The 144,179-nt window shown below is 34.6% G+C and overlaps 1 protein-coding gene and 1 pseudogene across 2 annotated transcripts; both read right to left on the minus strand.

Annotated features, from left to right (window-relative positions):
- Positions 1-634: 634 nt before the first annotated feature.
- On the minus strand, positions 635-79,056 carry LOC149551073 (lipid droplet phospholipase 1-like). 2 transcript variants are annotated; one of them, XM_089786654.1, is made up of 10 exons: positions 78,527-79,056; positions 55,059-55,126; positions 54,514-54,584; positions 53,957-54,223; positions 34,954-35,117; positions 34,743-34,798; positions 34,564-34,616; positions 34,319-34,439; positions 22,753-22,850; positions 635-1,050 (listed from the first exon to the last, which is right to left on the minus strand). In XM_089786654.1, the coding sequence occupies exons 1-10, from the start codon at positions 78,652-78,654 to the stop codon at positions 979-981; spliced, it is 1,098 nt and encodes a 365-aa protein (XP_089642780.1). In that variant the 5' UTR covers positions 78,655-79,056; the 3' UTR covers positions 635-978. The 2 variants fall into 2 exon arrangements, with proteins under 2 accessions (XP_089642780.1, XP_089642781.1); XM_089786655.1 differs by having other exon boundaries at positions 55,059-55,121; positions 78,527-78,960.
- Positions 78,809-91,432, minus strand: LOC149551074 (mitochondrial arginine transporter BAC1-like; annotated as a pseudogene).
- Between the last annotated feature and the right edge of the window lie 52,747 nt (positions 91,433-144,179).

Here is a 144,179-nt window from a genome sequence, read left to right on the forward strand (position 1 = left end):
TCTATCTGCTAACAACTTGGCCCTGCAAACAAAAACTCTAAAACTCTAAATTAATATAACTTCCTCTTTTTTAAAATATTGCTCACCAATACCCCAAAAAGCTGCATTACCATTACATGACAACCCCTATGCCAATACTCATCTCTCATTGGTAAAGATTGCTAAAGATGGCCATAACACTCATCTTAACAGTATTCCTTATGACTAATCGCCACATTTGTTGCATAACAACGGTAAAAAAATTGTTGGCCATTTATATTTATTTTACTCTTTAGGAGATTGAAATTTTAATTTTAATTTAAATGACCTTTGTTGCATAGCAATGCTGAAAATATCATGTCTTTTAAGATAATAATAATGCATGTTCCATAAATTCACTTTTAAGGAAAAATTTGTTCGTGTTTCTCAACATTTGTATGCTTTGCATTGTTCGCGTTTCTCAACTATTCAATTCATTTTGTATGAGATTTGACCTCATTTTGACCTTCCATTGATTGAATGATGCTTTTATTTTGAATGGGTAGATAACCACAATACAGATGATAAAAAACTTCCCTTAGATTTCTCCTCTTATTGCTTATGAAATAAATCAACCAAAAACTACCATAGGTCAAACAATCAGAAATGCACATGGTGAGACTGCAAAAAAATTAATTATCACAGTTACCAAGGCATGTCCATCATGATCAGAAAGAATAAATTGTTACAGTTACAATGCCCGCCAATCATTAAAAATGATGGTATTGTTTTTTCAGGAATTAGACGATGTCCCCTCTACGTCATTGCTTGACATGCATATAAAAGGGGCATGTATAGGCGTCACCCGAATTAGGGCACACATGATAATAGTTGTAACTAGCCAAATGTATCGGGAGAAAACCAAAAGATGTATTACAGATTAGTAGTTTCAAAGAATATGTACTCTAAAATTAAAAATAAATTTTGGATCTATCTTTCAATAAATAGGTTCAGTCCCTTCTATATATGAAAATTATCAATCATATGAAATATCACATCAGCACCATCTGAATGACTCGAGTATGATTTCACCTGCAAATTATGTTACACGTACAACATTAGAGTTAAAAGCGAACCCAAAATTGGATCATACACAGAAAATAGCTAAGTCACCGAGATCATCTTGAGTGAGCACATAACTTGAAAGAATTCTAAATACTCCAGTAAGTAACAAAGCTTGTTGTAAGACAAATGTAAATGCACAGTTTAAAGTGTTCAGGGATGAGCTGGACATTCAGGACTGGAAGTTGCATTTGGACGGTTAGTTCAAAATGAGTTCAAGGCAAAATGGTATGGTGTGTTCAACCGTGATTGAAACCGTCCAAAACAGGATAAAATAGCAGTCCATGGGACTTCAAGGCACTTGAGTGTTTGAAGTCCTATCCTTCAAAATTCTAATCACATTCAGGCTTCTCCAATGTGTGCCTTAGTTCCTGTAAACATGTAACCCTTGGGCATTTCTTAATCCATCATTTGACGAGTGCTAGTACTATTAAGAAGTTCAATGCAAGTTAGACGTGTGTGTACGACAAGTTATAAAGTTGGTTATTACAGTATCTGAAATGTTGAGCTGTCCCTGTAAGTCTTGAGTAGGAAAGTCATCAAAGGTCGTGGTGGTTTTGAGAAGGTCAGCCCTTACTCTTGTTGTAATTTGCGTGAACAAAACAAAAAACAAGAACTGAAATAATATTAGAAAAATAAAATGAGATGGAACTGGACAAAGCCAATGCAGTATTCAATTTCATGCTTAACATACATTTGCTTGAGAAAAAAAGGTTTTCACATGCCACGACAGGATTTCTTGAATGAGAACAGATTCATGTTAGTGAATAATTCATTCAATATCTATACTGTTTCTTATGCAGTGACCATTTGTACACAAGTGCAGATTGTACCAGACATAAATATATTTTGATCCCATTGCAGAACAGATGCCCAGTAGGAAGTTGAATAATGAAGAAAGAAGCATGACCAATGAATAAGAAAGCATGCCTTAAGGGGAGAATAGACTATTTAAGCAGGGATGTGGCAAAGCTTGCATTGATCTCTTGGGAAGCACAAACAGAGTGGTAGGCTTTCATGGGAAAATTAGCATCCATCGTTACATCTAAAGCAAATAAAGAGGTGACAAAAAGCAGTCATTGCATTCCATTTGCATCATCTAGAGTGTAAGCCAATAATGAAAAATTTGCCATACAATGTGGAGATAAATGCCGACAACTTAATCATTTGGTGTCTCTACTTTCCATATATTTCAATTTGTATAATTTTAGTGCAAATCAAACAATTTGTTTTGTTATTTTGAGATTGGATAGCCGTGCACTCATTTGAATTATAAACTATACTCCATCTTCGACCATAATGATATTATTACCCATTCTTAAACAAAAAGATTTTGAATGATCAATTAAAAAGCAATTGTATCCTTTTTGTATTTTGTGAAAAGCTATTTGTTGAAAATATTTTAGACAAAACTAGGGCCGCATTGTGCAGGATTATACTGACGAGTTTCACAAGCAAGTGGTCCAAATGAACAAATAAATTTACCATCTTGACACCTAGATGAAATATATTGGAGGGCTTTATGATCACCATCGTGAGGGGCAAAAATAGGGCTCCATCATCCTCTTCAATTCATTAATTTTCTTAGAACAGCATAGAAAAATCCAAACCTTAGGATAGAGCTAAGTGAACAATAAGAAAAATGCTAGTTCTACCATGTCTGGAAAGGATGTTATACATTGTGAGAATTGTAAAAAAATTGGAAATTGCATCCATAAATGTATATTTTCAAGTTAAATTTAAAGGTGTCTTCTAACTTGATTCAAGGAAAAAGAATTAGGGTGTAAAACAAATGTGTAGGTTTGTACTTTAGTTTGTAGCCCCCTCCCAAACCTTGAAGTGCCTGTCCCTAAGACGTCCCTGCACCAGGTACTTAAGTAACCAAGTACCCCCACCTCCGCCATTCTGCAACCATGCTGCAGTTGGGATGGGTACTTAAATTTCTATTTGAATTTTGATTTTTTAATGTCACTATTGGGTATGTAATATGTTACTATGTTGAATGTTCAATGGTTCTAGTTCATGTTACATTTTTGCTATGTTCAAATATTTTAATTTTGCATGTTCTACTAAAACATTATTTCATAACTAGCATTTCAAGTTCTATATGTATATTATACAACACCCCTTCATGCCTCGTCCTCCCCTTGCCGTGAACCTACTGTCCCAAAAATGGGGCCCATTTTCCCTGCATCCTGGAAATTCATCCCAGTATCCCATCATTCCAACGTACCCCAGTGCTGGTGTTACATTGGTTTGTAGATAAGATAAATTTATTAAAGTCCAACAAATGAACACAAAATGGGTCAAAGGGAGTGCTAAGATTACAACAAGGGACCAGCCCACAGCAAGGGCAACAAATGGTGCCCGAGGAAGCAAAGAAGAAGAAACAAGAAACAAATTACAAACCAAACCAAACAAGTAGTAAGAACAAGAACGACAAGAGTGAGGTGGAGGTCAACAAAGAGACCATGCCAGCCCTAGGAGATCTGTTTACCGTACAGGTAAATTAAAACAATGCATAGAGACAATGAACACGAACAAGAACAGCAGAATTATATTCGCACATGCCACACATACATTATGTTTGATAAGATTATTGATAGTAGAAGACGATTTACAATGATCCCGGAGGAGTCCGTCGGCCACAAACATTATGTCCGCTACAAACTATTTACCTGTCGGCTACAAAATACAAAACACCGACAACAATCATTCCGTCGGCTACAGAAACACCGCCAGGACCATCCAGTTGGCTGACACCATCCCCCCAAAAAGAAAAGTCGTCTCCGGACAACAATTACAAAATATCTGAAACAAATTAACAAACAAAATACATTAACGGACTAATTACAACAAGATAAATCGGCTTCTGTCACATCACTTCCATATTCATCCCGTTCCTGTAGCCTCTGCTAACACAACACTGCCTCCTTGATGAAGCTGGCCTTGATAGCCACCTGTGCTGCTTTCTCTGCTTTCAATACCTCGGTACCCTCAACCAAGTGTCGCTGCGCTGCCTCCAACTAGATGATTAGCTCCTCCCGAGCTCTCTACGCATCCACCAAGACAGCCGGCCAACACCTACTCCCAGTGCCTCTGGTACACAAAAAGTCCATGCCTGCAACAACTTCAACTCTTCTCAACTAATCAGACTCCCACGACTGATATCCGCAACGACTGGGGGTCCAGGGGGCGGGGTCCTAGGGCAACGCCCCTCGCCGCCAAGACCAAATTAGCACTTCGCAACCCACACAAAACTGCACAGAACACACCATTTCTATCATTTTCTGCCGATTCTACACTCTTTCTGGCAACCACAGATGCGTCCCCTTTCTTTTGGCATCATCTGTAACTCATTCTAAACAATTTGATTCTGTCGTCGTTTTTTTTTTTTTTTTAAATTTAGAAAACCCCTCTGACCGATGTGCTACACAAACTCAACAATCTCTCCTCACTCCAACAATCTTTGGCTGAAACAACTCCGGCAATGAGAAGCTCAATAATTCTTCCAACAATGAAAATAATCAAACAATCTATTCCTTCCGAAATTGCTTGTTGCAAATCGCATTAAATCCGAGCTTCTCCAGAAACTGCCGAGCTAACGCACCTGGAAAAAAAAAGCAAAGCCGTAGGGCAGCCTGTGGGAAAATGCAAAAAAGACTCCATTGAGAGATGTGGACAAACTCTGTCGGCACCTGATGAAGAACTCTGTGGGAAAAGGCACACCCCGCGGACAAGAAAGGTCTCCGCGGGAAGATAATAGACAGATCACAGATGATCGCCCGCGGAATAATGGAAGCCCCACAGAAAAAATATCACTGCCAAACAATATTTACAAACTCTCGCAACAGGACAAACTCCCAAGATTTGAGACCCGCGAGTATATATAAAAACAAAAAAAAGGCCCACGGATGAAATTATTTAAGGCGGAGATCTGGCAAGATGACCCGCGGAAAGAGGACCTCCAAACAGGCTGCAGCGGACAAGTGCCCGCAAAGCACCTCCCGCGGAGGCCTTTTTTTTTTTTTAAATTCAAAAATAAAATAAAATAGAAAGACAGCACCTCAATTTTGCTTCTAGGCGTCGCCATTCTGCAACGACGACGGAGTCAGCTGGCCATTCTGTGACAGCGACGGAGTCTTCCTGGCACCATATATTTGCAATTTAAATCCGTTGACTACCAGAGGTACCTCTTGCTCGTCCAATGTCTCCAATTTTATCACCCGATTGTCGCCGACCTCCCAGGTCTGATATGGTCCAACCCATCTTGCCTTAAACCTTTCCTGTTTCATTTCATCCCGACTGTCGTACTTGAGTACCAACTGCCCCGGCTGAAACCTACTGAGTTTGAGAGGTTTTTCATGCCACGCCTTACGTCTGTTCTGTGTCACCTCCGTCACCCATTGTGCCTGCAAGCGTGGCGCATCTAGATTATTTTCTTGTTGTCGACACCTATCAACTAATTTTGTGTTGCAAATTAACCTTTTCTTTCCGCGCAGTTCGTTCGCAGTGTACTCGACAATGGGATCTTGCTTTTTTCTGGGCTTTGACTAGATGTTCGTCCCCTCAGCTTCAGCCGTAACGGCCTTTCCTTCTTCCACTTCTCTATATTTCTTCAGACACTCATTTTCCTCTTTTTTCTCACCTTCGTCGACCCTTAGCATATTACAACTTGGAAACAATTTGTAGTCTTCTATCTGCCAGTGGTAAAGGCCATTCACCAAGTCCAGGTCGTCATCATTCGATCCTCCGTCAAGTCTTAATACTCCTCCTTCGTCCGGTTCCATTCTCCTCTTTCCTTCGTCATCACTCTCGCCTTCACTTTCAAAATCTGACGATGTTGCCTCCTCGCCAACCATTTGCATGTGCAAGTCAATTGTGAATCTTTTGCCTCCGCCCTCCATTGATAGGGTATTTCGTTTCCAATCATGTTTTACTTTTGCTTGCACCAACCAATCCTGTCCCAGAATAGCATCATATCCTTTTCTTTTCAATGGAATAACCACAAAATCCAATAAAAATGGTTGTGTTCCAATAGTTACCGGTTGCACCTTCAAGATTCCCAACGGTTTGATTCCGTGTTGGTCTGCCGTGAGCAACTTTAATGCAGGTGGCCATAAGGTCGGCCTTCCCAAGTTCTTCCAGGTATCCTCCGGTAACACATTCACGCTGGACCCTCTGTCGACAATTGTGTCTGTCAAAACCTTTCCCAAAATTCCTATCTCGACGACCGTCGGATGCCTTCCCGTCGTGAGAGCCAGAAGCATTGGGTCTGTTGCCGCCGTTGCACTACTATCCCTTCCTGTGTCCTCCGTTGCTTTCGGAAATGGTGCATGATTTAGAATGGCCGTCCGTAACTGGGGCATTGTGAGGAGGTGGTCACTTATCTTGACCGGTACCTCCGTTTGTAAGATCTGTCGTACAATGTTTTGTTCTGCGAAGTTCCTTGCCAAGGTGTCGGTGATGTCCTTCAACTGAGATGTCCCCACCGATGATGCCTTTACAATTTCCACCTGCGCTTCCCCCAATTTTCTCTTTTCCTCCGCTTGCCTCCGTGTAATTGCCAGAACCTCCTCTACATCCGTGCCGATAGTGATCAAGTTTACTCCAGACTTTGGACACTTGGAATCTTCGTGATCGCCGGGTCCGCACCATCTGCACAGTAGTTTGGGTGTGTTTGCCGTTGTACAATCCCGCGCAAAATGACCCCACAAATTACATGCTCGACATTGAACGATCGGCCATCCGTTTGCATCATACTGGATTTGACTTCGGCTCCCATTATTATTATTCGCATTGTTGGTATTTTGCCCTCTGCTATTATTCCTATATCCGCCGGATGTGGCACTTGTACTATTCATATTTCCGCTACTACCCAACGGGGAAGCCTCCTGTATAAGAAACACCTGCGGAGATCCTCTTGTCTTCATGTTAAAGGGGCACTCTTTTGTGGAATGGCCTATGATCTGACAAATGTCACAAAATTGGTTCTTCGGACACGATCCTTTAGTATGACCGTCGGTCTTACAATCCGTGCACCACAGCTCACTGGCCTTTGGGTCCTTCTGCACATTTTTAAACTCCATCATGCGGATCATATCCTTCTGTAGGGCACGAACCTTCTTGCTGCTGCCTTCATCGTCGTTGCTATCATCTCCGGCAAGCTCGTTGTCATCAGAATCAAAGGAGCTAGTTTTCTTCTTCTTTGTCTTCTGCTCACTTTCAAGGTCCAGTGCTCTGTTATACGCGTCCGCATATGACGGTGGCACAATTTTCATTTTTCTCCGCAACTTCGAGCAAAGGCCTTCCACGAACCATCTTTTTTGAAGTCCGTCCACCGGCTTGCTTTCCATTTTGTTTACTAAGTCTTTTAATCTCCTGGCTTAGACGCGGACAATCTCATTCCTCCCCTGCTTGGTATTGAAAATCTCTGCTACGATTTCATTATCATCCCGCAACAGTTTAAATTCTACCAGGAACTCCTTTTTAATGTTATCCCAACTATTTAGCTTTTGTGGATCCGTATCTGTAAACCAATCAATCGCTACCCCTCGTAGGGTTGTCGAAAATTGCCTCACCCATTCATTGGCATCTGTAATTCCATTTGCCCGCCAGATCGTCTCACGTCTTACAATGTCGGATGGGGTCGGTTGTACCATTGCCATGAAACTTCGGCATCTTTTCTTTGGGTCCTGCCATCACTCCTAGATTCTGTGCACGAGCGTTGTTTGTTCCTACAACACTGGCACTATTCACTCCCGCACTGGCGGTCTACACTCCCACACCGGTGGTCTGAACTCCCACACCGGAGGTCTGCACTCCCACACCAGGGTCTAAACTCCCACACCGGAAGTCTGCACTCTCACACCGGCGGTCTGAACTCCCACACCGAAGGTCTGCACTCGCACACCAGAGGTCTGCACTCCCACACCGACGGTCTGAACTCCCACACCGGAGGTCTCAACAACTACGAACCTTGGTGAAGAAGAAGGATCTTCTGAAGTTGTCTCCCGCGGAAGTGTATCCCGGACGAAGAGGTCACTCCACGCTCGTGCTCCCTTGGCACTCCGAGCCATGCGAGTCGATGCTCTTCCGTCTAGATTCTCTTCCCTCGGCGAACACAAATTCAAGAACACCTCCTGTGCTTCTTCCACCAACTCCACCCGCTGTGGAGTCTCCTCCAGCAATTCCTCCGCGCTTCGGTTTCCGTCAGCAATCTTCTGGAATCTCTTTTGGCGCTCTGCCTGCTGTGCCAGAATTAAATTAGCTTGAGTTATGCGAATGTCATCTTTATCCTTCATCGTGTTCTTATTTTTATTCAACAGATTCGGCATTTAATTTCCATCCGCTTGCCTGCATACCAGGTCCATCAGGCAACGGCACCAAATGTTTACCATACGGGTAAATTAAAACAATGCATACAGACAATGAACACGAACACGAACAGCAAAATTATATTCGCACATGCCAGACATACATTATGCTTGATAAGATTATTGATAGTAGAAGATGATTTACAATGATCCCAAACGGGATATAAATACTATCCGCCAAACCTTCCCGGAGGAGTCCGTCGGCCACAAACATTATGTCCACTACAAACTATTTACCCGTCGGCTACAAAATACAAAACACCGAGGACAATCATTCCGTCGGCTACAGAAACATCGCCGGGACCATCCAGTCGGCTGACACCATCCCCCCCAAAAAGAAAAGTCGTCTCCGGACGACAATTACAAAATATCTGAAACAAATTAACAAACAAAATACATTAACGGACTAATTACAACAAGATAAATCGGCTTCTGTCACATCACTTCCATATTCATCTCGTGCCTGTAGCCTCTGCTAACACAACACTGCCTCCTTGATGAAGCTGACCTTGATAGCCACCTGTGCTGCTTTCTCTGCTTTCAATTCCTCGGTACCCTCAGCCAAGTGTCGCTGCACTGCCTCCAACTGGATGATTAGCTCCTCCCGAGCTCTCTACGCATCCACCAAGACAGCCTCCCGGCCAACACCTACTCTCAGTGCCTCTGGTACACAGAAAGTCCATGCCTGCAACAAGATTGAAGCCCAAGCAAGGAAACTGCTAACTGTGGAATAGGACGAAGCACAAGGGGTGGCCTTGGGACATCTCTGAGAAGTCCTCGAGGATGGTCACTGCAAGGCGGGGTGAACTGGCTAAGTGTACTACTGCTAAGAAGAGCCCCGCTAGGCTTAACTGATTTTGAAAAGCCTGGGAAGGAAACAAGCTAATGTTTGGTACCCCGAGCTAGGGGAAGCCCCATGAAGAAGTTAGTGATAAGATGGCAAGAGTGTGACTGTGTGGGAGCCTAGTACTGAAGTGTGGTACTAAAGCTTGGTAGCCTCTAAGATGTAAAGGGCAAGACACCTCTGGTCAATGTATCTAAAGAAGGTGAAGAGATACTAAGACATTCTAAAAAGACAGCAGCAAAATCTCCCCTTGATTCCATAATAAATAGGACAATAGAACATTGGATGTGGGAAAATTACATTGGATGTGGGAAAATACATAATAATTTGACAAAACGAAATAAAACCTACACCAACACTCCCCCTTAAGAGAAACTAACATGGATGGAAATGAATCTCAAGGAATGGATAGCCATGTTAGTACTCCCCATATAGAGAGAAGACCACACTCATCCTCTAAGGAATAGGTTCACAACCCCCCAAAATAAGTATAAATCAAAATACTATCTATAAAGGTTTGGTGAATATGTTTTCGATAGATCAAAAACTCAACAAGCACCCGCAAGAAATTTTTCATGCTGAGTTACCAGCCATTCAATTCATTGATTTGCAAAGTTGAGTTTCCATGAGTTTATGATGCAAATTCACAGTGATAAACAAGTCCACCACAAAACTTGCCAAACCCATGTGTAAATATGAATGCACAACATTAATTAGACTTAAGCAAGCATACGTGTGTAAATTTAGAATTTTTTAGTTGCATATAGAAAATGAAAAGTCCTTATTTAAGGTTTGGGACCCCCAACATGGACACTCTTAGCATTCATATTTTCCTTTTGAAATATATAACCCAAAAACTGCAAAATATTGAAAAACATTTTAAGTTTCAAAGGTATTGGGGTGCATAAACTTGATAACCTGTTTTAAAAATATGCAATACTTGTCTTGCAGGCTTTAAAAGCCGATTTGCTAACTAATAACATAGCAAAACACATGTAAAACGAGATTTCAGGTCAACTTATGAATTACAAGCTTTTATAGATTTAAAAAAAGACTTGAGCAGTTTCAGGTTTCAAGGTTCACTTTACAAGTTTTACTGAAAAAACGTATATATAATTAAAATGCCGCAACTTACATTTTGGGTTTCATAACTAAATTTGCAAGTCTATAATTTATATGCCTTTCAATATCTGCTTGTTATTACGAACTTGTAATAGCCTTTTGAAAACAAAAAATAACTCAAAATACAAAAGACATAACATTAAAAGACAAAAAACTCAAAACAATTTAGGATTTTGAGAGTGCCATTACAATTACAAGTAACACAAATAACATGAACTTGTAATTAGAATCGAGAAACCTAAAATCATGTTACAAACCAAAGAAACATAACATTTGAACTCAAAATTTGAGAAAGTAAAGGTGAAAAACTAAGACCAAGATGACATATGACTTAATGCTTATGGGTTTTAACCTCATAAAGCATGTCTTTGATATTAAAACTATAATTTTAGCTAAAAACTCATAGGGATTGCTCTAATTTTGTGAATTTGAAACTAGAGACGCCACAATCAATGAATTTTTCCTTTGCAAATATAGGAAGAATTGACGTCTCTTTCGCCTTATACATTTCCTTCCAGTGAGGATCACTTGGCTAAGTTACAATCTTTGAGATATCAATTGGTTACTTATGAGAAAGATAAATCTAATGAGGAATCTATGATCTTGATTTCGTCTATGTTGAAATGACAATATATAGTCTTTTCTTCTACCTTTTATTCCATCATTGATCCCCTAGATAATTCATTTATTGCATCTTCTTTGGAGACACAAGGTGATAGATTGAAAAGAAAGCAATCTAAGCTAATCTTGTTAGATAAACTTCCCAAGATTCAAGCATGGGTAGCCCAATCATCCAAAGGCAAAGGCAAGAAGAAACCAGAATCTATTAGCCTATGATCTCTTCTAAAGACAATGTAATTAAGAAGGAAAAACCCACATGCATTTATTGTAAAATAGGGGCATGATAGACATAATCCTTACAAAAAAAATTAACCATCTTATAAAAAACAATATTGACTTGCCTTCAGCACGTTGTTTGGTTAATCTTCTTCTGCTACCTCACCATTCATTCAGTCAAAGATAACTAAAGTAGTGAATAGGATAGGAATGATGGAGTCAAAGCACTTTTTGCATCTGTAAGTCTTGAGCAAAGAAGATGGCTTCTTGATTTATATGGCTACATCACAAAGTATGTTCTTTTCATCTAGCCATTTTACTTTACCACACATCTTGATGGGAAACAAAACATGTATGTGTGTTTGTGGAAAAGGATCTATTACTTTGTATTCCATCATTGTCAACAACTTCTTCCCATCTATCAGATTACACATAGTGAAGCAAGGAAGAGTCTTAAATTCACACTTGATCCAATGTTTATTAGAGATTTGGAAATTAGAGAGGCCACTATTCGTGGAATGGAATTCTTCTTGAAACTAGGCATGATAAATATAATCCTTACAAAAAAATTAACCATCTTCAAAAAAACAATATCAATTTGCCTTCAGCAGGTCATCTGGTTAATCTTCTTATGCTCCCTCACCATCCATTCAGTCAAAGACAACTAGTGTAGCGCATGAAATATGAATGATGAAGTCAAAGCACTTTTTGCATCTTTAAGTCTTGAGCCAAGAAGACGGCTTCTTGATTTAGGATAATCATATCATATGGTTTCATCACAAAGTATGTTCTCTTCATCTAACCATTGTAGTTAACCACACATCTTTATGGGGAACAAAACATGTATGTGTGTTTGCAGAAAAGGATCTATTGGCATGGGAGAAGTTACTTTCAGTATTGTACTTTATATTCCATCCTTGTCAACAACTCCTTGCCATCTATCAGATTGCATATAGTGAAGGAGGGAACTGTGTTAAATTCAAGCCTGATCCAATGTTTATTAGAGATTTGAAGAGTAGAGAGGTCAATGTTCTTGAAATGGTTTATAATGCATCTTACCTGTACATCTTTTTATATTTTACCCTCGATGATATTCCAATTCCTTTGAACACTCACTTATGCATCTAGTGTAAATTGTATTTTTGAGGATAAGATAGGTCACTTGAATCTTCTACCTACTCCGCCCCTTGCTGCTTCAAATTTTGTGTTGCTATGGCTTCCAATACTTCAATTCAACACAATGTGTCTGCTCTTTCAGATTCAACTTTACAAGATAACCTTTTGACAAGCATTGTATGCTTGTTTTGTAAATTCCATCTTACAAATTTGACAGACGACTGAGGATATCCACTTCCCCTTTCACATCAACTACAACACACCTATTATCATATCATCTTTGTCTTTGGAAATTGTTCTTCATGCATCTTCCCACGTGTTTGGATTGGTCTCATCTCATTGTACTATAACATCCTTTAATTCCAAAATTTGGACACATGAGTAGCTTTCAAAAGCACACATCATGAGACTTATTCCCTCAAAGGCACATATCATGAGAAGAAGAATTCTTCCCTCAATGTAATGTCCTCGACCACTGATGAACCCATGTGTCTTCACATACTTTTGAAGCATATGGTTCAGAGTTAGTTCTGAAGGCAAGTAGTGGTTGTTTGGTGTCAAGACTTGGGTATACGGTGTCAATGAACTACTCACACAGTGTGAGAAGGGAGGTTGTACAATATGGAAATAGAGATTGTTTGGTGATATTAGAGTGACCGTACAGTGATATGCGACTGGTGTATGGTGTTTTTTCATACGTCCCAATCAAGTTGCCACTAATGGAGTCGTATTGTCGTACAGTGAGAGTCAACCCTCCTAGAACGTGCATACGGCTGTCCTCCCACAAATTTGGATATGTCTTACAGTAGTGAACCATATGGACCATGGGTTCCTATTTACGTATGAATAATTAGATTTTAAGTGTTAATGTTATAATTTGTCGAATAAATTATATTATATATATATAAGATATATAAATAATATATGGCAAACATTATATATATATATATATATATATATATATATATCTTGTTATACAACTATTATAATATATTGAGGGTATATTTTACTTGTGTTATAACTAATGTAAGTTAATATATTAAAGAGACATGTCTCTTCAAGAGACATGCCTCTTTCACCACATATATATTCACTCGTATCGTAAGTTGGAAAACATATAAAATATCCACAAGTGCTATTACAAGTTATAAAACAGATTAATGGATAATATCTTTAACATGGTACCAGAGAAGGTTGGTCTTTAGGTATCTTGTGGGTGCTAAACTGACTGTGTATAAGTTGATGTTGGCGAAATTTACTGATTATATAAGTTGATAATGATGCTACGGGAATCCTTATTCCTCCGATCTATTCTTTAATATCAAAGATGAAATGATATCTCGCTTTATATTAACATTATTAGAATTGTGTGTGGATCTCAAGATTGTAGAAGAAAAAGCCAAACACGTGAGAGGAGATTGTTGCGGGAAGAAATGAATCATCTGGAAAGGCTGTAAATAGATGTCGGTGTTCAATACTCCTCTCGATCTCTATATGTCAAGGATGAATGAAATTCAATTCTCCACAGGCTTATACTATGTGCATATTTGATGCATTTATGTCAAGGCAAAATTGATGGTCTTTGTGCTGGTATTTTAGGTAGGCGAATTTTTCACGTGGGATCATACATGAGGATGTTGAACTGTGCGTTAGGACTAGATTACAATGTTCTTTGTGACTATTGTGTGTGAGTAGTCGATGTAGAGCTAGTGAATTTGCATGGTGTCAAATCTCTCGTGCTGAAATTTTGTACAGACTCCCAACTACGAGGAGAACGGATGACAACTCAAGCTTGTTGTACATCATGTCCTCGATCTGGGGCTTAGGCCAATGAGTCAAACCCACTTAGGATAAGAGAAGCCAATCTTAAGTTGTTGTGAGTTTTATGTGGACATTCTGAATAAAGGCAATGCCATTATAGAAAGGAGAAAAGGCGAAACATTGGGACCATGTGAATGTCAAAGTGTGATTTGATTCTAGCTTTGACAACGATGGTCGATAACAGTCCTAAATTCCCTAAGGATGGAGACGACACACTATGTTCACTATTTTCTTATGCTACTGGTAGTGTACTTTCCATTGTGCATGCCTTTGGCTCCACTCTCACTGAAGTCATAGAGGGATAGCCTTATGTGGTGACAAACTCTCATAATCTTTGTTGCTCGTGACTTCACAGTCACCATTGGTGGTTTCCAATTCATCTTACAAGGAATCTCCAATGTCATTCTACATAAACTATAAATCGATGAAAAAGGTTTATGTAGATGAGGATTCAACATTGGTGTGAATAGGCGAGTTATGACTATGGATCCCTCACAAGTTTTGAATGACAAGGATTCTACACTAGCATCGAATAAGAGGAAATGTAATCCCATTTGAGATCATAGCTATAGATGGAAGGAGGTCCGAGGATGGCAAAATGCCAAATGGCGAGATGCAGGCTTGATGTTGAGCCACTGTAGACTTGGAGAAGTTATATCCTTAGACCTAAGCAAGCCCTATATAGGATTGGAAATGTGGCAGAGCTAGCTATAAGTAGATCAAAGGCTTCGTGTCCACTAGCCAAGTGCAGATTGGATAGGGATCATACAAATGTGTTGCAAGGGTTATGGTCTCGAGCAGTGCTCGACCGCTAAATGGATTAAGTATTTAGCAATGAATTAAGCAGCCCATTTGAGCTATGGAGTACATGGGCTTGGCAAGGTTGACTAGCACTTGGCATGGCCCTTCTGTAATGTCAAATTTCATGCTTAACAATGCAAGTTGCAAATGTTTTATTGCTGCTTAGAATGACTTCTGCAACACTAACTTAGTTCACAATACTTGAGCAATCTCGCATTGTGAATGCAGTCAAAAGTTGACAATCAATAGTGAATACCTGTAGCTTGAACCTCCATGTCACACCTCTTTCAGTCTACAATCAAGTTCTCAAATCATATGTCACTGTTGTAGATTGAAAATGAACCCATGTTGACTGTGCTGTGGACTGCAATGGTTCTATCTCCTATAATCTCTCCTTGTGGATACCACCGAAGAAGGTCAAATACAACAGATTTATTATAAAGAGGCCTTCTAAGATAAGTGGGAGTATAGAAAGGTAAATATAGAGTAATCAACATTGATGTGTTGAGACCTTGGTGATAGGGGCTATCCTACAAAGAGGGCCATCAAATCAATAGCGATCACATGTTATAAATAACAATATATTAGGTACCGACGCCTTACAGGTGAGTATATATAATGCATTACATTTAATGTTATTAAGGAATGTATTGTTTTAAGTGTCTTACAAGGTAAGAGATATGTTACATATGAATAATTCAAGGGACATAATAAAAGGAGTAGAAAATAGATATTGAAAAGAAAAGGATAAGTAATGAAAATGAAATCTATCCTTCATCGGACTCTTAAACTCATAGGATTTGATGGCCAACCATCATTAAAGGTTCGAATTTAATGTTCTTTTCTTTATTGCCAAGATTTACAATTGTAAACTATTATAGTAACTACATTGGTTATTGGAATATAATTAATGCATTATGAATTAAGTATAGGATAGAATTTCTAATGTTCTTGTAATAATAATATGATTATTATTGAGGAGCATGAGCTCATAGCGCAACGGTGGTTGCAAACCCTTAATGATAGGGGTGTTCACAGTTCAAAACGCAGGACCTGCCACAGACTTTGACCTGCTAGATGCTGCCCGTATTTGGTGGCTGGTGTTTGTGTTGGCAGCGTACAATTTCTGGTGTTTGGTGATGGCTCGGCCCTCTCGACAATTCCCAGCTCAATGCAAGACGGTTTGATGGCTGGTGCTCTCCAACACTTGGGTCCAGTAAGCTCGGGAGATATGGCGAGATAAGGAGTTGCCACTAGCATGTGAGGAGGGAGGCATAAGGTGGTTTAGGCATGGAGAGATAAGGAGCATAAGAAATACATGTGTATCTAGGAGGCACCGTTGCCTCGACAGCCACCTAGTCTTGGAAAGATAAGGTATGCAATAAGGCGTTATAGATAGAGATGTATCTAGGAGGCATCAATGCCTCAGTAGCCACAAATTCCACAGGATGGGGTCCCCATTAATGTGACCACATTGGTTGATTGCTCCAATAAAAAAAAAACGCTTACCAATATATATATATATATATATATATATATATATATATATATATATATATATATATATATATATATATATATATATATATATATTATTGAGAATAATTATTATAAGTGATTTTATTACTATAAGACTTATTTGCCTTGTTATTTGTCTCAAGGATGCCAAGAAAGCTTTAAATGACTCGATATAAGTGGGAATATTACATTGTGTAGGGGAATATGATTCAATGTACCATTCCCCTTGTTTGACAAATGCTTATATGAATGCATTTGCTAATTGGAGAAATTTGTATCAAGGAAGTCAGTGTGTAGATTTAAGTATTTATCTCCTTGAGTATTTAGTCTCTATCTTATTTGTATTTCTATGTGTACTATAAGAAGCTATTTTCCTTGATCTTTTTTGTTTTCTCTGGGATATTCTTGCAGGGAAGAAGATTGGAACATTAGGCATGCTACCAAATATTGTGCAGAATCAATCTTATGATAGTAGCTCCAAAGAAGTTGTGATTTATGATTCATTAATCATTTGATGATTAGGTTGGATAATGTGAGTCTCTTGAAGTGAATATCCTTGATGATTGAGATTATGAGAGGGAGTCTGACAGTTCATTAGAGGCAGCCTTGAACTAAGAGAGGGAGCAAATAGAAAATATGCTACAGTCAAAAGACCTTATGCTATCAAGATACCTCTTGAACTAGGGAAACATGACATGACTTGCTGCTAGGTAGTTAAAAGGATGATAACATATTCAAAGGGAGTTTGATGCTTCATTGAAGAGAACTTTGTTCTAAGAGGTCAGAAAAGTTGATATTAGAAGTCATAAGGTTAATGTTTCTTCGTGAAGAAGTTCCAAGTGCAAGCCCTTGTAATACATTCTTATCTATGAGAGATAAGTTTGAGGGTAAAACCTTATTCTTTGATATGTTTCATGATGGATGTCATGACAAAACCACATGACAATATCCGTGGTGACTTCATGTGAAACATCACGAAGGATTACAAATGATGCTAACTCGGCCAACATGCTAAACAAATAAATATAAAAGGGCCCAAGTGATAATAAAATTAATAACAAGGCCAATCATTATTAAATTAATGATATCGGGGACATCAGAGTCCTTTTGATCCCAAAATTGCTTGTCCTCAAGCAATTGCAAGCCTGAGTGCTCCAAAATCATTTCACTTGTGAGCGGAAAATACTTTCATCGCACAAGAAATTCCTTGATGGTGCAAAACCTCAGTCTCTTCTCTCAGATGTTGATGATCTCAGCCTGCTTAAGAATTAATTTCCCTTCTTCGTCAATAATAAGCAATTCCTTCAGCCTAATTCAAACATGACACATGAAAAACATTGTGAATTGAACTCACCTTAGGAAATTCCAAGTCGTAGGCATCTTCACCTACCCTTTGAACCACTCAGTAGAGTTCGTATAAGCACGGCCTTGACTTCTCCTTACCACATGCCTTGATTGAGGATTGCCTCTATGGTTGAAGCCGAATGTATACCAGATCACCAACATCAAAATTTTGCTCAGTCTACTGTCAGTCGACATACATCTCTTATTGGTTTTGAGCCCTTTGTAGGTTATTCTTGAGGGATCTCCTGTACCTAATCTTTCGACCTCAGTGCACACTTGTCGCCTAGAGTCAAATCCACTAATGACAAAGGTTCATAACCATACAATGCTTTGAAGGGCGCCATACCTATCGATATGTGATAGGTAGTGTTGTAACACTACTCTCTTAGATGTATCCAATGAATCCACACTTTTTGTTGTGCTGAAATATAGTTCCTTAGATACCCCTCCAGTCATTTGTTCACAATCTTAGTTTGTCTATCCATCTGCAAGTGATAGATCTTGCTTCACGATAGCTCCATTCCGACCATCCGAAATAACTCCATCCAAAAGGTGCAAAGAAAACGGCTATCCCTATCATTCACTATGTTTTGCAGAAGACCATGCAAGCAATATACCTCACGACAGAACAACTCAGCCACTTGAGAGTTGCATGGCTTCTGGAGATGGCAAAGAAATGAGCTTACTTGGTCAAACAATCTACACTATGATGACAAAGACAGAATCCTTTCCTTGCACGTACTCATCAATCCTAGGGATGGGGTTCCTGTTTTTTATGGTCTTCTTGTTCATCACACAATAGTCCACTCAAATCTAGAGGGATGCATCCTTCTTCTTTACTAGCACTAGAGATGATGTAAAGGCGCTAGAATTGGGCCAAATCCATCCTTCGTCAAGGAGTTCTTGGATCATCTTCTCTATCTCATCCTCGAACTTCTTAGGATGGCGGTAGAGTGCAGTGATGACGTGCTTGGTTCCTTCCAACTCAATGATGTGCTCAAAGCCATGGTGTCGAGGTATACCCGATGGAATGTTAGAGAAAATCATGCTATACTTATACAACACTATTTGAAGCTCACCATCCTAATAGTAAGTTTGCTGCCCCTGAATAGGCTTTGTAAAAACCAAGTAGTGTGTCGCCCAAACAATATCATCGTGTCTAACAATTGGCTTCATTCATCATGCTAAGATTTCCTTCGAGTCGCCGTTTGACACTCTCCTCAACACAACCCTTTTGCCATCCACTTCAAAGGAGAACTTCATCCTCTTGAAGCTCTAAGTGTACCCATCAAGAGTTTTCATCCACTATATGCCAAATATAACCTCCATGTCATCCATATTTAACACAAAGAAATCATTTGTTACAGTGTGCTTCCCCATAGTAATGCTTAGTTGCAAAATCAGATGAGTACATGACAAGAGGTTTCCTCCTTCCACCTTGACTTTGAACCCTTGGTGCAACTCTGTATGCAAACCCTTTTGGTTCACATGTGACGAGTTGATGAAGTTGACTGTGGCCCAACTGTTGAGCATGATTATGACCTGTTGTCCTTGGAGTGTATCTCGTCCTCATAATATAGTGCACCTCGGAGTGCTAGTAAGTGTTGTGGTGGTGCCTCCTTGTCGTACCAACATAGCACAGTTTATGTTAACCTCCTTGGAAGCTTGTTGACCTTCTTTGGTTTCAAGTTCCTCATGCTCCTTGTTGTCGGATATCACCTCCGTGTAATGGATTTTTCCTTTGCCCAAGCATCGATGCCTTGGTTCCCATGGCTCCTTACAGTTCAAACAAATCTTTCCTCTCTTGAGCCCTTGATTGGTGGCCTTAACCAATCATGGTTTCCTTCGCTTGGGTTTGTTATCTTATTCCCTTTAGAGCGATAGGTAGCTTGGGATGTGAATAACTCCTAGAGGAAGAGGAGGAGGATGTCATCACGTCATGTGTCTTCTTAATTGCTTCAATGACTGTGATGGGGTTGAATCCCTTCACCCAACCTTTCAAAGGATCCATCAATCTATCCATGAAAAACACAATCGATTGCCTCTCTAAGATATTTGTTACCAACACAGACAGCCTCTAGAATATTATAATGCAATTGTCGACTAATCCAAATTGCTTCAATCGTGCCAGCTCCTTAAAAATTAAGTTATGGATCCTTCCCGTCAAAGCAATTGATCGGCTCCTCCATGAACTCGGCGTACAAAGTCACTTGATCATGGTCGAGAGTGACCATTCCATAATGCCACCACTTGTGTGACTCCTTCCAAGTGAAGTGCTACAATTTTATGGCCTCATCTTCAGGCATCAAGTTGACTTGGAAATAGGTATATGCTTTATGTACCCAAGCCAAGGTCGAGGTTGCTCCCGTCCCATCAAAGGATGACAAATTAATCTTGCCAACCTTTTATTTTATATCATCATTGTGATAGCCTCAACCTTTCCCTCCTAACTATTCTGTTCAACTCAACATAATCCCTCACGGATATATCTCCCTCAAGACTCGCGTTCCTCAAGTATTGATTCAACTATTCTTGCAACTCTTGGAAAGTGGGCTCTTGTTCTATGCAAGGTGCAATCTCTTGTGAAAATGTTGGCATCAATGGTTAAGAGTGTGAGCATTAGGGATTGACCTCCCAATCACGGAATTATCACTCCGACTATTGGGATCTCAATTTGTCAACGCCAACTGTTGCAAATAATCTTCCATTAGCTTTTGTCGTTGTTCCCCTCTAACCATAGTTTTGATGAGCTAAGTTTAACTTTTGGTTAGTTCCTTCAATACTATCATGACTTATGTGGCAAGATCCTGGGGTTCCCCCATTGTGTCGGCAAAACGATCTCCTTCTGGTGTATTTTGAGGACCTTATGCATCCACAACTCAACAAGTTTGCAGAATCACCATCTCTTATACCATTGTAATGTTCAGGACCACTGAGAAACCCGCGTGTCTTGACCTACTCCTAAAGCATATGGTTTAGAGTTAGTTTTGAAGGCAAGTAGTGGTTGTACGATATCAAAAATTGGGTGTATAGTGTAGGTGAACTAGTCGTACGGTATGGGAAGAGAGGTCGTACAGTAATATTGGAGTGACCATACAGTGTTTTGTAACTACCATACGGTGTTTGTACGTCCCAATCAAGTTGCCACCAATGGAATAGTATTGTTGTACAATGACAGACAAGCATCCTAGAACATGCATACGACTGTCTTCCCACAAATTAGATTGTTTTGTCTCCTTGTAATTGTAGGGAACCATATCGAACATGGGTTCTCATCTGTGCAGGAACAATTAGATTATTTTGTCACCTTGGAATGGTAGCAATATTGTCACACGATTAAAGTATTTTATGAAAAAGTACGCAAGATCAGATTGACACAGTATGGAAAAATATTGAACATTGTATGCTAAGTCAGATACTAGTGACACAAATTAAGCACTTCAAAATCTCAAATCACCATGATTTCAAAACGAAGGCAAAATAGCATGACTCCCACCTACCAAATATGGAGGATCTTTCACCTCTGAAATGGCATACAATAGAACCCTAACTCAAATTCACTATAGGGGATAAATATCAAAGTTCTCATATCTACAACTACAACAGACTCGGTCTTTTATATGGCTTCAAGGAAGCGTCTCGAAAGAATACAAATGATGTTCACTTGACCAACAAGCTAAACAAATAATAAAAGGGCCCAAGAGATGATAAGATTAATGACGGGGCCAATCATTATTAAATTTATATGTTTAATAATATTGGGGACATCACACTCAAGCTTCATTGGATTCCTTTCTTCCAAAAAGGATAAATGTTCTTTGAAAAAATTGAGAAAGTTCAAAAATTCATCTTTAAGCATTCACCATTGGCACAAGAGCTACTTTTTTGTGGGGAGATAAAAAACTGTTTTCCTCTCCTATGGGGGGGGCATTGATTCTATATCTATGATGGATGTCATCCTTGGGGGTCATGTTGAGTCCTTCCATCACTTGTACATGTTTGTTTGTATGTTTTCTCTTATTTGGAAAGTGGCTTTCCCCAGCACACTTTTCTCCATTTCTCTATCTGTGAGAGATATTTTGTACATGGGTACCTAACAAAGCTTTGTTGCTAAAACCCATCTTTACATGTTTACATTTGTAGCTACCTCCCTAAGTTGCAATTAAGGGAGTTATTTGCATGAACAACATTTACTAACTAGCTACCTCCCGTCTATGAACTATTCACACTTTATTAGCTAAGTTTACTCATTGTATCTTGTATTTATTGTATAATCTAGTGTTCATTTCTTGATACTGTTTTGTGAAAGGTTGTTTTTGGTTTGGTAGGTTATCCTGGCTCTTTGTGTCTGGTGTGTAACTCTTCTTACTAGATGCATGAACCCTGAAATTAATTTGAAGACTTTTTACATCTTGAGACTGTTTTGTGAAAGGTTGTTTTTGGTTTGGTAAGTTATCCTGGCTGTTTGAGTCTGGTGTGTAATTCTTCTTACTTGATGCATGAACCCTGAAATTAATTTGAAGACTTTTTACACTTTCACAAGTGCATTTACAATACTTCTTGTTTCAGGGATTTTTTTTCCAAGTATCAACATGATCACAATGTAGAAAGTAAATACAGAATGAGACTTCAGATCTTAACAATGCAACAGTCCTTTTCCCTTAAGAATCAAACTGGACCTTCATTGAACTTTTTATTGAAAACAAAATGAGAACCTATAATCTGTAGCTCCAAAGTAAATGATTTACAGTACACGTGAATCCCTTCACTATAATAGACATGTCATATTATTCTACAGGACAAGCAGCCATGCGAAACAAATTATTTAATTTATCCCATGTAACTGACCACCAAGGCACACATGTTTTGAAAAATAAAGCAGGATGTTCTTACCTGAATGGTACTATGAGCATCAAATCTCTGTTTGCTTGTATGAAAACTGACATCAACCCGTTTCCATGATACCTTTGTGAGGCCTGCCACCATTTCCTCTGCAAAATAAAAGTAAAGTGAAAATCTGTGTAGACAGCACACGTAAAAATCAACAAATAAATCTGCATGAGCACTTTTTACTTTGCACAAATATTCACAGCAACCCTTTACAAGAGCATTCTGCATATTTTCTAATTATAAAAGCAGTAAAATCTATGTTAAACTCAAACAAGGGAAAGGCTGCCATTCAACTGGCTCCTTACCCTTGATTGCATCATACTGTCTCTACTCAACAATATTAGATTAAAAAATCAATTGATCTAAAATTGCAGTTCTTCTCAGGATACTTGATAATGCAATAACTATTAGGATGATGAATTCTTAATGAATGTGATCTCAATTAAGTTGCATCTCCATCTCAAACTACTACAACAAATAGATAATTATAATTTACTATACACATCCATCCATTGTCAACTCTGTCTTCTCCTATAAACTTTTGTCTCCTTAAGCAAAAGAGAAAGTGCCTATACAAAGCACCTTGGAAAGAACATGTCTCCACCTTATCCTATGATGATGAGGGGATTTAAAAATATAAATGAGCAAGAAATGATGACAGGTTGGACGTGTTATTTTTCTGATGATCTGCTCCAAATGTACTAAGCACTACCATAATGTTTGGTATGTATTTTCCAAATGGCAGTCACCTCTTATATATATAATGAGAGTAAGCCATGAAGAGACATGTCCCTTCATAAGACATGACTATTCATTAATTAGATAATTCATATAATAAAAACTTCAATTATATATATGTTTCTCTCATATAACAATAAACTTATATCTCTTATATGATGAACACATATATATAAATTATATCCCATATATAATTACATATAGTTTTATCTGATTGAAACTACCAAGCATCAACACTCCCTTTTAGCTATGAAGGATAAACACAAGACAGATATTACACCATTGGTAATATTAGAAATGGCAAATTTTAAGTCCATCATTTTAATATCACATTTGATATCAAGAGTATTGGTCTTCTAGAATATCAACACATGATATTCACCAAATACTCAACTAAGGTTTGATATCGCATCTGATATCATGAGTATTGGTCTCCCAGAATATCGACATTCAATATTCACCAAGTATTCAAAGAGTTCGATATCACATCTAATATCAAGAGTATTGGTCTCCCAAAATACATGATATTCACCAATTACTCAAAAAATGTTTGATATGACATCTGATATCATAAGTATTGGTATCCCACAATACATCATATTCACCAAATACTCTTTGAGCAATGACCTTTCAGAATGTTGAGATGCAAGATATTCACCTAGTACTGTGAGTAATGGCCTTCCAAAACATCAAGTAGCATGATATTCACCAAGTACTTTGTGTAATGGCCCTCTACAACATCAATTTGCAAAACATTCACCATGTACTCAAAAAATGTTTATAAGGTATATGCACGCGCATTCTCATAATGCTTACCATATAAACATCCAACATGCAAAGTATAATCTATCATGATCTGCATAGATATGGAAAGATATCCATCATAATAGAAAATTATGTTATTGTAAGATCTTCACCTTTCAATAACTTTTGCAATACAAGTGACATCAAAGTAACAAGAATCGGAATCGGATCGAAATCGGCAAGGCCGAATCAAATCGTGAATCGGCCATGAATCGGAATCGAATCGGCCATGAATCGGAAAATTAAAAAACCCCTTGAAATTTAGTGAGTAACTTATTTCATAAACCCTTTATCGCTGATTCGATTCACCGATTCACAAAAAATCGTTTGGCTTGAATCGAATCGCCGAATCGCGTGAATCGCGTGAATCGCCGTGATTCTTGGAACTATGAGTGACATCATTTGGGAGTCGTCACTTGCTCATGATGTAAACAAAGGGTATGCCCATTAAAATCACATAGTCACAAGGCATATTCATGACTCGCGGTCCTCTTAACTGCTATAATTTATTGATCATTGGAGAATCCATTACAACATGGTTTATTCCCTCTGAATCAATATGATCAATATCACTGGAGGTTGACTGAATCATATCTTCTATCTTCTCGCTCTCTTTCAAGGTTGCCTCTAATGAAATGTCATGCTCCCTCTAAATCTCAATCTCCCTCTTCCTGCAATAACATTCTCGGAGGAAAAAGATCAAGGCACATAGCTCTTATAATATGTATTGAAATTGAGAGAGAGACTGCTATACTACTCAAGACTAATAATAATATTTAGTTTTTTTAATAATGATGATAGTATTAACAAATAATATCATCTCTATTCTCAAAACAATATTATTATCCTATTCTTATTATTTAAAATAACATTCTTATTTATATTCAGTATTATTATGAATTTTATTCCATTTCATATTCCTAAAAATAACATTAGGAATTTCTTTCATTATCAGCATAACTTTATAAACATGTTATTTGAATTGATAAAGCATACTTACCTATTATAGTTTCTCATGGTAGTACGTAGGATCTCATGTCAAAACTGATCTCCATTCTATATGATTATATATCAACTATATTTAATAGTCTTTCTTTCCCTTATGACTAAATTCCAGTGTTACACGAGGACTTGCACCCCCTCTCAAACCTCAGAGTACCCATCCCTGAGACGTCCCCTCACTAGGTACTCACATACCCAAGTACCCCCACCTTTGCCATTTCGCAACCATCTTCTTACTAGAATGGGGACTTGGATTCTATTTAAATTTTGATTTTTTAATGATACTATTGGGTATGTAATATGTTACTATGTTCAATGTTCAATGGTTCTAGTTCATGTTGCAATTTTGCTACATTCAAGTATTTTAATTTGTTATGTGTTATTGAAACATCATTTCATAACAACCATTTCAAGTTCAATATGTATACTATACAACACCCCTCCCTGCCCCATCCCCCCCTTGTCGTCCCCTAGCCATCCCTCCATCGTCCTGAAAATAAGGCCCCTTTCCCCCCGTCCCAAAAACTCATTCAAACATCTTGTCGTCTCATGTCCCCAAATCTTGGTGTTACATTGCTAAATTCCCAATCTCTTATATCCTTTTACTAAACTTTACCTCTATTGTTTTTATTTCCACATCATTTCAACCAATCTAACTGTCCATTGTCATTGTAGATAATGGTTTGAAAGAATTTGGTTAATGGACAAGTTTACAAGCCATCTCCTTTTACATATGCCTTGATTGGATTACATGACTTTTCGCGGTGGCGTCTCAACCCTGTTCGTAATATTCTTCAAACACAGAATTATCATTCACTTAAATCTCTTTAAATCTTCTCCATCTAATTGTCACAATTACTAGTGTGTCCCTTTGTACCTACATGGCATAAATAACCACCGAAGAGGGTATCCTTAAATATTTTGAATTACCCATTCATGACAAGACCCGTGTCCACCAACGGAATGAGTGCTAAAGTTTGTTTATCCCACTTCATCTGATCTGTGTGGTCTTATCATTGCAAGTTTAAACTTATTTTATCTCCCTTTTCCTATTCCCTCACGCTCCATAACTTCTTTCCTATTTGATGGTCATACACCATGCAACTCTTCCACATTGTGTCATGTGCTAGTTATGGTGCGTGACTTTCTGCTTATTGAGCTCCAACTTCCATCGAGTTTGGGGTCAAAATTAGTGCATGAATGAGAATTTACATGAAACAAAAGGAGATTAGCCAATTCCCAAAGACATCGAAGAATCCTTGTGCATATTCAATAATATGTATTGGTTATCTGGGGAACTTTGATTTATTTGTTATGAGTTCATTGACCAAAGATAAATGGAGACCACTCTTCTCAAATACACTTAAGAGTCCCTTCATTTATTCCTTATATTTTGTAATATCACCGCTTTCCGCTTAGGTTCAAACGCTGTAACCTACAACCATTTGTTAGTACAATATCAAAAATTGTATGTAAAAACATATTAGCAATGTTAAATTTAAGTAAATATTAATCTAAATACTACCCAAGCTACCCCTCTTAATCCTTCGGGAGAGAAACTTTCTCTAATCACCTAACCCTCTAGTGAGATTTTTTATCTCGATTAGGTAATTGTCATAGAAACAGCCTCTCCCTTAGGCCTCTTTGGGATCTTTGATAACACTACTTGGTAAAGATCCCACCTCTACCAAGTCTCTTATCTTTGACATATGCATATGTTTAACCACTACAATATATATTGCCTCTAATGGATCCTCTATAGATCCCTCTTTGGAATCCATTTTGGAAATCCGACATTCGACTTAGAATGCCCTCTAGGTCTTGAGTTCTCCTTTAGAGAAACCTGACATTCTAAATGAATGCCCTCTAGTCTGTGATTTCTCCTTATGGGAAACTTGACATCCATAATTGGATGCCCCTACCAAGATTAACTTGGTCTCTAAAAGAATTAAAAGGTTCTCACCTCATACATAATCTTGATTGGTAAACTCTCTAATCATATAATTCAAGTATTTCTGATATATATATATATGAAACTTGACATTCTAAATGAATGCCCTCTAGTCTGTGATTTCTCCTTATGAGAAACTTGACATCCATAATTGGATGCCCCTACCAAGATTAACTTGGTCTCTATAAGAATTAAAAGGTTCTCACCTCATACATAATCTTGATTGGTAAACTCTCTAATCATATAATTCAAGTATTTCTGATATATATATATGAAACTTGACATTCTAAATGAATGCCCTCTAGTCTGTGATTTCTCCTTATGAGAAACTTGACATCCATAATTGGATGCCCCTACCAAGATTAACTTGGTCTCTATAAGAATTAAAAGGTTCTCACCTCATACATAATCTTGATTGGTAAACTCTCTAATCATATAATTCAAGTATTTCTGATATATATATATATATATATATATATAATTCTGCTATTGTACATCCCTTCAGAACTACTAAATTATTTTTACTTCCTCTGACATAAATTAATTCTGCAAGTTTCTCCCAAACTACTAGTTGTTTCCTTTAGTAGAAGATTTGGGCTACTCATATAATCCTCCATCGATACTTGAATGTGTTTTTCGTCATATCCTAGTTTCTGTCCCTTATTTATTTTTGTTGACTGGGAGTCCATCATACTTATTGCTATGTTTCTTATTCATGTCTTTTGATAGTTAGAACTCCCTGTCATCCTATTATTGTGTTATCTATTCTGCATTAACATACTTTGTTTAATATTTCTTTTATACTACTTCTAAATACTAACAAGTTCTCCCTATTTTTTCTCTAATGTTACTGTCATGCATCTTCTTATTACTGTGATTTTTTGGTTCTTCTTTTTTCCTGTGACCATTGGCTTTATTTTATATGTGATCGCTTCTTTCCTAGTGGTCATTGCTTGTTCTGCATCACTCTTTCCTCTAATGGAGTCCGTGATAGATATATTATCTTCAAGCACCCGATACTACTTTTCTCTAAATAATATAATCATCCGTACAGTCCATTATTAATTGTGATTTGATATTGACTTCTTCAATGACATGAATGCTGAAACACAACTTTTCCTACATTCTCATTTTAATCTTGAACATCCTCTGCTCATGCACCATCCATCGATCCTTATTGTCTGGTCATTTAATCATTTTAATAGTCTATTGCCCAATGTTCCATTTCCTCTATCTTCTACTACCCCTGGTGACTTCATTTGGGTATAGATTGTGATACTCGTTTGCAATGCCTATTCTTTGTCATTGGTGAGAGATGGTGGGTTCTTAGATAAGTCATTCGATCTTATTGCTAGAACTTATTTGTAACATTTCCCTCCTAGCTGCCAGCATTAGATTTTCTATTCACTCCAAATTTTCAAACACATTGGAACTCTTGACTTAATGTTTTTGTTTGTTTCCATGCCCTATTATTTCTTGTAGATTGATTGTATAGCCCACGTTAATTTGTTCTTCCTTTCCCTTCAAAGTCACATCCATGGTATCTGAAGGTGATTTGTCATTTTCTGTTATGCGATGATGGTTCCTTTCTGTAGATAGATTTTTCTATTCTTCAATGTCACATCTTCATGAGGTGTTTTCTTTTTTCCCCCTCCTTAATATGATATCTTTGTTCTCAGTTCGATCATCTATGCTAGGCATGATTTATTGAATGGATTCCACTTCCTTCTATCTGTTTGCTACTCTGAATCTAGTCAGCGAAAGATGCATATCCGATCAAGGGTACGTGTTTGTTTGGACTTCCTTCGTCTGATTGCTATGGCCACGATAGTTCTGGTGATAGTATTATTTTGGTTCCTTTCTTCCTTGTCTATATCCTCCCCTTCTTCCCTTAATATCAGATATCCTGAATGGTCGTATCTCTTCATTTGAATAATAAGTTTTTATTTATTAATTTGATATTTATTTAAGATCTTTTATTTTATTTTTTTATATTATAATACAATAATATATCATAATATAATAATAATCATATTATTTATTTATTCATTTATTATTTTATTAATAAGATAATATGGCATAATAATATATATTATATTTATTTATTATAGCTCATTCATTAGAAAATTATATCTATATGTTCATTTGGGGGTTATTACATATTTTGGCATCAAGAAAAATCAGATTACTTCAAGTTTCTAAAATATTTTGTATTCTTGGAGACTCGATTTTATACAGAGTACAAGATGGGACTGCATGAAGTTATTGATGTATTTCTAATCTTTGTTGATGTCATTGTTATCTAGATTGTGTCGTAAATCATTGATATCACTTGAAACTCTCGGACTTATCATTCATGCTACCTTTAAATAGAATGTGACTGTATTTTGAAGAATTCAATATCAACCATTTTTATTGAATTTGATGTTCATGCTTCTGGGAATTTCACAAATTAGCAATTCTCTTCTCCAATATCTACAGGGCATGAGCATTTCGTCATCTTTTATTGGATCAATTTTAAGATCGAGACCATATTGATAAGTCATGCCTCCTGTCTATCATATATATATATAGAGAGAGAGAGAGAGAACATAGCTCAATGGCTGCCCTCATTTGTAGAGCAAGCTCTAGTACCATGTTATTTTTTTGAGGATCTGCTCCAGATGGCAGCGACCTCTTATATATATAATGAGAATATCTGAATAAGCCATGAAGTGACATGTCCCTTCATGGGACGTGTCTATTCATTAATTAGATAATTAATATAATAAAAACTTTACTCATATATATATATATGATGAGCACATATATATAATATATAGTTTTATCCGACTGAAGCTACCAAACATCAACAAAACATACACAACCCAAGCATGCTAGCGATATGGAGAGCAAATATAGATTGTCAACCAGTTGTCTCAAAAGCCCTTGTTCTAAAGTACATTGCCAACTATGCATCCAAAGCAAAGAAAATATCTGAGAATTGTACAAACCAGCTCTCAAACACAACATTGGCAACATTGTACAATATTGGCAACACAACAACCTGACAAACCAGCTCTCATGGCATATCAGAAATTCATGGCAGAAATAGTCGTTGAGCATGACACGGAGAGTAGGAAACATGCCACATGCTCCAAAAGCTACCCCTTGTTGTCTGCAGTAGTCCTTTCACATATTTGAATGTTGAATAAAAGGTGTTCCAATGAATAACATGGACAACCAGTGAAGGCCAAGTGTAGTCTACCTACATACAGACATTTATTAAGCAACCTCAAGAACTAGAGGCAGTAACATTGCTAGAGTCTATAAGATCTTATACCTACTCAGCAAATCGTAAACAATGCAAACGGAAAGAAGGAAAAGTACATTCCATAGTTAGTGTTTACCCAAAGTTTTTAGCATGCCTGATGAAGGCTCAAATGACTCTGAAGTATTTTTTTAGAGCGAGCTGCTCTTGTATAAGCATTTTCAAGACATACTAAGTGAAATAGGTGTAACACGAGATTTAATAATTGCAAACTAGAAGAAAGTGAATGCAAATGGCTATCAGGTATGGCATGTCAGTCGCACTACATAGAAAGAAAGCACCTAGGGAGAGGAGAGTGACAGTGGCAAAAATAGTGAGGAAGCAAAAGAAATGAATGAATGGCAATTATTTTCACAGCTGGTCCCCTCAAATGTACTCATTTTAGATGAACTTAATATGCTTGATACATGCGAGTTCGATAAAAACAATAAATGGGATCTGACTGCAACACCCAAAGACATGCATGCCACTGCAGTGCAATTTATAAATACAAACAAATCATCTGGGAAAGATGGAAGCACTATTTCAGATTTCACAATGTCAATGTGTGAAATGTCGACAAAACAAGAAACGCCACTTTAAATTATCACTGACCATAGTCAATGTCAAAATACCCACCCGCAGCACATGATCATACAAGGCACGACAGGTACCGAAAAGTCATACTTGATAGCTCGCATACGGAATGCATTGAATGTTGTGCTATCGAAAGGAAGAAACCAGTTGCTTACCCTTTAGCCAACAGGAGTATCTGCATTCAACATGCATGCATCAACAATACATTCATTCCTAAGGATTCCAATAAAAGAAATGCAATGTTGCAGGGGTACTCACAAACAAAGTTTTGGGAAGATCTAAAGCACATAAGGTACATCTGACTTGAGGAAATGAGTTTCATAGGGCCAAAATTACTTCTAAAAATTGACACCAAATTATGGTAGGCATTTCCACATAATCAGCACAAGTACTTCGGAGGAGTATCCATAATTCTTGTCAATGACCTCGCACAATTACCACCTGTGATGAACAAGCCTATTTACACAGCGCATTTGACCAAAAGAGCAATATGGAAACAATTCACAGTGGTAATCACTTTGAAGACAATGTTTAGACAAAAAGGCGCAAGCAAAGAGCAAGAAAAATTTTGTCAGTTACTAGAGACCATACATCAAGCGGAACCAAGGGAAGAAGATTGGCATGCCTTAATGAGACACATAAATAAACAAATGACACCAGCAAAAATAGAGGATTTTGATAACGCGATGCACTTATTTGCAACCAATGACTCAGCCAAGGTACACAATAGAAGTATGTTAAAACCATAGTTAGACCACCCTGCGGGACGTGGGGACAAGGGAACTAGAGGACAAGTTTCTGGGACAGGAGAACAGAGGGTCCTTAATTTGGGGACGACAAAGGGGCTGGAGGCTTGTATATATTATACATATGGTACTTAAAATGCTAGTTATGAAAAGATTTATTGCAAAAGATCTAAAGATGTAAAAGAGTAGATACTTGAACATTGCATTGAATTGGAACATCAAACACTGAACATAAATAGACAAATCGGCAAATAGTTAACACCCAGACATCCCCTCATCCTCGACGGAGTTGGTGGAATCTAGTGGCACCGTTGGGGACAGGGGAACGGAGTCCTCAAGTCCCTGGTGCGTCCAAGTCCCTAGTGTATGGGGCAAAAAGGGGGGGTTGGGGCGTCCCCACATTACTATGGTTAAAACAATTGAACTATCTAGTAGCACTAAGCACAGCCACAAATACAGAGAGTACAATAGAGAAAGAGGTGAGCGATGAACAGCTTGAAAAACACATACTACTTTGCCAAGGGCAGCATATACAAACATCTGGACAAAAGTAGGTCTCGTGAACGGCGCTCTTGGTGAAGTAATTGACATTATTTATGGACCTAGTGCTAGTGCACCCGACATCCCAATGTATGTTATAGTAAGAATTGAAAATTACCGCAAAACACCATAGGATAAAGATGACCCCAAAGTTGTGCCAATCATTCCTATGTCGCTAGGCAGTAGAAAACAATTACCACTAATAATGGCATGGCCATAATCATACACAAATCCCAAGGATTAACATTGCAGAAAGCAACCATCAATATTGGCAAGACAAAGAGAAGGGGTTGACGATTATAGCCATGTCGAGTGAAATCACTAGACAACATTCGCTCTCAACATGATTTCACATTTGATTTCGCTTGAAGATGCAGAATAACACATACACAATGTTAAGGAAAAAAGAAGAGGCTCGGTGGCAAACACTTTCTATGTGACAAATAAAAAATTCAGCACAACTATATGCTCCAAATACTTATTGGGTTTACACACTTATCGATGTGAAGTATACCTTAACATACCCAAGGTTTGAAGTTGTCATCCCCTACATGTACTTGATAATATACAATGTATACTTCAAAGGTAAAAAGAAACATCCTGACATTTACTTGTAATGATTTTCAAATGGTTTAATAGAAGCATATTGTATAACGGGTGCTCATGAATATAATTAAGTTGATCTCGAATTTCTTAATGTTACTAAGCTCAATTTTGCTTCCTATATATTACTATTGACATCCCTTTTGCATCTTCCTTTGATGCAAATGCTACTTATAATGTACTAGACACATCCATTTCATTGTCAACTTTGTCTTCTCCTATAGACTTGTGTCTCCTTAATCAGTCTTCTTTGGAGACAGTACCTTGGATTTCATCTCGATGATTAGTGCAATTGTTTTAGGACTACATTTCATTCTCCGACTTATGGCTGAATTTGAACTACTTGCCACCTAATTATAGTACTAATGAATTTTTGTGAATTTTTACCCTTTCTGAACTTCATCTGAATTTTATGAGATTTAATTTAACATTATTTTATTTTAAAATAATATTAAGTTCAATTATTTAGCAATGTCAAACTAGTTTGACAATTTTGTGCATATATTACTTATATTTAAAAATAAATAAATTTATAAAGGCAATTTTATTGTTGATTTTTTAAGGAATTTTTACCCTTGCCAAATTTCATCTGAATTTAATGATCAACGAACTTGAATTCAAATTCAAACCTTGCCACCTAGCTTTTCCAATTGTCCATTAAGCTTGTGCGTCTTGTCTCGTAAAATTATGCATATATGTACATCTCAAACAATGCTTTCAATTCTTACATTTGTAAGCACTTCACAGAATGAAGAGATGGCTTGTTAACCTACTTGTATTTGAACTAAAGGAACTATTGAAAGATATGATTGTGAGGAATGATATCTCCAACCATCTCAAAGTAGGGGTACTTCATCTTTTTCACAATTTTCCTTTCTCTATTGGTCAACTCACATCTCCATTATGTGTTGTGAGGACCAAGTAACATCAATAACCAATGTGAAATAAATATGACGGCAAAAACCAATGTGAAATAAATAACCGCATTCAACATAGCTTGTCCAATAAAAATGATAAATACTTTTATGTATTCAAGTAAATGTGAAATTCAAACCCAGAAATACGAGCAAAAACAATAAGCCAATGGGCAGTATTGACATTAAAATGTGTTTCAGAAACCTAAACAGATTTATTGGATATGCATGATCAAGGGAAAGTTACCAGCAAAAAATGCCTGTATAAATATCTCACTTGTATAGAATCATGTCCAAAGAGAAACATTTAACCATAGCTTCTACAATAAATATGTTATTTGAGCTAGCTTAGCTGTACCAAGTTGAACAAATAGGAGAAGCAAACCTTCTTCTGGGTTGACTGAATGATCTTCTTCTGAAACTGGAGGCCTTGGCTTATGATTATCATCATCCGTGTCTTCTATATTTACAATGTGTGGGTATCTCTCATCTATAGGATTCTCAAACTGTATTCACAAACTTTCAGTCAGTGACTATGGTCAAAAATCCAACATGATGATGAAATGCAACAAAACCAATTGAGAAGATAAGTATAAATGGTGAGACAGTCAACAAATTGACAAATAATACCTTTGGCAGCCCACTTTCAAGTCTAATTGAAGAAGTTCTCCAACCTACGATATCTTTGTGACCAGTTAAGGAACAATATATTGACACTTTTTGAACCCAAACGATAACTTTACATGAGGAAGATAACTTGTAATTGCATATAATTTAAAATGTTGACAAAAAGTCGGTATGTAAGATACGGTCATAGCCCACATTTGAGTAGGCAATTCGACGTTTAAATGCTCGCAAAGCAGACCTGTATTTCCAGACAAAACACTGATGATTATATTTATTATTTACTAGAAAATTTCATGAATGAATAATAGAACATTGACATCAAAAAAGAAAATTGTTAAGTTACTTCAATTAATATAATGAAATCCTGAAGTGAACAAAAAAGAAAATACACACATGAAATAAATATCACCACAATCATTCAACATGCGACGAAGCAACGGTAATTTCCCCTCATCATTGTCAGTAAGAAAGAGATGTCGACCTGTCCGTCCAATAAATATATGGACACCTAACAATGCAACTTTCTCCAAAAAAGGTAGACCAAAAAGAAATGGTACCTGTCAGGGAAACATATATTAATCATTTAAGAATTAATAACAAAAGAAATTATGGAACTGGAATCCCTTGTCTATAGCAATAAATGTATTCTAGAAAAATCCTATTTGCGACAAAAAAGGCATGTATAAAAGAAATTATCTCTATTATATTAAGGATGACAATCTCTTGAACATTAATTCAAGTCATCATCAAATTAATGTGCTAAGAGGATGTATATATTCTGCAAATTCTGTATCCTTTGAGTCAGACTTTTACTTCAGTCCTTGATAGCTGAGAATGGTCTTCTAATAATCTGAATATTGAGGAAGTTGACACTTATATATCTGATCCGAAATTATCTACTTCTGCAATATATCAGTATGATGATATTGCTTAAGGACATAGCCTTAATTGTGCAATATGTGAAGAACACTGAACTTCTCTAATGCCGATACAATAAGGAACAATCAACCTTGATTGAATGGGAGTATTTCTAATATTAATTACAGGATATTGATACTTAGAGGAGCAAACTGAATTGTTGCTGTGTGTCCTCTAACTGTACCAATAACCTCCCTATATATCCTTGCTAAAGGGTATGTCCCTCAAAGGGACATATCCCTTCCTAAACTAGTATAAACTAATTTTCCTATAAGTCGGTGATCTGAAATATAAACACAATAACATCTAACTAACAATGTGTTAGATTAGTTAAGGATTATAATGTTACTTCTTGAGAAGTCGCCGGCTCCTAAGGAAAACATATAATCTAATGCCAGCCTAATGATATATTAGGGTAAGAAGGTCTAGTGTGGTCTGCACTTTCAGACCTATATATTATCAGGTTAAATACTTAACACTCCCTCTTAACCTGATAATCATACAGAGAGATATTATATCTAGCAACATCAATACAAATGAATAAGCAAGAATTAATACTCTATCTCTGTCTGAATCTTCTTAGTATCTGTTATCATAGAACACATGATACAATGTCATATTACTAAACCTGTGATATGACAAATCACTGCTACTAGTGATAATATAAAGGATAAATCTAAAGAGTAATTTAATCTCTTCATTTATCCAAGTTGTGATTCATAGGAACTGGTATTTCTATATCACAACAAGATCCTGAGTTTAAGATCTACCAGAATACAAGATAAACCCGAAGAATACTAAGATTCTTCCTTTATCCAATTTGTGACTCATGAACATAGCAATGTCAACATCACAATACAATCTAAAACTCATCTAGATCTTACAGTAAAACTCTACTGTTTAGTACATTATCTAAGAGATTGTCATCTCTCATAATGCCTTTTATACAAGTGTTCATTATTTTAGAGATTGTCACCTCTTTAAATAATGAATACAAATGGTGGAGCCCATAACAGTCAATAGCTTGACAAAATAAAATTATTTTATTAATAATTAAAAGAGTTCAAATAGATTACGACTCAACCATATCAAGTCTCCTCCTGAAGTGTTCTATCTTTACTCTAGCTAGAGGTTTGGTGAGTAAGTTTGTTGTCTGATCTGCAGTGAAAATGTATTCTAATTTTACAAAATTTCTGTCTACCATATCTCTTACATAATGGTAAGGAATTTCAATATGCTTGGACCTGTCATGGAAAACTGGATTCACTGAAAGCTTGATGGAGCTCTAATTATCATAATGAATAATCGTAGAATTCATGGCTTGCCCAAATAACCCTACAAGTAACTTCCTTAACCAAACTGCTTCTCGAAAGGCCATTGCTACTGCAATGTATTCGGCTTCTGTGGAGCTCTGGGCTACTGAAGACTGCTTTCTGCATATCCAAGATATCATAGCTGATCCCAAACTGGAACAGCATCCTGAAGTACTTTTTTTGTCTTTAACACTTCCACCCCAATCTAAGTCGGTGAATCCATGCAAATCTAAATCAACCTTCTCATATTTGAGTCCAAAATTTAGAGTGCCTTGTAAGTATCTCATAATGTGTTTAACCGCAACTAGGTGAATCTCCTTTGGTTCACACATAAACTGACTTAAGGCATTAACTCCATAGCAAATATCCAGTCTTATATTTACTAAGTACATAAGGGACCCAATCATCTGTCTGGAGAGAGAAGAATCTATGGAAGGTGATTCTGCTGCTGCTTCCTTAAGTTTATGTAGATTAGTCTCCATTGGAGAAGACATAGGTTTGCAATTCCACATTCCAAATCTCTTTAAAATGTTTGATGTATACTTCCCTTGATTAAGTATGATACTGTCAGAATTCTGCCATACTTCCAGTCCTAGGAAGTAATGAAGGAGTCCCAAATCTTTCATCTCAAATTTTCTAGTTAGATCTTTCTTGCACTGATCTATGAGATGATCTTCACCTGTTATTAGTAAATCATCGACATACAATATCAGAATTACCATATCATCTTTATCTCTTTTATAATATAAATTTGGATCAGCTTCATTCTTGGACAATCCTAAGCCAATGAGATACTTATCAATTCTTTCATACCAAGCCCTGGGAGCCTGTTTAAGCCCATAGAGAGCTTTCTTGAGCCTACAAACAAAAGCGTTAGGATCATGAGTTTCAAATCCTTCAAGTTGCTCTACTTCCTCTGAAATCTTTCTGTTTAGGAATGTTGTTTTTACATCCATTCGATGTACCTTCCATCAATTTGATGCGGCAATTGCTAAGATTGCTCTTACGAAGGTATATCTGGCAACAAGAGCAAAGGTTTCTTCATAATCAATCCCTTCTTTCCGAAAAAATCCTTTGGCTACAAATTTGGCTTTATACTTCTCAATACTACCATTAGCAACATGCTTTATTTTAAATATCCACTTGGAAGAAACAACAAATTTTCCTTTAGGTCTTGAAACAATTTCCTAAACATCATTTTCATAATAGATTAGTATTCTTCTATCATAGCTTCTTTCCAAGTTGTATGTTTAATAGCATCAGAAGGATTGGTTGGTTCTGTTTTGGATAAATCACTCATATTTGTTGTATAACTAGAGAATCTTTTAGGTCTTCTGCTTTCTCTTACTGTTCCGGAAGGTGCAGCAAAGTCTTGAGCTACTTCAACTGTTTTGATGGCCCAAAGTGGTCTTTTCTTTGAATTTTCTTCAAGGTTCATATTTTGAATTTCATCTTCAATTTCTTATAAGTTCTCCCTCTAGGACCGAAATTCACTATTTCTTTCAAAACTAGATAAAGGATAAGGTTCATTAAAACTTATGGCTCTTTTGAATGCAAGATCTTCTTCAAAGATTACATCCCTACTAAGTTCAATACTTTTCTATCCAGGTATGAAAATCCTATATGCCTTGGATGTTTCACTATACCCTACAAAAATACCTTTCCTCCCAGAGGGTTCTAACTTGGTTCTCTTTTCTTTTGGAACATGGATATATACAGGACACCCAAAAATTCTAAGATGACTTATATTGGGTTTTACTTTAGTAAATACTTCTTCAGGAGTTTTATCTTTAAGATAGGAGAGAGGGCTTCTGTTTTGAATATATATAGCTGTACAAGAGGCTTCTACCCAAAGATAATATTCTAGATTTTGATCAAAAATCATAGCGCTAGCAACTTCTATAATTGTCCTATTCTTTCTTTCTGCTACCCCATTTTGTTCTGGATTATAAGGAACAGTGTACTTCCTCTTAATCCCTGATTGTTTACAAAACCTTTTAAACAAGTCTGAGATATATTCTCTTCCGTTATCAGTTCTAAAGGTTTTTATTTTATGCCCTGAAAAGTTTTTAGTTAATGTTTTGAATTCCTTAAATGTCTGTAGGATTTCTTCTGATTCTTTGCATTTTAAAAAATAAATCCATATTTTCCTAGAGAAGTCATCTATGAACAAAATGTAATACCAGAATCCTCCAAGAGAAGGAACAGACATAGGTCCACATAAATCTGAATGAATTAATTCTAAAACATTATTTATTTTTCTAATACTATCATGAAAGGGACTTCTGGTGTTCTTACCCAAAGCACACCCTTTGCAAATACTTGAGTGGTCTTTATTTAGTTTAGGTAATCCGGTAACTATCTTCTCCATAGTTGATAAAGTTTTGAAATTTAGATGCCCTAATCTTCTGTGCCATATTTCATTTATATCTACAGCTTCATGAACTAAGTCTTGAATAGATCGACTAGATTTTGTATTCAATTCATAAAAATATCCTTTTCCCTAACCAATTAACCTTGTTTTCTTGATGGAGGAGTTCTTTACCCAAGTTAATACTTTGCCATCCACAAATAAAACATTATGCCCATCATCTTCAAGTGTTGTAATTGAGATTAGGTTTCTTTTAATTCTTGGTACATAGAGTACACCTTTAAGAAGAAGAGTATTTCCTGATTTTAGTTTCAAAGTACAATTTCCAATTCCTTCAATGGAGTGTGCTAAATTATCACCAATGGTAACTTCACCGTTAACCTTCTCTGATAAAGAGTCTAGTGTTTCTTTGTATTATGTTATATGTCTAGAAAACCCACTATCAATTAGCCATGCTTTACTTGAAATTTCATTTGATAGTGAGGAATACAAAACACAGTTCTCAAGATCATAAGTATCTTCTTCCCTAATAATATTTGTATAGTTTGCTTGTTGTTTGGAATTTTCAGGACAATTAGATCTGTAATGTCCAAATTTTTCACATTTGAAACACTTTATTTTAGATAGATCTTTCTTGGGTTTTCCATTCTTTTTATTTCCCTTTTTCTTCTTCAGATGTTTCTTCTTGCCCTTATAGGAGTTTGTATTAAGAACATGAAGTTCTTCATCTTTTGTTCTTGGTTTCCCTCCTTTCTTTAGTTTTCTGGATTCCTCTTGAAGACAATCATTCTTGAGTCTGTTAAAGTCCAGAAGATTATCTCTGGCACTTGTTCCTTGCGCAAATGTCTCCCATGAATCTGGCAATCCATCTATAGCCATAAGTGTTAATTCTGTGTCACTAAAAGTGGTTCCTATACTTGATAGTTCATCTCTAATGCCGACAACTCTTAGGGTAAGAATTTATCGATTCTCCTTTCTTTATCTGAATGTGATTCAGTTGTCTTTTCAATGCGAGAACCCTAGTTGCATTGTTTACTTCATATGCATTTCGTAATGCATTCATCATATCAAAGGCAGTTTGATGTTTTGTAAGCATAGGTACGATATCATTTTTTACTCCATCTAAAATGATTTGAATGGCTTTTCTATTTCCTCTGCTCAAAATAGATTTATGAGGTTCAACTGACAGTTGTTTGGATGCTTTGTCAACAAATTGTCTTACATCATTCTCTTCAAGAATCGTCATGATTCTGAACTTCGAGGCTTCAAAGTGTTCTTTCCCATCAAACCTGTCCTCGGTTTTGATTGTGTATGCCATTGAAGATAGGAGATAGTTGCTAGATATATATTAAGTCTAATAACTGAATTCTGCAGAGCCTAGGTTCGACTACCAGAGATCTAATACCATGTAAAGATTCTGCGAATTCTGTATCCTTTGAGTCAAACTTTTACTTCAGTCCTTGATAGCTAAGAATGGTCTTCTAATAATCTGAATATTGAGGAAGTTGACAATTATATATCTGATCCGAAATTATCTACTTCTGCAATATATCAGTATAATGATATTGCTTAAGGATATAGCCTTAATTGTGCAATATGTGAAGAACAATGAACTTCTCTAATGCCGATACAATAAGGAACAATCAACCCTGATTGAATGGAAGTATTTCTGATATTAATTACAGGATATTAATACTTAAGAGGAGCAGACTGAATTGTTGTTGTGTGTCCTCTAACTGTACCGATAACCTCCCTATATATCATTGCTAAAGGGTATGTCCCCCAAAGGGACATATCCCTTCCTAAACTAGTGTAAACTAATTTTCCTATAAGTCGGCGATCTAAAATATAAACAAAATAACATCTAACAAACAATGTGTTAGATTAGTTAAGGATTATAATGTTACTTCTTGAGAAGTCGCCAGCTCCTAAGGAAAATATATAATCTAATGCCAGCCTAATGATCTATTAGGGTAAGAAGGTCTAGTGCGGTCTGCACTTTCAGACTTGTATATTATCAGGTTAAATACTTAACAAAGGAAAAGGAAATGCTACACAATTTTACCTATAACTTAAAGACATCAGGTGCATTTAAAAGAAAATTGGTGGTCATTTCTATACTTGATATGGAGATCCACAATGCTATGAGAAAAAATATATCTTAATGTTTTTCCATCATTTCCTAGCAACGTTACATTTGTATCCTTTCTTGAATACCATAATTACTCAATTCTATGCAGGAAATTTTTCAGAAAAAGTTCTTTTATAAAGTTGGAAAATGCCTAGTCGAACACTGAAAAGAACTAGAAACAATGAAAGAGGTTGTTAAATAATAAAGGACAAGTATTAACATAATAATCACCTATGCATTTGCTATAGACTGATGTGAAGAACCAATCATAAGTTATGCTCATTATCTAGATAGTTTCGCTTTCTCTGTGATATATGATGTTATTGATACCAACATAAAGTTTTAAGCAAGACAATTTCAAAGCGCATTGACCTCATTTGAGACTCACAAGCTCACTTTTAATTAAATACTTTCTTTTACACAATTATGAATTACTGGTAGAGGTCGCCCAATTTGATCAAATTTTACATTGTATGAGAAGCATATTCCAATTATAATGCATGATAAGTTTGGAGATCTCCTTATTGTTGCCCAATCATGTATCCTTAGAAAGACATTTCAGTAGGAAACCAATTGTAAATGCCCGTAAATATTATTAAAAGTTTTGATCGAGGACATTGTTGTGAACTTCTAGACATCATCCCATTGCAAATTGTAACCCTTCTTTCTGTTAATGTTTGGTAGCCTCAGTTGGATAAACCCATGAGACTAAACTGAAGATATATATATATATAGTTAAATAGTTAATTGTTATATTAATTAAATAATAATGAATAGACAAGTCCCATGAAGGGACATGTCTCTCCATGTGTTGTCCACAATATAAGAGAGAGATCACTGTTTTTGAAAAACATATACATATATATATAGTTAAATAGTTAATTGTTATATTAATTAAATAATAATGAATAGACAAGTCCCATGAAGGGACATGTCTCTCCATGTGTTGTCCACAATATAAGAGAGAGATCACTGTTTTTGAAAAACGTATACCGAAGAGGCAATGTTAATACATTTGCAGCAATACTCACAATAGCATACATTACCAAGGACTTGTCAGATTTTCACTTACATGGTTGGATCTGGACAATACCTTGTCTCATAGAATTGATGATAATTGTTTGGACTCGACTATTATCAGGTCTTCTATTTGAGATAGAGCAAGATCGAAACTTTCACCGTGTTAATCATACAATAGAGATGATGAGTATGATAGAAGCCCGTATTGTTGAAGATGATGTCTCTCAAATATTAGCAAAGTATGGGAAGATGCAGCACTTGGGATCAAAGTAAAATATGCTTTACTAATTGGCCCCTTTTCTGGCTGCTTTCAGTTCGTAGCCTTGAATATCTGGATATATGTCGATCGTGTCAAGAAGACTGTTGAATCTTTCCCCACAGATCATTACAAAATGGAAATTCAGTCCTTTCAGAAACTCCACATATTTGAATATGAAAATAAGTAGTTGAGCAACACATATTCTACATTGATTAATATGTTGTGATTTGTAGCACCCTAATATTTTCAAACACATCACCAGAAGAAAATTGCAGAAGCAATCAGCATTGTAGTTGCTAAATTCAATCTAAAGCCAATAAATTTGAGAAATATTACAAAATTTTAACCCACATCCTACTTTATTCGCAGCTCAGACTTCAGTCCATGTGCAGGGACTATTATGACAATCGCGTAGCCGTGATGGCTGCTAAAGTGCGAAGTTGTTCACTTGTCTTCATCATAACCATGGAGGAGATTTAGTTTTAGAAAATGAAACAATGTTGGACAACATAAGTCTCAATAACAAAGTCACCCATAGAATCGAAGAGCTTATTGGAGAGGGCAGTCTGTAAATCAAATGAAGTGCACGACATATATAAGAATTAAGTGTATTATGTAGAAGGGAGGAATTTATATCCAAGATGCACAAGTTCATTTGTCCCATGAAGTAGAAGCCATGATATATCTATCACCACCATCAGAATTCAGTAACTCAGATGTATGTGTAAAACAGAATGCACAATAGTGAGTATGTTGTGAGATGTCTTATCGTGAGAAGGGTATTGATTAATATTGATATCAATGATTTAGATAAGCATCATATTATGAGAATACAGTAGTTCAAGAAAATACACAACCTATAGACAATCTGGAAAATCAACAAAATCATTGCCAAAATCCAGCACATTGGGTACTGACCCAATAAAGGCAAGTATAAGATATGCTTTATTGGTAATGAAGATTTCATAAATATTCATTTATATGTTTAATATGATGTGGATATTAAAAATGGAAGCATATTTAATTATGTGTGTGTGTGTGTGTGTGTGTGTGTGTGAATGCACACATGGAGAACATTGTGAATTTCTTAAAAACGATAAGTTATATAAATAATGCTTATTTAAGAAATGGTGGCTATTTTATGAGATTGATATAATATCTTATTATTTCAATGCATATTATAAGAGCTATATGCCTTGATCTTTTCCTCCGAGTATGTTCTTGCAGGAAAAGGGAGATTGATATCAGATTCAAAGGAAGTCTGACACTTTTCCAAAGGCAAATTTGGGTGAGGAGCTCAAAATGATTGATATTCAGAGGGAGTTTGAAAGTCCATGTGTGACTATATGAATTTAATGGGCCTACCCCCTGTGTACATCATGAGGAAGTGATGACTTCGAAATGATTTCACTTTTATTTGCAAAAGTTATTGGAAGGTGACAATCTTACAATAACTTAAATCATGATATACGTTTTTATGTAAATGTTGAAATAGATCATGATAACTTATATCTTGTAAATCAATAACTAAGTGTTGGATGTAATTCACTTGACGTTGTATAGATATTTGATAGGTATTTGGTGAATATCATACGTTGATATTCTGCAGGCCATTACCTTCTCAAGTACTTGGTAAATATCATGTGTTGATATTCTGCAGGCCATTACTCAAAGTATTTGATGAATATCATATTTTGATATTCTGAAGACCAATTATCAAAGATATCCTTAAATTTTGCCATTACATATATTACCAATGGTGTAATATTTATGTGTTTATAGTCCCTAGCTAAGAGGGAGTGTTAAAGTTTGGTAGCTTCAATTGGATAAACCCATGAGACTAGATTGAAGATATACATATATTATATATGTGAGATATAATACATATATATAGTTAAATAATTAATTGTTATATTAATTAAATAATAATGAATAGACATGTCCCCTCCATGTGTTTTCCACAATATAAGAGAGAGATTGTTTTTTTTGGAAAACATATGCCAAAGAGGCAATGTTAATACATTTGCAGCAATGTTCACAAAACTAACACTTTCTGTTGTAGGCCTTGTCTTTAGCTCTTGGCAATTTTTGGCTCAATCCCCTGAGGTTTCTCGTGTTTCAAATGAGAATTGACAAAATTGGCCAAATCTAGAAGAAAAGTATTGTCCACCTAGCTACCAAAATGGAAACTGCATTTGTCAGTGAACTAGGTCAAGTGTTAATGAGATTCGGTCTTTCAAAAAGAATGCAAGTGAAATTTTGAATGTTTTGGCATACTTTCTATTTTTGGAAATTTCTATTTTATAAATATATTGATATGTTTCTAGATTCGATTGTGTAAAGATCTTTACACAATCGAATCTAGAAACATATCAATATATTTATGCAATGGATTGTGGAAATTTGATCTCTTTAATTTCTATTTGAGTTTCACTACATCTCGAAATGGCCTTGATTGTGTTTGAAAATACTTACTATTTTTAACGGTGTCTATTTTTAGTAAGTCTACTGATACTAAGTTTCATTGTGTCCCAATTTGCCCTAGTTTTGCATTTAAACAAACTTATTATTTATAGTAAATCTATTCTTGGCAAGCCAAATAAGCATTGGCTGAGGAAGAGCAAAAACGGTATCCAGCTCTATGTTCGAAAAGTTGAACAAGTCTGGCATGTGGTTGAAATTTTACGAAGTCTGAAAAGGCCTATCTTGAAAGAGCATCTTTTGGAAAAAGGCACTGATAAAGCATCTCCTAGAAAGGCAACTCCTAAGAAAAATGTAATGTCCCCTTTCTAGAATGGAATTTAAAGACAGAAAGGTTTAAACTAAGATTAAATAATTTAATAATGAGCACATATATATAAATACACATTGATTAAATTAAATACATAATAATATATTATGATAATAATTATAAAATTATTATTATAATAACAAAAGAATATATTCTTTGGGTTAATATTATAATAATATAAATAAATTATTAAAATATAAATAACTATTAGTAAAAATAATATATATTACAATATCAAAGGAAATATATATTAAGGCAACCATGACTAGACTTGAGAGTCAAATCCATCCAAAAGGCATGCTTGTATCTCATAAATGAAAATGACCATGTTACAAGCCACTTGTGATTTTCAGATGAAATGCTTAAGCTCTGAAATGTTGCAATGACATACAATCAAAGGAATGTTTTGCACATAGAGTTTGACCACCGACAATAATATCTTCAACACTCTCCAGCGTTTAATCTCCCAATGATAATGACCACAAACCTCATTACATGTGATTAAGAAAGAGGATTAAACTATTTAACAAAATGATATGGCCTCCATGGGACACGTCTCTTATAGGGAAAACTCCACATTTGACCAAGAAAGATATAAGAAGAGTTTCCGCATCAGACTGGAGGGAACAGGAAGGAGTCTTATATGGAAATCAAACTCAATGGGAACCATGACCGGAGAAGGAGTCTTATAGCATTCGGGCATCAGAGGAAACAGAAACAGCAAATAACCACCGTGAATGGCATCAAATCAACGGAGGAAAAAGACGACAATCAAGAGAGAAGAGAAACCATCCAGTCTCAACGTAAGATATATGAAAACCGAGGCACCCATTAGAGATGACACAGAATGGAGGATTCACATACATAGGGACAATACACAGCATGTGGTTCCTTGTGCATAATTACTCACTTATGGATTTTGTGTATACAATCTGAGAATATAATAGTATTACCTGATCTGTATATATGGATTGTAAGCAGCGGTAGGCATCGATGGTGATAGAAATTATTGGCATTAATGTCAAAAGTCAAAAGTGTGAAGGAGATGCACAGTTATATTGAAGTCCATAAAAATCTAATAGATTTGAGAGTCTAAGAAATATAAGTAAGAATCACATAATTAAAGCCACCATGTATTTGTGATCAAATAAACAATAACCAGCTGCGGGAAGAATATATACAGTGTGAAATGAATGATATATAATGAAGAATATACGAAGCAAACATGATTTATATGTTACCATTGAAATACCAAACAAAAGTTTACAAGCAACACTAAGAAAGGAGCCATGTCAATAATTAAATAGTGATAAAGTAACTAAGACAATACCAAAGTTAATACAGATTCTGAAGTATGCAAGCATGGTTGACAAATTGAAGATTAATTATTTGGGAAGTCACACTGCAGTGAATACTCAAGATATCTATGCAAAGATATAAATCCAACATAACTATCAACGGTATATCACAAAGACATCAGTATTATACGATGAAGACAATACAACAGCGAATTCCTTATCATCTGAAAATTACAGAGCACTGGCTCTTCTTTGAAAAGAATTGATGACATCCATTACAATATCCAGTCAACACATTAATATCTGAAGAATACAAGCTCTATCCAGTGAATAAAAGATCAATAAAAATTTAGAGAATACACATCACAGTAAGATTATATCAATAAGGAATCAAATAATATAAAATTTCTAAATTCAACTGAATAATAATAAAGGCCTATCATTATATACCAAATCCAATATCTATGACAGACATGTACGTTGGGAGTAATAGAGTCAAATAATCAAATCAACATATTATAAACATCCACATATTATAAATATCAGACATTGCAGCACATCATTGGCCATAATTGTGTCAGAGTGGCATGGTTCATATTGTACATTTTATAGTTTAATTGCAAGTTTGGAATGAGTTAGTGTGAATGAGTGAAGTGATTGTTCTAATATTTAAGTATATCTAGTAAGGGACATTACAAAAAAGTAGCACTAAAAAATATCTAAAAGAGGAAAAATCAGAAAAAGCATCTTGTTCCCGATCCAACATGACAATCAAAAAAGCATATGTCTCAAGAACTTTGTATTTAAACAAATTTACTATTTATCATAGATCTATTTTTGGCAGGTCAAACAAGTATTGGCTAAGGAAGAGGAAAGAGGTATCAAGTTTTATATCTGAAAAGTTGAACAAGTTTGGATGTTGGTTGAAAATGTATTAAATCTGAAAAGGCATCTCTTGAAAGAGCATCTTTTGGAAAAGGGCACCCAAAAAGCATCTCCTAAAAAGGCAATTCATGAGGAAAAGTGAAAAGGCATTGAAAAACACCTAGATGAGGAACAATGTGAAAGGCGTCCAATTCCAAATCCGACATGACAATCAAAAAGGCATCCATCTCTAGAAGAATGAGCGCAAATGACTAAGTCATCAAGAAATCCAACACATGCATGGATCTGCGCCTAAAGGAAGAAATCCGACACTCAAGAATGGGTGTCCAACACAAAATCTTTCACTTGGGCTAAAATGCGCCCATGAGTGTTAATATAGAGGCAGCATGGAATTGCACTCAAAAGTACAAAATCTTACACTATGGCCCCTATGCGCCCATAGGCATAAATTTTGTAAGGACAAAGAAAAGGGCTAAGTTAATGAAAGAAATGAAAAGTGGCTAAATCTACACCAAAAAGGCGTCAAATTCCAGATCTAACAAGACAATCAAAAAGGCATCTATCTCTAGAAGAATGAGACCAAATGACTGTCATGAAAAAAACCCAACACATACATGGATTTGCGACTAAAGGAAAAAATCTTCCACACATAGAAATTGGCACCCAACACACAAAATCTTTCACTTGGGCTAAAATGATTCACTAGAACCAAGGAATTCTGCCAAAAGTGAAAAATCCACTACTCAACGTCATCCGCCCATGAGCGCCAATCTAAAGGTACCATGGAATTGTGCTCAAAGTACAAAATCTTGCACCGGGACCCATATGCACCCACAGGCATAAATTCCATAAGGACAAAGGAAATGTCTAAGTTAATGAAAGAAATGTGAAAAGTGGCTAAATCTGAACCAATGGAAGAAGGCAATGCAAGGAAATGGCTTTAATGAAAGTAATGTGGTAAGTGGCCAAGTAAGTCTCGACCAAAGGGAGGAGGCAATGCAAGAAAATGGTTAGTGTTGGAAAAAAATTCCTCCTAGCTCATGTACACTCAAGGAAGAAATAGCAAGGATTTTGGCTAGGTATGGAAATTCCCTCTCCAGATCTTAAATTTCACCCTCTTCAAAGGGTTGAGAAATGTTGATCAAGATTTGTCTTGTGAAGGATTTCTTTTCAAAGTTTAAGGAAAATTTGCAAGAATTTCAACTATGACCTCTCCTAAAAAGGCAACTCTCGAAGAAAAGTAAAAAGGCACTGAAAAACACCTAAAAGAGGGAAAATCAAAAAAGGCATCCAATTCCAAATGCAACATGACAATCAAAGAGGCACGATGCATCCATCTCCAGAAGAATGAGTGCAAATGACTAAGTCATGAAAAAAATCCAACATATACATGGATTTGCGCCTAAGGGAAGAAATCCTCCACACTTAGGAATTGGCACCCAACAAGCAAAATCTTCCACTTGGGCTGAAATGCACCCATGAAAGCTAATCTAGAGGTAGCATGGAATCACACTAAAAGTACAAAATCTTGCACCCATTTCCATACCATAGAGGCATAAATTCAACAAGGATAAAGAAAATAGCTAAGTCAATGAAAGAAATGTTAAAGTTTTAAACCAAAAAGACATCCAACTCCAAATCCAATGAGACAATAAAAAACACATCCATCTCAAGAAGAATGGGTGCAAATGGTTGTCATGATAAAAATCAAACACATACATGGATTTGCACCTAAAGGAAGAAATCCACACTCAAGGATTGGCACCCTAGACACAATCTTTCACTTGGGCTAAAATGTGCCCAAGAGCGCAAATCTACTAGAGCCAAGGAATTCCATCAAAAGTGAAAGATCCACTACTCAAACTCATCTCTCATGAGCACCCCTGTCGGTAGTGTGTAATTGTGCTCTAAGTACAAAATCTTGCACCAAGTCCTATATGCACCCGTAGGCAGAAATTCCATGAGCGCAAAGAAAATGGCTAAGTTAATGAGCTAAATGTGAAAAGTAGATAAATTTGAACCAAAGGGAGAAGGCAATGAAGGAAATGGCTTTAATGAGAGTTATGTGAAAAATGATTGAGTCACAACCAAAGGGAGGAGGCAATGCAAAAAATGGCTACATGTTGGAAAATTCCTACTCCTAGCTCATGTATACTCAAGGTAGAAATACCAAGGATTTTTTACTAAGTATGGAAATTCCTTCTCCAAATCTAAAATTTCACCCTCTTCAAGTGTGCACCCATGGGTTGAGAAATGTTGATCATGATTTGTGTTGTGAAGGATTACTTTTTAGAGTTTAAAAATGAATTTGCAAGAATTTGTACCATGACCTCCCCACCCAACCCACCCTACAAATATGAATGCCCTGTGCCATGTTACTCATGCACATCCTAAGAAATCACACTAGGAGTTGCATATATTTATATATTCTAAGTCTTGTTTATTCGAATTTTTTTTCTGTTTTGTTAGAGCAGGTTTCCTTTTTCTTTTGGTTTGCTTTGAGGATTCCCATTTAGAGTGAAAAGTGGTGCATCACAAGCACATTCTAGCATCTATACTTAGTTATGTTCAATCCATTTCTTGCATAATTATTAGTGTGCTTTAGAATCCAAGGTTGTTCTTTTTCAACTTTATCATTTGATTAGGACGTATCCTCAATTTGGAAGCTTAATCATTTATTGTATCTTAACAATTGGATTCTATGATTGTCTTTTCACACCTAATCAATTGTTCCGAGTCATTTTAGATTCTTGGGAGAAGGCAGGGCTTGTAGCAGTCTTAATCTTGATTCAGCGCCAATGTAATTCCCCTAACCCATAGTGGCTTCATTGCTCACCAGCTAAGTAAAAGGAAGAGAATGCAATATCAAAAGAAAGAAAGAGATGAATAGAAAAATGAGATAAAAGTTCAAATATTTAACTTTGGGGTAGGCAAAAATCTCTACTAGTGTTCCAAAGAATAATTTTCCCAAAGTAGAGCAATCTTTGTGGGGATTATAGCAACAACCTCATTGGGGTTGTGGATGTTTCACTGGCAATGACGCAACGTCCAAGATGCTTTTGGAGTTAGGAGGGAATCAAGATATATAACTTGTCATGACTAATCTCCAAGATCCTAATGGTCTTATGAGTTGAAATTATTTCATTTGCACACACCTAGGTAATCAAGAATGAAGAGCTTCTTATGCAATACCTGATTTTTCTCCCTTTTTGAGTCTTCTTCCTAGACTTTTGATAGGTTAGAAGGAATTTTCTAGAGATTTCGAGTATGGAATATTTTTTATCCTTGAAATGTTTAGGAACAATACTTCAAAATGGTGTTAGATGTTGTGACCTCTTTATTCATTGCCCAATTGCAAATGAAGAACCACTCTTTTTATTGTAGGCCTTGTCTTTTGGCTTTTTCTCTTGGTAGCCTTTGGCTTAGTCCCCAAGGTTCCCCTTATTTCAAATGCGAATTGGTGAAATTGGTCGAGTCTAGAAGAAAAGTGTTGTCCACTTGGCTCCTAGAATGGAAACTGTGTTTGCCAATGAATTAGGTCAAGTGTGAATGAGAATTGATCTTTTAGAAAGAATGCTAGTGAAATTTTAAATGTTTTGACATACTTGCTATTTTTAGAAATTTTTATTTTTAGTTAGGATGAGGAAGCACCACAAGGGGATCGGTGCAACAATTTAAAACTAAGTATAAAAACCATTAAACAAAACAAGATCCAAACTAAGAACAGAACACCATGATTTGTTATTGAGGTGAACCCGGTAAAGGGAAAAACCCCGGTGGGGATTATACCCACAGATATCTCACTGCTACATTAATAGAGTGCCCTATTAAAGGTTGCCTAGTCAAGGCTTAAGTACTTAAAGAGGAGAGTGCACTTGCATTCAAGCTTACGGCCTAAAGTTCACTGCTCAATTATACAATCCAATTACATCAGACATACAACCAATTAAACAAAATGGATTTACAGTCTTATACCAAACTGAAAAGTAGCATCACAAATGCTTTGTACAATTCCAATGAAGCTCCAGTAGGAAATAGTGTCTTTAAACACTTGATCTGAATCTGCACATAATGTTCTCCAACCATTCTTTTCATCGCCATTCATCCATCACAATTGTAACCAAAACTCAATCTTAAATATCAAGCTAATTGACATAAATATAAATTTGTCAGTTCCATCAAAATGTATCATTAACACAAGAGTTAATACTAATAAATCATGCATACCAATGGACTATATGTTCTTCACAAAAACTACCAACCAAATATTCAATATTGAATATCTCATACATATGCCAACATCTAAGTCTGTGATCATCATATCAGACATAATCCTACATCTGCTTGCTTTGTCTGCCACGACAACCTCTAATCAAACCAAAGACTGCTCGATCCAACCTTTACATATTGACTGTACAGTAAACTACATCTAGTACCAAAAATATCTTTGGCAGGTTTTGTGAAATACCAAAAATTAGCACGTGCAATGTCAGTTTTCTCACGTTCCTCCCTATTCCATCTAGTGGCCTCTAATGATAGTTGGGCTCCAGATGTGTTCTTGGGCAAAAAATGACTACCTATAGGTTGTGCCCTTGATGGTAAACCTGACACATTAGGTGCTCCGCTAGAGGAAGTAAAATTGATGGCCAAGGTGCTGCTAAGTTTGTCAATACACGGGCCACGACGAGAGCCCACTATGCCCTCAAGTATTGCTACTTCTTCAATGTCAACTAAAGCACCTTGAGATTCAGCAATGGCTGCTCTCATGGCTAGTTTTGCCTTCTGCTTTTACATTTTTTTCTCTTCCCCATCAGCAAGTATGGCAATAATGTCTCATTTTATTTCTCTTGTGCTCCCAGCACATTTCCTACAATCATGCTTGTCGATCCTTGCAAGGTAATATTTGAGGCAGTTTATGCCACCATGAAATACGTTTTCACATTTAATGCAAATCACCAACCCTGGGTCTGGTCCTTCATAGGCATACCTCCAACTTCCAAGTCCTATCTCTAGCACTATTAGGACAGGTGCCTATATATCTTGATGGGCATAGATCTAGTGGTCAATCATTCCCCAAAAATGTCGTATTGAAGTAATGGTTAACTATTAACCTACACATACAAAATGAAAAGGCAAAATTAATATTTTAGTTAAACAATTTAGCAAACTATCTAAAGTAGTTTAAATAATTTTAGACTTCATTCAAACTTTAAAAAATAAAAAATAAACTGCTAGGAGGTTTTTTAATTTAAAAAACTAGAGATTATTCAAAAAAATAGTGAAAGATTAAAGAAAACTTGTTAAAAATAGTGTTAGATCTTGTTCTGATAACTCAAAATCATTTTTAACTACTTAGGAATGATTTCCTATTCATCTAGATACAACAAAAAATAAAGAATGTTTTAAAAATTATAGAAAGAAAATCAGAAAACCTATCTAGAAATCTGATTTTCCTTCAAAAACCACCTCAAAGCTGCCTCAAAATGATGGATTCAGTTTTCAAGTGTCTGGAAGAGTATTTTTCCCCCTATCGGCAAAATACAAGTCAAGAAACGATGGAATAAAACTCATCTGTGTCATTTTACGCCTTTATGCATAGGCGTCCGAGTTTATAACACAGGCTCACCGAGCTTTTGGCAAAAACTCAGAGTTTTTCGTGCAAGTTGAAGTCATTACTACTTGCCGAAGGAAAAACCTCAGGAGTTTTTAGCTACTCACTGAGTTTTTGACAAGTAGTTCATCTATGGTTTCAACAAGAAAGATAAAATAGTAGAGCACATCTAAGAATTTTAGATGTCCTCTTGTCAGCTAGGATATAAATAGACATGTAGTCTATATGTCTCTAACCTGCCTAGCTATTGTGAATATAATTTTTTCACTGGTAATTTAAAAATATATATTTTGTTAGAACTAGTCACAAAAGAAAACTGAGATGATGATACCAATTAAGTTAAGTGAAAACAGCTGCAAAACAACGATGTGGCACTTTGAAAACATTAACTAAAGTTCCAGAATTGAAACCACATATATGTCTCTAACCTGCCTAGCTATTGTGAATATAATTTTTTCACTGGTAATTTAAAAATATATATTTTGTTAGAACTAGTCACAAAAGAAAACTGAGATGATGATACCAATTAAGTTAAGTGAAAACAGTTGCAAAACAACGATGTGGCACTTTGAAAACATTAACTAAAGTTCCAGAATTGAAACCACATGTCCTTGCTAAAACAGCAAGCTTGTATGATCAACCTATATGATTTCTTTGCCATAAAATACCAAATACTTATTTTCTTTATGTAAGATAAGCAAAAAAATGTATATTTTGGCATCCAAGGTAGTTGCACATCATTAATTCCCATGAGAATATCCTAGGTTGGCTTGATTACAGGTCCATAAAATACATTTACCTGTTTTTTTCCTTTAGAGCCCAAGTGAGGTGTGGCAACAGTTATAAAGTTGACTGGTTCCAACCCAGCAATCATACCACTTGATTGTTCCTTATCATATTGGAAAGTGTTCCCATTTGTTAACTCCTCGTGCTCCACTGTAATCTTATTCCTTGAGGGTGGCTCATATAGTCGCCCAATGGAATATCTTGCTACTAAGCCACCCACTGAATGAGCAATAAATGAAATTCTTTTTAATCCCGGATTGCATTTTATTACTGTAGCTACCTGCATTAATGGACAACACTTATTAGAATGTCCATACATAGATTGATTATTTCATCTATAATTGAGATGGCAAGGCCCTTTCAGCAAAATTTCCTATAATCATTCTTTTAGCAAGCTACTGAACCCCAACTACATGCGTTGACTGTAGAATTAGACCATTTTGTTTACAATCCTCAAATAGAACATAAAAATTACATTGAAAAATCATATAGAAAAGCAAAGAAAACTCAGAAATATAAGTGCAGAAGGTACAAGAAAAATAAGCATGTCCAAGAATATTAGAATGTCACCTCATCAGCTAACCGCTCCCCCATCACATCAACCCCGTCCAAAGTCAATCTTGATGCATTGCGTTCACTACCTGAAAGGAGCTTCTAAAAACTAGTTATAATTGCTTAGGAAAACATTTGGGAATTCAAATGAGAATTCTATCGTGTGTGTCATCAACTCTAGTTTATTAATTCACTTCCACTGATAAGTTTAAAATTGTTTTCTCATTCTAGTTCCCTGTGAAAAATGGAAATTAGATTTGAAAGTTCTAAAACACCATTAGGTCTATGGATTCCTTTATTAACCTTGTGCATTTATTTTTGTAGTGATAGGATATATATTCAACCTTGTAAAGCTTCTTGTTAGCTTTCATGTGTGCTTTCTAGAATACATAATAAGATTTGTGTAATAAACTTAACTAATTTATGTCATCAAATTAATCTGTCAATAAGTAGAACATATATTCAACAAGTCCTAAGTACAGATGATTAAAGAAAGTAGCAATCTATGAAAACTATATATATCACAAATAAGAGTCAAAACTGAAAGCAGCGAAAACTCTTACAGTGTACAATTACATTGTCAGGAAACTTCTTAATGAATTGATCTGCGGCAAACTTCCAATTGTCTGCACTGTATGCAAATGATTCTAATCATCATTCTTCAGATGTCAAATGAGAAAGAAACTACTGCCAAAATAAATAGAAATTACTAAGAAGGGAAATACACTGACATAGAATCAAATGTCACCATGCATGTATCAAATAAAAGTTCTCTACAAAGTTTTAGGCCAAATAGGTTAGAATAATTCCATTTGCCTTTGCAGTCAATTATATTTGATATTAAAATTGAATTATATTACCACCTGCAAACTGCTTTACTGTGACAATTGACTTAACAGTTTTTAGTATAACTTTTCGCAAACCACTAAAGAGTGTATGTTCTCTGAAGAGAAAATGTAAATGAGAATAGCTTATATCAGTTTGCACGTAACTATGCTATTGTTTTATGTATTTAAATACAAATGTCTACTAGCAGTCAAAAATGGTTGTGGCACTGAAAAGATCACTTTGGTCAAACTACCCAATGGGAATGCCAGCTGCATTCCCCATAAAATGGCATGCAACTCCATAAAGAAATTTCAAAATCATGAAGCAACTAAAAATGAATGAAACAAAACATAGACGCAAAAAAAATCAATAATATAATTCCTCAGAACCAAAGTTATGTCAACTAGACCTCTCTAGATGTTCAAGGTCTAGAAGAAGTTGGCAGTGGAGTTCATGCTCATATTTATTCATAGTCACTCTGATAAACATTGCCAACATATCCAATACATATCATTTGATTGCAAAATTATAATATTGGGTTAAAATGTCTCTTTTGCTAGGTGCAAAACTTAACAGGGAGTTGATGTCAGAGAATGCACAGAACCTAAGCACTCAATACTATTAGTGATTTATTTTGGCTTGCTGTATTTCCTTCTCTAACATCCAAGGTAATCTTGCAGATTCTGTTACTCTGTTCAATATAATCCAAATACTTGTATTTACATATTCTACTCACTAATGTATCTATTTACATTCTATGTATGGATATGGAATTCACTTTAACAGAAACTAACGTCCTTCTATGTTGTTAAAATGATAATTGCAACCTACATGCTGAGAAACTACAAGCATCACAGTCACAGAAACAACAAAAACATTCATAATCTTGTCAAAGGAGTGACACTTTAAAAAGAGTAAGGAAGAGATAATGAGAGAAAGTGGAGAGGACGGGGGGGGGGGGGGGGGGGGGGAGTGTGGTGGGGGAAGAGACTACTATGCCCTAGTGAACATCTCAATACAGCGATTTGTATTTTGAAAACCAACAGTGTTTGGTTAGGTGTGTGTCTACTTCAAAGAACATCAACAAACCTATGAATTGTGTTGAAATTTTGCCTTGAAATATTTTTTGCACAGTCAATTGGACCCTTGGGCTGTGGTTTTTATCAAACTTTTACTCTCAGAATTTATTCTACTCACCAATGTATCTATTTACATTCTATGTATGGATATGGAATTCACTTTAACAGAAACTAACATCCTTCTATGTTGTTAAAATGATAATTGCAACCTACATGCTGAGAACCTACAAGCATCACAGTCACAGAAACAACAAAAACATTCATAATCTTGTCAAAGGAGTGACACTTTAAAAAGAGTAAGGAAGAGATAATGAGAGAAAGTGGAGAGGACGGGGGGGGTGTGGTGGGGGAAGAGACTACTACGCCCTAGTGAACATCTCAATACAGCGATTTGTATTTTGAAAACCAACAGTGTTTGGTTAGGTGTGTGTCTACTTCAAAGAACATCAACAAACCTATGAATTGTGTTGAAATTTTGCCTTGAAATATTTTTTGCACAGTCAATTGGACCCTTGGGCTGTAGTTTTTATCAAACTTTTACTCTCAGAATTTATTCTACTCACCAATGTATCTATTTACATTCTATGTATGGATATGGAATTCACTTTAACAGAAACTAACATCCTTCTATGTTGTTAAAATGATAATTGCAACCTACATGCTGAGAACCTACAAGCATCACAATCACAGAAACAACAAAAACATTTATAATCTTGTCAAAGGAGTGACACTTTAAAAAGAGTAACGAAGAGATATGAGAGAAAGTGGAGAGGGCGGGGGGGGCGGGGGCCGCGGGGGGTGCGGTGGGGAGAGACTACTACACCCTAGTGAACATCTCAATACAGTGATTTGTTTTTTGAAAACCAACAGTGTTTGGTGTCTACTTCAAAGAACATCAACAAACCTATGAATTGTATTGAAATTTTGCCTTGAAATATTTTTTGCGCAGTCAGTTGGACCCTTGGGCTGTAGTTTTTATCAAACTTCTACTTTGAGAATTTCATTCCTCCAACTTGAGATGCTCAATTCCACAATACTGCTAAGACTTGAAAAGCAAAAAATGATGACAAAACACAACATACAGGAGAAGTTCTCAAGGATTTGAACCTAAGATGATTTGAAAGCAACAACATTGACAGTTGCAGTACTAGCATGGTTTGAGTTGTCAAACATCTAGATAAATGTTCTTGTAGCCATTGCTCCCATTAAGATGCATCTCATTAAGTGGCACTCCAACTCCGTAGGTGACACCAATCAATTGGTGACTTTGCCTATGGTCTAGATAGTCTCAAGGTTGAGAATGTACACACATCCTCGTTATTGGAATAAATTGGAAGAATATAGCCCCAACATTGCAGCTCTAGAAGAAGTTTCTTGGGAGGATTACAAGTAGATGTACACCCTGTGCACCACATGGTAACTTCTAAACTATCATGCAAGGTGCTAATAAAATGAAAAACATATCACTAGTGTATCTCAAAATCCTTGAACAATAGTTGAAATGGGCGGATCTACTTGGTTCATCGTACCTGTTGTGAGGTTTTCACACCATCGCCCCAAAAATTTTGGCGACCCCCATTTTCTTGATCGCCTTAGCAATAATCTTTTGAAGTTATCTAAAAATTTCCGATTTTGGAAAATTTTACACCTTGGACACCTTCGGGTCAAGAGGGAGGAGGTTACATTTATTTTTCCCCTGGTCTTAGCTCGATTTTCCAGAACCGGTAATTTTATCCTTAGGCCGAACAGATTCCAAAGACAACATTTTCTCGATAATTTGGACTATACTTGGCAGGATAAATTTACAAAATTTTGGACTAAGTTTTATTTTGAAAACTGGATGTAATTATGTAATCTCTAGCATTTTCAAAACAATTTTTTTTTACTTTAATTGTTTCGGAAATTTTCAATTTTTTGGTGAAAAAATTGATTTTGTAATGGTGAAATTGAATTAGGAAAATCAATTTTAGATTCTAGAGAAATGATTTATTTTGGTTAAAAAATTAAAATTACATTGTAAAATCGATTTTGGATTAAATTGCAAAAATTGGTGTTAAATAGGTTAAATTTGCCTTGAAGATTTTAAAATCTTTAAAGAAATTGGTAAATTAAAATTGAAAAATTTGATTTTGGCTTGCCAAATCCGATTTTAAATGATATTTTAATTATTAAAACATCATTAAAAGAAAATATTTAGCATCAAGGCTTTATTAATTTCATTTTTGCAATTTTGGTCTTAACCGAAAATTAAAAATGCAAAATTCACTATGGCGAAATTAATTTTTAGCTTGGCATTTAATCTGGGCTAGACTTGTGCACTAATTAAATTTTCTCTCTCCCAAAGCTAGTCGGCCAGCTAGGAGTGTGTAGAGTTGGGTATAAGAAGGCTTCCCCCTTCCTTCATTTCTCATTCCACAATCAGAGAGCTGCGATTTTTACCCTAGCCAAAATTTGTGGAGCCGAAATTTGTGGAGGTCTGATTTTCTTGAAAAGCTGCGATTTTGCATCAGATATGGACAGTATTATTTGGTAAAGGAAATATGTGATTGAACTCTGATTTTTTTGGCACATGCATGGGCAATCTCAAAAGGACAAAATTTTGATTTTTCCAACTAGGGCATCATTATTTGCAAAGGGCTTGAAATTCTCAGGTCTGATCTGAACTTCAAAGAAGACCCAACTATTGGTAAAGGTGAATTCAATTCATTCTAGAGTTGAAAGGTGGTCCTTAAGAGGATTTCGCTCCTTGTACTTTGTCTAGTTTTGTTTCTCTTGGTTCTTGCATTCATCGTCCACCACTTCATCATCCCATCTATAGGTTGAAGATTGGAGAGATAAGTGTAGAGTCTATGATAGGACATTTGGCGAGGGCAAAATAAGCTAGACCACACTAGGAATGAAGTTGGGAGATATAAGTGTAGTCCATCCTAAGGTAACGAAGGGGCATAAATAAGTGGTACTCCCACCCCTAGGTTGAAGATTGGAGATTGATAAGTGTAGTGATAGGACTTGGCGAGGCAGAAATAAATTACAATTCATCGATAGAAAGAAGGTTGGAGATTGATAAGAGTAGTCCATATCACTTAGAAAGAAGGGGCAGAAATAAGCGTTTAGGATGGTAGATGTTAGTGCAAGCAAGAACCCTAAGGGAACAAATACTAAGAAAGACAAAGAGGATATGATGCCCAAAACCACCTTCTTCTCAAAAATGAGGCAAATTACCGATACCCATATAGGTACAATGAACATGATACAGGTAAAGGACAGACTGAAGGAAGAACAATTCCCCATGGCAAAGATCTACAAAAGCAGGATTGACTACATGAAAGAAAGATGGAGTCACCAGATCATCCAAGCATCAAGGTTCATCCAATCAGACTTCAAATCAGAGTATTGCGACTTCATTGTGTTGCTCAACTGAGTCATGGGTGTCTCACAAGGTATGCAATTCGAGAATTGGATGTATTACTTTATTGATGAAATTGTAAATGGAATGGGCAAATTTGATTGGGCTTGAATTATAAGTGAAAATCTAGAATTAAAACTTAGGACAGTGCAAAACTAGAAGCAATTCCACATGGGGTCCTAGCCCTTCTATTTGATTGCAAGCTGGCAAAGGTTGAAGTGCGAGCTTTGGTGAAGAATGAAATCGAGCGAAGGGCGAATTTGATTGAAGATTGAGATTCAAGAAGCCCCGCAATTTCAAGAAAGAGCGGATTAGTAGAAGAGATTTGAAAATATTTGAGGCTAGGCAAGGCTTGGCTATTTGTGCAAGCTAGCTTGGTTGGATTCGAATGGGAAGGTTGGAAGACCAGGAAGGTTAAGGAAGTCAAGGATAATAGGGGAGGTTAAGTTCGATTTCAAGGTAGTGGCCAGGGCAAGATTACCCCAAGTGCTTGAAGACCTCATCCTTTCAGGGTCAGGACATCAAGTACGAGCAAGTTCGAGTCGTAATGAGAAAGTTTCTAAGGACAAGCTCAAGCATCCAAGGCTTCACCTTATCTCAAGGATTGAATAAATTTATAAGATAAGGTTGATGAGGTGGCACTTTCATGTGCATGCAATCAAATCATGTCATGTCCTATGTTCTCACTGGTTGACAAATTATTGTAATTTTCTCATCGGCCCACAAACTTGGTGCCCTCATGTAATTGGTTGAATAATGGTAACCCTAATTAGGGTTTGTAAGATATAATCTTGGCCCTTGATTTTGTCTCTTAATCTCGGCTATTCATTGTAATTTGGAGCCTCTAGATAAGGCCATTTTGCTCTCATTTGTGAGAGAGTTATGTTGAAGAATTGTTGCCAAAATACTATCAAAATTGTTCTCTATTCATTGTTGTGGCTTGCATGGTGGATATATATGATCATTTTGGTGTACTGCATGGTTCTTCTCATCTCTCAAATTAAAGTAGGATTCCATTTCATGTTGTTAGAGTAGAAGTAGATGGCTAATTGTATGGTGATGTTAGTGGATGTTTGATAGGGACCTATATACTAGGCCACTAGCATCCTTGTGGCTTGTTAGGAAGCCTTGTGTGGTAATCTAGTCCAATCGCTCCTAAGTTCTACTTGCACATCATCTTTCCGCTTGTACTTCAAGTTGGCTTGGAAGATAGATGTCAGTGTGAAAATCCTAAGAGTATCCCTTAGAATCATCGCACCGATGGAGGTAGTGCCGCTGGCAAGCTTTCATTTGGTTAGATCCCCGTCCATTTCCTAATTTCTCCATCCATAGGAGTAGTAGTAGAACAATAAGCATTTAGCGGTAGGAGTAGTTGAAAGTGAAAGTGATCAAGGAGAAAAGAACAAGTCAAACAAGCGAAGTACCACCAAGTTATCTTCGAATGAATAATGTAAGCCTGCCTACGTGATTACCAGCAAATCACATCGATAATTGAGTTAGTATCCACAGGTGTAAGGAACATTGGAGTTATTCTCATGTCTTCATCAGTATTAACTTTTCAAGAGAGGAATTGTGTGTTTGATACTCCGTATCAAGTATTCAATTGCTAATATGTTATGTAGTACAAAACTGACATCAACATTATCTGGCACTAGAATTGGAATTGGAATTCATTCTTGGAACAACTTTAAAATTGGAAGCATTGTTGCTTCCTCGCGACATCAACATTATCTAGCACTAGGAGGGTCGTGGATGACTTTCATTCTTAGATCAACTTGGAAATTCAGAGCAGAGATTCACAAGGAATGAGCTTTCAAAGCTAGATTTGAGATGAGAGATCTCTTTTAAAGTGAAAATCCAAAAGAAAATCAAAAAAAATCAAAGAATTCAAAAAAAAAAAGGTTTCTCAATGGACAGGTAGGTGGACATTCTTCCCATTTGGTTTGATTTGAACAAAAGGTTACCTCCATTGGATTTGTCTCAACTTGCAGCATTAGGGAAGTGTAGGATACATGGTACTATGGATCATGAGGAGCTGGGTTGTTTGGTGTTTCTCTTGAGAGTGGACTTGGCATTAAGAGGAAAATTTTCTTTTTCACAAGTACATGAGCATGTGGTCCTTGTCAATTTGGAGGAAGATTTTCTTGTTTTCGAAGAAGATATCAATAGGGAACCAAAAAACATATATGGAAGAAGTTCTTGGTGCAGTGTACACAGTCTCTCACATTCCAAATCTACTTGCCCATCTTGCAAAGACACCATTGACTTGGTTAAGTTTCAATTGGGTTGGTATGAGGAAATATCAATGGGGGTGGTAAGGATTTCTTTCAGCTTTTAAGTTGGACACCAAAGAATGAAGAAGGTAAGATATATCAAGATGATATGGTTGATTCTAATGTTCAAGATAACCAAGTGGATGAACCTTCACACATTATATCACGAGGTGGAGAGGTTGACAAGAAAATCGAGGAAACAATTGAATTTATCCAAGAGAGAGAAAGGATGGTAGGCAAAGGTCAACATGTGAAGGCACGCAAAGAACTACAAGTAAAACATCCAAAAATGGATGAAAAGGAAATCTTTGGTGAGCCTTCATGCATAATTCAAGGGGTGACTCTTAAGGATGAAGTTTCAAATATCCTTAAAGAGGAAGATAATCAAGTGGCGGAGTTGAACAAGGAATTACAAGATACATCATAAGAAAGTTCAAATATGAGGAAAATTTTGATAAACCAATACAAGGTGCTATCTCCACTACATTCTTTGGGGGGATGCTTGAAGATCCTATGGAAGAAATACAAAAGAAGTCATTACCCAAAGCCTTTCAAGGTGATCAAGTTGTTGCAAGTGTCATGATTCACCATCAACTTCGAACTCCAGAAATTTTGCCACTTAAAATGGAAGTTGATGGGGAACTCATAAAGATGTATGATGGTGCTCCTATTAGTCTTAAAGGTGCTATGTTTGGTGAGAGTCTATATAAAGAATTGCAAGATGTTCCTAAAGAGAGTTCAAATGGAAATTACCTGCCAAATGATAAAGCTCCTATTGGTGAGGATATGCAAGGATTGTTAAGTGTTGATCAAGTTGCTCCCGTAGAAAGGGAAAACAAAGAACAATTTGGGTTGATGCTACAATTGGATATTGTGTTCGAGCAATTTGGAGAGGTGCTTGATGGGGAGAATATCAAGGAATCCTTGATTTTTGAGGATACACTTGAGGAGATTCACAAGGATGCATGGTTCATGTTTCACAAGGACAAGCCCCTTAGAAGGATGTTTCAAGTCCTTGACTTCACGACTGACCCTGCCTCGATCACTCACGGGTTTGGTGTTGATACTATTGGGATGGTCCACCACCAACTTCGACCTGCGAAGGCCATGGAAAATTTGCAAGTTCCATTTGAATTTGAGCCATGCCAAGTTGTTTCTTTCCTAGCTCTTAATGTTCAAAGTTGTAAAAGTTGTTATTTTGATTATGGAAATTTTGGAGAAAAAACTTATTTGTGGTTGGATCATGGTCCAATGAATTTCCTCAATTGTTGATCTTGCATGATAATTTTCTTGAGGTTGAGTTTGAGGTGACCAAATTTTTTTTAGAGTATAAGGATGAGTTTGCGAGATTGAGAACTATCACCCAAACCTTGTTACTTTTGAACATCCTGAAAAACTATGTTAGATCCAATCTATTTATTAGATCAGTTAGTGTTGTCCCTTTAGGGTCTTGTACATAGTTAGGGTAGGTTTGTCTTGGACCATTTGGTTCAAGAGACATAGTTAGGGTAGGTTTGTCTTGGACCATTTGGTTCAAGAGAGTAGTTTAGTTCCTTTCAGTTGGGTAGATTAAAGTTTCCCTTTCAGTTGGTTAGAGTAGATTTCTTTTAGTTGTTTAGTTTAGGTGTTGTGAGGGAGCTTGAGTTTGATTTGCATCAAGTCATTTGACTTGAAATTTTTTTAGCTTCCCTCAGTTGGAAAGCAATTTTGGCTTTGGGCCTTTGCAAGAGCAAAGGGGGTCCATGTTATCACTCGTGGGCGAGGTGTGTAGATTTTACATTTTGGTGACAAAACGAAGTCTGTCTTGTTCATTTCTTGAATACATTTAACAAGGTTAAGAGATTTAAGGATGTGCTTAGTCGTTGTTCTATGGTAGAACTTGTACTAAATTTGGGGTCGAAGTCGACAGAGGTTTTTAAGTTACTTTTGACATGGTTACAACATTCTACTCACACTTAATTGCTCTGAGTTCTTGTTGTTTTGAAGTGAAGTTGGACTTAGTAAAAATCATACACCTGCTTCAACGCCACCATGGTCTTCCAAACCCTTCGCAAACTTCAATGCCTGCAACCCAAACAAAAAGATTGAAAAAAAAAAAAAGAGAGAAAAATATCGTGAGAAAAGAGAAAAAGCAGTATCAAAGTGAAAATAAAGATGACATTTGGTTTAGGGGTGTGCAATCATCTCTAGCAGTGCTATAAAAATAATCACTACAGGTAGAACCATGATTGTGGTACCACAGTGATAACTCCATCGGGGTTATAGACGCTTGACTGGCAGTGGGGCTCTATCCAGGTTACTTTTGAAGTAAGGATATTACAATAGCTAAGTTCAATGAATCTGAGAGATGATCAAGTTCTTGTTGAGCGGGGAATAAATCATTCGCACATATCAAGTTCTTGTTGAGCGGGGAATAAATCATTCGCACACACATAAGTAACTTATGGTCAAGATGCTTGGGTTCAACTTGAGAGTTCTTTCCCTTGTTCAGTGCTTGTTCTTAAGTAGATTTTCGGATAGGTCGTCCTAAGATTCTTTGTTCTAAGTTACTTATTTCTTGAAATGTTCAGGAACATTTATTTGGGTTGATGCTAGATGTTGTGAGGTTTTCACACCATCGCCCCAAAATTTTTGGGGACCCCCATTTTCTTGATTGCCTTGGCAATAATTTTTTGAAGTTGTTCGAAAATTTTTGATTTTAGAAAATTTTATGCCTTGGACGCCTTCAGGTCAAGAGGGAGGAGGTTACATTTATTTTTCACCTGGTCTTAGCTTGATTTTCACGAACTGGTAATTTTATCCTTAGGCCGAACAGATTCCAAAGACAACATTTTCTCGATAATTTGGACTGTACTTGGCAAGATAAATTTACAAAATTTTGGACTTAGACAGTTTTATTTTGAAAACTAGATGTAATTATGTAATCTTTAGCATTTTCAAAACAAACTTTTTTTAGATTTAATTGTTTCGGAAATTTTAATTTTTTGGTGAAAATTTTGATTTAGTAATGGTGAAATTGAATTAGGAAAATCGATTTTAGATTCCAGAGAAATGATTTATTTTGGTTAAAAAATTAAAATTGCATTGCAAAATCAATTTTGGGTTAAATTGCAAAAATTGGTGTTAAATAGGTTAAATTTGCCTTGAAGATTTTAAAATCTTTAAAGAAATTGGTAAATTAAAATTGAAAAAATCGATTTTGGCTTGCCAAATCTGATTTTAAATGATATTTTAAATACTAAAACGTCATTAAATGAAAATGTTTAGCATCTCGAAGGCTTTATTAATTTTATTTTTGCAATTTTGGTCTTAACCGGCAATTAAAAATGCAAAATTCACTATGGCGAAATTAATTTTTAGCTTGGCATTTAATCTTGGCCAGAATTGTGCACTAATTAAATTTTCTCTCTCCCAGGGCTAGTCGGCCAGCTAGGAGTGTGTAGAGTTGGGTATAAGAAGGCTTCCCCCTTCATTTCTCATTCCACAAGCAGAAAGCTACGATTTTTGCCCTAGCCAAAATTTGTGGAGCTAAACTTTGTGGAGCCAAACTTTGTGGAGGTCTAATTTTCTCGAGGAGCTGTGATTTTGCATCAGATCTGGACAGTATTATTTGGTAAAGGAAATATGTGATTGAACTCTAATTTTTTTGGCACATGCATGGGCAATATCAAGAGGACAAAATTCTGATTTTTCCAGCTAGGGCATCATTATTTGCAAAGGGCTTGAAATTCTCAGGTTTGATCCGAACTTCAAAGAAGACCCAGCTATTGGTAAAGATGAATTCAATTCATTCTAGAGTTGAAAGGTGGTCTTTAAGAGGATTTCACTCCTTGTTCTTGTCTGGTTTTGTTTCTCTTGGTTCTTCTTGCATTCATCATCCACCACTTCATCATCCCATCTATAGGTTGAAGATTGGAGAGATAAGTGTAGAATCCATGATAGGACATTTGGCGAGGCAGAAATAAGCTAGTCCACCCTAGGAATGAAGTTGGGAGATATAAGTGTAGTCCATCCTAAGGTAACAAAGGGGCAGAAATAAGTGGTACTCCCACCCCTAAATTGAAGATTGGAGATTGATAAGTGTAGTGATAGGACTTGGCGAGGCAAAAATAAGTTAGAATCCATTGATAGAAAGAAGGTTGGAGATCGATAAGAGTAGTCCATATCACTTAGAAAAAAGGGGCAGAAATAAGTGTTTAGGATGGTAGATGTTAGTGCAAGCAAGAACCCTAAGGGAACAAATACTAAGAAAGACAAAGAGGATATGATGTCCAAAACCACCTTCTTCTCAAAAATTAGGTGAATTACCGATACCAATATCAGTACAGTGAACATGATACAAGTAAAGGACAAACTGAAGAAAAAACAATTCCCCATGGCAAAGATCTACAAAAGCAGGATTGGCTACACGAAGGAAAGATGGGAGTCACCGGATCATCCAAGCATCAAGGTTCATCCGATCAGACTTCAAATCAGAGTATGGCGACCTCATTGTGTTGCTCAACCAAGTCATGGGCGTCTCACAAGGTATGCAATTCGAGAATTGGATGTACTACTTTATTGATGAAATTGTAAATGGAAAGGGCAAATTTGATTAGGCTTGAATTATAAGTGAAAATCTAGAATTACAACTTAGGACAGTGCAAAACTAGAAGCAATTCCACATGGGGTCCTAGCCCTTCTATTTGATTGCAAGCTGGCAAAGGTTGAAGTGCGAGCTTTGGTGAAGAATGAAATCGGGTGAAGGGTGAATTTGATTGAAGATCGAGATTCAAGAAGCCCTGCAATTTCAAGAAAGAGCGGATTAGTAGAAGAGATTTGAAAATATTTGAGGCTAGGCAAGGCTTGGCTATTCGTGCAAGCTAGCTTGGTTGGATTCGAATGGGAAGGTTGGAAGACCAAGAAGGTTAAGGAAGGTAAGGATAATAGGGGAGGTTAAGTTCCATTTCAAGGTAGTGGCCAAGGCAAGATTACCCCATGTTCATGAAGACCTCATCCTTTCAGGGTCAGAACATCAAGTACGAGCAAGTTCAAGTGGTGATGAGAAAGTTTCTAAGGACAAGCTCAAGCATCCAAGGCTTCACCTTATCTCAAGGATTGAATAAATTTATAAGATAAGGTTGATGAGGTGGCACTTTCATGTGCATGCAATCAAATCATGCCGAGTGTCCTATGTTCTCATTGGTTGACAAATTATTGTAATTTTCTCATTGGTCCACAAAGTTGGTGCCCTCATGTAATTGGTTGAATAATGGTAACCCTAATTAGGGTTTGTAAGATATAATCTTGGCCCTTGATTTTGCCTCTTAATCTCAGCCATTCATTGTAATTTGGAGCCTCTATATAAGGCCATTTTGCTGTCATTTGTGAGAGAGTTATGTTGGAGAATTGTTGCCAAAATACTATCAAAATTGTTCTCTATTCATTGTTGTGGCTTGCATGGTGGATATACATGATCATTTTGGTGTACTGCATGGTTCTTCTCATCTCTCAAATTGAAGTAGGATTCCATTTCATGTTGTTAGAGTAGAAGTAGATGGCTAATTGTATGGTGATGTTAGTGAATGTTTGATAGGGACCTATATACTAGGCCACTAGCATCCTAGCGGCTTGTTAGGAAGCCTTGTGTGGTAATCTAGTCTAGTCGCTCCTAAGTTCTACTTGCATATCATCTTTCTGCTTGTACTTCAAGTTGGGTTGGAAGATAGGTGTTAGTGTGAAAATCCTAAGAGTATCCCTTAGAATCATCGCACCAATGGAGGTAGCGCCGCTGGCAAGCTTTCATTTTGTTAGATCCCTATCTATTTCCTAATTTCTCCATCCATAGGAGTAGTAGAGCAATAAGCATTTAGCGGTAGGAGTAGTTGAAAGTGAAAGTGATCGAGGAGAAAAGAACAAGTTGAGCAAGCGAAGTACCACCAAGTTATCTTCGAATGAATAACGTAAGCCCGCCTACATGATTACCAACAAATCACATCGATCACTAAGTTAGTATCCACAGGTATAAGGACAATTGGAGTTATTCTCATGTCTTCATGAGTATTAAATTTTGAAGAGAAGAATGTGTGTTTGATACTCCGTATCAAGTATTCAATTGCTAATATGTTACGTAGTAGTACAAAACTGACATCAACAGTACCCACAAGCCCATGTGTCTACATTGAAGAAATCAAAATTGTAGAAGAAGAATGAGAAGAACTAAAAGACTGAAAGGACATATATAAGTAGAACATAGAAAATGTTAGATATTCATAGCAACTTGATAAGTAGAAAGAACCAGAGTTCAAGAGAATTTATTATGCTTGTGCAAAGTTTGCAAGTCATTGGAAATTAAAACATCCAATTAGGCTTGCAAGAAACAAAAAAGTGATCAAGCAGTGGACAAATATGTTGCAAAAATTGTAGAATCATCTACTTCTGGTGATTGTGATTTTATGTAATGTCCCCTTTCTAGATTACCTTTTAATTTTGCCTAGAATCACAAATTCAAATGAACATAATACAATTAGAGATATAACTTTAACTGAAAGGATGTAGAGCAATATGTTGTGAAATCGTAGGATCATCTACTTCTAGTGATTGTGATGCTATGTAATGTCCCCTTTCTAGATTACCCTTACATTTACCCTAGAATCACAAATTCAAATACATAGGGAGCATAATACAATTAGAGATATAACTTTAACTGAAAGGATGTAGAGCAAGATAAAATCTTGTTGAGATTCTGCAATCATGTTAGACATGATGGAATTATTGTCATCGATGTCAAAGGTACATAAAGAAATTATCATTGATGTCAAAGAGTTTCAAGATGGACAAGACATTAACATCATCAATGTCAAAGGAACTGGTAAAGACATGTTTGAAGATAGTCTTGGATATATACAAGATCATATTATATAGAAGAAAGATTGAAGTTTAGTAGTAAACGGGAAAAACATTAAGAGGGAACAAATATGTGGAGTTATCATGAACACCATATAGCAGCAATATATCTGTATAGTGAGCATCAGATAGCATCATAACGATATGTATATACTATATATACAGCAGAGCATTAGTTGGATATCATAAGAAACAAGTTGACACTGATAATTATGTTGGAGGTGGTGAAGAATGTATACAGTAAGCAAGCTGAATATGATGGCTATAGTCTATTCAAATACAAGCAAATATCGATCAAAGGTATGCACAAGATTGAATGGTATAATTCACACTGCAATATCCCATCAATATGGAATGTCAAAATATATTGGAGAAAGTCAACTCCAGAATGAAAAACAAGTATGGTGCCTTCAGAATTTTCGATAGCAGACATCTATATATATCAAGCGAGGCAAACATGACATGTTAAGCAAATACATAACAGAAGATGCTAAAAGACAAGGTCACCTGTGATTGATCCCAAAACAATAGTGTGTATATTAAATTGATCATAAAATCTAACATTGAAAATGAAAGACCAGATAGAATGTAACCACGTCAGCAATTAATTTCTTAGCAATGATCAAAGTTCTGAAGACAACGATGATATACTTGGTCAAATAGTAATAGCATCTTTCATTTGTAAAGTCAAAATATGTACAGAAGGTGTCAGGAGCAGCTTGGTATAAACTGAAAACAAAACTCTATGCACACTTGATATAGCAGTCAGAACTTCAACGATGACATGGCAGTCAAACATGTGAAACATTTATATATATACCATGTCACTATTAAAAGTGGAAATCATTGATTGATAATATTAATTTATGTAAATGCAGCGATGGAAATATAAGTGAAGACTCTCCATAAAAGATGGCGAACATGCAATCTGTGTTTATAAAAGATGTAAGGGGTGTTTCCAGCAACAACAACAATATTATATAGTATGCAGCAGTGAATGAGCATTATTAGTGCCTGAAGTCAAACACAGATTGTCAGCAATAAATTATGGAGAAACTTTCCTGTAGAATTTGATGACATGTTTGCGATGTCGGACATAATACAACAGGCAATATATATTGAAGGAAAAAAGCATTAAATTGTCCAATGATACACAGATTATACACGGCAATCATGGACAACATAACATATAATAAAGCAGCGACAATACTCAGTCATCATCAGTTAGAAAAGAACGACTATGGTTGAAATAGCAAAGATGGTGTGTTTGGCAAATACAATATGCAGCGACTTTGAATATTTAGATGACAATTCTATGCGGCAACAATAATCTACTCAATACAATAAATTACTGAAGAAAAATCAATGATTATTGGTTTTGCCTTATTCGATATATTCGAATATATAATCAGTTTGATATATTTGAACAGCAGTTCGAAAATGAATGGCGAGGTTGTTGACTTAATCAAATACATCGATAGATTAGGCAGTGATATAATGGTCTCAGCATAACAAGAATTGAAGTCATCTCACAAAACATGGAACTCAATAAATCTTGAGAATATTAAAATATCGAGTTCCGCATTTCCTCAATCAAAATCAATTGATGAAAAAAATCTGAATTCCAGCAACAATAACGATATTGTATAGGATGCAGTAGTGAATGAGCATTATTAGTGCCTGAAGTCAAACACAGATTGTCAGAGATAAATTATGGAGAAACTTTCCTGTAGAATTTGATGACATGTTTGCCATGTCAGACATAATACAACAGGCAATATATATTGAAGGAAAAAAGCATTAAATGGTCCAATGATACACAGATTATACATGGCAATCGTGGACAACATAACATATGATAAAGCAGTGACAATACTCAGTCATCATCAGTTAGAAAAGAACGACTATGGTTGAAATAGCAAAGATGGTGTGTTTGGCAAATACAATATGCAGCGACTTTGAATATTTAGATGACAATTCTATCCGGCAACAATAATCTACTCAATACAATAAATTACTAAAGAAAAATCAATGATTATTGGTTTTGCCTTATTCGATATATTCAAATATATTATCAGTTGGATATATTTGAACAGCAGTTTGAAAATGAATGGCGAGGTTGTTTACTTAATTGAATCCATCGATAGATTAGGCAGTGATATAATGGTCTCAGCATACCAAGAATTGGAATCATCTCACAAAACATGGAACCCAATAAATCTTGAGAATATTAATATATCGAGTTCCTCATTTCCATCAATCAAAATCAATTGATGAAAAAAATCTGAAATTACGTTAATATGATTTAATGTAACTAAAAAGGTATTATTTATGAAAAAGAGTAAGTATTTAATTTGAAAAGTCACTTGCTTCAAAGGAGTGGATATAAATAATAGAAGAATAATGAATAAAGAAAAAGTCTGCAGTGGATAATAAGAAGAAGAGCAGATATGTTTGTATGAGATAAAGATATAAAATATATAAGAAGATAAGGACATGGAAATAAGAAAATGGCAGATTGGTAAATAGAAAAGAGTGCAAGTATAAGGAATGTCTGAAGATTAAAATAATATATAATTATATATATTTTTAATCTATTATATATTAATATAACAATATTTAGAAGAGATAAATAAAGAGGATTGCTACTTCATTGAAGACATTATAAAGAAGGGTATTTCTCAGATGTAATGTGGGTTTAAAGAAGATATACATCAGTTTGAAGAGAAGAAGTAGTGCTAAAAAGTGTTCATCATTAGTTGTGAAAGCAACATTGTCAAGGTGGAAAAGAAGTTTGTGTGCAATGGGTTGGTTGCTCACGAAGACGGCAGTGGGGGTTGGTGCTTCCAGTAGGTCGGAGCCTACGAAGTGTGAAAGTTGGAGCTTCCAATGAGTCTACGAAGTGTGAAAGTTGCAGCTTCCAATGAGTTGGTGCTCATAAATGTAGGGGTTGAAGCCTCCAGTTGGTCAAAGCCTACAAAACATTGTAAAAAGAACAATTTATATAAGAAAGCATTTATTTGTCATGGTTTTCTCCCGCATTGGGTTTCCACGTAAATCATTGTGTTATTGTGTTCATATGCATAATTGTTTATTTCAGCATTCAAAGTTATAGTTTGGATAAAAGTTTTAAATTGGCAAAGTTGTCATTATATTGATTCACCCACCCAGTATAATCGTGTGCTCTTGAAGACAAGTATTGAAGATACAATTCATATCTTATAAATTCATAATCATTTTAACCATATAGCATATATAATTTGTTATTAGGGTTCACACATAACAGACATGATAGGGTGCCCAAGAGAACCTTTACTATAGACCCAAGAGTGGATATACCGTCCATCTTGGCCTCATGTGGCCTTCCACCATCTCATATGAGGTGATATACCTAGAGAAATCCTGTAACTGTTCCCCTTCATCATGTACCCTTATTAACTCTTCTACAATTGAGACTCCTTTTATTCCATCCCAAGAATCACTCTATGTGGAGATGGGGGAAAAAAACAATAATGTTCCCAAGAGATCCTCTATCCTAGGCCCAAGAGCAGATATACCATCCCTCTTGGCCTCATGTGGCCTTCCGCCATCTCATAAAAGGCAATCTACCTAGTGAGGTATGGTATAGCCGCTTCCCCTCCTTGTACTCTCTTCCTCACCTTGCCATGATTGATTGTTGCTATTTGAAGATCTATGTTACTACTTGTATCCAGTATATACATAATGTTATGTGCTTATATTAATATTTAAAGACCTATAAACTATATTGCTACATATATCATGCATACATATTTAGACATATCTTCATGCACACCATAATAATAAGGATGTCCCTGCCTTCCAATATATAGTAGGTTTTGATTTAGTCCTGTTTGCTGTTAATTGATGATGTTTATCGATGTTCTGCCTTGCTTCCTTCTTCCCCGTAGCCCTCTCTATACATATCTTAGCATTTTCTTCAAGACATGTTGTTTTCAGAAGTATCTGCCCTTTCATAAAGGATCATGTCTCTTTGGACCTGAGTGTTGGTAATGCATCTTTATAACAATTGATTATTACAAATGATTCCTTAAAATGCTTGGATTACTGCCCTCGTGAAGGATCGATGTTCCTTCTAGACTAATATCCTTAGTATCTGTGATTACTCCTCACTTAAACTGTTGCTTGCTATAGATATTCTGATCGCTACTTCTGTTCATTAATAAGTCAATCGCTGTCTGTACAATTTGAAGTCTTCAATCAATCTTTATGATCACTGTTTGTGGATAGGCATTCCCCTGCAATTTACTGCCTTGTATTGATAAATTAAATTTCTGTTTCTAATGTATTTTACCACTGTCCCGTGTTTTTGAGTGGTCAACAAGTATTTATATCAGATATGCCCTAGGTTTTCCCTCATAATGAATTTATTTTAAACTTAATGTAGGTCAGCCTTCATGAATTTATATCAAGTCTAATCTCCATAATAAATTTATATTAAATTAATCTAGATCAGCCCTCATAATGAATTTATTTTAAACCTATTCAGGCTGGCCTTCATGAATTTTTATTAAGTTTAATCTCTATAATGAATTTACATTAAATTAATCTAGGTCAACCCTTCTTATGGTGCTGCAATCTGGTTAAAAAGCCTTGACCCCAGGTGGGGCATGACATGCTAGTGGCATGAGAACTTGTTTAGTACTACTAAGAAGACATCATACTAGTTTATTGATACAAGTACCATAAGCACATTGGCCATGACAAAGATATTTTTGATTCCTAGAAAGAAGCAGGCAATTGTAAGAATGTTGTTGATGGCATTGGTGGTTCAATAACAGTTCTTGGTGTGGAGGTAGTAAATTCCAGAATGGATTATTTGGCAATATTTTTTGTACTCCCAGAATGGTGAAGAATATTTTGTTGATGAGATTGCTTGTTTTAAAAGGCTACATGATTGAGTTTTTTTATCCTCCATTTTAGCACATTCAATCATGTGATAACCTTTACAATATTTGTCTTTTTTGTAGCTCACATTCTCCAAACAAGCATATTGAGGCAGTCTTCAACTTCCCTCCTATGTCATTTGATCGCTCGAAAAGTTCATCCAATCAAATCATCACCCTGTATTTTTGTTTTACAAGATCATCACTCCTGCAAGTTCAGGTTTTTCCCCCCACACTGCATGTGTCTTAGCTCCAAACACACAGTGTGGGTTTAAAAACCCGAACTGCAGGTCACACACTGCACAACACAGTATACATTGGGTCTTAAAACCTGATTTTCATTATTCCCTTGCACATCTAAGTTGTAAATCTGGTTTTAAAACCCAATTTGCTCTATTCCCATGCATATTTAAGTTGTGAATCTAGTTCTAAGACCTAATTTGCACAGACCACCATTGCACACAAAGTTGGGAATCAGATTTTAAAACCTGATTTGCAAATCGGCCAGCCCTTTCCATTTCACATGCACATTGGGTTTTAAAGCCCAACATGTATCTTCTCTGTCCCCTCAAACTTGTCAATTAGGATTAAAGACTTGATTAACATGTTCCCTGCCTTTGCACAAGACCTTCATGTCAGTCAGGATTTAAAACCTGGCCTAAACAACATTCCATATCTACATGCAAATCAAGTTTTAGAACCCGACCTAGAATCTTTTTGAGCTTGCATTATTCTTTCACACTTGTCAATTGGATTTTAAAACCCAACTGACATGCACCTCCACTCTTACCACCTGCAGTTCAGGTTTTAAAACCCAAACTGCATCTTTCCCTGCACTTAGTTCCTCTCCGCATGTAGAATCGGAGTTTTTCTCCAACATTACATGGACCCTTTCAAAAATTTGTCCAACTCTGGCAATGCTCAAACTCAACGCTACAACTCCATTCCAAATGCGAGATTCCACATGCCAGGACTAGATTGCCTCCAAAATATAAGTTCTCTTGCAGAATTTTGAAGACTTCATGGTGAAGAATGATGACAAGCAGATGTATTTACAAACACTTAGTTTATTTTTCGTGTGCATTAGGTAATTTGTTTATAACCTTGTACATGTAATTTGTTAAAATGTAATTACATGTAACAACAACACAGGTCAAAGTCATATAGGACTTAATTGTTGAATAAGTTAGTTGTACTTTCCCTCGTTTTCCTCATAAGCTCTCTATAATGTTTCGTTCCCAACATCACCTTCAAGAAGATAAGTTGGCCACACGATAGTGTTCTATGCACAATAGGTAAGTCATACAGTATTGTGGAAGCAAACAATGCACGATAGAAACAACTGTATGATAGCGGTGGAGCAAAGGCCTGAAGGGCCATATGGTTCTCACTAGACAGGTCATACAATTGTCACTAGACCAGTCGTACGGTTGTGGTTAAGTGGTCGTACGGTGGTGGATAGAGGTTGTACGAAAGGGAAAGAGGGATCGTACGGTGGGGGTTGAAGTATGGTGGATGCAGAGGATGTAGGGAGTCATACGGTGTGGAGTGAAGGTCATACAGTGAATAGATAGAAATGTCATATGGTGTAACAGACAGAATGTCATATGGGTACTGGATATGGCAACTCACAAGTCAAAGATCAATGAGATTTTATATGTTCCAAATAACATAAACAAGATAGATACCAAACATTCATGAATAGAGGAATACACCAAGGAAGACCAATGTATGCAAATTATCACCGTACATAGAATGTTTATCAGCAAACCAAGATGGTGCTCCAAATGTGCCAAATCTGAAGCAAAGTAATACAGAATAGAATAGGGTGAGGGTTGAGTCATACTGAAACCGGAATAGCCAAATAGGGAAAATCCCTCACTTCTGAAATGGCGAACCATAGAGAACTCCAACAGGAATTCGCAGAACAAAGAAATAATCCCCAACATGTTGTGCTTTAAATACCCTTCAGGAGAATTTCCCAAGGATTTACAAATATAGCCAATGGCCACACCTATGGAAACAATAAAATAAAAATGGGTCCGAGATATACTAAATCAATCAGCCCATAAACAAAGGTTTGATTAATTATTTATGACGGGCACATTACACTCTCCTCTATATATATGAGGGGCTTCTTAGTAAAGAATCATCTTAATGCAAGAAAACTCTATCGAATTGAGCACCATTTTGAAACTTTGTTTTTAAGGTGCAGATCAAATTCAAATTAATAAGAGCCATTTGCATTCAAACTTTGAGTTGAATCAGATTCTTATATGGTGATAGTGTTCTTATGTCATTATTCCTGCATGACCTTGAATTGATTTGAGATAACGTGGTGTTGCTGATTTGTTCAAGACAGCATTAACATCTGATGTTGCAGTCTTTGAGCTGCATCATTCAATTTGAAAGATTATGTTATGTGTGTGACTGAGAGATAAAATTGTAGTCTTTGAGCTGCAAATTAGTTCTGCATTTATGTGTTTTGGCTGTGGTGTGTATGGAAGTCTTTGAGTTGAAGTGTATTACATCCAAGTTATAAAATCTTCGTGGGAGGTAATAAAAGTCTTTGAGCTTTTGTGAGCCTCTTGATTACTTGAAATTGCTGGTGTGCATTTTGTTATTCTTTCATCTAACCTTTTGTACATTGGAATCATTGCTCTGGTTAGTGATTCATGATGAAATACATTTAAGTTGCAAGTTTGTGTTGAAGTTTATCATAAGTGAAAAAACATCTATTTCTGAAACAGGAGCACCCAATTGTTGACCTAGTTTAAATAATCCTAGCTTAAGTGCTTAATTGGTTTTATAGTAATAAGAAGTGAGTCTACCCTTTCCGAGAGAAGAGAACTTATCTTACACATTGTGGCTGAAATAAACATTTTATAATCAGTTAAGTCAATTGCAAAATATTTACCCAACAAGTTTCTTGAAAATTTGTTTTATATGGGATCCAAAGGACAAATTCAATATTATTGCAACTAAGAATTCTATGGATAACTAGTGGATTTTTGACATTTTTTGGTGGGGAGCATAGTTGGAAAACTCTCACTTGGCAACAACTCGCCAAGCCCCTAAAATTTTGATCGGGGAAAAATCGGCCATTTTTTATATAAAACTCGAGAAAACTCGGGAAAAAAATTTCAATGAGAAGATGCATTTAATGAGTTAATTAAAGAGGACACAAAAGAAACAAGCAGAGTTTAGATATAAATAGATGCCTCCCAACACAGAGAATAAACTAGCAAACAAAACGATATAATTTTTTCCCTTTATCCTGCTGTCTTCTAACGCGGCCGAGTTGTTTTCAAAAACTCGGCAATTAAATGCAAAAAAATGGCAAGTTTTTGCTCTGCGATTAAATCTGCCAAACAACTTGCCGAGGTAAAAAACTCGGCGATTAGTGGCAAATTGCCGATTATTCAGCAATTATGCCAACTATGGTGGGGAGAATTCAAGCAATGGCTGCCTCAATGGACAATGATCCTAATTGTTTCTAACATGAAAGGTTGGGACACCTTAAATACCAAAACATTGCTTTCTTGAAGAAGATATGGTTCATGGTGTTCCATGTATCACTACACCTAGGGTGTTCATGAAGACTATGTGTGTGGGAACCACCATAGAAAACCTTAATAAGAACACTGCATGTAGAGCATCAGAGAAATTTGAGTTGTTGTGCAATAGATTTATGGATTTGCAACCCGTAAATTAACATGTGCTTCAAAGCATGTTTTGATAAACTTGAGCAAAAAGACTTGGATTTACTTTTTGAAGACAAAGGATGAGGTATTGCCTACTTTCAAGTTCTTCAAGACAGCAGAGGAGAATCAATCTTGCAAAAATATAAATGTTGCAAACATGGCATCAAATATGCAACCCACATATTCACAAATTTCCTTATGCAACATGGCATCATGAGAGAATCAAATTCCTCACACTGCAGAACTGAACAGGTTACCTGAGAGAGAAAATCATACACTCATGGTTGCATGCTTGAAAGTTCCCTGAGCTTAAGCAAAAGCAATGAACCCTTCTTGATATATTGGTAATTGGGTGCCAACAAAGATTACGACAAGGTGACTTCTATGGAGAATGTAATGGCAAAAGGCGTTGCCTGTTTTACTTTAATGTCTTTGAGTGTGCCTCTTATGCACATGTTCCTAATGAGAATAGGAAGCAACTTGGTGCAAATAGTCAAAGGTGCATTTCTGTCAATTATAGTGAAGAATTCAAGGCATGGAGACTTTGAGATCAAATGATTAAAAAAGTTCTCACTCACAAAGATGTGATATTTGATGAAGGGTGGACTGGATGCTAAATCCATTATGATTCCAAACTTCTAAATTTATCTTTATTCCAGTGCATCCTTGTTTGTCTTCACACTACTTAGTCAAAACAAAATCAACCGATTGCAGAATACAAACAAGGCTTGTGTCATGTAGTGTACAAAAATGTAACTGAAACTTTTCAATCGGTTAAATTGAAAACAAAATCAACCGATTGCAGAATAATAGAAGCTGAAAACGCTACTCGATTCTAAACAAAAAAAACTCTAGAACAAAAATTAAATGTATGAAACCAAAAACCCTTGCAGAAAATTCCCCGCATTACAAGAAAGAACAGAGATCAAACCTTCCACCGATGCCATTCACCATTATTATGAGGTGATCGCGGACGGGTTTATTCTCGCCGCTGTCTTTGGCCACTAACAGATGTTGGCCCCCATTTTCACTCTCGTACAATTCTGCTTCTGAATCCATTCAAACAATAATAATGGCGATAATGATAGGTTTCTCGTTTCTCTCAATTCATAGTCAAAAAATCAGATCGAATGCTTGCCGTGAGCTCAACACTGAATTTTAAAGATTAGTTTCCCGACGCATTGTCATATCATACGCAAGCAATTTATGATATTTAAAGTCTCGGGAAGCAAATCCAACACTTGGCGTTATCGGAAACAGGGGTGGATTTGAAAAGTTGCTTTCGATTAAGTAGTGTGGAGGCAAATGAGACCCGTGCCGTGCTGTTGAATGGCGTCTGCGTTGTCACCGGGCAAAATAACGAAACAAGCGATGCCTAAACAAACGTCCCCAAAAGACACCAGAGGACGTTAGTCTTTCCAGAGGTGAGTTAAGAATTACCTCTATGTTGTTTTTTCAGGTGGAAAACTTTTGTCATTGTCAAATTTTATATGAATTTAGATGCCTATTTTCTGACTTTAGAAGTTATTTTTATATTATATAAGAGTGGATTTCTTAAATTTGTAAATGGACAAATGTTGTTGTTCTCTTTTATTATTTTATATAAGAGTGGATTTCTTAAATTTGTAAATGGACAAATGTTCTTGTTTTCTTTTATTTTATTTTTCTAAAATAAAGCGAGATTAATCTTTTTATGGGTGAAATTATTTCTATGGAAGCCATCTCATCTATTTAATTTCCTAAATCTGGGAGAGATTTAAATCGAGACTATGGGGAACTATTCATAAATTTTAACACCTCTTAAATTTAAGAATAGATTCAAACTTTAGACTATGGAGAACTATCTACAAATTCTAGCATCTCAAAAATTTGGGCTAGATTCAAACTCTAGACTATGGAGACCTATCCACAAACTAGAGTCAACTCTCCTACTCTTGAATCTTCATAAAAATTAGGAGATTTTCAGAATTACATACTGATTATGTTTATGGTATTTGTAGGAAATATTTAATTAAGATTTATGTTTTGTAATTATGAGGTTTATTAATCTTTCATAAGTTTCCTAAAAAGCAATTTGTACTATAAGAGTGGATTTCAAAATAGACCGTGTTTTTAATATTTTTAAGACATCTATAGAGAAGGAGATTTTTGGGATTTGTATATTGATTATATTTTTTGTAATGAGACATTTATTAAAATATTTAAATTTAGAATGTGGGACTAATGGAGATCATTTGTTAGAATGACATAAACTAATTTTTAAATGGGTTTCGTTAAAAAATATTTATTTCTTATTTAGCACATACTTATTAAATATATCTATATGAGCAATTTTTAAACCTCTTGTTTGAAACTAGTACTTTTATCTTGGTATTTTTTAATTGTGACACTTAAAAACTTATAAAGAGTTAACAATCTTATCTAAGGAAATATAGCATCACAAATATAGTCTAGAATAACAAACTCAAACTTTGAGGGATTTTCTTTGTGTGCAATTTTTACACCTCCTATTAAACTAATACTTAATTTTTTGTATTTGTTTTAGTTGAAACATTTAAAACTTTTAGAAAGCTAATAGTATCATGTAAAATAACAAACCCAAAATTTGAAGGAACCAAAACTTGTGAAACCAACCAAAAAATGAGCAATGATACCTTGCCTTGGATAGCACCCACACACCCTTTAGGACACATACGTTGTGTCCCTTTATCTCAAAATCTTTGACTCATAAGCAAGAAAATGTGAGATTTGAATAATGAGAAAAATATAACATTTGATGTCTCTTGTGTTATTGACCATTTTGCACATTTGTTTTTTTTTTAAATCCATAAACTGTTGAAGCCTTTTACTATGTAGATGAAAATAAAAAACAATAAAATGTTTTGTTTCTCCATTCAAATGGGCACTGGTAGGAAAGAACAGAGAAGAAAACCTCCAGTCTTGCCTAGGACTTTTGTCCTATACAATTACATTTTAAAGGGGCATACTCCAGTTTATTTTCACCACAATTAATTCATATACATGACTTTTGATTATGATTGCAAATGTTCTGATTATGTTCATAAGTGTATCCATTTGTTCATTGATGCTCTTTTCTTGAAGTTACCACCGAGGTGTTTCTTTCTATCTTCCTTTACCTGCTATTATGATGTTGAAACTGACATGAAACGTTAGTAACATTAGGAAAACCAATATTTTCATAGGTTTATCCCATCATTTTCTAATCTTGTACGATTCAATTCTATTATTTCAGTTATTAAAGTTTATGTGTCCTACTTACTAAACATGTAATCTTCTTACACTCATAAACTCATTGATTTCTTAAATTTTAGTTTTCAGATTTCCTTTAATCTAAATGATGAGTTAACCTATCTAAATTCAAATTCATAAATAAGGGTACTGATGTAAAGTTTTGGAAGTATAGATGATGAAATATGAAAGATCAAGAGGAAAACACTTAAGCCAATGATTTATGTGATTAAAGGGAGATCATATTTATATTGATAGGTAGTTTCCAAGCTCAACACCTAAAGGGAACGAATGGCTAGGTAAGGGAATGAAATAAAGTTGTAGTCAAAATTTTACAGAGGGGTTCTCACCCAGGTCTCCAGATAATCAAAGCTTCAAAAAAGAAAGAGGAAGTTACAAAGTTAATGAAAAATAGAAGACCCATTAAGAGATCTAAAGTTCCATTATGAGGTCCCATCTTTTGAACTCTGCTATTCTTTTTATCCTTATGTTAATGTTAGATTATAATTGATTGTCACTATAAAGTGTCTATCTATTCCTAGTCCTAGAATTACTCACCAATAGATGTAGATTCAGCATACAACACTTAAAAGGAGATTAAAAGATTTTGAAATCCACTTAATGTTTGATACAAAGTTTCCATCATGAAACTATTTTTACTAATATTACGTAGTCTCAGCTTAACAAAGAGGAATCAAAGAGATGCATTGTCTGAATAAAATTCATACTATTTGCACTCGACAGAACGCAAGACAAGTAATATAATATTTGGTATTCTATTATGTAACAAATGATATTTACAAAACTAAATGAAGACATTAGAAAGAAGCTTAAAGGTGCTTCGCATTGTTGCTAGAATGCCTGTGAGAGTGCTCCTATATCCCGAAATCAGATCACTAACAGAAAGAGTCAAGGAAAAATGGGACAAGAGTCTTTAGTCTGCTGAAAATCCAAAGATCTTTATAATTTGACATAGCTTTATACAAAAACCAAAGATTCCCAAAAATGTCAAAAGAGGGTCTGACGAAACATTATCTAAGTCGATAGAATAGTTCTAAAACTTTTAAAATAAGAAACTAGGTCCCAGCAAATACATATGAAAACTGCTTGAGGACCTGGTATAACATGATTACCTATAAAATTGTTATCTATATCAAACCTACTGCAACAGATAAATAAACCTATTCCTTCTCCTTCTTCACACATACCATTATGATTTATGATGCTTCCTTTATATTTGTTGCCAAACACCAAAGAGGAAATACATATGTTTTCTTTTCTTTGCTGAACTTGTATAGATTTGGGAGAATGAATTCTACATCATTAAGATTGTCGAAATCAACCCCTGATTCAATGTATGCAGAGTACATATTCAAGTAATTCTAAAGCTATTCTATGTTTTGTTCCTCTGTGATCCCTCTCCAATGAAGTAGGAAGTTGATATTGGCTTCCATCTTTGGCCACTCTTGGTAAAATAGAACGTTGTCAATAATAGACAAGATTGGATGCTTATGAACATTAGCTAGCCCTAAACTGCCTGGAGTGTGACTCATGTAGACCTCCGCGAGGGGAATTCTCAATTGATGGTTAATACTAAGTAATGCATTCTCCAATCCCTGCAGCCATGTAGGGTCAAAGATGTTACGACAGAGGCTAATAATCTGTACATGACCAATATTTGCCCTAGCCAGACAAGCAATGAAAGATCCTATGACCGAGCTATTGGTGCGCTAGGTGAAGTCATAATTAAAAATTTGCTCTCCCATGACCCTGTTAATGACTACCCTTGACAAATCATCCATCGGATTCAAGATTCTATTCCACCTTTCAGTTTTTATATTGCCCCTAAAATCCATGGTTTGAGTTTCCAGGGCGTGAAAGACAACTATAGTCATTTCCATTTTTTACTCAAAGATGTATTACAACTAACAAGGGACAAAAGTGACAGATAGTGAGCAATTGAAAAGGATGTCTCTTTCATAAAGGATGCCAGAGTCGAAGGGTCTAGATAGTTCTAGGAACTTCAATTAGTAAATGATGTAGGAGCATCCTAGTCTTTCGTGTGATCCTTCATGTTGGGGGTATTTGGCTTTGGAGTTGTGGACTCAGTCACCAAAGGAGTGATGCTTGTTCATTGTTAAAAGTAGTGTTAATTGTGGTACTCAGTCATTGAAGGGGCTTGGTCGCTAAAGAGCTTGACAGATACTATTGCTCGACACTCACTATTGTGCTCAACATAGATTGGTTGCTTAGCATATGTTGTCTGCTCAGCATGTATTGGCCACTTGGCATGTGTTGGTTGCTCGACAATGCTTGGGAGTTTGCTAACACTCGGCACTGTGTTGATGTCAACTAGAGTTCTTGGTGCATTTGGCATGTGATCATGATGTGGATTGATCTGAGAGTTTATGTGGACCTATGAGTGGTCTTGGTTATCTCTTCTATGTGCATTTAATATGTGTTGTAAACGCGAGGCTTGGCCTAAGTATTTTTGTGCGGTTATCATGTGTTAACTTTGGCTTAACGTGAGGGTTAACATTTTGTATTTAATGTTTGTTGTGAACCGACTTGTGGCTTAAATATACATTTAATGCAAGGGGTTTTATTTAATTTCTAATTGCTAAGGCAACTTGTGGCTTAGTTGGGTATAAGTAAGGCATCTTGTGGAGTCTTTAGAGATGATCATCCAACTTGGAGAAGGAGATGAAGTGGAGGAGCGAACTTTGAAGAGCTAGTGGTTGTGTCTTGGAAAATAAGGAGATTGCTTGGTGGGCTTGCAAGAACAAGTTGAGATCTTCCTTGGAGGTTTCTACCAGAGTGTAGATCTGGTCTAGCTAGGATTAGTGTTGTGAGTTGGATCTTGTGGGATCTTGCAGAACTATTATTGTAGTTGATGTTGTATTTGGCCCTAACCCGAAAGACCTTACAGTAGGGCATATTGCATGTAAATAGTTGTTTTAGTAATAAAGAGTTGTGATTTGGTATCAGATCTTGCATTATTTTTTATCTTGTGTTGTGTTTCTATTGTGTGGTTATTGTTGGGCGATAGGACATCTCCTTTGGGGATTCTCCTACCTTGCACTACATTAGCAAACTACATGATTGCTTGCAATCTGTCATAACCAAGATTGTTATTTTGTCATACTCATTGTTGATGTTTATTAATAGTTTAAAGCCTAAAGGTTGATGTGTATAAAAGGGTCTAGAATATGAGACAGGAATACTTAGGATAACTAATTTTTAATACTAAGTCATGTGTTTACTCCTCTTGATGTATTAATATATCCTCTCCATCCGCTCCTTTGTTTGCAAGGTAATCAACCTTTTTGCTGCCTTCTAAAAATATATGTTGAATTTTGGTTTCTTCTAATAGGTCTAATAGTTTTAATACTTCTTCAAGTTTTTGAATTCAGCACCCGATTTGGGGTTTTCCTTTTCCTTATGGCATTAAGTACAATTTGGAAGTCCCCTTATATTATTAGTTTCTTAATTCCTAAGTTTAAACTCAGTTGAAGCCCCTCCCAAAGGGCTTCTAATTATGTTCAATTGTTCATGATGATACCCATACACTCAGTTCTTTTAATGACCCATTTTCTAGAATCAAAATTAATGATACAACATATTCCTGCTTTTTTGGGATTTTCCATTGATGCTCTATCGAAATTCAATTTTGACCATCCTTTTGGAAAATGTTCCCATTTGCATTCAATCCTAGCTTTCTTATTATTCTTATTATATACTAGTGATGGATTAATAAGTTTGTTCCAATTTCACTTCATTTCTTCATCCCATTTTGTGAAGGTTCCTTCCTCTTTTACTATTTCTCTTAAAGAATTGTTCATGACTTCTATTATATTGGCTTTTATTTTGTTAAGAAATGATGGTAAGTTGAGTTTTGAGTCACAGATTCGCCTATTCCATTCTTTCTAGATCTCCCACATAAGTATGGCTGGGCTTATGTTCCATAGTTTTTCACAAATTTTCATAGAACATTTATCTAGCCATCCTATCAAGAGACTCTCAAGGTTCCCGAGTAGGGGAGAGATCCATTTAAGCTTTTGTCAAAGCCATTCCCAACATTCTTTTGCATAAAAACATTGGAATAATAGGTGTTTTGTTGTCTCATTTTCTTGTTTACATAAATATCATCTTGAGGGTCCCTCAATTCCTATCTTCCTTAGTCTATCTAGTGTTAGAATTCTCTTTTGAATTGCTGCCTAAAGGAAAATTCTTGCATTTGGCAGGCATGTTGAATCCCAGCACAGTTTGAGAGGCATATTCATAGCTTCCCATCTTTGTGATTGTATTATTAGCTTGTATCCTCTTTTAGCATTGTACCTTCCATCTTTGGAGACTCCCCAAATGATTTTGTCTCTTCTTTCTTTATGATTGACCTTTCACAGTTTAAGAATTTCCTCGAGAGTCTTCTTTTCCTCAGGTTCTAGATCTATATTTTCCAAGGATTTTCATTCCCATATATCTTTCCCATTTTCCTTCCAAACTTGTTTATAGTTGCTTACCTTAGTACCCCATATATTTACTAAAGCCTTTTTAACATTGGCAGGGATGCTTAAACTATCTAGGGGGGAAGTCCATCCCATGAATCTTCCTAGAATAGTGCTTCTTCTCCTTTACCTATATCCCAAGTTACATATTTACTAATAAGGGATTCACCATTTTACTATAAAGTTCCAACTTTCTAATCATTTTGGTAAATTTCACATTCTTAAAAGGGATGTGGGATATGCTTCATTTAAGTAATTTTTGTACAAGATTTTTGCCCACTCTTGTTCCTGTTCTTGATATATGCGCAATACCTATTTTGCTCCTAATGCTTCATTTTGCCAATTGAGATTTTTTTATACCTAAGTGCCCGAACTCTTTGGGTTCACAAATATTGTCCCATTTGATTAAGGCCATTTTTTTTGTTCATCTGTATCATTCCAAAAGAAACTTCTAAGTTTTCCTTCTAGGCTTTTATTCACTTTTTTGGATAGCGTGAGGCATGACATTTAATATGTGGAGATTGCTAACAAGATTGCTTTAATTTTTATGACTCTGCCCACCTTTCTTAGACATTTTCCTTTCCAACGTCCTATTTTCTTGTGAATTCTTTCTAAGATATTATTCCATCATTTATTTTGTCATGTTCCTTTTTCTAATTCTATACTAAGGTTTTTGCATGAAAATGATCCTTTTTTATATCTCATAAGGTTACATATCTGGTTTTCCAGTTTAGGTTTTGTGTTTATGAAGAATATTGTAGACTTTTTCGCATTTACTTTTTGTCTTGATGCTTCTATATATTGATGTATAATGTTTTTAAAGTTTTGGGCTTCTACCAAAGAGCTTTCTCCTGACAGTATTATGTTATCAGCAAATTGTTGGTGTATGATATTAGGGGTTTTTTCTGCAACAGTTATGCCTTTAATCTTGTCTTCTACCTAAGCTCTTTTTATTGATCTCTCGAAAGCTTTTGCCATAATGATGAATATGAATGGCAATAAGGGATCACCTTGTCTAATACCTCTTGAGATATTGAAATAGCTTTTTGGGGTCCCATTTATGAGAAGTGAGATTTTTGGTGTTGATATACATTTAAAGATGATGTTGATCCATTGGTGTGAAAACCCAAAGGCTTCTAATGTTTTACATGAGAATATCTAATCCACCATATCATATGCTTTATGTATGTCTAGTTTCATAAACATGTTTGCCTCTTTATTCCTGGTTACTGAATGTATCATTTCTTGAATAATGATTATACCATCTAAAATGGATCTCTCTAGTACAAAGTCAATTTATTCTTTCGATATGAGTTTAGGAAGTATCATTTTGAGGTATTGAGCTAAAACTTTTGAGAGGATTTAATACATGGTATTGCATAGTGCTATAGGTATAAAATCCTCAAGTACTTCTCTAGAAGCTTTTTTGGGGATAAGAGTTAAAAATGTATGATTGATCTCTGATAATGTCGATCCACCATTTCTAGATGCTTCTATTGCTTCCCATAGGTCTATCCCAATTATGTCCTAGCATTTTTTATAAAAGAAAGCATGAAAGCTATCCGACCCTAGCAATTTATCAAGATTTAGGCTGAAGAGTGTTGATTTGACCTCTTCTAAGGATAAAGGTTTGTTAAGTAATTTATTATCTTCTATTATGATCAGCTTCAAGATTGTTTCTAGCATCTTTTCTTTTGCTTTCCTATTAGAATAATCAAAGTTGTTTAGGAGGGTTTTAAAATAATCCACAAATACTTCTGCAATATTTGTTGAATTTTTAGTGATGTTTCCTTCTCTATACTTGATCTTCACAATTTTTTTTATTGCTCTATTAAATATAGTGTTGTTGTGAAAGAATTTTGTGTTACGATCCCCTTCTGCTAACCACATCTCTCTTGATTTTTATCTCCAGAATATCTCTTCCTTCGCCAATATTTCCTCCTATTTTGCAAGTAATTATTTTCTTTTAGGTGTTTTTTAGTGTCCATTCCATTTTCTATAACGTCATTGTTTAGTGTCTTTAGGTTTTCTTCATTATCTAATTTTTCTTTGAATATGTTATTAAAATGTGTGTTGTTCCACTTTAAGATATTTTCTTTGATCATTTTCATCTTAGAAATGAAGCAATACATTTTTTATCCTTGGAAGTTTCCTTCTATCCACCACAATTTTATGTTTTCCATGAATCTGGTGTCTAGAAACCACATTTTTTCACACTTAAAGGGGTTTCTTAAAGGTCTCACTAGTACATTTGAGGTCATTTTTCAACCATTATTGATCAAAATTTTGACCAAATCTCGACCAAGTTTGACCAACCCATTGGTCGATAATTTTCTAGTCAAAATTTCAACCAACCTACTGATTGGTCAAAATTTTGACCAATACATTGGTTGAAACCTTTGAAACATGTTGGCACAAGTTCTGCCAAGCATTGGTCAAAATTTTGATCAATGCTTGGTCGACCAATGCTTGGCAGTTTTCGACCAAGCATTGGTCGAAATTTTGACCAATGCTTGGTAGAAAATTTCCAAGCATTGGTAAAAAATAACCAAGCATTGATCAAAATTTTGACCAATGCTTGGTAGAAAATTGCCAAGCATTGGTCAAAATTTCGACCAATGCTTGGTCAAAAAAAATTTTAGGCCTACACTTGTTGAGGTCCACTTCAACAATGGCCATTCCTGTGAAATTGTTGTCGAAAACCTTTCTAATGAGATAATGTGTTATGAGCTTTTCATCAGTGGGATGGAACGTGAATCCAGGAGGCAGTTGTGCATCACCCATATCATGACTGTAACTAAAGTTAAGAGCCTCTATTATTGAATTATCTTCCCTATTACCCACATTCATGATATGGGTGATGCACAATTGCCTCCTGGATTCATGTTCCATCCCACTGATGAAGAGCTCATAACACATTATCTCATTAGAAAGGTTTTAGATAACAATTTCATAAGAAGGGCCCTTGCTAAAGTGGACCTCAACAAGTGTGAGCCTCAAGGAGGGTTCAATTCCCTCCTTTATTATTCACTATGCGTATAATCCCAAACACCCATTTGATCTCGAATGATGATATGTACTGAATGTTGAGTGTCTGTGCTGAATGCTCCAAAACCATCCATTCCATGCCTTCAACTATACACAATTTCTTTCTAGTTTCTTTCTACTCGCATGCCCATTTCATTTCATATGATCATCTAAAAATTGTGTCACTCTAAGCTCTCAATTGTTTCCTCTTGATTGATCATCTCATAATTGCTGAATGAGAGCTTTGGGATAAGCTATAGGCATCCATCAAAGCATAAAGGACTTTGTCAGATGGTGTAGATGAAGTAGTAGCATTTGCCTTGGGAGACATGCTTGCAAAATGGAAGCATAGATAAGTCATGTGAACTGTTTGACAGGATGCCTGAACGTAATGTGGTCATCAAAAGCCATGGTTGCTGGATATGCACAAAATAGATATATTGAGAGAATATATTTGTTTAAGTTGCAACTGCCCTGATAGACATGCATGCAAAATGTGGAATCATAGGTAAGGCGTTTGAACTATTTTATTGATTGCCTCCATGAAATGTCATCTAATGACAAGCCAATATTGCAGGATATGCATATTGATTTGTTGAATATATCCAAATGAAGTAGTGACATTCTTGTTACTGCAACTAATGCCACATATGTATAAAACTGGGATTCCAACTCTTGTTGGGGTTGTAAATTATGTTGAACATAGTCTCAAGCCATAATAGTTTTCTATCTGCAAAAATTAGAAAGAGAATCATACAAACTTGTGCGAGCTCTTAGTATTTTCTTTGATATGATATTCAGGAAAAGGATGAGAAACAAAACTCTAAATAAGCAGGCAAGTTGTCCATGTGATGTACACCCCACAGGTAAATCTACTCTAATAAAAGAGGCAATCAAAACCTAGTTCACTTTGCATTTGTAACCTTGGGCAGGCTCTTAGCAACATGCTCGCATTGAACCTTTGACATAAAGGAGAAATAGACAAGCTCATAACCCTCAGGAAGGCTTTCTTAGATAAGAAGTTTCTAAGCAGACACAAATCCTCAATAATAATGCTGTTGTGATTTTCTTGTTTAAATCCAAACAAAGTTGTATTAACTTGGGCAAAGGAGACTACTATTGTTTGTGGTTAAGGATCCTTTAGGTTAGTAGAATCACATGCAAACTAGATGTGACATTGCAGTAAGCAAACTGTAATAAGAGCTAGGAGCTTGCCTAGTGATTAGGGCTCGAGAGTAGACACTGCATGAAGCATTTGTAGGCATTTGAGTTTGAAGTGTCACCAGCACAAAATCAAACTAAAAAGGAAACTTGGCGAATAAAACTAAATAAAAATAGTCCTCTTTAGTAAATATCAACATTGTATGAACAATACCATTACAGTGCACTATACTTGGTACAAATATATTGTTGGCTGAGTCCCATGACATAATGCCAGTTCCTAGGTACGTCAATATGCCTACTTATCTAGGTATATCATTTTCTTACAGATAAAGGGCAATCTACTGAAAAAAGAAAAGACCACTTTTTACAAATTCACACAGGTATAAACCCATTCATCTCTGAAGGTAATGCTCTTACTACCATTTCACCCCTAGTAAATTTGTTGTAAGTTCCCTAGTGACGATAGTTATAGCATTATCAAAGAAAGCTCTCACCAATGTAGGCCCCAAGCAAGCATATAATCCTCTAAAACCAAGTTCTCTATAAATCTACCAAACATAGAATTGGGAAATGGTTTCATGTTCATTAATATGAGCACTTATTGCTTTTAAATTCATCTATTGGTTATCTAAGACTACTTAATAGAATAGATCCTAGAGAAAAAGACAGAAGCTAAGTCCCGTGGTATTTGAATATTTAAATTTTAATCTTTTAATTAGAACATTCTATATACCCACTATAAAATAAGCATGCAAACAATTGGTGTTAGTATCGTGAATGATAATTTTTTTATCCAGAACACAAGAAAACATGCAAATAAATGAATTAACCCAATTCAATAATCCAACCATCAATCCCAACAGATATCCTAATTGTTGTCATAAGAATCCAACAGCTTCGTAAAAGCCTAGTCAAAATCTTTATTAAAAATTAATTTAAAAACATTTTTTCTAGAGTAGAGTCCATGTAAAAATGAAATTTTATGTCCTACCATCCTGATTGTGTGTATAAGATTTTTGCTGGCAGTAATATTTGGAGATGTTTGAATATGGGTTTTTGCAACATCGAGAGGCAAAACAGCTGACCAAAACTGCAATGCAAATTACAAGTTTTGTTGCACACATTTGATTTGCAAAAACTGAGTTTAAATACTTAAATTGAAATTCCAACATTAAGGTTACATACCTCAATTCCTGCAAGCCCACCAGAGACAACTCCAACTCCTGCTTCTATAAAAACTTTAGAAGAATAGTTGACAAATTTAGAAGACTGGGAATTCATTTGGGGATTCACCTTATCATGCGTACTAATAAGTGAAAGCATATGATAAAGATTCAATGCATAAGTACTGAAGAAAACTGTGTTTCCAATAGACTCCCTAAAAATGTAGTTAGGCCACCACGAAACAAACCTTGTACCTGGAAAATTATGCACCAATGAAACAATCAAACAGTATCTTGTATAATGAAGGATACAACATGAAGCATTTATATTGCATGTCTACAACTACATACCAAATAGTAACAACAATTTAACACCTTACCCTGTCATTTCTAAGAGTTTGCAGTGCACAGTCCAGAGGCCCAACATATATCTGCTAATGCTTTTTCAGTTGTCTGTTGTCATTCTCCTGAACTTGCAATCTACACTGCAAAACAACAAATAGTCAATGGTATGGAGTCTAGAGTTCAATTTATAAACATACAATAGATACAAAGTCTAGTTCTTGTTACCTTTATCAACTCTGTTGGACACAATACAAAACTTATTAATGCTCCACCAAAAGTCATAGAAGGAATAACAATCTGAAGTTTGGGCTTGCCGCTGCCAGGATCTCCTCCCTTTCCAAAGAACCACCATGCCAAATATGATCGCATCAGGACCGCAGACATAAACTACACACTACAAAGAGGAAAAAGTACATCAAATAGTTGCCAATATGCCTATGAATATGCCTACGAAGATAAATCAATATGCCTACTTATCCAGGTATATCATTTTCTTACGGATAAAGGACAATATGCCTACTTATCTAGGTATAAATTAATCACATTTGTTGTCCAAAGCATTAACAGTATATATCTTGAACATAACATTGATGTTATTTTTTTGTGACAGAACTAAGCAATTAACACAATATATTTCAAAAGATCGTTAACGATATATGTAATATATGTAGTCATAAAGATGAATAATTTAGTATAGAACAACTGTTTATAGCATATTGAGCATATTGGTCAATGACATGTAATTATTGAGTGCTATTTGAAACCCAAAAAAAATTAGAGGAAATTTGTAGAAAACATATGGCTGGCGTGTATCCTTGTAGTCATTGGAAATCCAAGAAAATTGGTTAGTGACATATGTAATCACTAAGTGTTATTTGAGACCCAAAAATTTTAGAGATGATTTATAGAAAACAAATGATTGTCATGTATCCTTGTTTTGGTAGCTTTGACTGTGATGGCCTGCACAACAACATGGTTCAGGCAAGAGCATGTAGTACTTATCCACGTCATAATTTATATACGTCATATGTATTTGATAGAAGGTATTTCATATTGGGAAAAGTCACATTAGTTACCTTATAGAATCTTTAAGATGAATGAATGAACATAGCATTACAAGTATCTGACTATGAGAATACAAAAATTAATTGTAAGAAAGAAAATTTGATGGTTCATGCTAGTGTGTTGCAAGTGGGCATTCAAACAAATTGGAAAACCAAAGAGTGATCTTACCATATACAATTCTTACCAAACTTTACTTGTAGTCTCTCCTTGGAAAGATGGTTGAGCTAGAGGGATTGACTGGAGTGTTCCATGTACTTGTTCTTTGTTGGGCTCTTCTCTCTCCTCAATATGAAACTAGGTATTTTAAGTAAAATTTGATGTTCTAAGTAAATCCATGAAATTTTTACCAAATAGATCCTTTTAAAGATGCCTGTTTGGGGAGATACTTTTGAGATCTACCTCCAACATTAAAAAAATCTAATCTAAGATTTCAAAATCTTTTGATATATATTCTCCTTTATAGACTATGCTCCTTTCACTTCTTAATTCCATATCTAATCTAGGCAAGGGCAGAGCATTTTCAAGATTAATCACACCATATAAATCATAATAAACAAGTATTATAATCTTTTGCAAAACTCGTTTCATGGTCTCATAATTTATCCCACTCTAAAAAATACACAAAACAACTCACTTCAATCATGCTATTAGTTGTACAAAGATTGCATAACTATAGAGCACTTGACGTGGGCCTAATGAAGCTACATCTACTCATTGGATGTCTCCATCAATCTTTATTTTTTGAATCAAGACTAAAGATGTATAGTATTTTAAAACAATTCAGTTTGTAGGCCTTTCATGGTTTGGGTGTAGTTTGAAAATGCTTAATTTCTTCAATAACACAGCCATCTAAAAGAGTTGGGAATCCTATGTAGATTTGTTTATCTAGAGCATGGAAGCACATAGGTTATGGTAACAAGGAGGGTAATGAGCCAATAAGTAGGGGAATATTTGGAATTTCTACATAAGCAAAGTTGGAAATGTTTCTTTCCAATTAACAATTGTAAGCATAACTTGTAGTTGGGCTCCAAAAAATGCTCGATCTCCTATATTTTAGTTGGGTGTGAATTAGTAGACATGCTGACCTAAGTATCTGAAAAATGCAAGCTTGAAAGAAATTTGTGCAAAAATAGTGTGCATACCTTTTGAAACACCAATAATTATTTACCATTTTAATGAAAATTGTATACTCATTTTAGTCTTCTATTTAATAGAAGTTTGAATGAAACCCCAAATAAAATCTGAGGGAAAACATCATTGATCATGCCCTAAGAACATTGTAACCCTTGTTGCATTAGAGTGGCACATTTTGCAGCACCAAAATGTATAAAGGATCTATAGAAGTGGAGAAAATTACTTAGGAGGTGTGAATCCTATTATGGGTCTGAAGAATAATCAAAAAAACCTGTTACAAGTATAGGTACATTTGGAAGAGGGAATTTTGATTTGGGTTTGAAGCAAAAAAATTGGAGCTATGGAAGACTGATTTTAGGCAACGTTAGTTTCTCTTCATCACAAATATACTCATGTGGGCTATTTAATACAACTTTGAATAAACACCCCCCCCCCCCCCCCCCCCAAAAAAAAAAAAAAAAAGAGTGAAAACACCATCAATCATGCCCTAAGAACAATAAACTATAGAAGTGGAGAAAATTACTTAGCAGGCAAGAGCCCTGCTATGGCTCTGAAGAATAAACCAAAAACCTGTTACGGGTTTCAAGTACAATTGGAAGAGGGAATTTTGATTTTTGTTTCATGCAAAAAAATTGAAGGTGTAGAAGACTAATTTTAGGGCACATTAGTTTTGAGTCCTCCAAAGAATTCAAGGATCATCAAAATTGTCGATGGCTCCATTTTCAGGTGTGTCCATCACCCTATACCCTGTTGTTCTTAAAACTAAGCAACAGGTTACAAAAATCCAAAGCTCTTCTATTACTCTCATATCCAACATACTGAAGTGTGATAATTTGGAAACCATTCACAACCTTATAAGAAAAAAAACATAGAGCATAGACCCCTTGAATTTCATTGAAATCATATTCCATTGATTAAACATGGTCATTAGAAACCAAAAATAGAAAAGCAAAAATTGTAGGTAAATGAAATGGGCTTCATTTCCACAAATTATAGCAGCTCATAAAATACAAAATGGGTATCAGAGACATAGAGAAAAATTGTTCTCGAGAGAAAACAAACCCAGAAAGAACATTGCTTTAGACACAAATTTCAATTTTATGCTTCTAAAATCTTCACCCATATCACAAACCTAGGAAAATGGGGGTCACAAAGAAAAATACCTACCAATCATAGAGATGCGAAACAACTGCTAAGTGAAAATTTCTAAGACACTATCTTACCTCAATTCAAGTCTTAAGATTTTTGTTTTGGAAACACTGGGTTTGTAGCCTCCAAGATAACTATCTCAGCAAATATGCACTCAATTTTTGTCTTCTCTCTCTACATCCACTAATGGCACTGGGCAGATTTTTCATACTTGTTCAACTTATTAGCTGCAGATGTATTAAAGAAACAATATTTTGATGCAACGTAACAATAGATCAATTGACGAATAACATATTCCACATATAGAACAACAGTAAAGTCACAAAGAGTAGCACCATTAGCTTTAGTCAATGGAAAAAAGTACACTAAACACTCAAACACATCAAATTCAGACCTCTTGTTGGATGAAAATGATTTGTGGAGTAAAATCCTTGCTTTTATTGGCAATTTGATGACCCTATCCAATTTAAGTACATCACCAATTTGTCTGGATTGCTTCTATCCAACATCGACAAGATGGGAAATTTATCCATCTTAGATCTTCACGAGAACCAGCTAAGCTATAAAATTCCATTCAAAATCTTAAATCTTAAATCTCTATCATATTCTTGCAAACTACCCCATCCAGTCATTCATCTACATCCCCTCCTATTCTACCATGTAGTTAATTTAGGCAATTTGTTCGGGCCTTGAATCTTTGGATCAAAGAGCATAGGACTAGAAAAGGTTACAGTGTCCATTTTTTTCAGCCATTTGCTTGAAATCTTGAAAGTTTTTTGTTGGTGCAGTGACTTCATCCATTGAATAGACTTCTGCTACTGCACTAATTTCGTCTCTGGCCATTGCAAGGCCTTGTGTGGAAGCTATAATAGAGGAGGAAGAGGAGCCCTTGAAGAGGCCTTCATTTTTAGAGAAGAATATATTGGCAGCATTAGCCTTGGGCATTGAGAGGCTAGATTGATGTAACAACCCCCTTAGCCAGCACTGGATTGTTGTTAAATCAAATTACCCCACAATAGAAGAGAGTGAAGAGGAAAAGAGAGAATTCACATAGTAAACCTGAGTGACAAAGGTGCTAGGAGAAGAATATAAAGATGAATGGGAGATTCCTTCAAAGATATTGATAAATTAAGCTTCCAAATTATGAGGAAACCCTTACAGTACCTTACTTGACCCCACCATCATTCCAAAATTCATGATAGGATACGACAGAAAGTAGTAGTGTGCATTTCTAGGGCCACACATTGGCTTCCCTATTTTTTCCTATTTTCTAAGCATCGTTGCCCCAAAAAGTCCATGAATGAGCAACTGAGCATAAGTTGAGTCAAGAAGATGCCAATTCCTAATTTACTTCACATATAATACTAGTGATCGCACCGTGAGGTGCAATGGATGTACCAGTATTTTACAAATAAAAAAATGGAAGTCATTTGCAATTTTATTTTACTATGGAAATGCATTGTCGTCTCTTAGGTGGCACCATTGCAGGCACTCACATTTATCAGACCTGCAACATATTTCTACATTAACAATTTCAGATTGTACTCATTTATGTTAATATTTTATATCAGTGGACATGATTCTTTGCCTAAATGGAACTTACAACATATTGGGAGTTCATTTTGTTAGAAATGTCACCATACAAGTAAACTGTTAATATGCATTCCTTTCACCTGTTGAATCAAGTTCTTCTCAAAGAAGTCTATTTGAGTTGTGTCATTTACTATTGAAGATAATCTATATGGAGATTTTAAGAAATTATAATAGGCACCATTTGAGGAGGAGAATTAATGTGTATGAACATTTATAGAGAAAATCAATGAATAGGTTGCTTGGGAAGAAATCATGTGCCTGAGTGTTGCAACACGTGCCAATAACAAGTGGAGGAAATAATTTAACATGAACTATCAAACAACTCATTCTGTTAAAGTTAATTCATTTTGTACTTTATGTGCTAGATATCATTGAAGGAATATAAATATGGTAGTAATAATGTCTGATATCTAATTATGATGCATACATTATGTTTTATATGGAAATTGTAACGTCTGATATGCAATCAAAGTATACAATGAAAGATGAGTTCTATCACCTGCACTGATAGATCAATTATGCTATCTCTGATTTATAATGGAAATAAAAAATCGATATTTATTGCTTATAGAACTCTATGATATCAGATATATCTATAACATTATGTAGTGGAAAGTAATTGATTAGAACTTAGAAGCAATTAGTGTGGTCTGGTATCAACGAATGTTTGCAATTCAAGGGATGCTTTCTCTATATACAACCTGACTATGTCATCCCTTAGATGTCATCTTTAATATATGTGATTCACAATTGCACCAGTAAGTCAATCAGGCTGTTGACTCTAAAAAGAGCATATCTAAGAGGATAAGAAAAAGAAGTAATATGTACTTGGTTATGATGAAATGAAAGATGAGATTGGCATCCTATATCTTATGCTAAAGATGATAGGACACATTGGAAGTGACACACCTCCCTTCACAGTTAATCATACCACCTCTTCCAAAAGTTAATGGATTCTAGTTTTGGTTGGGGTTCAAGATTCAGGTTCCAAATTCATTCAATTTTTTGGGGATTTGGTTTGGATTCGTTTTGGGTTCATACATACAAGAATATAAAACACTATGCTAATATTAAAGCAACATAGAAAAATATACCACCATATCAATGTTTTGGTTCAAAAATAATAATGTCAACATTAATAATCAGCCATCATCAATTAAGATTAAATATCATCAAGCAAATCATCATCATTCATTTGTTGCAAATTAGAAGCACAAAATGTAACATTGCAGGCCCCTTTAAAGCCAATGTTGTGATTGTTTCCATATTGTAACCTTCACACATTAATTATCATATTGGATGATTCAAAGAATGCAACTTTGGACTGGGCTAGATGAAGCCAAGAAAGTAGGCTTTAGATTACAGCTTATCAAATTGGTTATCAATTTATGTTCCAAGTTTATGACATTACAACATTGGCATCAAAGACTATTATGAGAACATTTCCTATTATTTGAATACAGTGTCAATAACATAATCTTTAAGAGGCGCAATATTTTTCTATAATTAAAGACTTTATTGGAAAATAGCAATCATTACAAAAAATCCTCATCTGAGATTTGGAATACTACTTTGATGATAAGCCCGAGGCTTTTGCGACCGAGACCAACACACAAGCTGATGGAATAAGATGGTCACATAATAAGGAGAAGAAAGAGGATCAAAAGTTCAGAGTTACTAACTCAAAAAACTTAAAAATAATCCCCTCAAGGTCTTGTATGAGGGACTCTCATGCACATTAAAAACTACACATGCACCCATATAGGTAAGACTTCAAAAGATGAAAATAAAAAGCTTGCATGTAGTTTGGCAGGCACTCCATGTGGGAACTGTTAGTTAAATGGCACAATTCCCATCAAAACATGAAAAATTACCTAGTAATTATTAGGAAGCAACACTTTGAAAATAAAGCTCAAGGGGCATGTGGGAAAGTGATGAGAGGATTTTACTAAGGGAAGCCGACTCTTTTTTCTCATGCATATTGGATCTAGTAGATGAGATCCAACTTTAGGATATGTCCTAAGGATTTCTACTTCTCATCCACTGAAGAAAAGTATGTCTGATAGTAACAATGTATGTCATTTGGTAAGCCAATAGAATTGCTAGAAGTCTTCACAATCTACTCCTTCCATGCTACAAGGCTTTTGAATGATCTCTTTCAATGGCTTCTCTTGCCTATTTGCCCTTGGATAGTTAAAAGCCTGATGGTGAGTGGAAGATACAAAACTCTACTATTGCTACTCTAATAACAAGGTTAAGAAATGATGCCCACAACCATTTGTTGTCTGTTTCATAATCCTAAATATAATTAAAATTGGTTCATACAAACTTCCATTGTATTTACCTATTTTCAATGGTCCAATTTTGAAAAAGTTGCTCTTGGTTCGATTGAGAAGTTCAAGACAGCATAAAGTGTTTTAAGCACTTTCTAACTCTCCAGCACACATCACAACCTGTCAGGCACTATTTCACACCTTACTATACTGATGCCCACCAAGATCTTGCTTGCAGTACTTTATGTTGCATCATGTTTATATATATTCTATCTGCACATATTGAAATATAAAAACAAAAACAATGACAATGAAAATAATTGGATGACACAGCAGAAAAATGCCTTATTTGGGGAAGACTCTCTGACAGTAGACAACTAAATATAGTAGGGCTTTATTAGCTCCTACCTGGCCAAGGAAGAATACCTTATAAACAGTTTACACAAAAGCATCAACAGAGGATTAAAGAATATTTTCTAAGCAAACAAAACAACATCCTTTCATTTTAAGATGGTATATAAAGGCATTCTTCCAGAGAGGGGCCAACTCAGTTAATTTTGAGTTTGTTGGGTTTAACCCATAGGCATTACTACACCGAACTGTATCTCAAATAACCTTTATATCAGACCCAGATCTAGGGACTATGAGTGCCAAACTGATAATTTAGCTTTTTGTACAATCAAATCAACATATTAAAGACATAAAGCCATTTGTACAAGGGTGATGTTTCCTCAAGTTTTCTTTGTTGCCAGATTTCTTTAGATAAAGATAGCTACTGTAAAGAAGTGGATAGATTCACCCAAGAATCTCTCCTGTAAATGGAATTTCTTCTCAATTTTGGAAGGATAATTTCACAAATATTGTAATGTAAACTTCTAAAATTAGTTCATCCAGACACAAAACCAACAAAGGTCTGCCAAATCTTATGAGAGAGAACAAAAAAAAAATGATCAGGAAATTGAAGTGGGTTATAGGATCAAACATTTCACATACATTTCCATGTAATTATTAGTCTAATAGGTTGAGCCCTATCTTCCTTATGAGAGTAGTTTTGGTTTGGATAATAGTTTATAAAGCAAAAAAGCTATGTTGTGGACTGAATCCTTTGATAGATACCTCAGTTGCTAGTATGAATTTGGGTACACACTGGTATGGCAATATTTTTGGCTTGGGTATTGGGGGTGTGCTTGGATCAGAGACAATAATGATGGGGGTGTTATTGATACTTGGTTTCTCACTTCAACCATCATAATGAAAATGGTGTTTCAGATCGATGTAGTAATCACAAGGTGGAAAAGGCAAATATGTGTGTAAAAGCTGAGGCCATTTCTAAACAACGTTATATTGTACAGGGATCACATGGCATGAGAATAAACAGAAACAAGGTTTCATATGGTGCATATCTTAAAGATTACTATTCAAGTATCATAACATGTAATGAAGACTATGTTGGTGCCACGTATTGAAAGTCATATCTATTTTTAGCTTGTAAAGAGAGAAACAAAAGCTATGTGAATGCATCTGAGACTATTAATTTGATTAGTTCAAGAAGAAATAGAAGCAATATGTGCAAAAGTGGATGGGAGATGCTACATAGAAAACAATCAAAAGAATATGCTTCAAATCTTATATTGATCTTGTTTGAAATAAAGGAAAGATCTTTTACCATCAGCTTTGTGCAATATACAGATAACTTATCATAGGAATATCCATAAAGATGGCAATTATCAGTTGATAGATATTAATAATACAAAGTTACATGCTGAGTTGCAGCGCACCAATTTTCATCTTGGTCGGTAAGACTGCAAATAGGAAAATTAATGGGTGTTTCTCATAATTCACAATCAAAGTGGAAATTATATGGGCCTGCTCACACTCCTGAGAGGACTATATTATAGGTGGTCTTCCCTCCCTGCAAAAGAAACATTTGATACTCAGAACCTCAAAACCCTGAATGTGATCAAGAGTCAACATAACGTGTACTTACCAATAACAAACAAATAGGAGATGACACATTCAATGATATGAAATATTTAGTCTGATTAAGGACAGCCTTAATTGTACTCATTTAAGATCATAAGTAGTTAATAAAACTATAATTTTCCAAAAAAGTTCAATTGCACATGGTGTAAATATGTATAATGAACTGGAAATTTAAAAAACAATTAGCATTCCTATACGAGAAGATGAAAAATTGAATGAACAGTTCGGTGCATGTTTTTTAGCTAATCCAAAATTATGATATCACTTGAAAACTAAAATGGTTGATATCATCAAGTGAAAAGTATACCTAAACCAAATTTATAAAATCAAATCTAATCTACTAATAGAAGTGGCTGCAGTATTCTAACAAAATAAATGAGCAGACATTCAGTTTACATAGTCCATGTTAAATTTATTTGTGTTGTTTCTAGACTAAAAGTTGTAGTTATAAAACTAAGTTATCCATCTTTTACAATTGTAAGCTCAAATACTAGAGAAAATAAACTTAAAGAGATATAACAAGGCTCAAGTCAATTATACCAACTATCTTGGAAACGGATTTAACATATCTTATTTACTACAATCATGCTTTAACTTGTAGTCAAGGATTCAAGATGGCCAAAAACATGGAAAGGGACTTCAACTCCTTCCACTGTTATCAAAATAACCTAAGATCCTCATTAGATAATGTTATTCAAGTTGCATCTATTACAAGTGTGGTTGTCATGTGCCAAAAGGTTGACCTGTCAATGTCGATAAAACCACTAGACTTCTAAATCTGTAGGAGGTGGCTAGTCCTTTGTCACAAATCTTTAGGGGAACACTGACCATTATGCCAACAATCTCCCCCACAATGTTACCCAAGGGGATCTGAACCCATAACGAAACTTTAATACCACTTCTTATAAGTGGAAAGTGGGGTTTTTGTTGCGTCAAAAGATCAACCTATGTGAAGTATTTGGGAAGGGTAACAGATTGGAAAAATGGAATTATCTTCTCCTGCCAAAATGTTCCCTTATACTAGTCTTTCTTCAAATTCACAAATGGGATATGCCAATATATGCCAATCTTGTCTTCACTCCCAACCCCAAATGATAACACATCACCTGAAACCAAAACAAAAGCTTTAAATTCAGATAAGGAAAATTTGAAACAAGATTTTGAACCCAAAATCATAAGAAAGCAAGTGATTCGACTATAGAGATAAGTTTTAGTATAAAACATTAACACACTATATCACCAACATGTCATTCTAGCGACCAATACACTGGTTATCATCCATACGACCAAAATACATTGCAAGGCCAACCAACTCGTGGTCAAAGGCCATATTCATCCCACATATATGGGGGATAATGAGCCGTTTGGAATAGTTAGAACTGCATCCACATATCTACAGGGCACAACAAATGCTTAAGCCCTTTACAATGATCAGTCACACTTTCTAATAGAAATTTGAAAGATACAAATGGATTCAAGATAATTATAATTAAGATGCAAGTATAGATCACTAACAAGAAATGCATATCTAAGCTTCAAAATTGAAATACACATGAATGTGGAAGAGCTAAGATATTATGGTTGATCATTGATGTATCTACTCATTTTCTCTTCATTATTATGTTCAATCTAATGCTCCAGTCAATTACGATGCATAATATAAATCATTAACCCAAAATGTAGGTCTATTATTGGAAACTAAAATAATTATGAATGTGGACTAGTTGAGACACTTGGCTGATTATTGATGTTTTCGCTCATTGCCTTCCTCACTATTATGTTTAATCTCCCTGATGTGTTCAATCTAACACCACATTCAAGTCAAAACCATTGTGAATGCCACTTGAATACTATGATGTTAAGGATTTGAAACCGTATAGTACGATTAAAACTAAGAGAATTAATAAATGATCATAAAATAGATCTCTCATTACCCAAGCCATGTGCATTGGGAAACAAGGTATATTTCAACTCTTAAAAGAGAATGAAATTAATCCCTCTACAACAAGGGTAATGTTTAATGGAACATTCCCCAAAGTAGTAAATCAACACTCCTACTGAAAATAATCAGATCTGGTATTGCACTCCATAGGCTTCAAAAGCTAAGTGGAAGTGTTTTAGTTGGGAATATTGAGACAAAGGCAATGAGAAACACCTATACTGATAATTTTTGTGAGGTAGAAATGATAGATGAAGCTAAAGTATTAGTAGGTAAAATGCTGGAAGATGGCCATTTTCTTGAAATCTACACATCATTGGCGTAATAGATGACTTTTGCAACTCTAGAAAAGTGAAAAAACCCTACAACTTGCTTGTAAAAATGATAAGTTTGGTCTTTTGCTGTCACTTAAAGTTGTTTGAATGATGCTCATTTTGAAATTGATGGAATCGTCAAGGACATGAAACATGTTTACACACACACACACACACACACACACACACACACACACACACACACACACACACACACACACACACACACACACACACACATGCAATGGTCTGTGAAAGATGGGGAATCTTTCTGGAGTAGATTCACTCATGAATAAGATGTTAGATGGAGGCTTGGCTCCTAATGTCGTCACTTAAAGCTGTCAGATTTGTGCTCATTGCAAAATTGTTGGAAGAGTCAAGAACACAAAGTGTGTTTAGTTTGTTGTTTAGAAATATCATATATACATAGCAATGCATTACAATCTGGTTACATAAAGATGATTGATTCAAAAGTGGCTTGAACATCAATTGTGAATCAAAGCTTAGATTCAAGGTAGACTATTCCATTACCCATTGGCCTAATGAACAAGACCTATGATTATGTTTCATGTGGAACTCACTTGGGTTTGAAACCTTGTGTGATCCATCTATCAATTACTTGTGTAATGTCAAAAGATTTGAATGCAATAGAATCAAACTAAAAAAAAACAAGTTCTTGTGCAAGCTAAAACAAAACCTTCAAATAGAGCTCAACAAAAGACTGTGAAAACAACATTACCATAAAAAACCTAACTCAAATGTTACCAAAGCCTCCATTGTTTAATGATATTCTCCTTGACTAATTGATATGTAGATGCTCATTTTCTTAAGGATGACTTGATTTGATGGCATATACTTTGCTCAAACTTGATGGATTCTTGGAATGGATGAGGGAGTGGCTCAATTTATAGAATTTTGGAATGGAGAATGGATAGTAAAGATCTAATGATGAGATCATTGTGAAGGATGGTTGATAGGATCCCCGTAGGATGAAGGAGAAGATGAAAGGTGGAGATTAAAGGTTTTAAATTGTGAATAGCTCGGATGAGCTTACTAATCATAGTAAGTGGTTGAAACCACGAGGGAAATAAGGGATGTGTGCATCTAGATTGCCTATATTCTTGGGCTTGGTGGAGAGAATAATGGAACTATAGTAACAAGTGCCTTTAGATATTTTGATTCTTGGAACATTTTAAGGGGCTTCAGGCATATTTAAATACTAATATTATTAACTATTTTAGCCATGTGTGAGATGAAAAAAGAAATTTTTATTTATTTATTGTGACAGAGTAGAAAGACGGATTACTTAAATAATAGGATTATATACTTTAATTTATATTACCAGTATTATCTCAATAGCTGAAGGATCCCTGTAGGATGAAGGAGAAGATGAAAGGTGGAGATTGAAGGTTTTAAATTGTGAATAGCTCAGATGAGCTTACTAATCATAGTAAGTGGTTGAAACCATAAGGGAAATAAGGGATGTATGCATCTAGATTGCCTATATTATTGGGCTTGGTGGAGAGAATAATGGAACTATAATAGCAAGTGTCTTTAGATATTTTGATTCTTGGAACATTTTAAGGGGCTTTAGGCATATATAAATACTAATATTATTAACTATTTTAGCCATGTGTGAGATGAAAAAAGAAATTTTTATTTATTTATTGTGACAGAGTGGAAAGAGGGATTACTTAAATAATAGGATTATATACTTTAATTTATATTACCAGTATTATCTCAATAACTGATCGCTACTTTCTCCATAGGTTTCTACAAAAACAACCAGCCAATTTGGTGAATTAGTTGCATATTCTGACACAAATTAACTATTACACTATGCACAAAAGCTAGAGACTAATGTGACTCTACAGAACAATGTTTTAGTTCTCTTGGATTTTTTAAATACATTTCATATAGTTATAATAGCATAATCGTTTTGTTTGCTATTCTGTAGGTAAGTGACCAAATATACTACAGTGTCCATATTTTTACAGCTAACATCTTTTCAACAAAATCATCTTAATTGGAACATAGTCAATTCTATCTCCATTTTATATGCTCAAAATATAAATGTTTACTCCTTCACAACACTACCAATATGCTTTTGACAACATGCATGATGTTTTAATGATTTCTGAATAGAGTGTAAAATAACTTAGGTGAAATAGATTTGCGCTAGATGAGTTTGGTTGATTAGGACTAGGTTATGGATTTGACTTGGTAAAAGGGACTGGGTGCACTATGGAAGTACTTTAGGTGTCTACAACATGCAACAAAAATACACAATATTGACTCCCAAATCCCAAAAGATCAATACTAGGTTCTATTCCAAAAACTCTATTGACAGTAGCGGAATATAGACACGTGCTTAGAGTAAGTTCTTTTCCATGTTCACTTCTAGTCACTAAAAACAAACAAACAATATATCACAAAACAACTTACCAAATTCTCTCTAGCAACCCTCAAAGTCTAGTTTGATTCGATTTAAAGATGAGCCCTAAATGAAATCGAGCTCTCCAAAAACCATGGGAAAATGCAGAGAAAACATGAAATGAAACTGGGCTCTCCAAAAACCATGCGAAAATGCTCCAAAAACCTGAAATGAAACCGAGTGCAGGAAAGACGTAAAAGGACAAATGTTTTTTCCTTTGCGCATGTATGAGCCCTATGTTGGTCAAAATTTTGACCAACACGAGTCTTATATGTAAAAAAAAAAGAAATTTTTGCCTTTACATTTCGACCACCCTAAATTTATTTAGTTGATGGTCAAAAATTTTGGTAGAAAAATGATGTTAAATGTAGTAGTGTCTTTTGGGTTCAGTTAATTTAGTTCTCACTAGATAATGATATGATCTTGCTATGGGCAAGATAGTTGACTGAAGTACCATGTCTATATCTCTTAATTCTCCTTTGAAGAAAAATCTATCTAGTTTTTCTGCAATGTAGGTGAAGTTTTTCCTTATGTTGTTCCATGTATATATTTCATTATTGGTTGGAATATCTAATAGCTTATTTTGCTCTACCCACATTTTTAAGTCAATAGTTGCCTATGAGATGTGCTACATTCCCCCATAATTTTCATCCAAGTTGAAGATGACATTAAAATCCCCACCTATAAGTATGTATTCATTATGATAGTCTCTCATGAATATGCTTATTTCATCCCATAAATGATTCTCAGCTATCGTCTGTGTTGGCCCATATACATTGATTAGGGTGGTTTGGAGATTGTTCTCGATACTCTTAATTTTCCATCCCATCTAGTTATGATTTGAGATTATCATATCTAAGGCTATTTTCCTCGGGTTCCATATCATATTGATACCTCCTAATGCTCCTCTAGATTCCCGTAAGACTATTCTCCAACTTCCCATTTTCCTTCCTAATTCGATTCCTTCTTCTTTATTTAGTTTTGTTTTTTGTACTAATATGATTTCATATTCAAATAGAGATATGTTTCACTTTAGTAAGTGTTTTTTTCTAGGGGCATTGAGGCCTCTAGCATTCCAGGTTGTAATCCTCATATTGACATGGAAAGGCTCTTCCCCTTCCTATATTTTATAATTTAAACAAGCCTTTTTTGTTCTTTTGCCTGACCATCTACCTCTCTTAGTTCTTTGAGTGATTTCCTCCCTCATTTTGACTTTTGCTTGCCACATTTTTGTGTCTTGATGCCTTCCTAATTCATTGAGATTCCAAGGTTTTTTAGATTCTCCTGAGCATTGTTGATGTTTATTGTATGACTTTCTTCTTCCTCATTTTATTTTTCTTCTTCTAGTTCTTTAATTATCTATTATGATAGATCAATCTATTTCTCATCTTGTTCTATGTTTTCCTCAATCTGTGTTCTTCCTTCTTCAGACTTTTTCTTTTCATTGATCTGTTCAAGATCCAACAAAATTCCATATTCTTCCCAATTTTACCAAAATCCTTTCTCATTGAGATCTTCTTGACCATAACTTGTGCTTTGTTCTTTCATAGTTAGAGTTCTTAAGTGTGCTTCTCCTTCTACTAGAATAGAAAATTCTTTATTGTCTCTAGGTTCTTCAACCTTATGTGTTTCCTCACTATCTTTTACTTCAAATGGGTCTTTTCCATTGGCTAGGGTATTCTAGAATTTGTAGCTCCATTTTTTGGCTTTTTTTTTTCTGATGGCGATATTTCTTCATTGTGTTGATGATGCTAGTGAAATTGAGCATTCTAGATTCTATTCTTCATTATCTACTTCTGCAATTAAACCTTTAGGTTCCAAATTATTGTTTCTAGCTTCCATTGTAATAGATTCTATTTTGGGTCTCTCCTTATTCAAATTGGGGGAATTCTTTCCTATGCTTTGAGGATCCCTTGTTGTGAATAACCATCCATTTTTTGTATCCTCGATAGATTTAAGACTATCATTTTCATGAATAGGGGGCTCTATATGCTTTCTCTGAGATATAGGGCTATCATTCTCGGGGTGTTGTACCTTTTCCAACTGTTCTTTTTCCTTTTCTTTGTTCTTCTTGGGAGCTTTCTTCTGATGTTTTTAAATTTGTGATTTTGTCTCTTCTTTGGTTCTATTTGCCTATGCCAATTTTTGTTGTAAAATCTATATTTGATAAATGGTGACGTTTATTTTGAGTGTAATTTCTTCATTGAGTTGCTTAATACTCCAAATAAGTTTGCACATATTGTTAATTTTGTAGAAATAAATAAATTTAATTTAAATAAATAAGAATTAGGATGGGAAAATTTGTGAATGTGCAAATAATTTAAAACCCTTTTTTAAAAGCTAACCCATCCTCCAATCTTGATGGGGTGATGGAAAACTGTCGCGAGCAAAAGGAGGGGAAATGGCAAAAAAGTCTCATTTTTGTTGAATTTGATTACTTATAAAGAAAATTATATACCTCTTGGAGTAAAGCAATCGTGGGATGGTAATTTATTTCTATTAGAGTTTTAGTTAACTCTACAACACCTCTAGGAACAAATGAAAGACAAGATAACTTCCATGGGAGAATGACAAGGCAATTGCATTAAGATGCAAGAATGTTATTATTGAGCATGGATATAATTAAAATGAACACAATAGGTCTGCTTATACAGGTAAAGCAATAAGAGACATTGATAAGGAGTGAATAGTATATCATTTATACAAGGTGGAATCACATGTCCACCAACGGTGGATCATCCTCCATTATGTAATGAAGTATGTGCCACATAATGAGGATGATAATATGATATGTAGACTAAAGATGGATCTCATACATGAAGTGGAATTAGATCACAATAATCACAACCTAAAGTTGAATTCTTCTACACAATGTGCTCAATAAAGGTGCGAACTCCCAGGGTTCTCGATGACAAAGCATTATGCAATGCATTATCCTAAATAAGATTGAGTAAAGTGTAATAAGAAAATATTTAATTACACCAACTATTTAAAAATAATCACAATTTTGTTTGCCTTGTGTAGAGAAATCAAGGGAGTTTCTTTCAGAGGAATAAGGTCTAGCATTCAAATGGAAGCAAAAATCATAAATGGAGAATTTTTACAACAAGGGCTTCCAATTTTTGGCATCCCACCATGTCCCATAAGGAAACCCTAGAAATGAGGTGCAATAAATAAAGGTATGGTTCTTCCTCGAACACCTCTTATTCCATATTTTTCTATTGGAGCTAACTAAATTACGCTTAAAGACAATATTGATAGAATCTAATAAAATATTGGGTTGTCTTAAGATAAAGGGGTCAAACAAATTTTAGAAGCAGATGAGGGAAGTCAATCTAATGGATAGAATAGGCACCAAAGAAAAAATGTTATACTAAATCAAGAGAGTATGGCCCCTGTCTACAACAAGCTTGGTAGATTGGAGACTTTGGAGCTATGTGGTGCAGTTCTCTTCTAGACAAATTGGATTCAATTAAATGATGGGAAGATCTCATCCCAAATCAAATAAGTATTATTTGAATTAAGGGAAATATGTTTTTTTTTTTAGTAAAATAATGAAGATGGTATGCACAAACTCTTGTTTGGTAACCTACTAATATTAAAAGGTAATGACTTTTTTTTTTATGATATCATAATTTTAAATCTATAACATATAACCTCACTAGATTACCTAATTGGATACACTTAAGATGCTTACTAATAGAAATCATTAATAGAAAATCCCTAGAAGATGCTTACTAATAAAAATCATTAATAGAAAATCCCTAGAAGCCACAAGGAATAATTTGAGGGTCATCCTTGGCAATAAAATTCCAAATTTTGACATAGAAGAAGTAAAAATATTAGTAGAAACTGAAACCAAACTAAAACCCCCAAATATTGGGAAGTTTCCATAGGGAATGAAAATATTATGATTTGCATAGAATATTAGTATGGACCAATCAAAGATTCTAGGTTTGTTTTAAAAAGTGGCTTTACAACAAGCAATAGGAACAAGAATAAGTATAAAAACCAAAAAGTAAGAAGAAAGATGAGTCATAAAAAGGATCCTAGTGTAAATATTAAATTAAGGGATGAGGTAGGGGGATTCAAAATCTATTTCAATGATAAACCTATGGCCTTAGTAACAAATCATGGCAGTAAGAGTAAGAGTGATGTAGGAATATTAACTAATAAGAAAATGTTAGAATCAATAATAGAAGAATAAAAAAGTTCATATAGATGCCAAGGAATAACTTATTTTGCTACGAACCTATCAAGATAATATGGAAACCTCAAATTATTCCAAAGATGACTCAAATAAGCTAGAGGATCTGATTAGTTTGAATCCCTTGGAAAATGAAAATATCAGGCATGAGATTCATGAAAAAGTAAAGGCGGTTGATGATTTGAGAATTATTTCTAAAATAATGGGTTTAACCATGAAAGAAGTATCAAAATTAGGTGAAGATATTGAAAAACAAGAATTATTTAAGGATATCTTAAACCTAATGGATGAGGAAATGGAGTAATTTGAGATAAATTTCAATAGGGAGAGAGATGAAGAGGAGGAAGAGATTGTAGATAAGAAATCATTAATTGGAATTTTTTTGGATATGATGGATAGTGAAGAGGAACTCAATAATGAAGAAGCGGAAGAGTTAATAGCTAAAATACCAAAGGAGAATGAATCATAGGACTCCAAATTGGGGATGACATAGACTTATAAGGTAAAATTGCCTCCAACTATGCCAAATCAACAAAGAAATGAGAAATAAAATTCATAGAAAAGCTAAGAGAAAAGGATGATGCAATTGGTAACCAAACCAAGATTACATTATGTTTAATGTAGGGAAGAGGAAGTTCCTTACCAAGAACTTATAAAGATCCTTACTTCAATTTTAGGGTCATGAATGCCCCTAACAAGAAAATTATTATTAAATACTATAGATTCCCATCAGAAGGAGACATTATATTACTATAGGAAATGAAATTATATAAGGAAGAAATTGAGACATTATCCTCAACAGATATTGAGAGCTTGTGAGGTGATCATGAATAGGTCTATCATTTTCGTGCTCTTTGGCCATCAATAGATGTTGACCCCCATTTTCCCTCTTGCATAATTTTTTCTTTTGAAGTCATTGGAACAATAATAATGATGATAATGATAAGTTTCTCTCAATTCATATTGAGATGAAATCATATCGAATTCTTGTTGTGAGCTCAATATTGAATTTAATACATTTTTTTCCTAATGCATTGGCTTATCATATGCAAGCGATTTATGATATTTAAAGTCTCAAGAAGTAAATTATCCAACACTTGGTTTTATCATAAATAGGCTTTCATTTGAAAGTTGCTTTTGACTAAGTAGTGTGAAAGCAAATAAGACTTGTGTTGTTAAATAGTATCTGCATTGTCAACAGACAAAATAACAAAGCAAGTGATGCCTTCAACAAACATCCCCCAAAGACATCATAGCTCATTTGTCTTTCTATAGTGAGATAAGAATTACCTCTCTATCTTATAAGGTAGAAGATATATGTCATTGTCAACTTTTATTTTCAATAAAGATACATATTTTCTAATTAATCATTAAAAGAAAAACTTTAGTAGTAGAATTTTATGTAGAAGTCATGGAGTGTAAAGTGGTTCAAAAGTGTCATTTTAAAATACTCTTCCAATACCTTCTATGTTCATCATCAATAGTTGCTCTCCCAATACTCTCCTAATACCTTCTATGTTCATCATCAATACTCGTGGTTAAATGTGTTGAAGTTGATGAAAGATAAACCTCACAACTCCTAAGAACTACTTGCATGCAAACACCTGTCACAAAAGAGAGAAGCAAAAAACTATGGAGGCTAGAAGTGCCAGATCCATAGATCAAACATTATTGATGAGAAAAAAATATAAATTGCTATAATCAAAAGTGAATTGGTCAATAATTACAAAGAGCAATCGTCCTTATAAAGGATATCAAAACCCTAAAAAGGTCTAACCTAGGTTGCATAATAATAATTAATAAAAGAATTAACTATTATATGCCTAAAGTTTAGCTTAAGTAGACTAGAGTTAATTAGAAAATGTCTAATTATTCTAACTCCCCCCCTTAAGATAAACTTGGGGAGTAGCTAAAACCCTAGAAACTACTACAAAAAGTAAATTTGGGTCCTAGCAAACAAGGCCTGATGAGGTACCCAAGCACAAAAAAATATCTGAAAAGAGGAGAAATAGAGAAAACCACATGGGAAAAACACTACTCCAAAAAGAGATGGAAAACATGCTGAAAGAAACTAGTGAAGGACTGAAGAAGCCTCCAAACTAAGGAATGTCCTAGAAGATAGGAACAAAAGATGACCATGAAGAATATCACTGAAGCATGTAGAAGCTACAAGGCTCTGTCAATAAGTAATTGTTGATCTAAAGAACCTCCACTGAAATAGAACCTAACCAGGTAGAGAAGACTATAATTTGCATCGAATCAGGAGGCATACAAAGGCAAACAACTAAACTTGAAGATATAGATGGCATGAAACACCAAAGCCTGAAGAGTTGATCAATCAAACATGGAAGGCTACAACCAAGGTAGGAATAAAAAGAAGAGTGTCTATATGGTAGATGATCAATCTCACTAAAATACATAGGTACCCAGCCACTGCATGTAGCTAGTACATATGAATAAATATTGAATACATAGCTCACTCCATCAAACCAAGGAAGCATGAGAAATAATAGAAGAAACCCCCCTAATGCAGACAAGGGTGAGGTGACAGGTAACTGGAAAAGTGGGCCAATAGAACTGCATGTCAAGGAACCACGATCAAGATGCACAAAATAGTATATATGTGTGTACTAAGGTGATCAGTTTTAGACATCTCATGAGGCTAATTTCATATCAGGAGGGAAGCTCACTTGACAAAGGAACATAGCAAACAAAGGCAAAACATCAATCCCCCATAACACTTTTAATTAGAGTAGTGCATGTACAATACGACACAAGATATTATGAATCCTAAGAGTACAATAATCTACATGAGTGTCCTCAGATGACACTACTCGAATCAGAAGGTAAAATAAGGTAAAACAACTAAAATGAAAATATAGATGGAATATGGCACTTTATCTCAGTGTGTTTGCAAGAATGCATAAAAATAATGTCTAGATAGACCAAAAGAGACATAAGACTAATACAATAGGTAATACAAGTAATGATGAATCATCTGAAGCAATGAAATTGATCCCCAGACTTGAAACAATCAAGATATCCACCAGAATGCAAGAATGCAAAAAACTAAATAGAATGTGCCTGGAGTAGAATTAGGAAAAAAAAAACTAGCATCAATGGAAAGTACTTGGAAAGACCTTTCCAATGATATAAAGATTTCCCAAAGCAGAGATCAGATGCTCAAGATATGTCCCTCAGAGTGAAAAATTGTATTCCTATCTTTGATAGTAGAAAAAGTCATAAAAAAAGCATAAAAACTAAAAACTAACTATACCACTATGATGGACTTAGAACTAGCTTTTTGGTGATATCTTGTTTGCAAAAAATAGAGTCTATACGCCCGAGATATGAGCAAAAGTGCGAAGGTAGGTCCAAACAGATCCTAAAGAGGTTACAAAAGTGTTGATACAATGCTGACATCAGCAAGTGATGAGCATAAATTTGATGGTCTAATGGTCATCAAGGTAAAAAAATCCTTAAAAATTAATGCTATTCGAAAAATATATCCAATCACTAGAAACATGACAAAGATGTCAAAATATCGCTAGTAAAAGAGCTAGTGCCGAAGAAAAATATCTGATGGCCAAAAAACTCCATGTTTGAAAATACACCATGAGAGAATCTCACCCATATGCATTAAAAAGTGATACTAGTGCCAAAAATTGCATTCAAGACAAGTATCATTGAAGAAAACTCCAAATAACTGATTATTTGAAAAAATTCGAACTCCCCCTCTAAACAAGCACGTGATTGAACAAAGACCCAACAGTTGGGGAAAACAAATAGAGGACTATAGATAAATTTTTAGTCAGACTGCCAAAGAAATTTCCATCCCATCCATGCATTCAAAAAATGGAGAGCCCAACAACAAAGGCTCGCAAGTTACAGGGAAGCCGAAAAATTCTTGCAAAAAACATTGATTGCACAAAAGCACATGGAGGGGTCATGGACTTAGGTTTAGTGGTGAGTTGGCCGAAATTCCCATCATGTCCATTTGAGTATGTGGCCTGAGGGCAATGGCTACCCAGGCAGGAGGATCGACTGCCTGGGTATCCCCCCATCCTCATGCCCTTATGCATGGCATCCTAGCGTCGTGCGGCCGTACTTTGACGGCTGCCAGTTGCTGCAAAGTTTTTTTTGCAGAGTACCAACTCATTGCATTTATTTGGAAGAGCTGTTGCAAATGTTTTTTTTAATGTTTAAATTTAAGAAGTTAAGTATTTTTTGTTTGAGAAGTTTAAATTAAGTTTTGGTAAGATATAATTTTTTACTTTTAAAATATATCCATAGAAATAATTATTTAGAATATAAATAAAATGTTTAAATTAATTATTTAGAATATAAATAAAATGTTTAAATTTAAAAAGTTAAGTATTTTTTTTTGAGAAGTTTAAATTAAGTTTTGGTAAGATATATATTTTTTTAGTTATATTATTAATATAAGCTATAAATTGTATATATATATATATATATATATATATATATATATATATATATTATTAATAAAATATTTATTTTTAAAATATATCTATAGAAATAATTATTTAGAATATAAATATTTTTATTTTTTATTCACTAATATTAATTTTTTTAATATTATAATTCATTATATTTTTATACATCTTATTTAAAATGTTACAGTAATCTTTAATATTTTTATGCCGTTAATAATTTAATTACTAAAGATCAAAAAAATTATTTACGAATAGATGAATATAATAGTGATAAATTATTATTTTTTGTTCATATTGTATAAAACTTTGGTAAAGATTCTAAATTAAATAAATAATAAAAATAATGTAATTTTCTATAAATATAAATTTTTAAAATAATTATTAAACATAATTGACAAAGAATAATTTCATTAAAAAATATTAATTTATTTAAGATCTTTTTAATTTAATATAATATTCTTAAATTTTTGTTACAAACATTGTAAATAATTTAGAATGTAAAATAAAAATATATTTAAAATATTTAAAATAATTATTATATTTAAAATAACATCTTTAATATTTTTTATTCAATTTAAGTCTTTAACGCTTACTATTTTCGTTTTAGGGTAATAATATTCCAGTCTTTTGTGAACCCTAATAGTTAAGTGCCAAAATTCCTCCATATAACCTTGAATATAAGTTTTCTTTTTGGATAAGCTCATCACATATCTTATCCAAAAGAATAATTTGTTCAATAGGGTTCACAATCGTTCAAGGATCTATGTGCATCTATCTTGGTGTAAGAAAATCCAAATGTTCTTGGATCATCAACCATTTCATGCTCAAAACCAATTCTCCAACTCTATAACCAATTCTAAATTAGGGTTCACAAAGACACTTTAACGCTTACTATTTTCATTTTAGGGTAATAATATTCCAGTCTTTGTGAACCCTAATAGTTAAGTGCCAAAATTCCTCCATATAACCTTGAATATAAGTTTTGTCTTTTTGAATAAGCTCATCACATATCTTATCCAAAAGAATAATTTATTCAATAGGGTTCACAATCGTTCAAGGATCTATGTGCATCTATCTTGGTGTAAGAAAATCCAAATGTTCTTGGATCATCAACCATTTCATGCTCAAAACCAATTCTCCAACTCTATAACCAATTCTAAATTAGGGTTCACAAAGACAAAGACTTAAATTGAATAAAAATATTAAAGATATTATTTTAAATATAATAATTATTTTAAATATTTTAAATATATTTTTATTTTAGATTCTAAATTAATTATAATGATTGTAACAAAAATTTAAGAATATTATATCATATTAAAAAGATCTTAAATAAATTAGTAATTTTTTAATGAAATTATTCTTTATCAATTATGTTTAATGATTATTTTAAAAATTTATATTTATAGAAAATTACATTATTTTTATTATTTATTTAATTTAGAATCTTTACCAAAGTTTTATAAAATATGAACAAAAAATAATAATTTATCACTATTATATTCATCACAATATGAATTAGCATTTGTAAATAATTTTTTTGATCTTTAGGAATTAAATTATTAACATTATAAAAATATTAAAGATTACTATAACATTTTAAATAAGATGTATAAAAATATAATGAATTATAATATTAAAAAAATTAATATTAGTCAATAAAAATAAAAATAAAAATATTTATATTCTAAATAATTATTTCTATTGATATAGCTTATACATCTTAATAATTTAATTAAAAATATATATATCTTACCAAAACTTAATTTAAACTTTTCAAAAAAAAAATTAACTTTTTAAATTTAAACATTTTATTTATATTCTAAATAATTATTTCTATGAATATATTTTAAAAGTAAAAAATTATATCTTACCAAAACTTAATTTAAACTTCTCAAACAAAAAATACTTAACTTTTTAAATTTAAACATTTAAAAAAACATTTGCAACAGCTCTTCCAAATAAATGCAATGAGTTGGTACTTTGAAAAAAAAATTTGCAGCAACTGACGGCCACACTAGGATGCCATGCATAAGGGCATGAGGATGGGGAGATACCCAGGCAGTCGATCCTCCTGCCTGGGTAGCCGTTGCCTGGCCTGAGGGGGTCTAAGGTGCTGACGTGTCCAACCGGTGAGGACCAAAAATATTTTAGCACAATTAGAGCCAAAAAAAAACTTCTATCAAGCACAAATAGCGCCAATCTCATTGTTGTTAGGAGCGCTTGAGGAAAAGACTCGTAGGCTCCTCACATGCAGAGGTGTGCAAAAAATGAGGCATGATTTGTCTTTTGAATAGGCCACCCTCCAAGCTATGAAGAGGGTCTTGAAAATAGGCATGTCTTGGAGCCCGACAATAATAAGAAAACTGCTTGAAGATACCTAGAAACCTCCCAAAAAAATCTCTTACTCAAACTAGAAATAGTTTGTCAAAGGGTCGAGACTCATCCTCAATGGAGGAGATGCAGCACCCAATCCATCTTGACTCTTCCACCGATCTTCTTGGTACCCACTTTAGATCGTAGACAAAGGTCCCTTGGGAAGCGGCATAAGGATCTCCAAGTTGAACAAGAAAGGAGAGGAGTTGTCTTCCATGCCCAAATTGAGGTGTTTCCAAAGGCCCAAAACAAAGTAAGATTGTATATGGAGAGGAAGATGAGAACTTGAGGCATAGAGTGTCAATTGTTGATGAGACTCCAAAAAGTAGTGTGAACATTGCAGAAAACACCACTAAGTTATGCAAAATAAGACACCCATAAAAGAGGGAAAACTGACAAAGGCATGAAACCCACCTTTAATCCCGCCAAAGAATGCAACTCCAAACATAAAGGAGCCAGTCTTGTGAATATATATGCCCCCAAAAAGCCTTCAATGCGGAGGAGGAAGAAGGATCACTCCAAAGAAGAGCGCTAATAAGCGACACAAAGTACAAGACACCAAAGATCAATGCCCCTCAAAATGTTTGTATAAATACTTAATCTACCATTAAAATCACAAGACCACCCATGAAAGTGGGAAACATCTGACGATAATGCTAAAAAATGGGTATTCAAAATACAAAAACTGCCAAAGTGATTGGAGGGAAGTGCAAGTAGGTGACATTGACAAGTAGTGGGTTGATACATGCATAAGAACCAGCACAATAGCCATAGTTTAACCAAAGCTACCATTAACCCCACAAACATGCAACATGAAGGAACCAAGGCAAATTGCAAAGAATTTAAGTACCCGTAAACCAAGATAACCACCAAGCCTACACGTGAACAAAGGCTCCTAATTAATTTGCAGAGCCCAAAAACAAATCAATCATCCAAGCACCAAGAAATAGAGCTAGGCATGGGCATAGATACCAAGGTTGAATGTGTGTCTCCATGTGGCAAAGAAAGGAGCGCAAGAGGCGTACCAATGACCTACAATGGTAAATGTACCAGAACAGGGGCCTGCAAGCCTGCTTGTTCCAAAAAAAACCAAGCTTTTTAAATAAAAGAAACAACATGTGCTTCTTCTCTTATTTTATTTTTCTAAAATCAAAATATGACCAGGTCATTTTGTGTGCCCAAACTAAAATGACCTAGGAGCAAAAAAAATTACATCAAATTTTAACAACATCCAAACTAGATGTATTTTATTTGGAAATGAGGGGTTTTCAAGCGTCCTAAACTCAATGATGATGTCTGTTTAGGCTTAAAGTGCTCCGAAAAAAGGTCCTCCCCAAATGTAATTCAAAATCCTCTAAAAGCCACAGATCTGAAAATCGATGCTAAATCTCTCAAGAACATAACAAGGGCATGAAGATCTGGAGCTCTGATACCATGTTGAAGTTGATGAAAGATCAACATCGCATTTCCCAAGAATCACCTTCATGCAAACACCTGTTAAAAAAGAGAGAAGCAAAAAACTATGGAAGTTGGAATTGCTAGGTCCATAGATGATACATTCTTGATGAGAAAAAAGATAAATTGCTTGAATCAGTCAATAATTACAAAGAGAAATTGTCCTTATAAAGGAGGTCAAAACCCTAAAAATGTCTAACCTAAGTTGTCTAATAATAATTAATAATAAAAAAATATTATATGCCTAAATTGAGCTTAAGTAGACTAGAGTTAATTAGAAAATATCTAATTACTCCAACAAAATGTCCCAGTAGTCTTTGTGAAATACCCCAATAGTAGTGCACAAATGGGCCAATCACCAACCACAAAAGCTAAAAAATAATCTATTACTAATACATGTATGATTGGTTATTAATACATTTATTTTCATTTCTTGGGCGATTATTATCCTCTTGTTTTCAATTTGGTCTTTTCCCCTATCTATCATAAACTTTCTTTAAACAAACTTATAAGGTTTCTTGAATTTAGAAATAATCTAGTTTTTAGTATTTTAAGATATTTGTGAAAATAAGGAGACGTAGTTTATAGGAAATGTTGAGTTGAAGGTGTAGATCTCTAGGGATTGGATTGTTTTATATTCTTCTACCAATAAGTTAATTATTAATAAAATAATTTGGCTAAAGGTCGTCTACCTAAATTAATATATAAAATAGAAATATATATTCTAATTATAGAAATTATGTATCCTCCATATAATTTCTTAAAGGGACTTGTGTTATAAAAGTGGATTTCTACAATTTGTAAATATTGTTTAGGACATATATAAAAGTAAGGAGATTTTTTATGAGATTAGTGGATATAATTAATTGGAATAGCATAAATTAATTTCCAAATGGATTTGATTGGAAATACGTATTTCTTATTTGGTACATACTCATCTAACATTTTTTATTACGAGCAATTTTTACACTTTTTTCGAAGAACTATTACTTCTTCTTTTTTCTCTATTTTTAGCTTATAGTGTCATATAACATAAGAAAGTATCTTGTTGCAAATATAATCTGAAATAACAATCCTAGATTCCGAAGGAAACAAAATACATGAATGCAAGTTAGACAATGAACAAGGACAACTACCTTAGGGCCCATTTGGTCGTTGGAATATGATTTGAGAATTGAGATTCAGAATCTTGTATTTGGGATTTTGGAACTTGAAATCTAGAATATAGTTTCTAGAATTTATTTTGGGACTGTTTGGTTCAAACCAAAAAATATTAGATATTCAAATTTTATTATTCCAAGCCTGTTAGGTTCAAAATAAGAATGTGTGATTCTTTAAAATAATATAAAAATTACAATGAGAGAAGTAGTTTGTATCTCCAATTTGTTCAAGGCCCTATTCATGGTGCTTCCAACTCTACCCATGCCGACAATGGAAACCCAAAGATCTTAGATGAACTCATTGTTGATTTCATAGCACATGATAAATGAAACTGAATGGGGATCTTCTCTACATTATTCCTAAGTAAAATTTGGGCAAAGTTTCATATACCATAACTTGGTCTCATGTTCTTCTTTGAATATGTGGGCAAGGCTTTGGAGAACAAATATATTTCCTTTTTTGGAAACGACTAGAACAACAAAATGTCCTCTAATCAAAACTAATTCCTCTTTGTAATTCTAGTCATTAGCACAAAAAAGTAATGCAACTTCTCTTAGTATGTGGGCAATTGGAACATCTACATATATGCTTCTTGCATGTTCTGTATCACCTACATAACATTTTGAAAAACTAGTTGAGTGGACGAGGGTAGCAATATGCAAACTAATCATTTGAATGAGTTGAAAATAGAGTATGATATATAAAGAAAAGAACATACCCGCCCTATAGGTTGTGTATGGCTCATAAATTTGTATGGAAAGCATGTACCCAAAACAAATTTCATGGTGAGCGTAGACATTTAATGTCAAATTTTCATGGTTTCTTATGATAGTAATATGCATTGGCAATGTCAAGTAATGAAAATGTTTTTTAAAAAAATTGGGTTGCATCTCAAAGACAAAAATATGTTTAGCAAAAGAAGCAGTTATTTGATTCTCCATATGCATTAAAAATGATCATTGATGTGTATCTGTATGTCAAACTTAATTAAATTTCATTTTATTTGAAATCCTCATTTTCAAAAAAAAGGGAATTAAAAAGTGGATTCCAAATAACAAGTATTTTGAGGGGAGATCGAGTTCTTGTTTTGGGGGTCAAATGGGGATACAAAATCCACATTTCCCTGAATTCTAATTCCTATTTTGCATACCCAAACGGTGGATTAGGAATTTTTGAGAATTCTATATTTCAATTCCTACTCAAATATGTAATCCAAATGGACCCTTAAGGTAGAGCCCACTTACCTTTTATTTGGGATTTGTAAATTGATTGTGTTTTTAGTATTTATATTTGAATAAATGTGGAATTCATGGAGAAAATTTACTACAATAGCATAGATTAATTTTAATGTGTGAATTTGATTCTTTCGAATTTAGTTTGCTAACATCCATATGGAAATTGTGGAGGTGATTTGATGTCTTTATCCTTAGTATTTCATATTTTATCGAAGTTTAAAGTTGACATAACACTAATTTGGACATACGTAGCTTTTGACACATGTAACTTATTATATGTTTACCTAATTTCAAATTTTCTTCTTTTGATTGAAAGAGGACTCAAATACAAAGACTATAGCTATTTCTCAAAAAAATAAATCTCTTAGTTACTTCTTTTCCATGAGCATCTAATATAGAGGTTTATTATTTATAACGAACCTCTGTTCAACTCATGTAAAAAAATGTATACCTCAAAAATTCAAAATGTATCAAATTCATAGTCATTAGAAAGATCATTCATAGTACTTCTATCATGAAAAATAACATGTCTTCAGTGCTCCATTTAAACCTGGTAATTGAGCCCGGAAGCCATGAAAACACTGAAAATCTTCTAACATTTGCAGAAGACTTGTAATTAGCTTATTTCGATAGAAACTAAGTTTCTATCAAAAATTTAAACTTTATTTTCAATAGAAATTTTAAACTTTAGTTTCTATCATTTAAACTAAAAATGTGAGTTACGTGTGTGATTAATTGACCTCAGATAGTTTTGATCGAAATTATCTAGGTAGCTTTGCTAGAAACTATCTAAGTTAGTTTCAATCAAAACTTTTGTCGACCTTTAGTATTTTTTTATTTATAAAAATTATCATATAAATAATTTTATTTTTTTCAATTTTAACATTCAAATCAAATCAGATAATTCATACAAGTCAATTGAGAGGGAGGAAATATTTTGCAACTTATCTATTTTCAAATTTGGAAGAACAATTTGCGACATGGGCAATAAAGATAAAAGAGTAAGTAAATATACACGAACTCATGAACAAGAAGATGAAAATTGTCAAAAACTTTAGAAGGATACTATAGGAGGCAAGGTACACATGTGCAATCTTTTTTCCAATGCATATTTAACTTATAGTGTACAATCATATTCTAGACTTTTGTGTATAGTTGAGATTAGGGTTTATCCAATTAGGAATACGGTAAATATTAACTTAGGGTTACTGTTAACTTAATATTAAGGGTTTATTGAATTATGAATATTTAAGATTAGGTTTCGTTAATTTATTTCATTAATTTATGAATATTTAGGATTAGGGATTATGATTTTTTAAATTATGAATATTTAGAATTAGGGTTCATTTTAATTATGTTCTTTTAAATTATGAATTTATTTAGGACGTAGTCAACCAGGACAACCTACTGAGGTTAGAGAAGGTTCATCCCAAGTTCAAACAAGTACATGCACACATCTCTCACAAGTACAATATCTCTCTAGATTTCTAGGTCTAGGCAAATTTTATATCTTTGATTTTTTTTATTTTAGAGACATTTGCCCTTACAAACTTGCTTGATTTTATTTGCTATGTTGTGCACGTGCAATAGTAGATGATGAAAATGTTGGACATGAGGAAATTGAAGATGAAGCAATGGATATCGAAGAAGGATAATCTAAAGGTTAGATAAAATTCTATTTAATATTTCACAAGTTTTGTATACACACATATGTCCCCTAAAAAAAGTTGTATCTCAAGTCTTTATTTTAATTTTTATTGCAAACTGAGATCAAACAACAAATAAGAATGTTAATCTAGCTCAAAGATTGATGAGAAAAATTAATCATAGAAATATAAATCATTTAATTGAAATGGATGTGGAAAAATTGAGCGAATATGTTAGTCAACCTACACATACTACGAAGATGAAATTGAATAAAAAGTCTAAAGAAATAATTGTACAATTTGAGAATCTTATTACAATGGAGAAAACTCAACTATTATCAATTTCACTTCTTAAAGATGAATTAAAAGAGTCATTGAAACTATTGGGTATAGATACAAGTATTAAAAAGAAGAATACTTCTAAACTACAAAAAGATATTGTTGAAAGTGTTAAGGGTTACATTCCATTGGGGAAAAAACTAGATTTGCAGATAAATCTATTGCATGAAGAATGCTACTGACATTTGTTTCAAATTAAAAATTATGGAAAAAAGATAGATATCTTCACTATCATCTCATATTGGGTATAGTAGAAAGACTGTATTACATTATCTAAAAAAGAGAAGCAATTTGGATGATAGTAGATTAGAAGGAAATTAGGTGCTAATGTGTAGAGCTCTTCTATTTGATAGGATTATAGAAATAGTTAAGAACTTAGTTGTTCAATTTTAGATTGATAATACTCATCCTTCACCAAATAGAAGAGATCATCAAGTAGAGGATTGGGCCTAAGGAGTATCTTCAACACGCAAAACATTGGTTGGATTTCGTGCAACATGAATTGTATTTCTCATTTTGTAATTTAAATCCTGACACAAAGATTGAACAAACAATGTTTGAAAGATTGAAACCCTATTTTGTGAAGATAAATAAATATTTTGAAACATTTTTTTTATATCATGTTGAATTTGATTTCCAAAGATGATAGAAGAAAGTGGTGGTTCTCAAAATTCTTTTCATAAACGACTGAGTCAATTCATAACATCAATCTTTTGTGATGTACCAAATGATTGTGCAATAGGTGAAATAGATTGCATAAGAGGAACTTGTGAAACATGTGGTAACCTGACTAAATTTCCTTTGAGATATGAAGATATTGATATGAAGAGGATGGTAAAATGTAAGAGATATAAGTACATTAAGTTGAAAATAAAAGTTGGAAAAGAATCCACAAGATTGGAATACGTAGAGGATGAGATACCTTCTAGAGAATTTATGTCATTTTTTTGTAAATTGATTTAACAATATATATGTCATATTTTTTTTCTAAGTGGCAAGCAAGACAATTTCAAACACTAAGAGAAACTTTCCCACTCAAAACAATTTTATATGTTGTTGACTTTGCAAAGAATTACTCTTTCATTTCTCAAAAACAACTTCAAGCGGAATACTACTTTACATAGCAAGTTACTATTATGGTTCAAGTGTCTTATCGACATGCACATATTGATTTGAATGGTGTGGAAAGTACAGATCAAGAACGAGTCATTAACAAAGAGTATCACTTTTACATTAGTGATGACAAAGAACACGCCACACATTTTGTGGAGCATTGTTTTAAGACATTTTTGAATATTTGAAAAATAAAGACATAAACATGGAAAAACATTTTGTATGGTCAGATGGATGTGCAACACACTTTAAATCAGCTAGACCATTTTATGTATTATGTAGATATCATGGATACCTTAATAGACCACACATTTGGAGTTTTTTTGAGAGTGGACATGGAAAGGGTGAGCATGATGGTGCAGGAGCTTGTATCAAACATGCTTTAAGAAAGTATCAAATGGACTATAAAGGATATCACATTAATAATGCTCATAATGTGGTTGAGTGGTGCAAAACACATTTTACAGTGCCAACAAATGGGTAAAAGCACAAACCTGTGTCACCTTTTATAAAGAAAAGTGATATCAGAATGTGACAGTTCAACATTAATGACAAAAAAAATGGTATTTGCGTTTAAAATATGAAGATGATGTAAACTGATAAAATGTGTAGAATTGTATGAATTTTATGCCTATAATTTTTATTATTTTTTTGACTAAGAATTTATTCATTTTATTTTATTTTGAAGTCCCTTTTTTAACTGTAAAAAATATAGGATGTAGTTCCCGTCAAACAAGTATGTGAAAATCATCTTTTTTTGTTATGATTTGAAAATATTTTATAGATGACATGTATAGCTAGTGCACAAAAAAAAAAAAAATATTTTTGATGTATATTTTCTTTGTTATAAGTACTCAAGTTCGACCTTGTCAGAATCCAACAGTTTTTTCCTCCCGTCAAAACTTCCCTATCAAATCTATACCTTCTTGAAAAAAAATTACATATTCATGAAGAGGATTCTCTCCTCTAGTGATAAATATATTTTTTTTATTTTTTTGATATGATTTACTATTTTTTTTCATTTTTTGAGAGAGCATCTTCTGAAATGTTGAAATATCGACTTATAATATTTTTATATTATAACATATTATAACTAATCAAAACACTCAAAAATTTATATAATGATGATATTGAATCTGAAATCTATAAAAGGGTATTTTTAGTTTTTTTTTTAAATTGAGTTTTGATAGAGAAATGAGATTTGACCAAAACAGGTTTTTGTATCACAAACGGTGACACAGATCTATGCTTTCATTCAAATACAGATAACATGTCATCACAAGCGAGTTGAGTCATATCATTTAGAGTTTTTTGGGAGGTATCATGTATAAATTAATTTCAACATTATAGTTGAATCAAATTTATATTTATTATGTTTGGTGATAACTAAATTATGTACACACATGTTTAAAACTCATTATATATATATATATATATATATATATATATATATATATATATATATATATATATATATATATATATATATATATATATATATATATATATATATATATATATATATATATATATATATATATATATATATATATATATATATATATATATATATATATATATACAACCCTTACATTTAGGTGTCGATATAAGATCAATGCATGCATGCAAGAGGATAAAGAAGACACGATCTTTGCATTAAGTTATGAGTACAGATAGTAATCTGTGGTTATTATATACAAGAGAATACTCATGTTTTTGTCTTGATTACATCAATGAAAACTATGATGGTTGCATTAATCAAGAACGTGGATATGTGGGTGAATGGACTTTGGTGCCCCTAGATGTTATCAATATGGATGAGTTTGAGGATGAAAACTATGATGATAGTTCATTGATTTCTAGTGATTATGACCATATTTCAAGATTGCTCAGAGTTGGTGTGTATGTATATACAAGTGTATTTGTTTCATAATTTTGGTTAATTTATTTAATATATATACTCATGTACATGACATGTGGAATTTATACATATACTTTGGTGTAGGAAAATTTTTCCCAGTCATGGTAGAATCTGAAAACATAGAAGGTGTTAGCTATTATTCATTGTGTTGCACTATACAAAGAGAGAAGCTAACAAAGACTGAAATAAGTGATGGAATTATGTTTCCCACGAGTTAGTATATAGTTGAATCATGTATGTACATTGTAAGAATTTTCCTTAGGGAAAAATTCACCCAAGATCAAGGAACTCAAACGCAAGCACAATAGTAGACCAAAGAGAGTATGATCAAAATGATGATATAATATTCATTCGATATGGATATAAGTACACTAGGAGTGCCTATATATAAAGGCTCTAGAATGCTTCTAAAATGCATAGTCAAAGTCAGCAATATGATAAGTCATACAACTAGGAACATGTCCACCAGATATGGGTTATCCTCCATTAAGCACAGGAGTAAGTGCGATGATGAGAGGATAAGCAGTGTAGCACACAAAATTATGTTGTAGACACCATGTGCTAAATTAGGAGTGTGAATAACTATGTTGTCTACATGACAACTTAGTTAATGATGCAAACTCTAGTGTTGTCAACATGACAACTCATAAGAGTACGCAAACTCCTAAGTGTCTCACCAAATAAATAATAAAATAATGCATTAACTTAAGTAAACTTAAGTAAAGTGTAAATAGTAAACACTTATTTACACCAACACCCCCCCTTAAGTGAAACTTAGGGGAATGCACTTAAGCTTACGAAAGCTAGAACGAAATGCATGGTGGGTCCTAGCTACTAGGCCATGTTAGGTACCCATGTACATAATGCAATGTTGAACAGAATGCAATGCAATCTCTCTGCAAATAGGGAAAGAGGGAAAACCTCATGGGAAAAACCCTCCCCAAAAAGAGAGATATGTACAAGAGAGAAATGGGAGAAGAGCAAAACCCCATTTGAGGAAAAAATCCCCCCCATAAAAGAGAAGAAAGAGACAAGGTAGTCCCTCCCCCCCCCCCCCTAAATGTAGTGTGTCAATCAGTGATAGATGCTCCAATGTAGAAGATGATCCATGAGCATTGAATAATGTTCCTCCCCTTTGGAAGAAACAATATCATAGGTACATATAAGATGCTTCCCCTATGTGTAGAAAGAATCCCGATGATCAATGATGCCTCTAAAACTTGGTCAAATGTCCTTGTCAAGGATGAATGTAGAACCTGTCTCAAAGAATCTTCTGTCTCCTCAACTGACAAAGAGACCTCCTACAACTGCTCTACATAAGTATCCACAATCACATCAACCTGTGAAGATCGATCATGTAGAGAATGGACATGGGAGTTAGAGTGAGCCCTCGCAACAACTAAAGAAGGATCTTCTCCATCAAAGAGAAGATGTATATCATCAATGATGTCCCCCAAATCCGCTATGTATGACTCCACAAAAAAACTTGAAATATATGTTATGTAGTCATTCTCTGATGTTGGAGCTGGAAGACTAGGTGTACCCTGTTGTGTTGGACCTATCATTGTGGCAATATATGCATGTGGAATGTGCTGATGATGTGACCTCTCATTGCAACTATTGATAGAACCCTACGTATTTGAATCTGTTGAAGCACTATCACTAGTGTCACTATCAGTTTCCATAATGTATGAAGTGCGGAGAGGATTAGAGGATAAGCTTGGTGAACTTTCCTCAAAGTGTACATCCTTCTCCACAAAAATCTCATGTGTCTCAAGATCCATAAGTCTGTATGCCTTAACACCATCTTCTTATCCAATGAAAATACAAGGCCTAGGTGGTGGTGCCTTGCATCCCTTGGATGATATGTTTGCCCATGCTGGACAACCGAAGACTCTGAAATGTGTCACAACTCATTTTTCGCCACACCATGCCTCAAAAGGTGTCTTGCTTCATTCTTCATTCATTCACCTTTATGATAAAATCATGTATGGAATCAAATGCCTTAGGATCTAAGGAGACAAGCTCATCTTCAATTTTGAAAACATCTTCCTCAAACACTTTACCATATAGGTTTTGGAGGGTATCTCGAGCTGCCTTGGATGTACGAGACTTCTGAATCTGATATATGATCTTGTCTTCAACCCCCAAACAAATATCACCTAGGGCTTTCCTATCCATTATTTTCCAATAAGTGATTTCATTGGTAGATACTTGATCACCTATTGGTTTAGGAAGGGTACCATCTACATATTGAGAAACTCCTTTATGCATTAAATGACACCACATTTTAATGGACCATGTAGCAGAGTTATGTGGAGTTAATTTTGAAAACTTAAAATTTCTCAAGATGCAAAAAATGAAAGAAAACAATTGAAAAAGAGGAACACAACACCAAGAACACCCCCCCTTTTCACTCAATCAAACCCCCCTCCCCCCCCCCCCCCAAAAAAAAAAATGCTTTTGACACATTATATGTAGTGTGTTTACAATGGCCACTTGCCAATTTTGGCCTTAGTGGACTTCTGATTTTGCTTTTTACAACCTTCTTATGGAGTTCAAAACTAGAACATTACAATGTATCTTAGATATACAACAATTTTGAAGATATATCAAAGTATTACAACATAGAAAAGGACCTAATTATGAAAGTGACACTTTTGTCCACACAACCCTATAATCTAATTATAGATCTGGGAAGTAGACAAAAAATAATGCACTTAAAAAAAAATGGAACTTGTTTTCGAGTCTAGATGAGCCTGTACGGAGCATTTGAAGTTGTAAAATGTAGGATTGGATAGGTACAGTCACCAAAAGATATAATTTCTAACAAATCCATGTGCCAAAACTAGAAAAGAGTTGCACCACTAAAATTTTTAGGAAATTCTACCCAAAATTAAAAAAATTGCACTTGATTTGGAGTCCAGATAACTAAGATATGGCTTCCCAAAGTCAAACTGCAAAATCAAAAATCAATCTGGAGAGGGGTTGGATCAGCAAAAGATGGGGTTAAATCTGATGGTCATATAGTCATCGCAATAGTTCTATTTTGCCCCTAGAGGATGGTTAGATGGTCGTCAATTTTAGGACAGTAGATTGCTGACATTAGCGTACTCAGGCCCTCCAATGATGTGGCACTAACATAATGATGATGTCACCTTGTATTGATTGTAAGAAACCATTCAGGTGCCTGTTAGGTCAAATTGTACTATCTTGACATGTGGATGCTTGCGTGGACTATACAATTATGATTGTGTCATTGACGTAGTGCCAAGCTGGTGGTATAAGTGTCAGTTCGAGCTAGCAGTCTCTTTGCACGTACTATATTCGTCCACTAAGTTGGAACTGTCACTACTTGCGTATCCGATCCAATGATATGGTGGGTCTTTCGAGCCACGTGACAAGCGTGCGAAGCATGGCAACTTTTAAGTTTGTCGCATGTCTTCTATGCCAAGGCTAGTATGTGCAGTGGTTGTGAGATTAATTTGGCAGTTGGTGAAGGATAAATAGTCCCACATCGATGGGGAGGCCAACTCATGCGTTATTTAAAATGAAGCCTACTCAATATACAAGCAATGAAGTCTGCCGGAGGTTGTGACACTCGGCTAGTGTGTTCAACGGTGGGTAGCCAAAATTATATTCACTTGTATTCTGAGTCGCTCGACCATAAAATTGTAAAGTCGCCCATTGGATTTGGATTAAATCACTGCCAAATTTAAAGAATATTCCATGAATATTCTCTGCAGGGGCCTGTAGGGCCAAAAAAATTACAGAGATAAATTAAAATTCAGATCTGAACAATAAATTAGCAGATCAAATAATGACCATACCCATTTTGTAAATCGGGCCTTCAAGTGTCGATTTGCAAAAAAAATTTGCCTCTAAATTGAATTTGGCCCAGCATAGGTGAATTTATAGCTGATTTTCACTAAATTGATGTTCCAGACATAATAGCGAGCTCCGATTTGGCTCTAGATGCTCCCAATTTCTACGGATTCTCTAGATCTGGGTCGAGGTGTTGAAGCTATAATGGTCTTGAATGACTATGTGAAGAGAACCTCCTCGAGCTCTGATACCATATAAGAATTTTCTTGAGGAAAAAATTCACCTAAGATCAAGGAACTCAAACACAAGCACAATAGTAGACCAAAGAGAGTATGATCAGAATGATGATATAATATTCATTCAATATGGATATAAGTACACTAGGAGAGCCTAAATATAAAGGCCTTTGGAATCCTTCTAGAATGCATAGAATTCAGCAACATGATAAGTCATACAACTAGGCACATGTCCACTAGATATGGGTTATCCTCCATTAAGCACATGAGTAGGTGCGATGATGAGAGGATAAGCCTACAATGGTGTAGCATGCAAAATTATGATGTAGACACCATGTGCTAAATTAGGAATGCAAATAACTATGTTGTCTACATGATAATTCAATTAATGATGCAACCTCTAGTGTTGTCAACATGACAACTCATAAGAGTACGCAAACTCCTAAGTGTCTCACCAAATAAATAATAAAATAATGCATTAACCTAATTAAACTTAAGTAAAGTGTAAATAGTAAACACTTATTTACACCAACATACATCTATGTTTTTTATGAATTCAAATTTATTGACTTATTTGATTGATGCATATGTGTGTGTGTGTGTGTGTGTGTGTGTGTGTGTGTGTGTGTGTGTGTGGATATGTGTATAAATATTCAATAATTAATTAATCTATGTGATATTTTTTAACTATGTATGTAGGTTCTATTGTTGTGTAGGGAACATATTTGAACCAAATAAGAGTACTTAAGAAAGGGATTCATTTCATTAATTATGAACCTAACAATAACACATATAAGTATAGTAACCATGTTATTGCCACTGATCTAACTCTTCATCCAGTCAAAGGACCTAGAATATGTAAGTGGAGGCTCAATATTGATGATCACGGGAAAATATTAAATGTTATCCAACAATGACCTGACCCACTTGATACAAGATAGAAACAACTTGAACATTTTGAAATTTGGTTTAAATATTTGAAATTTGAAATTTGGTTCAACAATTTGAAAATTGGTTGAACTTGATCATTTTCAATTTTAAATTTGGTTGAACTAATTATATATTACTTTTACTCTTTCATTTAACTTTTTAAGTTTAAATTGTGATTTGTAACTAATTATAGAAATTGGGAACTTATATGTAACTAATTAGGACATGTGCCTTGAGGGGAAGAAATTCGAACACTTGTCATAAGGGGATGAAATTAGGACTTGTAACTAATTGTATATTACTTTTACTCTTTCATTTAACTTGTCAAGTTTAAATTGTGATTTGTAACTAATTATAGAACTTAGGAACTTATACGCAACTAATTAGAACATGTGCCTTGAGGGGAAGAAATTTGAACACTTGTCTTAAGGGGATGAAATTAGCACTTGTAACTGATTATATATTACTTTTACTCTTTCATTTAACTTGTCAAGTTTAAATTGTGATTTGTAACTAGTTATAGAACTTAGGAACTTATATTCAACTAATTAAGACTTTAATCATAGCTAAATATCACTTGCATTACTTTCACTCTTTCATTTAACTTGATTAGGGCTTGTAACTAATTATATTGAACTTTTACTCTTTCATTTAACTTGTCAAGTTTAAATTGTGATTTGTAACTAATTATAGAAATTATGAATTTAATCATATCTTAATATCACTTGCATAGAACAAAAGTAACCACAAATGTATACATTAACTTCATCAAATATATACTAGAACATTATCCAACATAATCTAACATGTAAAAGAAATGTCTTGAGAATGTATATACATAGGTCAATCATCAAACATGTATATGAACCTGAACATACACACATGTATCAAACATCATTCTCAAGTCTAGAATATATGTATCAATCATCGAACAAATAACAAAAATGTGTACATTCTAGATCCAAGCAGACAATATCAAATATAAATAGTGTGCATGTATACATCCAGGTACCTATCTAGAATCTATGAATGTCTCTCTGGATGAAAATGTAGATCAAATAATCTATAACAAAAAAAACAAAAAAAAAACTATAGATCGTCAAGTGCAGGATTATCATCGTGATATCTCATCACAGCGTGGTCTTAAGACTGTCTATGAGGATTCTCACTAGGATGTGTTGACCCTTATATATATTCAAGAGAAAGTAATATCAATGTACATGTAATCATATTAAATTAAATCTCTTTTAAATTCATAAATTACAATTTGGATGTACTTATGTACATCTACATGTGTACGTGTGTCTAATTCAAAACATTTAAAACTCACATGTCCACTACTGACATCATCGAATGAGTCTCGATGACATACAAGATCTTGCATCAAAGATGGAGTAAAAAGAGGCATGCCCCCCTAAAATACATACATGTACATGTGCAACAAATCAAATTTAAAAATGTATAATTACAAAGGCATGGTATGTATACATGCATAAACTATTAGTTTCAAACAACTAAAATTTTAACATGAATAAAAAAACTATAGATTTACTTGTGTAGATGTTGACATCTGACAATACTCAGACTGTCTAGCATCAATTGTGTCCATCAATATATCTAGGTTTTGTAGGGTCTCATCTAGCTCCATCTCTACATCTATTCTAGCATGACTAGTGTTTGGCATATGTCCTAATAATGATGAGCCAAGTGGACTGACTAGATAAGATGGCATAGAAGTAGAATCATCACGTGTCAACAAGTTCATCCATCCTATGGTTGACAAGATGAAGTCAACAACATCAAGGCCCACATCTAAACTTTGGCCATGCCCTATACTAGTTGAAGGGTCTATATTAATATGTATATGTCCCTCTACAACAAAAGAGTGGTTAGTAGGTGGATCATGATGTGTACTACCACCATGACCACTACCTAATCGATGAGAGGAATGTGACCAAGGATTTGTCCCAATACAACCATGGACATGATGTTGAACATCTAATATGGGTATGCCAAGATATTATGATATGAATCTATATGAATATAGTAGATCCTCAACAAAACTAATCATAATATCTTGTGCCAACACTCTAGTGAGACCCTCTAAGCTAGTTAGTGAAGGGATGCTTGTTGCACTATACAAATCTCCTAAAGATGAAGCACCAAATGATGATTTGAAACATGATGAGACATCAAATACAGACTAACCTTGTCACTCAAAATAGATCTAATAGCTATAATAATCTCTCCAACTCCATGAATCACCCCCCACAATTGGGTGCTATGCATGGCCTCATAAGCTAATAGACCTAATATAGGGGAAAAAACAGGTGTCCTTTCTCCAAAAATCAACCTATATATCTATGGTGGACAACCTAGTAGCCTATTAGCTAGTCTACCACACCTCTATCCTAAATGTGATGGTAAATCAATGTAGTTCACCACCCTGCCTAAGCAAACCTCAACATAAAGCTGTCATGCAAAACAGAGTGGAATTTGGTCATTATTTGGATAATGACCATGAGAAGCAAGGAAGCATGGGTATATGAGTGCAACCATATGTGGATTTGTATACTTAAGGGGAGAATACCCCTTCACAAACATTTGTGGAACACAATGTGGGAAACATTCCCTCTTTAAGACATCTTTGGGTATTGAGCCATGTACTTGCTGCAATGAAAGACTTGAAGAGACCTCTCATCTCTTGTTGTCAAGGAAAGCCTATATAGTATGTGAATAATATGGAGTAGCACCATGAATCTCATCTCTAATATATGTAAGGCTACGTAAGATGCTTTGGCATGTACTATTGTATGCACTAGAGCATGCACCACTAGCCAAGGATTCATGAAGTCTCTAAATCTCTTGGTTAGTGTGATCATAGAGCTCATGAGCTAGGATAGGTTGTTGATCTGGGGGAATAGGCCGCTATTGAGGGGACATGATGTTGCTTAGGGGGGACAAGCTACTACTACTTGGGGGGACAAGCTATTGCTCAGGGGGGAGAGGCTGTTGCTTGAGGGGGATAGGAGGTTCTTACTCAGGGGGGGGATACGTTGTTACTTGGGTGGGGGGGGAGATAGAAGGCTGTTGATTTGCCACATGGAGGTCAACATATGTAGTATGTGCATGTATAATGTGTAAACCTGAAATTAAAATTAAAATATGAAATTTATTACAATGACATTTAAGAAACTAGAATTTTGTAAACATGAAATTAAACATATAATACATGTAAACATGAAATGAACATAACATACACATGTGCGTAGAATTTTGTAAACATGAAATGAACATAACATACATGTACATGTGTTTTAAATTACTTCCTAAAAGTTTCAAATTTGAATTTTGTACATGTGCATGGTCAAGGAATGTTATTTGGATCATGTATTGATCTTATTGTAATCCAATCTTGATTGTTAGCCCCTAAGGCATTGTTAAGCCTAAAAGGTATGTAGGGATCACTAGGAATGGATTGAGGATTGATCCTAGGTCAAGGGATTATGAAGATGACCTATAAGGGTTTATGTAATAAGGCCTTTAAAACCTTTAAATGATGTTAAAAGCACTAATAGTGCAATAATTTTTAAATTGCCTATATTGGTAATATAAGCCAAACAAGGGCTTGGATGGGGTTAGTAGTAAGGGTTATATGATTCGTTTGGTTTTAAAGGTTTTGATTAAAACTTTTAAAATTATTTAGATTGGGTTTGGATGTTGTGCTTTCTAGTTGACAACTTTTGTTGTTAACTTGACAACAAATTAATTGTTTATGTTATTAACAGTCAGTTAAGACTATTTAGGGACAGTTAGATAAGTTGGTTGAAGGTTGGTATTGGGTTATTGAGCAAAGAAGGGTTGTTTTAGGGGGGATTCACGAGAGGATAAAGAGGGTGAGTATTGTGGATATGAAAGGGATCGAGTTTTTAATAGTTTTGATGAATAAAATCTAATTTATCTGCAATTCTGAAGTATACTGTCCGTGGGTACAGTTGGAAAAACCAATAATTTAAAATAATTGAACAAATGTGATTGTGATCGGGTAATGATATAAAAATAGTTCCTTGTGCTTTGTTTACAAGTTTATGTAATTATTTCATTGTTTAGAGTGTTGTTAGGATATAGGAACTAGATTGGTATTCAAGGACAATGACTGACATTATAGGCACAATCAGTGGTTAAAGGTTGAAACCCCTTAATATGTAAGGGAACTCCCACCTCTGTGTTAACTATGATTTGGTGGGAGATGCCTTAGATGTATTGTATGTATTATGTATGGTTTTGAATGTAGGGGAAGGTGTTAGAGCCTATAGTGTGATGGTGAGTTATAGGGAAGAGTGATTTCTCTAAAACCCTTGGTTTCTAGCCCAAAAGGTGAGGGTTTATTGAATGAGAGTGTAGAAGGATGAGTATAGAAAAACTAAGTTGAAAATTTGTGTCCTTTGATCCTTTACCAAGATTTTTTTGGGTCATGGAGTCCTGGAGACAAGTGGACACATGGGTTGTTTTGTTAGGAGAGGGCTAATTAGGCCTAGGAGAAGAACTAAAGGGTGATGGAAGTCTTCACTAGTAAAATGATGAAGTTTACCAATAAAATGATAAAGGTTTGAGAATGAGATGTCTTTAGTGACTCTCAAAAGGATATTAGAAAATGTAAAAACCTTGCTAGGTCATTTGGAGAGTTTGTGACAGATTTGGTGGTTTCAAGGAGTGAAGGGCTACTTGACAGGCCTAGAGGCTAAAGAAGAGTAATGGTGAAACTTGAGTGGATTGGAGAGAATGGAAAGTTGGAACATGATAAATTGACCATGTTGAGATGTTCTATGGTGTTGGGATCAAGTTATGAAGTCTAGTTGGAGTTTGGCATGGCGGAGGCACTAGGTGCACTAGGTGACCTAGGATGGAGTTGGTGGTAGAAGGTATTGGAACAAGGAAATAAGGAAGTGAACTTGAGTAGTATGGTTGTGGAAGTGACTTACAAAATCAAAGAACTCTATAGATTCTTGAGTGAGGTTAAATCCTTGAGTGGATTCCAATTTTCTTGTTGAATCCTCAAGTTGAGTTTGTCTCCTTAAGAGGATAGTGGAGGGCTTTGCATCACTAATGTATTGAAATTTCTATATATACACATGAAAATATAGTTCAAGCTCGATCTTAAAATGATGGCTTAAGGGTCTTGAATATCAAAATTTCTATATACATATATCACGTGAATTTCTACATTACAAACAAGTGTTATGGTCTTTAGTTTTCAAATATATGCATACATTTAAAGGGCTAATAGACTTGACCTAGGTTCATGTTATTCATTTATATGGTTTACTAATACAATGCTTTTTTAAGGGGTTTAAGTTATGTGCAAGTTATTTATATGAATTAGGGAACTATACATATTTAATTTTGTGTGTTCACTTTACATTAATTTGGAGTTATCATTCCAAGTTTTTAGATTAAGTCAAGTATAATTTAGGTGAAGCACTTAAATAAAATTGTGTAAATTCAATTTCAAATTTTCCATTGGTGTACAATTTAAGTGTGAGTATTAGAAACATATATTTAACAAATTTACGTTGCATTAAACATATAAAATGCACACATGTTTCTAGTATGTATTTATATATGTCAAAACTGAAAACTAATACATATTAATGTAAACACACACACACACACACACACACACACATATGAACTTAAAATTATATATTAAAAGTTCAAGTGTGTACATTAAAAATTTAAAAGTATGTGTATATCCACAATATGTGTGTGTGTGTGTGTGTGTGCCTGCATGTGCGCGCATGTGTGCACATACATATGTACATGTATATGTGTATATATGCATATATATAGGGGTTGTTTTGTTAGGAGAGGGCTAATCAGGCCTAAGAGAAGAACTAGAGGGTAATGGAAGTCTTCACCAGTCAAATGATGAAGGTTTGGGATTGAGATGTATTTAGTAATTTGAAAAGGGTATTAGGAAATGTAAAAACCTTGCTAGGTTGTTTGGAGAGTTTGTGAGAGATTTTCTAATTTCAAGGGGTGAAGGGCTACTTGATAGGCCTAGAGGCTAAAGAAGAGTAATGGTGAGACTTGAGTAGATTGGAATGAATAGAAAGTTGGACTATGGTAAATCGACCATGTTGAGATGATATATGGTTTTGGGATCAAGGTATGAAGCCTAGTTGGAGTTTTGGCATGGTGGAGGCACTAGGTGACCTAGGATGGAGTTGGTGCTAGAAGGCATTGGAACAAGGAAACAAGGAAACAAGGAAGTGAAATTGAGTAGTATGGTTGCGGAAGTGACTTACGAAATCAGAGAACTCTACTAGATTCTTGAGTGAGGTTAAATCCTTGAGTTGAGTTTGCCTCCTCAAGGGGATAGTGGAGGCTCTGCATCACTAATGTATTGAAATTTCTATATATACGCATGAAAATCGAGTTCAAGCTTGATCTCAAAATGATGGCTTAAGGGTCCAGAATATCAAAATTTCTACATACATATATCACATGAAGTTCTAAATTACAAACAAGTGTTATGGTCTTTAGTTTTTAAATATATGCATACATTTAAAGGGCTAATAGACTGGACCTAGGTTCATGTTATTCATTAATATGGTTTACTAATACAATGTTTTTTAAAGGGGTTTCAAGTTATGTGCAAGTTATTTATATGAATCAGGGAACTTTATATATTTAATTTTGTGTGTTCACTTTACATTAGTTTGGAGTTATCATTCAAAGTTTTTTTGTTTAAGTCAAGTATAATTTAGGTGAAGTACTTAAAAACAAATTGTGTACATTCAATTTCAAATTTTCCATTGGCGTAAAATTTAAGTGTGAGTATTAGAAACATATATTTAATGAATTTACGTTGCATTAAACATATAAAATGTACACATGTTTCTATTATGTATTTATATATGTACAAATTAAAAAAATAATATATGTTAATGTAAACACACACACACATATATGAACTTAAAATTAATATATTACAAGTTCAAGTGTGTACATTAAAAATTTAAAAGTATATGTATATCCACAACATGTATACATACATATGTACATGTGTGTGTGTGTGTGTGTATGCGTGCACACATACACATATATTTATGTATATATATACATATACACATGTGCATATACATATACATGATATATATACATACATACAAAAAATAAAATAAAATTAAACTTAATCATATAAAATCTAACTAAATAATAGAAAATGGGTAAAAAACTGAAAATTCATACCTTTTTCAAAGTTTGATGGGTCGGATGCCTCTACTTGTGAACTTCTTATTGAAATTGTAGACTCCACTATCAAAAATGACATGTGGGATCGAAGATGAACTCTTTTAAGCTTCCAATTTTCTTAAATAGTTTCAATTCAAACTAAATTAAGTAGTTTCAATCGAAACTACCAAGCCCGAGACCGAGGTTAACAAACCCTGTTTGGGCTTGGCAGTTTCGATAGAAACTACATGGCACCCATAATTTTGATAGAAACTTGATGTATAGTTTGTTTCAATAGAAACTAAATAGTTTTTATCAAAAATTTTACAAAACTTTCCATCAAAAATATGAAATCAAAAATTAGTTGTTGCGTGATTTTGGAGGAATTTCTTCCTCCAAAAAAGTGTAACCCACTATTGTGGGTTCACCCCTCTATGAAATATGTAGTTTCTCCTATTCATACATGTCTAAAGTTTTTTCATAATGGAGAAATCATGACTGTTAACTATAGTCTTTATTCACCTTCTAAACCTCAAGACTTTGTCACCCTTGATGTCTTTTGGTCTTCTTTCATGCCTCAACTAGCTACTAATTATCTTATTCATCTCTTATAATCACATCAAGCCTTCAAGATAAAAAAAGTTTGCAAGCTATGAATGAAAGAATGCTCCTGGTCATGGCCTTCTTCCTAAACTATCTATTCCTCCTATTGCTTATGCTCACCCTATTCCTGTTATCTCTCAACCTACTATGGTTCCTTCACTTCTTCTTCTTAAAGAATAAAAGGACTTGATGTTGATTAATCTTATCCCACCTCAAATATCTAATAAGACCAAATGTGACCAACATACTTGTGGTTGTCATCATAAGTATCTTGACTTGGAGCCTGTGAATGTTCTTCGACCGTCCCATGAGTGAGCCTATGGAAGAAGTGAATATCAAAAAAGTTGAAATGGAAAAACATAATGATTCTATTAATACATTGGATTCTATTATGACTAATCTTAATGATGATGTTATTAATAATAACAATGATAATCATGTTAGTGAATCAAATGATATGTATGAAACCATAGATATTGATCATGATTTATCAATTATGCTTTCACAATAATTATCTATCACTTCTAGTACCACACATAGTGATCTACCTTCATAGCATGGTCCTTGTTTGGAACTATCTATTTTTCCTTTTGTCATACTTGATGTTGCTCCTCTCGTGAGTTTCCAACCTTCCCTAAACACTATAGGCCGAGATGAGGAAGTTGGCAATGTTCTTGATTAGATTCTCCAATACAATGGATCTTTGTGTGTTTATCTATTGTAATGTGCTTCCCTTGTGTTGTGTGGATTGTTATATGTCATGTTTACGTTTCTTTAAATGACTCTTGTTGCTCGGTTAGCACAAGATGATAACAAAACTAAAAATGTCATGCTCGTTCTTCTATTTGTATCTTTTCTTCTATATGGTGTTAGATATGTTATTTTGTACATGTGTTATTTGTCATAAATGTGCCTTTTTGATTGTATTCTCAGGACAGTACAAAATGGTAACACCTATTCTTTTGGTCTCCATGATGTTATGCAATAATCTTCTTCTTTGCAACTCTTCTGTGCCTTTTTTTTTGTAGCTCTAATTCCTTTAGGGAGTGATGATAATTTATTTTGACACAGTATTATATATTAATATATGATCATATTGAACCAGAATTGGTAGATCCTACTTTTCACTTTTTTTTCATGTTCTTATTTTCCTTCTCAGGGGCATGTCATAGTGGAAACATCTAGTAGATGTGTATACACTCTGTCAAATCCATTTCTCTTGTTAAGGCTTTTATAATAGTTATAAACAAGGGAATATGCTTTGGTCACATTTTCGTACATGTGCACTATTATTTATGCTGCATGACACTTGGATCCCTTTTGGACAACAATTCATAAGGATTGATACTTACATTTTCTCTCAATCCCTTGTGGACATAAAATCCTTAAGGATAGGCCCTATATGGCTTGACTAGCATATCATAAAAACCCTACTATAGATTCAATGCTATCTTTTATATCACTCTTCTTTGTATGGTTCATAGTAATACATACAATCTTATTGGACATGATAGTCACACTTCACTTTCTTTGTATAAATCATAATCAAACATATGATCTTAGTGGGACTATGTATTCACATCCCTCTCTTTCTTGTTTTACTGATGTCTCTCTCATCTTAGTCTTTGATTTTATAAGGACTTGAGTCACTTCATGGCTTGGAATTTCTTATCTCTTTGGCTTTGATAAGACTGTCATATGCATTGCTTTACTTTACTATGTGCATGATCTTGTATCACTCCCACTAAAATGGGGGTTAAATGTAACATCTTAAAAGATAAGCACTTAATTTATGTCCTTTTTGAGACCATATTATCCCTTTTTAGTATATTCCTTCTCATTGAGATCTTGCGTTGCTTTTAATTGCATATATCATTTAAATCAAGATTATTTATTTTTCTTTAATTTTTCTCAAAATTCTATGTTGGCTCAAATACCTATGTATAATTTTTCATTTACTCATCCATTTACCTAATTTAATTCCCCTCCTTCATTGTTGTAGAAGTCAAGGTAGGATTTAAATTTAATATGTCTTCCTTTAATTTTCCTCTCTCCAACTTATGTAAAAATAGAGGTAGGATCTAATATCTATACATCATCCTCTATTTTCCCTCTGATAAAAAAAAACTTTTTTGCTAAGACATATCTTGTTAAATTCAAAATCTAGACGCCTTTTTAATCAATTTTTTTCTCATATTCTGTATTCATCTTGAATCACTTAAGACTTTATTGCTCCTCGCACATTTTTCTTAAATCTTGTTTCCTTCTAGATGGTTCACCTAGGGTTAACCTATACTCTATAAGGACCTTTTTAGGTGTTACGAGGTTGAGAAAACATTCCTTATATCTTCCCACCTTGTGGAGTCTACTCCCAAAAAATCAAACCTGAAATCACTACTAAAGGAGTCTTCTCCTTTCTTTTTTCCATACATGATCATCCATCAACATATAAAAGCTCACAAGATTTCAAGACATTGTACATTAAAGGAGTTCGAGAAAACAAACATTTGCATCCATTCAACCATTGAAGTGTTTCCTCCCATAGATCTAAAACCTTTTTGTATAGGAAGAATGTTAGTTGATCATCAAATGAAGATATCTACATCATTCATTTCTTCTTCCTTATTGTATGATCCATGATCCATGCTAAGAGTTGTTCTATTGCATGAATGAAAACATCCTAGATTATACTTCTTTATTTCAACATACACACAAGCAAGTTGACATCTTTGTGGATAGAGGATTCAAATCCATCCATAAAGGTTTAACAAGCAAGGTAAATATTAACATTTATCTTAATTTTGACTCAAAAAAGGCAAGCCCCTTTCTTGTAATGCTTCACTGGGTAGGCCAAGAGAAGTCAACATAATATGTTACCATGTATACTGAACATTTTTTTAACAATTTATACAACATCAAGATAACAATGTGAAAGCAATATAATGAAACATCACATTCACATAAAGCAACAAATATAAATTTTATTTCCCCAAGGTTCATTAATGTAGAATCACATACGTGTAGGTTTTATTAATTAGATTTAAATGTGAATACAATGATTACATACATAAATGAATATTAAATACACACTTTCATAAATTTGTACATAAGTACAAATGATACTACATGATACATCCAACAACATATCATCTATTGGACATGTTGTAGGGTATGTAATGATAATCCAAGTACAATACCCACAAGGCTATTAGAATAGTAAGGATAGATAGGATGCTAAGAGGGGTGGTTGAATCAGTATCCTCTAAAACTTTCACTTTCAAACAAACTTTTAACTTTCCCTTTATTTCTTTTGTATCTCGGTAATCACTGTCTGTTGTCTCAACACTTGTAAGTGAAAATAGCATAACTAATCTAACATTCATAATCTAAAACATATAAGCTCATGAAACATAACACAATCATTTGGTATTGTAGAAACCCTTGGTCAGAGGGAAAACTGAGATGGGGATGGTACCCACAAATCCATCACTACTGCAATAAGAGGTTGCCTTGTCAGGGCTACAATGTTTTTCACTTATGATCACTTATTCAGTTGGGAGTATATAATAAGATCTATAAGGATCTACCTTTTACAAGGATTTTACAACACTCTTCAAGTGTCTCCTTGGTTAAGAGATTTCATAAAAGACTATTAAGTCCACCTTTTGCAAGGATTTAGAAAACTACTATAGAGGTTAAACAATAGCAACAATGACCTTTGTGATAAAAACTTACTTTTATTGAATAGATACCTCTTTTGCTTTATAGTTATCACCTTCCTATGATATATCTGTAATTCATTCCAAATCTATATTTGCCTTTGATTTATGACCTTTGTCCTTAACCTTGATCTCTATTACTTGCTTCAACACTTCAATTAGTAACATCCATTTATTCATCACACCATCAACAACAATACTACACTTAACAAAGCTCTAACAACAACAACTTCAAAATTGTTCTGTGTTGCTCCATTTACAGTTTTCTTTTGCCATTTTGCAACTTGACCTAATTAGGGTTTTAGAACTTTATGGAATTATTCTATGATCATGATCAATGGTTCTAGAATCGACTAACTTTCCTTCCTCTCCATCTTTATTTCCATTGGTCCTTCCAACCTTGTAATCATAAACAAACATTTCACATTCTTCAAGACAATCTTTTGAAATATTTACCTCAATTAATGTAAACAATTTTCCTTGCTCGATAGAATCATGTAACATTAAATTATGTGTCAATTCAAACTTTGATGTTGCCTTTGTATCACTCAATAAATATAGTTTTCTTACTGACACTTGATAAACATGTGTTCAACATCCTCTATGTAGCTCAATAAGCTATGTGCTCAGTCTACTCTAACTTCTCTTTAGCTCAATATAATTAGAATTACTTGGTGAATACTTGGGCTTGGGTATGCTTAGTAATATTCACTTGTATCCCCCTTCATTTCTTGGGCAATATAGTAACTTTATTTCTATACACTTTTTGATAATAATAGGCAATATGATTCTTTGTAGAAGTAACAAATACATCATCTTAGAGGGATCTAAAAAATATAAAGTAAGCAATACATAAATAAATCAATTAAGGATAAGAGCAATCCTTCAAGTGATATCAATAAGAGTGGTATAATTACAAAAATGGAATATCCAACACCGGTACAAGTCCATCAGGATCTCAATGGTAATAGAGTCTCTACCACCTGACTATGTGGAGCCTAAATGGCTCACTCCCAATGCACTGGGTAGATAACATAATGTCCCACTTGGATAATAATTCCCAAAATCACACAAAGGATCTAGGCAAGGGAATCTTGATATCTCTCTATCAGATAAATACTACATGTACAATAAAGGTAATACAACTAATCCCAGACGAAACTAACACACATAGGAAATCTAAGGTGTATATGGGAAAAGTCATCACGTGATTCAACTCTATGGTTATGTTGGTAGTCTCTCTAGACCTTAACCCCCTAGTGACTCTATGTAGTATGAGTAACCTTTCAAATAGATAAGGATACTAACTATGCAAGACCTCAATCAAGCATCTCATCACACCCACATCCTAGCTTGTACTAACACTCAACTTTACTATGAACATGATCTTGTATCATACTCCACTAAAATAGGAGTCAAATGTAACATCTTAGAAGGTAAGAACTTGCTTTATCTCTCTTTTTAAGACCATTTTAGCCCTCCTTAGTTTTTCCATTGTCATTGAGATCTTGCATTGCATTTAATTGCATGTATAATTTAAATCAAGATTCTTTATTTTCCTTTAATCTTGCTCAAAACTCTATGTTGGCTCTAATATCTATGTATAATTTCTCATCTACTCATCCATTTACCTAATTTGATTCCCCTATCTCATTGTTGTAAAAGTCAAGGTAGTATTTAAATTAATACATCTTCTTTTACTTTTCCTTCTCCAACTTGTATAAAAATAGAGGTAGTATCTAATCTCTATACATCACCTCTATTTTCCCTTCAATCATATCATTTAATTTTTCCCTTGGGACATATCTTGGTAAATTCAAGATTTAGATGCCTTTTTAATCAATTTTATTGCTCATATTTTTATTCATTATAAACTACTTAAGACTTTATTTCTCCCCACACATTTTCCTTAAAAATTGTACCCTACTATAATGTGTCACATAGGGGTAACCTATACTCAAGAAGGCCCCTTTAAAAGTTTGTGGGGTTGATGCCACATTTCTTTATCTCTTCCCACCTTGGGAAGTGGGCTCCCCAAAATTCAAACCTAAAATCACTATAAAAAGAGTCTTCTCATTTAATTTTTCGATAATCAACATGCACAAGCTCTTAAGCCTTCAAGACATTGTACTTTACAGGAGTTCAAGAAAATTAGCATTTTCATCCATTCAACCATTGAATTATTTCATTCCATAGATCTAAAACCTTTTTCTATGTGAAGAAAATGAGTTTTCTATCAAGGGAGGAGATGTACATCATTCATTTCTTATTTGGTATTTTATGATCCATGATCCATGATAAGAGTTGATCTATTGCACAAGTGAAGACATCCTAAATTCTACTTCTACATCTCAACATACATACAAGAAAGTGGACATCTTTGTAGACAGTGAATTTGAATCCATCCACGAGGTTCGACAAGCAAGGTAAATATTAACATTTATACTATTTTGAGCTCTACCAAGACAAGCCCTTTTCCTTAAATGCTTCACTACGAAACCCAAGAGAAATCAACTTAATATGTTACTATGTAACTGGTTATTATTATTATTATTATTAAGTTTATACAACATCAGGATAATAACATGAAAGCAATATAATGAAACATCACATTCACATAGATCAATACAAATACAAATTTTATTTCCCTAGGATTCCTTGATGTAGAATCACATACATGTAAGTTGTATTAATTTATGATTTATACATAAGTACAATGATCACATCCATAAAATAATGTTAAATACATGATTTCATAAATTCATAAATAAGTACATATGATATTACA

The sequence above is a fragment of the Cupressus sempervirens genome, chromosome 6 (genome assembly GCF_028749045.1).
Source record: "Cupressus sempervirens isolate cs-2001-9-10 chromosome 6, ASM2874904v1, whole genome shotgun sequence".
Lineage (NCBI taxonomy): Eukaryota > Viridiplantae > Streptophyta > Pinopsida > Cupressales > Cupressaceae > Cupressus > Cupressus sempervirens.

What these genes read in the sequence shown, in the direction of transcription:
- LOC149551073 (XM_089786654.1), bottom strand. Translation starts at nt 78,654, where the DNA reads ATGGATTCAGAAGCAGAATTGTACGAGAGTGAAAATGGGGGCCAACAT. An exon ending in GCTCTAAAGGAAAAAAACAG is followed by an intron (nt 35,118 to 53,956) that starts GTAAATGTATTT and finishes TTTCCCTGACAG; the next exon opens with GTACCATTTCTTTTTGGTCT. An exon ending in TTGAAAGTGGGCTGCCAAAG is followed by an intron (nt 34,440 to 34,563) that starts GTATTATTTGTC and finishes TTGTGAATACAG; the next exon opens with TTTGAGAATCCTATAGATGA.